This window comes from Cupressus sempervirens, chromosome 5 (genome assembly GCF_028749045.1).
Source record: "Cupressus sempervirens isolate cs-2001-9-10 chromosome 5, ASM2874904v1, whole genome shotgun sequence".
NCBI classification, from domain to species: Eukaryota; Viridiplantae; Streptophyta; class Pinopsida; order Cupressales; family Cupressaceae; genus Cupressus; species Cupressus sempervirens.
In genome coordinates this window covers 905,765,642-905,909,820 of record NC_143122.1, presented here as the reverse complement: position 1 = coordinate 905,909,820, position 144,179 = coordinate 905,765,642, and positions in this window count along the sequence as shown.

The window sequence follows — 144,179 nt, the reverse complement described above, 5'->3', positions numbered from 1 at the left end:
TTCCAATAGCTAGTTCAGCTATAAAGGAGATTGAGGAGATACTATATAGTTGTGTTGGTAAAAGTACAAGGAACAAAATCTATGAGGAATACTTAGTCAAATGTAAAGGGAGGCCACTAGAGGATTCATCATGGCTAGCAAGGGAGGAGGTTAACCATCTTGGTTTTCCTTTGAAAACCTGAGATGTGATGGATTCACTTCTCGAATTACCCCAAGTGTTTGATGTAGGAGCATCTTGGGTGTAAGAGAAATCTTGCATCACCCAAAAATATTTTATTTTCAGCCTTGTCTATTTTAATAAGGACTAGTAGATAGGGTGGTTACTATTAATGAGAACTTGCTATTTTTAGTAAGTTTGTTATACAAGCTCAAAATATTCTCATTTTCTACATGAAGGTTCATTTTAGAATTATAAGCTTACCATAAAAGTCTCATTACTCCAACTTAAGTATCAGAGAAGTTATTGTGGATTTTTGATAGAAAAAATTTGTAGAAAAATATTCAGGCTCACCATTGGAGGCCCTAGAGTGTTTGGATGAGGTCCAAAAATTTGATGGTAGGGCACATGCATCATTTTGAGCCTGTAGATTAGAAGATGACATTTTCAAAAAGTGGTTATAATAGCCAATCAAAGCAACGATTCAAGAGTTATGCCCTTCCAAATTTGGGCTACCCAAAAATTTTAAAATAATTTTCAAAGATGTATTTGGCTAGCTCTATATATATTTTTTAGGGTTTTTCGGCCCTAAGTATTAAGTTTCAATGTTTAAAACCTTCCTAGGTGACATAAAATTACATATTTAAAAAAGACCCGATATTGTCTAGGACAACTTTGGGTGGTAGTTTGTAGCTTAGTCTTGCAGATTACTGTAATGAAGGTGCCCTTGTAGGTTAGAAAATTATACTTGTGAATTTTATAATTTCGTATTTGTAGTGCAAATAAGAAGTCCATATTTTATTCTCTAGTTTCTTGTTGTTTCTTTGTTTTTGTTATGGGTTTATGGTATTAAGGGGAGCACCATTCATCACATAGTATGGGAAAACATATGCAGTTGTAGCTAGAATGGAAGTGGTAGGAATGTTCTTGGCTTATGTAGCAAACAAGAAGTTCAAGGTTTATCGGATAGATGTTGAATCAACCTTTTTGAATAGAAAACTTGAAGAAGAGCTCTATATTGAGCAGCTTGAAGGTTTTCCTTTATCAAAAGATAATGGCATGGTATGCAAATTAAAGAAAGACCTTTATGGTTTGAAGCAAGCACATAGAACCTAGTATGCGAGGTTGTACAGTTACTTGGCAAAACTTGGATTTACTAAAGGTACGATAGACAGTAACTTGTATTTGAAAGAAGTTGAAAATCATTTGTTGATTATTGTAATATTTGTTGATGAGATCATTTTTGGAGGTAATGATGAAGCTAGTGACAAATTTTTTGAAGAGATGAAGAATGAATTTGAAATGAGCATGATAGGAGAAATGAAGTTTTTCCTAAGATTGTAGATTGTGTAGAATAATGATGGTATATTCATTTCACAAGCTAAGTACCTAAAAGATTTGTTGAAAATGTTTGGTTTGGAAAGCTATAAACCTGTTGGTACACCTATTATAACTAGTGAGAAGTTATCCAGTAAATATGAGATGCCTGTAGTTGAGCAGAAGATGTACAAATCCATGATTAGAGGTTTGTTGTATCTGATTCACCAGACTAGATATAGTTAGTACAGTTGAGATTGTAGATTTCAAGTTGATCCTAAGGAAAATAATTGTGTAGCAATAAAGAGAATATTCAAATATTTGAAAGGGACATCTGACAATGGAATATGCTATGAAAGATTGAGTGATTTCACTCTATGTGCATATATTGATGCAGATTGGGCAGGTAGTATAGATGATAGAAATAACACCAGTGGTGGAGCATTCTTTCTTGGAGGAAGATTGTTTTCTTGGTTAAACAAGAAGCAAGATTGTATCTTGCAGAGTACAACCGAGGAAGATTATATTGCAGCAATAAATAATTGTAATCAAGTTATGTGGATGAAGTAGATGCTGAAGGATATCAAAATTGAGATTGAAGAACCTGTTTCCATTTTTTATGATAACACAAGCATAGTGAGTATGTCTAAGAATCCTATATTGCATTCTAAGAGTAAACATAAATCTATTAAGTCTTATGTGCTGAGAGAGAAAGCAGTAGAAAAGGAGATCAGATTAGAGTATGTAAGTACTAAAGATCAGATTATAGATATCTTTATGAAGTCATTTCCTAAAGATATATTTGAGTACCTGAGAGATATGTTTGGGGTTATGCCTTGCCTACTTCTAAGTAGATGATGTCGAGAGTGCACCAATCCAGTGGTACATAGAACTATTGTTTGACTAGACTAAATGTTGATGCTTCCCATATGGGGTAGTATCTATGATGGACTGAGTCATTGAGGACTCTTGGTATTTGGTATTGAACAGTGTCTTTGGACACTCAAGCTGATTGAAGATTTTGTACAACATATTAACAATTGATATGTAAAAATTGGTAACATTGAGATTGAGATCTTTGAAATTGATGTCAATGAGGGAGAATATGCATAAAAAAATCTCCTAAAGCATGGGGGAGAGTATTTTTGTGATATATCTTTTAGAGAGATTTAGAATGATTCATGTAAGGAAGCAGGAATGCGCACCTGATGTATTGTGAATTGTTTAGTGTGAAGTAAAAAATTGATGTCTAAGAAAGAGTATGCACCTGTGTGCATCTTTTATTTTTGAAATTCTTACTTGGTATACTTGGAACTTTGATCTCTAAGGAGTATGAGAATAAAGGCAACATCATAGTATTACTTGGTATTCTTGGAACTTAGATATTTGTCATCTATGTTTCCATCAATGCCAAAGGCAAAGATTTTTAGCATGAATGTTAATGATACTACATTGGGGGAGTATCTTGAGCATCGGAGAAGTATTGATATGTTGCATTCATGACTATGTTTGTCATTGATGCCAACATAGCATGGTTTTTGTAAAGACTGGCCAAGTAGAAAACATAGATCTTGATAGTACGAACAATGGCTTGATTATCTGGTGATGTGTAGTTATGGACATGTTCAACACGATATCTGATGACATGGTCAAGTGTGTAGAGTCTAAGTTGAAGACATATGAAAGATGTACATGATTTAAAGAGAGCATTTCAGAGATAGAGTATTAGGAAAGGAGTTCCTAATGTTTGTTAGCTATCTTACATCTAAAATATAATGAAGAGATGCACATTTAGGTAGTGATAGAGGATAGTCCACTGATGATGTCAGCAAGTGTGCAAGCCTTAGTATCACATGTGTGAAGTTTTGTATAGACTGTGAGTTGATAGTACTATTGTAGTTGTAAATAATAAATTATCTTATTTTAATTAATCGTGAAAGCCTTAAGGCTGACTCAAGGAATTATTTTGAAGATATGGAATAAAAGAAAGATTTTTTCCTTGATTGTAAAGTGTATGATGAGCATTGAGATCATTGGTGAAGTGTGAAGTGTGAAAAGAAGTAGAGTGCTTACTGAATATGTGTAAGCAATATAAATGATTATTGGATGCAAGATTCATGATTTGGTTACAAGATCAAAAGGAGTAGAGGTCTAGTTAATAGGATAGAGAAATGAGAAGAAATAATATAATACCAATTCTATTATTCTACAAGGAATTATACAACGATCATTTGGACATTGGGTTCATTGGTCTTTCTCTCAAAGCTATTTGGACAGTGGGTTCAGTTGTCTTCCACAAATCCTAACAAGGATTCAAAGTCTCATATAATGGACTCTTATGTACTGAATCTTGTAATAAACTCCTAATATGGTCTATCCTCTAACAAGAAATATTTATATTAGTAAATCATCTTGTGGGTAGCATCCCCATTGAGGTTTTTCTACTGATCAAGTGTTTCCCTAGTTAACATATCTAGTGTTATTGTGTATGAGTATCTTTTTGTCATTTCAATTTATATTACTTATATGATTAAAGATTGTTTAAAGTTAACAATTGTGATATTAGTTGGATAACTGATTCACCCCCCCTCTTAGTTATATCAGTGGACTATATATTCTAACAATAGTTGTGTGTGCATAATCTCCAAGTCCTCCTAGATGTAGCTTCATCAAAGTTTTCCTTGTAGGAAAGTTCTCCTTGTTTAACTTGTGCTAAGAGGGGGGGCGCATGAATCAATTATCCAATGTCCAAATATATAGAGAAAACTTTTCAGTACTTAACTAATACATGTGTATGCATTGATTAGATCATCAAATATCTCAAACCATAGTATATTACTATCTTAGGTCAAATGAACTTTACATAAATGTAAACATGAAATACCACAAATTCAATCACACAATTTGACACAAAGATTTAACATGGAAATCCAATTTGGAAAAAATCATTAGAAACATGCTACCAATTTTCACCCTTTTTAAGTGAGCCCTATAAGGAGCCAACCTTGTTAAAGGTTACAATGCAAACTGTTAAATGTGACATTGAGTAAAATATTTCGATCACCTTGTTAGGAGTGAGCCTTGTTAGAGGACTTTAGAGAATTCTATTAGAATGTCACCCTCTTAAAGGATTTACTCATGACTATTAGGTAAACCTTAATTCAAATGATGTATCTAGACTGTTATGATTGTTAGAAAGTAACAGTAGGATTTGATTGGATAAAAAAAACTCCCTTGCAGATTATTGATCTCTTATTCTGCTCTCCATTCTACTTGGCATTCATTCCTCTTCATCTCTAATAGCTTGTTCACCCTTCAAGCCTTCACTTCCTTAAGCCTTCATGCTTAATATACCAACTGTAGGTTCATTCATTTAGCTCCCATATGAAGCAACACCTCCAGAATTCCTTGTCTATCTCTGGTTTGCACTCTAACACTTTTCTTCTAGCCTATTATTTCCTTATATAGAGAATTTTGATCTTTTGCCACTTCATCACAATCATCCATTTTAGGGTTAGGTTAGATTCATTAGATCTACCCTCTTTTCTATTTTATTCCCTCTCGAAGCTTCTCTTACAATCCTTTTCAAATTCATCTTCAAACATTTTATCTTGAATTATGTGCTACTAGCTCATCATACTTATCTCTAACACGGTTCACATAATTCAAGAAATCAACTTTGTCAACTTAGATTCGTCAAATATTTGATCAATCTCTTTATACTGTCACTCAATAATAACATGTTGTTTGCTTGGCAATAACTATAATTTGATTCTCAGTCAACACTAGGTTGCTTGACATGAACTAAGTCTTCACTTGGTCATTACTGCCATTCTTCGATGCTCGACACATAATAAACTTCCTTCGCTCGTCACATGTTGAATTTTTCTTTGCTCAGCCACAAATAACTTTATGCTCAACTTGAACTAAATTTCTTGGCTTCTACTATTTACTCAGTCAAACTTGGCATACACATTTCTTTTCTTTCTCTTCTTCTTGTCATTGAATTTTTTCTTTCTAGCCTTAAGTAAATAAACAATACACTATATCATCAAAGTCTTACTTGGTGTTAGTGCTCCTTTTATACACCATATAAATCAACCTTTCTCTAGGTACTCTTTTTATCTTTTGGTTTTATATCCCCTTCATTGATCAATCAAATGATAGCATTCAGACCAAATTAGCAATTTTCTTACTAGCAAGTAGTAGGTTTGACATTAGTGACAAAATAATGATTTCTCTCATGATAGCTTTCAAAAATCTCCTTCACTTCTATACTTCAAAAATCTTCTTTTTCAACATGTTTGTGCCCTCATCAAGTGGTATCAGAGAGGGAGTTCCCAAGTGTGTAGACAGAGCGCTAACTATGAGGCAATTTGCACTGGGACTATGTGATTGTGGGTTTTGAGACAGTGAGAAGATGCCTCCATGAAGAGAGCATGGTGGAAGGACCATATGTGTTTCCCTCACGGTTAGAGTCTTCTAGTGACATGTTTAGGCATTGCAAGAGGAGATCCGTAGAGGGATGAATCTTGGCGTAAGGGATGAAAGTGAGGAGGAAAATGACAAAGGAAATTTTGTCTTGGAAGGGTAAGAAGAAGGATAAGTCCTAAACTAGGTGGAGGAGAAGCCTTTTAGGGCCATTGCCAAGCTAGGCAAAAGACTTAAACTTGAGGTTGGCATGTTTTCAAGAAATCTAAACCCGAATGAGTTGATTGATTGGATCAATGAGTTAGAGGAATATTTTGAGTACGAGGCTATTGAGAACCCAAATAGGGGTAAGTTTACAAAGGCCATATTGAAGGGCCATGCCAAAACTTGGTGGCAAGAGATACAATCAGAAAGGAATAGAAAAGGGAAGGAGAAAATAAAAGGATGGGATCACATGGTAGATAAACTAAAGAAACAACTCATTCTTGTTGACTATGATCTTGATTTGTTTAAGAAGATGCAAGGGTGAAAGAAAGTGAGAGAAATTTCGTACAAGAATATACAGAGGAGTTTTACCGATTCCTTATTAGGATGGAGCATGCAGAAGAAAACAAGGAGAAGGTTGCCCGTTACTCTTGTGGTCTTGCAACACGCCCCATTTCTCCAAGAAATGGGGACCCCATAGTAATTTTTTTTCCTACAAGGCTCCTAGTCCGGAGCTCGGTAGATTTTGGACTCCCCTAAGAGTCTAGGTCAAACCCCATTATTTGACTGGGGAGATCCAGAGAATCAAAAATAGGAAAAATGAGGTTTTGTGCTTAAAAGTGGTTTAAGTGTGCACTAGCGCACTTGCAAACATGCGTAGATGCACATATATAAGTGTGCACTGCACCTCCTTCTAGAGATGTGCACATGCACACCTGTGCACGGTGTGCAAAGGTGCACACTGAGTTAGTGTCTATATAAGACCCCAACCCTCGTCACTTTCTTTTGCCCAACAATTAGAAGTGCACCTCCACACATATTGACTGTGTGCTCTTCCCATCTCTTTGATCTCCTACATCCCAAAGAAACATGGTTTCCCCTGCACAAAGACAAAATTCAAGCAACAAACCTAAAAGACATTAACCTAACCTAAGAGATACCTAGACATAAGGAAGGTGCGGACATGCACACCTTCCCACAAACACAAAACTATATAGGCTTAAATTTGGACACTCGATAAATTAGAGTTAGTAGCACCAAATGATCTAACAATAAAATCAAATAAGCTACCAAGAATGAGCCTACAAAAAGAAAAGAAAACATATTATCATAAATAAAATACACAAATGAATGCATGAAAACTGACAAATACTCCAAAATTTGGCTGCTTCTATTTGATCATATGAAGTGTGCACTTAGCTATGATTTTGGTAGCACTTAGACTTTGAGTTCTGAGAAATATGATTAAAATATATGATTTGAAATGATAGAAAAATGACAGTAAATTGATAGAGGTTTGATGCGAAAGTGATTGATGAAATTAAGAGATAAGAGGGTTATTTATATAGATTTTTTGAAAATCCATAAATGGTTGAGATTGATTTGGAAAAAAAAAGTTCAAGGGATGAGGATGAAATATTGAAGTTGGTGAAAGATCAACTCCATAACTCCCAAGAATCACCTGCATGCAAACACTTGTCATAAAAGAGAGATGCAAAAAGCTATGGAGGGTAGAATTGCTAGATCCATAGATGAGACATTCTTGATGAGAAAAAAAAGAGATTGCTATAATCAAAAGTGAATTAATAAATTAAAAAGAGGTCAATCTTTATAAAAAGGAGATCAAAACCCTAACAGGGTAAAATCTAGGTTGCATGATAATAATTAATAAAATAATGAATTATTATATGCCTAATGTTTAGCTTAAGTAAACTAGAGATAATAAGTGACTTAATAATTAAATCAAAATGATTTAATTAATAAGGCAATATCTTATTATTCTAACACCCCCCTTAAGATAAACTTAGGGAGTAGTTAAAAACTTAGAAATTGCTACTGAAAGAAAATTTGGGTCCTGACAACAAAGCTTGATGAGGTACCCAAGCACAACCGAATCTCTATAAAGAGGAGAAATAAAGAAAACCAAATGGAAAAAACACCACTCCAAAAGAAGATGGAAAGAATGTTCTAGAAGATAGGAACACAAGATGATCATGAAGAACAACATTGAAGCATGAAGCTGCAAACACTACCAAACTGCTGATCTGAAGAACCTCCACTGTATAGAACATGACTAGGTAGAAGACTAAGTCTGAAGAGTTGATCAATTGAAGATGGAAGGTATCTTCATGGCCTTCAAAAATAGGAGTGAAAGAATGTCTTTATGGTAAATGATCCATCTTACCGAAATCCATAGGTATCCAACCACTACAATCACCTAGTACATAAGATCAAATACTAAATACATAGCTCACTCCATCAAACCAAGAAAGCAATAGAACCAACATAATCCCCCTCTAATGCTGAGAGGTAAGACATGAACACTAAAATTGGATGTAATATCTCATGCAGAAAGAAAAACTAGGGACATCGAGAGTGCAAAAAAAATATAAATGCCTATACTAACACATGTCATTGACACATCATGAGGCTAATGTCATGGAAGGAACACTCACTTAACAAAGGAAGGTGACATATATGGCCAACATAAAACCCCCCAAGGCATTTTATAATGTAGTGCGAGTACAAAAAAACACAAAGATGTCCAATATCCTAAAATGCAATAGAGTGACACTTTATCTCAGTGTGTTTGCAAAAAATATAACAAAATGATGTCAACAAAGATCAAAAGAGACATAAGGCTAATACAATAGATAGTATAACTCATAAAAAATTATCTAAAATAATGAAATTGATTCCCAGACCTGAAACAACCAAGATATCCATCAGAATGCAACAAAGTAAAAATTGAATGGGATGTGCTTGAAGTAGAATCTGGAAAATAGAATGTCTCAAAATATGTCTCTTGGAATGCAAAATATAACTTCTAAATTTGATAGCCAAAACAGGCCACCAAATAGCATCAAAAATCTAAATAAATTGCACAATCATGAGGGGATCAGAATCAACTTTTCGATGTTTCTTTTGAATCAAAAAATGGAGTCCAAGTGAGCAAGTTATGGCTAAAAAGCCACATGTAGGTCAAAAAAGTGCCAAAAAAGTAAAAAAATAAAAATTTGTCACGTTAGGATCTATACCAAATATCTTGAAAAGTGTGCCCACTAGTATTAGAGCCTTGCTTGTGGCTGCATGTTCTTGTTTGAAGAAAAAGAAGAATGAGGGTTTGATAGAAGAAATCTATGATTTTTTAGTTTTTTGTGTGAAAATAAGGGGGTCTCTAATTTTTGGATCACTTCGAACAAAAACAGACCTCACTGTTGGGCTCAAAACATCCAAAAACTCGTATTTTCATATAAGGCACATCTAATTCAAACACAGTTGAAATCTAAGGCAAAAAATTGCCCCTAGATCTGACTCACTTCCAGAGGTGGTGATTTATTTTTTATTTAAACAATAAATCAAAAAATTTTAAAAATCAATTTATTTTTTTCAATAGGCGTTGGAAAAGTTTTTTTTTTTTTTTTAAATGGCCCATGCAAAAGGTTTTAGAAAAAAAATGCAAAAAACAAAGTCAAAAAGCACTTTAAAAGTGCTAACATCAGTAGTATAGTTGCTGACATATGCATAGGTACTCACGTCGACATTTTTCAAGCTGAAATTTGATGGTCATTCACCCATTATTGTTTAATTTGTTTTGTCCTAAAGACCTATTGTTGGTTTTTTTGCGACATCTTGAGCATACGGGGGTCTTTTTTTGATTCAAAAGAAGCATCAGAAGGCCAATTTAGAGATGAAAACAATGGTATGGGTATTTTTTGAATTTTTTTCCAGTTTGATACCTATTTTTATGCTTGAAGTTTATTGATTTCTGTCATCTTCTGGGGGGCATAACTTGTTTGTTATAGCTTTATTTTTTGATTCAAAAAGAGCATTGGAAAGCTCTTCTCGAGTCCTATTCTCTAATATTTTTCATCAGTATTCCTCAAAGGTACATGTGATTCTAAACTAAATTTTTTATGCTCTCTTCTTGTATAGGCATTCTTTTTAGTAGCTGGGGTTTGGTTTTTTGTATTGTTGAGTTGTTTTGTATTATTATTTCTATTATTTACATCAATAAACTAGAAATTTTTCAAAAACAATCCAAAACCTAAAACAATGGTTGATACCTCTTCTTGTCTAGAACTTCTGACCCCTCATAACTATCACACATGGAAGACCTTGATGACACAACTTCTCTAGTTAAAAGGGTTGTGGTCTTGTTTAGATGTAGTGTAGCTAGTTTTACAGAGGCCTTTTGGGGTCATGCAACATAGGAACAAGATGGATGAGGCAATAGGATTGATTTCTTTACAGATATTCAATAATCTACAGTTTCATCTTGATGGGTGCAATACACCTCTAGCTATGTGGACCAAGCTTGAAGGCTTGTTTGGTACAATGAATGAGTTCAAGGCACTTCAGATTGAGGCAAAGCTTACCTCTCTTGTACCAATTTCTTTTCCTTTCATTGAGGAATTTTTGATGAAGTTCAATCAACATAGATCTTTATTGTAGGGTTGCAGGAAGACCAAGACAGACACTGGGTGCATTTATCTTATTCTTTCTAAGCTTCATGGAAAAATTCATTTTTTTTGCTTCTACCTTTTATTCCACCAAAGATGCTTTGGGTAACAGATTTTTCATGTCATCCTTGGAGATTTTTTGTGATTATTTGACTTGAGAGGAATTTAAGCTCTCTCAATTGGATTTTCTCATAGGATCACAGACTTATGCATTGGTAGCTTGACAATCTTCAGGGACAAAGGAGAAGACACAAAAATCTCATTCTATAGATTCTCAGATTGATTCTAGCACTCACAGTTCATCAGGGCCACCTCCTCCTAAGGAGGGTAAACCAAAGCCAGAAAGACCGAAGTGTGTTTATTGTAATACACCTAATCATGATGAGTTATATTGCTAGGAGAAGAAGTTAGATGGCTATGCCAAATAGATTTTAGATTTGACAACTCTCCTTTAGAAGAGCAACATTGATATTCCTTCTACTTCTCACATATCTTCTTCTTCATCATCATTTTAGTCATATGGTAAAGATATAGGAAAGGGTCATGCATTATGTGAAATTGCTACTCCACTCTCTTCTAGGTGGTTACTGGATTCAAGTGCTTCACAACATATGACATCTTCTTTAGATTTGTGCTCTTCTTTTGAGGCTTCTCCTACTCCACACATTTTGATGGGGAACAACACTATTATGATTGTATGTAAGAAAGCTTCTATTAGCATTCATGATGGTACATTTCATGATGTACTTTGTGTTCCATCTTTGTCCTCTAACCTTCTCTATTTATCATATTACACATCGTGGGACAGGGAATACAACTGAGTTTGCACAAGATTCAATGCACATTAGAGATAGTGAGACAAAAAATATTATTGTGATAGGTGTTCGTATGCAGTTGATTCTTGGGATTTGTGGGGTTGATCTTCATCAACTTATGACCAAAAAACCACATGCAAGTCAAAAATGTGTTGGAAAAGGGAAAAAAAATTTACCACCTCGACATCTGTGCCAAAATATCTTGAAAAGTGTGCCCACAAGTACTAGAAATTGCCTCAGAAAGTGTGTTAGTTTTGTAACAAAACTTTCTTGATTTATGTGCCCCAACCCAAAATCTTCATTTTTTGTGTCGAAAAACATAAAATCTCGAGCTTGGGAAACATGCCAAAAATCTCATTTTGCGTGCAAAATTTAGAAAATTGCACATTGAGAAATTGCAAAAAATCTTGATTTTTGAACAAATATCTTGATTTACATGCTAGAAAATATGAAAATTGTTGCCTCAAGAAAAATGCCAAATATTATAAAACTATTGCCTCAAGAAACGTGTCCAATCTGGGAGCAAAATTTTTAGCCTCAAATTCCAACTATGTCCAAAGTGGACTAATTTTATATGAAAATAAGGATTTTTGGGCGCTTTGAGCTTAACGATGATATCTGTTTGGGCTCAAAGTGCACCAAAAAATGGTGACCCACTAGATTCAATACTAAAAAATACTAAAAAATGAAACCCTCTTAACAAAAAGCATAGATTTGAAAGCCAAGACAAACTTCTCATAAACAGAACAAGGGCATGAAGATTTGGAGCTCTAATACCATGTTGAAGTTGATGAAAGATCAACTCCACAGCTTCCAAGAATCACCTACATGTAAACACCTATCACAGAAGAGAGAAGCAAAAAGCTATGGAGGTTGGAATTGCCAAATCCATAGATGAGACATTCTTTATGAGCAAAAAATGAAATTACTATAATCAAAAGTAAATTAATAAATTACAAAGAGATCAATCCTTATAAAAGGATATCAAAACCCTAATAGGGTAAAACCTAGGTTGCATGATAATAATTAATAAAAGAATGAATTATTATATGCCTAAAGTTTAGCTTAAGTAAACTAGAGATAATAAGTGACTTAATAACTAAATCAAAATGATTTAATTAATAAGGCAATATTTTATTACTCTAACGTGAAACAAACTGGAGAGATAATTGGAAAGTTTCCATTTTTAAACTAAAAAAGACCAAGGATAAAATCTGAGATATTTTTAATTTTTGGAAAGATAAAGTTTCCAAAAATTGAAAATGGAAATTTTTAAATCATTGTTGATTTTGGATTTTTAGAAAAACAAAATTTTCAGTTAATGAAGATTTTCTAATTCCTCATAAAATTATTTTTTTAGATTTTAAAAAATTTAATCGAATTAAATTTGAAAGATGAAACTAAATGAAATTTATTAGAAATTAATCAGAAATTGAAATTGATGTGAAATGAAGATAAAATTAAATTAAATTTAATATAGATGAATAAATTATCTAATTTAAATAATCAATAATTATTATTTAAATTGTGAGAAATTGAATTTAGTTAACTGATAATGACCAATTAATCAAAGGTTAAATAATTAAATAAAATTAATTATTTAATTAAAATTAGGCAATGATGGAAAGATTTGATAATAGAGGAATAAAGAAGATTAAATACTGATATAAGAACCCTTAATTAATAGAAGAATAATTAGCGAATTAAATGTAAACTCACAAGTCTGTCCATTTTTGGGTGTCTATATTTAATGTATAGGCTTAAATGTGCACACTCAAGAAATGAGGGTTAGTAGCACCAAATGATCTAATAATGAAATCAATAACCTACCAAATATGAGCCTATGAAAAACAAAATAAGAAGTACAAAATAATTGGAAACACACAATAAAACATGCAAACCAATCAAATACTCAAAACTTATGTTGCTTTTCTTTGATCATATGAAGTGTGCACTTAGCTATGATTTTGGGAGCACTTAGACTCTAAGCTCTGAAAAATGATAAAATATATTGATTTAGATTATAGTAAGATGGTAGAAAATTGATAGAGGTTTGAGGTGAAAGTGAGTCATCGATTTGAGAGATAGGAGGGCTTATATAGATTTTTTGGAAATCCATAAACGGTTGAGATCGATTTGAAAAAATTATGATCAACAGACAAGGATGAAAGAGATTGGAGGAATAATTGGAAAGTTTCCAATTTTAAATCAAAAAAGATTGAGGATAAAATCTGAGATATTTTCAATTTTAGAGAGATAAAGTTTCCAAAAATTGAAAATGGAAACTTTTAAATCATTTTTGATTTTGGATTTTTACAAAAAATAGATTTTTCAGTTTATAAAGATTTTCTAATTTTTAAATTTTATAATTCCTCATAGAATTGATTTTTAGATTTTAGAAGATTTAATTGAATTAAAACTTCAATTAAATTTGAAAGATGAAATTAATTAGAAATTAATCAAAAATTGAAATTGATGTGAAATAAAGATAAAATTAAATTAAAATTAAAATTTAATTTAATAAAGAGAAATAAATTAGTTAATTTAAATAATCAATTATTATTATTTAAATTGTGGGAAATTGAATTTAATTAATTGATAATGATCAATTAATTAAAGGTTTAAATAATTAAATAAACTTAACTATTTAATTAAAATTAGGGAATGATTAAATGATGGAAAGATTTGATAATAGAGGAATAAAGATGATTAATTAACAATTTAATAACCCGTAATTAATAGAAGAATAATTAGTACGTTAAATATAAACTCACAAGTCTGTCCATTTTTGGTGTCTACATTTGCTCCTCATTGATACAATACAATTATGAGCATTGTATCAAAGAATTTCATATTAAGTTCTGCCCTAGTGATAGTAAGTAGACTGTATGCCCTCTCTTGAGATTGTTTGTGCAAGAAAGGTATGAATGATCTCTCAATAGATGATGAGAAATGATAGATGAAATGATGACAGAGAAGAATAGTTAGTAAGAAGTGAAGAATTAGTTAGTTGATGATGATTGTTTGATTGATAGAGATTGCTTAATAAGAATCATGTCTGGTTTTAGGAAAGACTCATCTAGTATAAGACTAGTGATAATTCTTGTTTCAAGGAAGATACACCTCGTAAAAGACAACTGATAATGTATGGTTTTAGGAAAGATACATCCTATATAAGACATGATCATTGATTGATTGATAAGTGGATACCAAGACTTGGATTTTGACAAATTGATGGATTGATTGATTTGATCGATAGAAGAAATTTTATTGAGAAGCATGGATGAGCTAGAAGAATGATCTAGAAGAATTGATGTTGTGCTATCAAGTTGGATGATGTATTGAGTCATTGCTAGATATTTTTCACAGTTGTCATCATCGTTCTTTATTGAAAATAAAGAGATATAAGGACACCCAAATATTGACCATCTAGATACCACTACTATCTCTAATTAACAAGTATATAATAAACAAGGAATGTTTCAATATCATTCTAGGTTGTCTTAGATCATAGGTGTGTGTGGCTACTATATGCGTGAAAATTCTTATCACATTCACCCTACATCATCCTTGCCCAAAAATTTATTATAACACTCCACAAACAACAAACAAAGAAAATGAGATGATGAATCATCATAGCCTCTCTCACCACTTAGTGGTATCCTTGAGGAGCATAAGAACATAATCATGAAAGATAAATCAATAATGAACTTGACATAAATGACTTTTTCAACAACCTTACTGATCATTAATTGGATTGATTTGATGTTGATTTTATTGATTGTTGTGTCTTAGGAGTCCATTATAGATTTGTGAAGGCCATTGCTTTGATATGAATGTTTGATCATCAAATGTTTCTACTTGTCCACAAAGATGTTTTATTGCAATTTTTTTTAATGTTTTTAACTTTTTTAGAATTTTATTAGGATCATATATGATGTTTTTTAATCATTTTTTTAGGACATTTTTTGAATGTTTTTGAAGATTTTTTCAAGACATTTTTTGAATGTTTTGGAATATTTTCAAGATTTAAGACTGCCCCAAGTTTCTAGCAAGACAAGGGATTGATGGATGGCTTGGTAGATGGATGAAGGACATAGGTTCCTTAGTATGACTTGAAGATGTTTGGATTTTAAGGACTATCCATAGGATGTGATAACATTTTTTTTCCAAGATAGGGATTGACAATGACAAGATAAGGTGATTACATGGTGCATTGATTGGCATGAAATGTAGGAGTGTACATGTCAAGGATGTTGAGAACATCTTTTCATTTTTATGTCCTTTTATTTTCTACCAAGATCAAGAGAGGAATTTGGATAGGATAATGATAGGTGAAGAAAGATCAAGAATGGACAAGATAAGGGGTATTGATTGAAGGTTGTGATAATATAGGAAATATGAACCAAAAGGATATGGATATGATAAGGGACATGGACCAAAGTGATGTGGATAGGATAATGGATATGGACCAAAAGGATGTGGACAACATGAAGTAGATATGACATGTGATGTTTCTAGGGATAGTCAACGCCTTGTCAAGATCAAAGTTGGAAAATAAATGAGATATGAATGTGGATAAGAAAAGGGATATGAAGGACATAGGATAATGGAGGAAATGAAAGGGATGCGATGTGATAGGAAAGTATGGATGAAATTTTCCCCCAAATATAGAATGTAAGAAGTTCATAACTTAAGCAAGATGCCTATTTGTCATCTTTTCATCATGGTACTTTTTGGGCGATCATTTTACACAAGGTCAATGGCAGGAATCCATCGCACAATTCCTCTCTTGAAAAGCTAATCTTTTGGGATCAACTCCAAGGTTCAATATTTGTCTTGTGACGTACCAAAATCTACTCAGTTGAAGATAAATGTGACTGTTCATGAGCAGGCCTTTGCTGGTTCTATTATGATCTTAGAATGAAGTAAATCTATTTTCTATCTCAAAATAACACTCAAAAGAACAATATTTTTGTATTTTCTAGTTTTTTCAATGAATGCAATTCTAACAGTGCAACTAAAATGAGTTCCTATTCTAACAAGGGGTTAGTAAAGAAAATAATGAAATTGAAAGAAAATAACATGAAATTGAAATCCTAAATGGACATAAGCTACAGAAAACAACACATTGCAAGTTAAAATTTTGAAGAAATCGGTAGGAAACCAATGAAAATAGGAGAAACGCTTCCTAGAATCCATTGATGCAATTGTCAGTGAGAAACTTTAATAATCGTATGATGTTTCACCTTTCATCAAATTGCAAGGGCATAGAAAGTGCGCTCATGTGAGACAAAAAGCTATGTAGACACAATTTGATGATCTCTTCTCAAGCTCGTTATGTCAGAAAAATTTGTAAATCTGTAGCAAACACCAGAACTAAAAGATCACACAACTAGAAACAACACAATAAACCTTTGGCTCAATCACAATCTCATGAACAAAATTCACAAAACAATGACACATTCAGGAAAGAATGACTACACTCCAAATGCCAGCACCAAAAGCATAATTTTATTGCATAATAACAGAGGTCTCTATTACATATTACAATGGGGAATTTATAAAAAATCGTCTCCTCAATTTGTGTTGAGAGTGAGAGATGTCTTCATGCAATAAAATGCTTTTAAAATATTAAAAAAAACTAAATATATACAGACTAACAACTAATCTGGTGCTTAGAGGGACTCCATCCATATTTTATTGATTAATTGGATGCATGAGCCCTTTACATGTCAAAATCCAAGAAAGCATAAGAGAGAAAGTAGGAGGAAGCCTTCAGTTGAAGTAGGAGCATTTGGAGGTGCAAAAAATAGAAGTTGGTCCTTCACTAGGTGTGTGTAGTTAAAATGCCATCAGAATGTGCTTCTAATGCATGGAAAGTGCTATTTTTGGAACTGGCAGTTAACTATCGGCGCACCTCTGAATTGCAAACTTGCAGTCCTCGACAGGGTCAAAATTCTCAAAATTTTGAAGTGTCAAAATTAAAATTTTGGCATCTAGGTTTTGTTCTTCTTCATCCCAAAGCTATGTTTAGATGTTTTCCGTTGAATTTCTCTATCATCTTAGTTATCTTAGCTACATCTGGAAGATTTAAAAACTCATACTTGTTCTTGACCTTCTATTTGTAGTTGTCCACCTCAATTCGAGTCTTTGCAAAATCTCCGAGCTTGGTGTCCAACTCTAACAATGCTTCTTCTGTCCTAAAGGCCTGTCAGATGTCCTCATCATCAACAACCTCCACAAAAATCTTCCTGAAGTTCTCCACTACTGTCTCTACAGGTAACAACTTTTCTCTTTCTTCATCTTCAAAAATATCCAAGCATGCATCACTGTAGTGTCTTTATGCTTCCAAAATTTTCTCTCAATCTTGGTCCTTGAGCCGATGGATCTCCTCATGTAATGTCTCCATTACTTTATTGCTATCTATTATTTTCTCTATTTAATCATCGATCATGTCTAATTCTTCTTCAGTATATACATCAATCAAAGTGTGGTACCTTTTGCCCTTTATGGCTTGTAGAGTTTGCAAATCCTTACTCTAGGCATGTACCTCATCCATGATACTAAAGTCTTGCTTCAAAATTGCTATGACCTTATTCACGTCCTCTTGTGTAACATGTAGTAACTTCAAATTCCCTATGATGATGGTGACACCTTTCTCCTCAAAACTTCCACACCATTCCTGACAAGCTCTAAAAAATGGATCAAGTTGCACACCTCCCCCTTCTCTAAGTACATTATTCAAAGTATGTTCAGGGTGTTCAGGATCAAGAGGACCAATGACTTTGGCTAGATATCCTTTTAGGATCTCAACTTGCCTTTGCAGTGTTTGAAGTTCAATCTCATCTTGCTCCATGTGCCTAAGGACCTCTTTGACTCCTATGGTCATCATTTTTTAGGTTGAATCCCATGTAGGCCTTCCTTACATAACATCCTTCATCTCATAATCTTCAAACATAACGCCTTCTGCATTTGTATCTTCAAGGGGAAGAGCCACTTATGCAAATAAATCCTAGTTCTATATGGTGGTGACAAATATTAATGCTATCACCTCATGTGGTGGAGACTCAGGTTTGTTCAAAATCTCTGCAATATCACAAATGTCATCCTTTGATGCACAGAACTGAGACTTAGCACTTCTCATTATCTTTTTTCAGAACCATCTCGAGATATATTTTCCTGGGGATCTGGTTCTTGATGATGAAGGGGTGTGTTCAACTACCCACTTCCCTTTATCACTCTTGGTTGGAGTCATCTCTTGTTGTGAGGACTCCTCTTCTATAGCTTCAGTATCTATGGATCTTGTAGCCTACTGCTCATCATCTTGGGAAGGTTGTTGTGCATATTCTACCATTTGTCCTTCCTTTGACACTTCATCAATAGCCCTTTATTCTTGTTTCTCTTTTGATGATAGTTCCTTCTGAACTTGCTGCTCTTCTGAACTCAAAGGTGGAGGAGTTACTAAACCCTTATCTACCACCTTAATCTTTGGTGGAGATGGAGGAGTGAGATTAGGACCCTGTGTATCTGGCAGCATCTGCGTCTAGTCTTCCTATTGAGGTTCACCTGTAGGGGTGTCCCTGATCTTATCCCTGATCAACTCTGTACCTATGGGCATGAAATCAAAATATAACATTGAGAAAACACCACCACTCTCTTCACTCTACTCATTTACCCCATGATGTACTTCATCTTCTAAAGAAGAGAGCTCTAATGGTTTTTCTTGGGTGGATGGCGAGGTACCGGTAGCACTCTTTCTTCTTTTTAATTCTATGGCTCTAGCTAGTTAAGTTCTTCCCTGTAGGGGCACTTGTTCTTCCTCTTCCTCCTCTGATTCTATTTCTTCTTCTTCTTCTTCTTCTTCATCTCCCTCCGGAATGATTTTACTAATCTTCTACTAATCCTTTGTCTCTTCTTCATCTAAATCTTAATCCTCTTCTTTTGTTTCTTGGAGGTAGAAAGAGAAGGGGCCTCATCTTGTGCAAGACAAATGGAGACTTGTGGAATCTCTCTCTCTTTTGGTTGGCTAGACACAATGGGAGGCAACTATGGTTCATCTTGGACTTAGGTAGCTCCAGTATCTTGAGACCCTTGTGGACTCTACTCTTGCTACTGGGGAGGCACTTGTTTTTTTTGAATCCTCTGAGGAGAGGTCCTCTTTCTTTTGTTCTTTCCCTTCCTTTTAGAAGGGTGATAATATCCCACTGGGAAATCAAGATGGTGGACTATCTCTGGCCTGATAGGGGACTGGAGTGCAAAGATAGGAACTGGTGCTTTCCCTCCTCTACCTCTTTATGGGCGAGCATGTGCATGGAAGATTACTATGTCAAGAATTGGATCAAGTGGAAAAGGTTTCTTGATCCAATCCTTTGTCATTCTAATAACATGCCAAGCTCAATGATTAATATCATCGCCCTCTTCCCTATCAACCTTGGCATTCAAAATAGGTCTTTCACCAAATTTATCTAAGTTGAATAAGGGATCCAGTAATTCCTTAGAATCATGTTGCCTTATCTCCTCTAGGATGTTCAACTGGAGAGCCTTTTCTACTAATACAAAGTCATCCTACAATAGTCCCTAATGTGGACATCATAGTCATTCATGGCATTAATCCAATGATCTTCAACAACATCCTCATGATGGAAGTCTTTTCCTACTAGACTCTCCACTTTCCCAACATTGTCAAAATATGGCTGGGGAGAGTTGTATTCTTCAAGAGGATAGTTCTCCCACTCCCACTTGAAGGACGAAATATCCTATTTCTGCTTCACTTGATATGCCCAATGACCAATGGCCATTCCCAGAAGGGTCTTTGTTGCCTCTTTATCTTCTCATAGGCCGACTCAATTTTCCTATAGATCTCCAATAGTACCAACTTATCAATTTGGTATCTCAGAAGCTTCTTAGGATTGATGGATGCACTAGCTACCCGTAAATATGTGAACATCTTGAACTAGATGAAGTAGGCTCTAAGAGCCGTGATCTATGCTTTGGCTTCATCAGTTAACCTTTTTCCATAGTCACCCTCAATGAATCAAATGATCGCAAAGATGAACGCATCATTCACAATTCTGTATTCTTTTCTCTATCCTAAGAGCTTCTTTTTCACCAACTAAGGATAAACTATATAAGGCCAGGCATTGGGGTCTTGCATATTACCTCTCCTGTACAAATCAAGATAGTTTGTTTCCCTTGCTGCAAGAAGGTACACCAAGTAAGAAGTCATGTAAAACTTCTTCTTTTCCTTCACCATCCTCGGTTGCTCACACAAGTTTTCACTTGGTGTGGTGGCCCAGTTTAATGGTATCTTTGTCTATTTCATGGTCTCAATGAAGTTGACCTTAAATGTGCTAAGGTGACCTATTGCGGGTAAGCCCATGACTCTACTCAGGAGAATAATGGAGTATCCAATGTCTTCCTTCATGTATCCTCAAGTCATATCCACTTTTCTAGTTATCCTTCCCCAAGGAGGCTTCTCAATCAGGTACGAGGATTGTATAATGTCAATGGCCTTTTGTTGATGCTCCCTGTACCATCTCTTAGCTGCTTCATAGGAAAGTTAGATGAACTGGTCTGCTCTTGGTAGGTGGAAAACCCTCTCAATGTTATTAGGTCACAAATCCAATACCACTTCCCCTGTGACACTCTTGACCACCCTCTCATTAGGGATGAAGTGTTGTGACACAACCATGATTAATTTAGTTGATTGCACTGACATAAGATGTGATGCTGCATTCACTAATCCTGAACAAATCAATGTGGACACCAAAGTTGACCTCTCTATTGGCTTGTTGCAAATTCTCAGGAATTTGCCTAAATTTGTGTGTCCGAGGATAGTATCTTTGATCTCTGTGTAATCATCGTGGAATCTAGACTTTGAAGGTATGCCTTGGAACTTGAATACTAAAGGTTTGAGTGCTGCTCCAGATGTGGACACCATTTACATATCTGTACATTATGAGAAAAAATTTTATTAGTCCAAATACGTAAAAACTATGAATTAAAATAAAAATAAAGATAAGAAAAAAAACCCCATTTAGGCATTTTATTTATTTCCATTTATTTTTATTGTTTTCTTTTTTTATCCCTTTTTTGAAATTTTATCATTTTTACTTCTTTTTTTAAAATTAAAATTAATTAATTTTTTTTAAATAATAATAAAAGTGTGTGGAGGTGAATGGTACACACGTTGCATGCTATGCACGAAGCACAATATTTGATAAACATGAGCACACAAAGGCACCACCACACATGGGTTTGCAAGCGCATGTACCTTAAAATGGCATCACACATTTTGTAAGCGCAGGCAGGCAACGCTACCATGCATGGGCTTGTGAGTGTGGGTGGACCAAAACATTGCCATGCCTTTGAGTATGGGCATCCTAAAAATGCTGTCGCACATGATTCATAAGAATAGCACACAAAAGCACCGATGCATTTGTATTTGGTGTGCAGGTGTGCAAAAATTCCCCCACACATTTCTTGTGGCTACAAGTGCACAAAAGTGCTATTGCAGTTAGGTTTTGTGCATGGGTGTGGGCGCTATCACTACCATATGTTTATGATTGTGACCACGGGAGCGCCAAAAGCATCGTTGCATGCTTGTGTTGGCCATAGCCACGTAAAAGCACCACCGCATGCTTGTGTTGGCTACGGGAATGCAAAAGCGCTGTCACATGCTTTATGATCACAACCATGGGCACACCAAAAGTGTTGCCGCAGGGTTTATGATCATGGTCTCAGGCACGCTAAAAGTGCTTCCATAGGGTTTATGTTGGTTGCGCATTGTATTACCTTGGCGAGTGATTAGCCCTCCAAAAATTCACAAAAGATAAGTGTTTCAAGGAAATGTGAAGGTTTTATAATCCCTCGGCTAGGTGGGGTGTGTCGCACGCCTCGGGCATGACCCGCACTCTACTTACGCATGCTTGCGCATGGGTTGAGTTTTGAATTTTTTTCAATTTTTCAAATTTTTATGATTTTTAATTTTTTTTTTGAATTTTTCAAATTTTCTAATGTTTTTGTGTTTTTCAAAATTTTGATTCAAAAACTCTAAATCTAAAAAAAAAATCTTCTTTCGACTCTCGAACTGTGAGTCTGGGAGTCGAAAAAAGTAGGGGGTCCCATTCCTAGTGAGGAATGGGACGTGTGCTATGGACACCACAACAATACCTATCCAAAGCGTATATTTTTACCAGGTTTTCACTAGTAGAGAGAATATCTCTCTTGATTTTTTTGTTTTTTTTTTTCCTTTTTTCTTTTTGAATTTGTTTTGACTTTTTTTTTGAAAGATAATGGATACATGATAGGTCATAGAGGAAGTAATCAAGAATAATTTTCTTTGGATAGTGATCTTCAAAGATCTGAAATAATAGACCATAGCTTTTTATGGCATGCTCAAAGATGTTGGTATGGTAATGAGAAATGGAAATGAAACAAATGGTTGGATGAAGTAGGAGAGGGGTTTATGCAAAGGATTGGATAGGATGGATGAAAGGCTAAAAAATATGTGTTGGATGATGAATGAGGTATTGGAAGACTCATGTATGACTATATGGAAAGGGTGACAAGGTCAACTTTGACACACATCTTGAATGGTGACGGACAGATGAAGGGAAATGAATATGGATTTTGATTTTGGGAGAAAAGAACCCAAAATAGTTTTTAAAGTGGATGGAAGTTATTTGGATGGTGGATTTGAGAAAGCCTGGGGAAGCTTGAATGCCAATTTTGATTTTTTCTATTATGCAAGTCTGTTACGATAGACTTGGGAACCCACATAGTTCTTGAATTTTCTTTGTTTTATGATCCTTTAGAACGTATTACTTCAATAAGGAATTTGGGAACCCAAATTTTCTTTGATATTTCTTTTTGTTCAATGGGCCATTTTGACCTTTTGGATTCCTTTTTTTTTTGATAAAGATGTCAATTTGGTAGGATGCGTTGATTATTTGATGTATGGATTTTTGACTTTTTACTTTTATGCTTGGCATCCAAGTTTCTTCCTAAGGTATTCGGATTAATGGATGGATATGAATTATATGGAGGCATTTTAGAGGGGTGAAGGGTTCTCCAAGATATGTGACTTTGTTGAATTTGATATAAGAGAAGGATAAGTGTACCATAAACTAGTGGATAGAGGAATATATGGACCTAAGATGGAGGGAAGGGATGAAGGGGGATGTGTATATTTGGATTCCTAAGGTATTTGGATTAATGGATGGATATGAATTATATGGAGGCATTTTAGATGGGTGAAGGGTTCTCCAAGATATGTGACTTTGTTGACTTTGATATAAGAGAAGGATAAGTGTACCATAAACTAGTGGATAGAGGAATATATGGAGCTAAGATGGAGGGAATGGATAAAGGGGGATACATATATTTCGATTTGGATTTGGAAGGGAAACCAACACCTTTAGAATGAGCTTTGTAGCTAATGGAATGACCATGATAATTTGAATTTTCTTTGATATGGAATGGTTTTGATATACCTTTCTGTGGAGGTTTAAACCTTTGACTTGATAATTCATTTGACCAATAGGATGCTACAAGATTGGGGTAGATATGATATGGAAGAAATAATACGATTTTGAAGCAAACTATATTGGATGGAAGTGGATAAACCTATTTGACATGTATGGGGTTCATGAACAACTTGCAAAGAATTCTTTGATCATGAGGGGGATGAGGAGGACTAATGAGATCATGTGATGGAATAAGAGTAATGAAAGGATTATTTAGGAGAATAGGATCTTGTGGAAGGTATGTCAAATTAGGACATGGACATGATGGAATGGTAGGATCATAAGGAGGATCTAGATGGATGATAGGATATTTTGGTAGACATGAAGGTGAAGGGATACTTTGATCTTGACTTGGAAAGTGATTATTGGACTCCATTTTAAGGGTGGGTTTCTCTTGAGTATGAATGGAATCATTTGGAAGAATGGATAGGATTTCATGATCTTGATTAGGAATAGGAAGTTGAAGGTCCATAAGATTGGGAATAAAAAATTGACTTTCAGATAGATGGGGATCATCATTGATAGGATGGACATGGATGGTAGAATCTTCATGGGACTCCAAAAATATGGGTTCTTGGTAAAAAATTGGATAGATTTGGTAATTATTGGGATCTTGATCTTTATTTATTTCAGGACTTATTTCTTCCTTCTTTTGATTACTCTCTTGACATGGGGTATAAAAGGTGGATTCTTGGAAGAATTCAATATTTTTATATGAGGGAGAAGGGCTTTGAATGGAATTTTTTGAGATGGATTTTCTTGGAAATGGATCATAAGGTGGCATTGGATCTAGGATAGTTAAGTTGTAGAAAGGAATCACATCATGAAAGAGATTAACTTGGAAGTCCATTATGGATAGCCCTTGGAAACTCTCATTACTGGATATATCATTCGTTGGAAATGGAATATATTCCTCTTGTGACATTTTTAGAGATGGAGGAATAGTGGGAATTATGGAGGCCTCTTGCAGGAAAATTTCATCATGGGAGGTATATGTTCCATTGCTAGACATGGGTAGATGATTTTGTTTCTCTTGAACAATAGTTAGATGATTATTAACCAATTTTTGCCGCAAATGATTGAAAGGACTAGATTGATATTTTTGTTGGTTGTTTGATCTTGTTGGTGATACCATGTTGATACTTGCATGTTTCATGTCATTGGTTTATTGAATGTGTGATACCATAGGTTTATGCTCAATCATGCTTGATTAATGTCCAAAGGATGACATATTTTCAATTTTTGTCTATTTCAAAAATCCTTGACAATGAATTTGATGAAGTACAAAGATGCTAATTGACATGTGATTTGATTAGAAGCATGCTGATTGATTAATTATTAGGGTAGGGATATGTATCCTTCATGGTGTAAGAGTTTTGTTTTCATAGACTTTTAAAATCGTCAATCTCAGCTCACAATTCTTGCATTTTTTGTATGAGAATACTAGTTTTCCATTATTTTTGTGTCATCTCAAGGAAACTTTTTGAATATACTAAAGGGTCTATACCATCATAATAGTTAAGATCTTTCTCCTCATCGTAGGTGGGAAATGGATTGTAGTACATGTCATATGGGATGCTTATTGTTTGAGATTGCATGAGTGGTCTTTGACCAATAGGGTATGGAAGAGACATCTTGATATAGATTTGAAGTGTGATTCAAATTATTGTTGTAGTGATTCCAATGTGAAGGTGTCTTTTGAATTGAAGTTTGATAGAGAAATGTTTATCTCTATGATTTAGAGTTGTTATGTTTTGATTTTTATCTCTCAGTTCTAAGGACCTAGGATCCTTGATGGCAAACCTTGAATTTTGATTTGAAGGTTGTTTGATGACACTTACAACATGCAATATTGATTTTTACAACAAATTAAAGAGGCAAAAAACAATCCAATCCATAGTCACGAGAGACAAACATCGAATGCTTGTTCCAATTATTATTTTTTATTACTCTTTTACAAGAATAGATTTGAGAAAATTTTCCTAAGTTCAATTTGGTTTAGACATGACCAAAAAGGTGATTTTCTGATTAACAATGATCTAGTTAGGATTTTTGTTCAAAGAACCTACTTTTATCTCTCTTTTGAGATCTTCCCACCAATGCCAAGGAAGTTTTCACAATCTGTGAGGACTACTAGAGGAAGGCTATTACATGCTCTTTGTTAGAATAGTATGGTTAAAGTAGTTGTTCCATTCTTGGCTTTCCCTTTGTCTAACCTCATTAAGGCATGTCTCGGGAGGAATTTCCCCTAAGGTTTTATGCCACCTACTAAAAGAAATGAAATGAAAATAATAGTAGGTCTATGAGTCTAATCATCCAAAAGGATGAGACCATATCCATACTACTTTTAGCCTCCAAACACAACAAACATGGTTGTTGTTTTCAAGCCTTATCTATTGGAAAAAAAGTTTTTAATTTTAATGTTTGTTCACTCCTTAGAAGGAAAACCAATTGATTATATCATGAACTTGAAAAATGATATAAATAAATGACATAAAGAAATGACACAGAAAAAAGTTATAAGGCCTACCCGATTCAGAGCTAAGCAAGCGTAGTTGCATTTTTGACATTGTTTTATTTTTTGCACATACTTGGGTGATCGTTCTAGCTCCTTAACATCCACATCACCTTCCAAAAACATTAGTCCAAAACAAGACCATAAAAGTGAAGGATATAAATATGAAATAAAATACAATGAGCTTTAGAAAGGATAAGTACATAGATTGATATTTTACTCCATATTTAACGTGATTTCTTTTAATACTTTTCAAGCCAGTCATAAAGATGTACATTGTTGATTAATTGCAGATTTCAGAAAAATATAAGTGAAAAGAAGAAAATCCTATTCAAAATTTGTTAGCTTTCCAAAAATGTAAGAATTTTTGAAAAATATGCTCATTTGTGGCCCAAGGACATGATTTATCAAAACAAACCAGTTTTCAAAGATCTATTTATTTCAGCTATTATTTTTCATCAAAAAGAAAATAATAGAGAATAGACCCCTCTATAATTGTAATACCTATCCATAAATGTAAGAAATTCAAGAATATTCTCTAATTTGTGCCCATGATTACTTTTTTTATGAAAAAACATTAAAAAATAATTTAAAAAACAAAAAAATCCAAAAATTTCTATTTTTTCTATAATATCTTTATATCAGTGTCAACCTGCAAAAAATAATTCATAAACAAATTCTACACAGTTTGAGAGATATGGCCAAATATTTGAAACTTGATAATTTGGTCCTACTGGGCTGTTAGATTCATGTCAGATTCACCAAAATGTATATGCTTAAATCAACACACTCAAGAAATGAAGGTTAGTAGCACTGAATGATCTAATATTGAAATCAAATAAACTACCAAACATGAGCCTATGAACACCAAAATAAGAAGTACTAAATAATTGGAAACACACAATAAAACATGCAAACCAATCAAATACTCCAAGCTTTTTTTGCTTCTCTATGATCGTATGAAGTGTGCACTCAACTGTGATTTTGGCAACACTTAGAATCCAAGCTTTGAGAAATGATAAAAGATATTGATTTAGATGATAGCAAGATGGTATAAAATTGAAAGAGGTTCAATGTGAAAGTGAGTCATGGATTTAAGAGATAGGAGGGTTGTTTATATAGATTTTTCAGAAATCCATAAACAAATGAGATCGATTTGGGAAAATCATGATCAATGACTAAAGGATGAAAGAGACTGGAGGAATAATTGGAAAGTTTTCAATTTTAAATCAAAAAAGATAGAGGATAAAATTTGATATATTTTCAATTTTAGATAGATAGAGTTTCCAAAAATTGAAAATGGAAAGTTTTAAATCATTTCTGATTTTGGATTTTCAAAAAAATAGATTTTTCAGTTTATGAAGATTTTCTAATTTTATAATTTTATAATTCCTCGTATAATTGATTTTTTAGATTTTAGCAGATTTAATTGAATTAAAATTTCAATTAAATTTGAAAGATAAAATTAAATGAAATTAATTAGAAATTAAAATTGATGTGAAATGAAGAAAAAATCAAATTAAATTTAGAATTTAATTTAATAGAGAAGAATAAATTAGTTAATTTAAATAATCAATACTAATTATTTAGATTATGGGAAATTGAATATAATTAACTAATAATGATCAATTAATTCAAGGTTAAATAATTAAATAAACTTAATTATTTAATTAAAATTAGGGAACAATTAAATTATGGAAAGATTTGATAATAGAGAAATAAAGATGATTAATTAATGATTTAAGAACCTTTAGTTAATAGAAGAATAATTAGTGCGTTAAATGTAAGCTCGCAAGTCTATCCATTTTTGGGTGTCTACATTTGCCTCTCTTTGATATAATGCAAATATGAGCATTGTATCAAAGAATTTCATATTAAGTTATGCCCTAGCTTTCCCAAGTGATAGTAAGTGGACTATATGCTCTCTTAAGAGATTGTTTGTGCAAGAAAGGTATGAATGATCTCTCAATAGATGATGAGAAATGATAGATGAAATGATGAAAGAGAAGAATAGTTAGTAAGAAGTGAAGACTTAGTTAGATGATGATGATTGTTTGATTGATAGAGATTTCTTAATAAGAATCATGTCTGGTTTCAGGAACGACTCATCTTGTATAAGAATAGTGATAATGGCTGGTTTCAAGTAAGATACACCTTGTATAAGACAAGTGATAACATCTAGTTTTAGGAAAGATGCATCCTATATAAGACATATGATCATTGATAGATTGATAAGTGGATACCAAGACTTGGATTTTGAAAAATTGATGGATTGATTGATTTGATCGATAGAAGAAATCTTATTGAGAAGCATGGATGAGCTAGAAGAATGATTTAGAAGAATTGATGTTGTGCTATCAAGTTGGATGATGTATTGAATCATTGATAGATATTTTTTTACAGTTTTCACCATCATGATTTATTGATAATAAAGAGATATAATGACACCCAAATGTTGACCATCTAGATATCACTAATATCTCTAATTGACAAGCATAAAACAAAAAAGGAATGTTTCAATATCATTCTAGGTTGTCTCAGATCATGGGTGTGTGCGATTGCCAGTTGCATGACAATTCTTATCACATTCACCCTACATCATCCTTTCACAAAATTTTATTGTAACACTCCACAAATAAAAAACAAAGAAAATGAGATGATAAATCATCATAGCCTCTCTCACCACTTAGTGGTATCCTTGAGGAGCAAAGGAACATAATCATGAAAGATAAATCAATAATGTACTTGATATAAAGGACTTTGTCAACAACCTTACTGATCATTAATTGGATTGATTTGATGTTGATTTTATTCATTGTTGTGTCTTAGGAGTCCATTATTGATTTGTAAAGGTCATTGCTTTGATATGAATGTTTGATCATCAAATATTTCTACTTGTCGACAAAGATGTTTGATTACAATTTTTTTTGATGTGCTCTATTTTTTTGGATTTTTTTCAGGATCGTACATGATGTATTTGATCATTTTTTTTCCAGGATATTTTTTGAATGTTTTTGAATATTTTTTTAGGAATTTTTTTGAAGGAAATTTTTTAATTTTTAAAAATATTTCCAAGACATTAAGACTACCCCCAATGTCTATCAAGGAAAATGATTGATGGATGGTTTGGTAGATGGATGAAGGCCAAAGGTTCCTTAGTATGTCTTGGAGATGTTTGGATTTTAAGGACTATCCATAGGATGTGATAACATGTTTTGCCAAGATAGGGATTGACTATGACAAGATAGGTTGATGATATGGTGCATTGATTGGAATGAAATGTAGAAGTGTACATGTCAAGAGGATGTTGAAAACATTTTTGCATTTTTATGTCCTTTTATTTTTTGTCAAGATCAAGAGAAGAATTAATGATTGGTGAAGAAAGATCAAGAATGGACAAGATAAGGGATATTCATCGAAGGTTATGATAAGATAGGCAATATGGACCAAAAGGATATAGATAGGGTAAGAGACATGGACCAAAGTGATGTGGTAGGATAATGGATATGGACCAAAAGTATGTGGACAATGTGAAGCAGATAGGACATGTGATGTTTCTAGGGATAGTCAAAGCCTTGTCAAGATCAAAGTTAAAAAACAAATGGGGTTTGAATGCAAATAAGAAAAGGGATATCGAGGACATAGGATAATGGAGGAAATGAAAGGGATGCAATGTGATAGGAAAGCATGGATGAAATTTTCCTTCAAGTCTAGAATGCAAGAAGTTCATAACTTAAGAATGATGCCTATTTGTCATCTTTTCATCATGGTACCTATCCAAAGTGCATGTTTGTCAGGTTTTTAGTATTGGACAAAAAAAATTCTTTTGATTTTTTAATTGTGTTTTTCTTTTTCTTTTTTCCTTTTTCTTTTTGAATATGTTTTGACTTTTTTTGCGAAAGATAATGGACACATGATAGGTCATAGAGGAAGGAATCAAGCATAATTTTCTTTGGATAGTTATCTTCAAAGATCTGAAATAATAGATCATAGATTTTATGGCATGCTCAAAGATGTTGGTAGGGTCATGACAAATGGAAATAAAATGAATGGTTGGATGAAGCGGGAGAGGAGTTTATGTAAAGGATTGTATAGGATGGATGAAAGGCTTAAAAATATGTGTTGGATGATGGATGGGGTATTGGAAGACTTGTGTATGACTATATGGAAAGTATGACAAGGTCAACTTTGACACACATCTTGAGTGGTGATGGACAGATGAAGGAAAATGAGATTTTGGATTGATGGAGGAATGACCATAAATTTTGGATTTTATGGTGAAATGAATATGTATTTTGATTTTGGGAGAAAAGTACCCAAAATAGTTTTGAAAGTGGATGGAATTTGTTTGGATGGTGGATCTGAGGAAGCCTAGGGAAGCTTGAATGCCAATTTTTATTTTTTTCTAGTATGCAAGTCTTTTACGAGAGACTTGGGAACCCACATAGTTCTTGAATTTTCTTTACTTTGTGATCCTTTAGAATGTATAACTTCAACAATGGATTTAGGAACCCAAATTGTCTTTGATATTTCTTTTTGTTCAATGGGCCATTTTGACCTTTTCAATTCCTTTTTGTTTTTCATAAAGATGTTGATTTGATAGGACATGTTGATTCTTTGATGTATGGGGATTTTTTGAATTGTTACTTTTATGCTTGGCATCCAAGTTTCTTCCCAAGGTATTGGGATTAATGTATGTATATGAATTATATGAAGGCCTTTTGGATGGGTGAAGGTTTCTCCAAGATATATGACTATGTTGACTTTGATTTAGGGAAGGATAAGTCTACTATGAACTAGTGGAGAGAGGAATATATGGACCTAAGATGGATGGAAGGGATGAAGGGGGATGTGTACATTTGGATCTGGATTTGGATTTGGAAGGGAAACCAACACCTCTAGAATGAGCTTTGTAGGTGATGGAATTACCATGATAATTTGACTTTTCTTTGATATGGAAGGGTTTTGATTTACTTTTCCATGGAGGTTTAACCCTTTGACTTGATAATGCATTTAACCAATAGGATGCTTACTACAAGAGTGGGATCGATATGATATGGAAGAAAAAATATGGTTTTTAAGAAGACTAGATTGGATGGAAGTGGATAAACCTATTTGACATGTATGGGGTTCATGAATAACTTGAAAAAAAATCTTCAATCATGAGGGGGATCAGGAGGACTGACGAGATCATGTGATTGAAAAAGTGTAATGAAAGGATTCTTTAGGAGGATAGGATCTTATGGAAGGTATGGAGGATTAGGACATGGAGATGATGTAATGTTAGGATCATGAGAAGGATATTGATGGATGATAGGATCTTGTGGTGGACATGAAGGTGAAGGGATACTTTGATCTTGACTTGGAAAGTGATTATTGGACTCCATTTTAAGTGTGGTTTTCTCTTGACTATGAATGGAATCATTTGGAAGAATGGATAGGATTTCACGATCTTCCTTAGGAATAGGAAGTTGAAGATCCATAAGATTGGGAATGAAACTTTGATCTTTGGATAGATGGGGATCATCATTGATAGGATGGACATGGATGGTAGAATCTTCACAAGACTCCAAAAATATGGGTTCTTGGTAAAAAAATTGGATAGTTCTAGTAATTATTGGGATCTTGATCTTGATTTATTTTAGGATTTATTTCTTACTTCTTTTGATTATTCTCTTGACATGGGGTATGACAGGTGGATTTTAGAAGGGTTGAATATTTTGATATGAGGGCGAAGTGCTTTGAATGAGATTTTATGAGATGGATTTTACTTTAAATGGAGCATATGGTGACATTGGATCTAGGAAAGTTGAGTTGTACAAGGAAATCACATCATGAAAGGGATTAACTTGGAAGTCCATTGTGGATAGCCCTTGGAAAATCTCATTACTAGATATATCATTTTTTGGAAATGGAATTTTTCCTCTTGTGACATTTTAGGAGATGGAGTAATGGTGGGAATTATAAAGGCTTCTTGAAGGAAAATTTCATCATGGGAGGTATATGTGCCATTGATAGACATGGGTAGATGATTTTGATTCTCTTGAATAGTAATTAGATGATTATCAACCAATGTTTTCCACAAATGATTGAAAGGACTAGATTGGATTTTTTCTTGGTTGTGTGATCTTATTGTTGATACCATGTTGATGCTTGCATATTTCATATTATTGGTCTATTGAATGTGTGATACCATAGGTTTATGCTCAATCATGCTTGACTGATGTCCAAAGGATGGCATACTTTTAATTTTGTTTGTTTCAAAGTCCTTGACAATGGATTTGATGAAGTACATAGATGCTCATTGACATGTGATTTGATCAGAGGAATGTTGATTGATTTATTATCAGGGTAGGGATATATGTGATTCATGGTGTAAGACTTTTGTTGCCTTTGACTTTCAAAATCATCAATCTCAGCTCACAGTTCTTGCATTTGTTGTATGAATATACTAGTTTTCCATTTTTGTATCATCTCAGGGAAATTTTTTGAATATACAAAAGGATCTATGCCATCATAGTAGTTAAGATCTTTTTCCTCATCATAGGTGGGAAATGGATTGAAGTACATGTCATTTGGGTTGCTCCTTGTTTGAGATTGCATGAATGGTATTTGACAAAGAGGGTATGGAAGAGACATCTTGATATAGATTTGAAGTGTTTGGAGTGTGATTCAATTTTTTTTTAAAGTGATTCCAATGTTAAAGTGTCTTTTGAATTGAAGTCTGATAGAGAAAGGTTTATCTCTATGATTTAGACTTGTTATGTTTTGTTTTTATCTCTTGGTTCTAAGGACTTGGGATCCTTGATGGCAAACCTTGAATTTTCATTTGAAAGTTGTTTGATGACACTTATAACATGACATATTGATTTTTACAACAAATTAAATAAGCACAACACTCAATCCAATCAATAGTCATGAGAGATAAACATTGAATGTTTATTCCATTTTTTTTGACAAGTTCTTTACAAGAATAGATTCTAGGTTTGCCTAAGTTCAATTTATTTTGGACATAATCAAAAAGGTAATTTTCTAATTAATAAGGATATGTTAGGATTTTTGTTCAAAGAGCCTATTTTTACCTCTCTTTTGAGAGCTTCCCACAACACCATGGAGGTTTTTCATAATCTATGAGGACTACTAGAGGAAGGCTATTACATGCTCTTTGTTAGAATAGTGTGGTTAAGGTAGTTGTTCCACTCTTGGCTTTTCATCTCACTGACCTCGTTAAGGAAAGTCATCCAAAAGGACTCTTGAAACTAATAGTAGGTCTAGAAGTCTGATCATTCAAAAGAATAAGAGCATATCCCTACTACTTTTAGCCTCCAAACACAACAAACATGATTGTTATTTCCAAGCCTTATCTACTAGAAAAAAAAAAGGCTTTAATTTTAATGTTTGTTCATTTTGTAGAAGGAAAACTGATTGATTATATCATGAACTTGAAAATGACATAAGGAAATGATACAAAAAAATGTTTTGAAGCCTACCTGACTCGAAGCTAGGAAAGCCTAGGCATATTTTTGACATTGTTTTATTTTTTTCACATACTTGGGTGATCCTTCTATCTCCTTAACATCCACATCTTCTTCAAAAAATATTAGTCCAAAACAAGATTTGTCCTCATGGGCCATTGTAGTTCAACAAGTTTAACATATTCTCATCTATTAGATTAAAAATCAATCTACAGTGCTCGCTATGTTGTTGATCCAAAATGCATGAGTTTTAACCAAAGTGACATAGCGATTGTGTGACATGTGGAACATATGGGCCACATAGAGTTAAGATTACTTCATTTATAGTCATTAGATCGAAGGTGAATCCATGGTCATCATTATGTCATTATAGAAAGATGCATGATTTTTAATTATAGAGAGATAACAATGTGATGACATGTGTCCCAAATGTTGTAGCCATTACACCAAGGATGTTGATAAGATGGAAGGTTTCCAAATGTCACAACATGATTGGTTTGACTACCATGCTAGGAGACAAAATGTGAATCAATAACTAAAATAGATCACATCCATCAAATTTTTGTAGATCAATGGTCTTCTTTCAAATTTTGAGGTGAAACATGCATACCCACTCCCTGTAAAAAAATTATGAAAATTGAAGGCCTCTCATCCAAATTGATGTAGAAAATATAAAGGAAATTTGACATCTTATTTTGAAAAGGAATCATTGAAGAGCCATAATATAATGCTAGTGGAAACTAAGTTCTATACAAAGACAAATCACAAATTACTACAACAAGGAGGTTAAGAATTTGATCCGAGTAAGTAATTTTCATTCCCCTCAAAGAATTTTGATAATTATCTTTGTTTTTTCACAATGCCTCCAAAAAGGGGTTTTTTCGGGAAAAGAGGTTATCAACATAGAAATATGTATGATGATTTCTTAGAGAAAATGAATGAGTCAACCAATGACACAAACACAAATGTGGAAATTGATTCCTATTACTCCAAGGTTGAAAGTGGTAGAGGGTTTATATGATAGAGGTAATTTTATTCATGTTGTATAACCTCTAAGACTGGGTTACAACTTTTTAGAAAGTGGTTTTTAGAGGGAATATTATTTTCCCCACATGGTAATATTTGGAGTTTTAACCTCATAAAATTAGTTATTCCAGGAGTATTCATCTACTTAGACCTTCTAACTTCAACAACAAGGATGTATGATCTAATTACTAGGTCAATAAGGGGAATAAACAGAGAATGTGTATTGAAAATAACACCCAAGAAGATTCAAGAAATATTTAGGATGGACCCTATCTCACAATATCATGAGAATATTGATTTTAAAGAGTTAGAAAAAGGATACCAAGCCTAGTAGATGCAAATTAGGCATGGAGACTGGAGATGGCATCTACCAACTACTGGAAACATGACATTGGTCACAACCTCAACCCCAAAACCCTTCAAGAAGGAATTTTCCAATTATCATACCCTAGATATCTATATGTCTTTATGTAGGGTTTTTAGTGAAGATGAACAAGATTTTATGCCTATAAAATTTATGAATATGATGGTGCAGATTTCTTCTTTTGGAGTTAGTATCATTTTTTAATTTTCCTCTTTTCTAGCTGAGAAAATTCATGTTGGACTGATGGGGATTGCAAAGGGAAAGATAGAGAGAACCTTTGGATGGTACTTAATGTTAATGCATATGTTACTTTTTAAATGAGCTACTTATTTTGAAAAAGAAATGAAATTGACAAGATCACATGAAGGAGAACCTCTACCTATATAGCTTTGGAGTGTAGACATGTCTTGAGATGTAAATGAGGCCAGTTTTTTGTTATGTTTGATAGGTATTTTGCATAAAAATTGAAAATACTTTTGTCTAGGGATAACCCAAGGATTCCTAAATTTATCTTAGATTCATCAGACCTATGGACTCCCCAACTAAATTAAAAGTTTCCAATAATTGAGCAGATATTATCCCATATCCAGTGTCCATTGTGTTTAGAGTCTATGAATTTTAAGGAACTCCACATGTGTTACCATACCAAGTACCTCTGAAGGTTGGTTTAGCTAAGATATTATGGTAGATAGGTGGTTTAGAGGAATTGGAATTAACAAGTAGATCAAGAAGCTCTATTTTTCCCATATGCACTATCGCTCACCAATTTGTGATCACAAAAGGCGGTTGGGTTTTCTTGTATAATTTTTTTAACCGTTATAAAATGGAAAATTCCCATGCAATTTTTTCTAATAATGAGGAATTTTTTGAGGTATTAAAGAAGAGAGAAAAAGAAAAAGCTTGTGAACATCTTTTCTATTACCCTAAAGATATCATAAGGAACAAGTTTTCCTTACAAGAAGAGGAAGTGAAAAAGGAAAAATTGAGAGTTTATTCTAGAGTTTTGGAATTTGTGAATTGTTTTGAGAAAGATTACAACACATTATCAAATGCTAAAACAATGGATGATAAGGTAAACAAGATAATGAATTTCTTCAAAGAGATAATGGATACTCTCAATGAGAAGAAGTTTATCCTTATTAGAACTTGCGTTGATCATATTGTGGGCCCAAGGAAGCATGTTATTCAAAAAAGGTCTGGTTATAGTGTAATCAAGATGATAGAGAATAATGATAATAATGGGAAAGAAAAAATAGAGGTAGATGTATTTGTTTCCCCAATCCATAAGAGATCTTAGGTTGAGGTAAATCCATCAGAACAAGCACCCAAGAGGAAGAAAATTGGAGAAGATTCCATGATTGAGGGTATGGTTTATACACCATCTCAGTCACCCCTTCGCCTAAGAGATGAACAACTAAAAAATTAGGGCGGTATCTTTATTACTTTAGTTGAATTAGAAGGGGGAACATTAAAAGAACCTTATGTACCCAACTTGGAGCTAACTGTAGTTGATTTTAAGGGGCAAGAGTTAGATCCTATGATTGAACAAGCTAGTCATAAGTTCCTATCAAATGACAGTTTCATCAAATCAATATCTTTTTATCAATTTGCATGGACAATAAATATTGTAAATTTTGAGAGATGGCATAAAAGGAAAATAGAGCAACCAGATAAACAAGACTCTATCATAGAATATGACATAAAGGAGGAAATGATGTAGGAGTTTAATAGAATAACCCTAGAGGAAGGAAGAAGAATGGTCGAAATAGCTGGGGTGCAACTCCTTCCCAATTGGGATATTGTCGATGCTATGATTTTTGATACAATTAGAAAAGGAATAAATACTGAAGAAAAATCTTGAAGAACATTAGGGGGTGTCAAATATAGTGAATATCATGTTGCCCTAGTAATTTGGTCATTACAAAAAGGGAATAAGTCCCTCTCCTCTGACCCTAGTGATTCAGATGTAATATGAAATTTGATTATAAAGAGGTAGAAGATACTCCAAATGATGAGGTGTCTGAGATGAATGTTGAAACTGCAAATCTTGCACTAGCTATTGCAAAGAAAGAAAAGAAATTTGTGCAGGAACTACATGTGAAATATGGACAAGTTCTCATAGCTTATAATGAAGAAGTTAAGAAGAGGCTAAGATTTAAAAATGAACTTTCTCAATATAAAGGGAAACAAGTTAAAATATCAAAAGTGTGTTGGATACAATTGATTAATCATGTGTTGTATTTGATGTTATACAAATGCCATAATTATTATTAGTCAGTATATGTCGAGCTCACTCGAGAAGTGAAGACAGTTCTTAGTGTCTACTAAGTGTTCCTATGTTTTCTTAGTTTAGAAGGCATTGTCTATTGAGTTCACTCGGGTGTTGAAGGAAAAGTTGTAGGAAGCGAGTGTTAATTGAGCTCACTCGAGTAAGAAAGGAAAGTTGGATGGAACCAGTGCTAACCGAGCTCACTCAGTTGCCAAAAGATTTTTGTAAGATTGCAGTGTTAATAGAGCTTCTATTTATTAATGAAGGAAATTATTTCTTAGTTAGTTTCTATTGAGCAGGGTCAGCTAGCAAAGGATTTTCCTATTTTGTTGTATTGAGTTTAATTGATCTATCTATTGATTCAAGTTGACTAAGGTGATGAATATTGATTATTATAAGTTGTATTTGAGCTGACTTGAAAAATTGAAAGGTATAAGTATAAGGTCAAGTTGTGATTTCAATGTGTGGAAGCAAGTGTACAAGTGAATGCAAGAGAATGTGCAAATTATGGTGATGTGATTGAAGATCTATAGATAAGCAGAATATTCTTGTGGTGCAACAAAGTCATATTTGATCAAGAAGGATCAAGTACAAGCCTAAATAGAGATCTAAAATAAGAAATAAAGTTGTATTCAAGTTAGGTCAATTCATTGTTACTCTCTAACCATTGTAGCAGTGATCTAAATCTCGAAACAGAGTTGGCTTAACAACTATTTGCAAATCCTCTAACAAGGTGGCAATTCCATTGAATTATTCTCAAGACCTCTAACCAAGACACTCCTAATAGGGTGATTAAATTCTTTAATAGGTTCACACCTAATAGTGTGTTTTGTAACCTTTAACAGGGTTGGCTCCTAGTAGGACTCACTTTAGAAGAGTGAAAATCAGTAACTAGTTGCTATTAGTGGTTTTTTCCAAATTGGGTTTTCACATTAACTCTTGGTGTCAAATTTGTTCATGTTATTTTCTTTACATGTTTGCAACTAAGTTGGAGTAATGATAATCATAGATAACATTTAATGGTTTATATGTTAACCTTTTACTAAGCTAATCCAGTTACTACTGAGTTACAACATTCTATGTGTTTACCAAGCTTCAGCAATATTTAGTCATTTGTTTGCATTTTGTATTGACATCAAAAGGGATTTGGGATTTATTTTTGTAGTAACTAATTCACCACTCCTCTCTCAATTACTCCTCTTATATTTACAACAATTAGTATAAGAGCTTTTGGTGCTTGTAGAGAAGGTTTGAAGAACCTAAGCTAAATATCAAGATGTCTTACAAAAGAGAGATTCTCAAGTTGAATAGAGGCAACTTTGTAGCATGGAAAGGACTGGTAAGATTGCATCTGGCTACCATCAGTGATTCAATTTGCAAGTATCTTAATTCTAAATACAAGACTCCAATTAGAACATTATCAGTTGAAGATATTTTTGAAAAGAATAATCATAATATCATGATGATTGATATTGCATCTTCTTTCAGTTATGCTGAATTTGATGAGGTAAAAGATTGCAAAACTGCTTTTACAATGTGGAACAAACTAAAAGATATCTATGAAAGAGATGACAATGTGAGAAGAGCCAAATCAAAAAGTCTTACAGGAAAATTTGATCAAATGAGAATGAGAGAAGATGAAAACATTGAAAAATATGTGGAAAGAATCAAGGTCATTGTAAGTGCAATCAAAGTATCTGGAGGAGACATCAAGGAGGAAACTATTGTAAGTAAAGTGCTTAGAACTCTTCTTCCTATTTATGCAATTATGGTATTTTCTATTCAAGAAATGAGATGTGATAGGGTTGGATGCTCTAGTTGGAAGACTAATAGCCTTTTGAGTTAGACAATTATGATAACTATGTTCCTGCTTCAAAGAATATTGAATCTACAATTAAAAGGGTAAAAAGTCAAAATCCAGTCAGTTAGGAAGTGAAGAAGATGGATCATTAGAAAAAATTTCATACAATGATCTTGAAGTTGTTGAAGCCCTGCTTGCAAGGAAGTATTCCAAAGGAAGAGGGAAGTACAAAGGTAAAGTTCCTCTGATATGCTTTTCTTGTGAAGAAATTGGTCACATTGCTGCTAGGTATCCATATAAGGAAATGAAGGATGAAAATAAAAACAACAAGCATAAAGGCAAGAAGGACTCCAAGAACTACAGGAACTTCAAGGAAAAAGGTAAGAAATCTTGTTTCATAGCTAAAGATTCTGATAACAATGAAGATGAAATGGTTTATATTACTGTGAAAGGTGAATTTTATGATGAAGGAGATAAGATGGCACTTATCTCTCATATTATAAAAAATGATGTATGGATTATTTAAAGTGGTTGCTCACATCATATGAATGGTGACAAAACAAAATCTGAGCATATGGAATATTATGATGGAGGTAGTGTAAGATTTGAAAACAATGAACCTTGTAATATAAAAGGAAAAGGATGTATCTTATTAACTAAAGAACTTGTGTGTGATAATGCTTATTGGATTGAAGGACTAAAACATTATCTACTAAGTGTGGCTCAGTTGAATAACATTATATTCAAAGTAAAATTCATGAATGGATAGGCCAAACTATTGGATGGGAAAGGAAATTTGGTTGGTTCTGGAAAGCAAACAAAAGGTAATCTATTTTATCTTGATATCAATGATTGTTCATGTTTTATTTCTCAAGTAAAAGAAAGCTGTTTATGGCACAAAAGACTATGTCATGTGAAATTTGATAATTAGGTTAAGATAAGCAAACATAAAAGAGCAAGAGGTATTCCTAGTTCGAAGAAGATTAACATGGGTCTATGCAAGAATTGCCAAATTGGTAAGATGGAAAAGATGAGCTTCAAAAGAAAAGACTATCAGTCAGAAGAAGTGTTGGAAATTGTTCATACAGACTTATGTAGACCTATTGGAATAGAGAGTTATAATGGAGAAATTTTTTTCATTATCTTTGTTGATGACTACTCTAGAATGATGATAGTAATGTACCTAAAAGAAAAATCTGAAGCTTTTCAAAAATTCAAGTGGTATCTAGCAAGAGTAGAAAAACAAACTGGAAAGAAGTTGAAATGCCTAAGATCAGATAGAGTTGGTGAATTCATTTCCCATAAATTCAAAAATTTCTACATTGAAAGAGGAATAAAAACACAAGTATCTACTCTTAGTACACCACAATAGAATGGTATAGTAAAAAGAAGAAATAAATCTATCATAGATTGTGTAAGAACCCTGATGATTGAAAAGAATGTTGCTCTCAAATACTTGAAGGAAGCTATCAACATTGTAGTTCATACCTTGAAGAGAGTTTAGTTGAAGAAAGATTCAAACAAGACACCTTATCAGCTATGGTATGGCTACAAACCTAATGTAAGTTACTTGAAGGTATTTGGTAGCAAATGTTACATATTGAAAGAATCTAGAAAAGGAAAATTTGATGTAAAAGGTGATGAAGGAATATGTTTAGGATACTATTGTAGAATAAAAGCATATAAATGTTTGAATTTATCTACTCACAAAATTATAGAAAGTGCACATGTCAAAATTGATGAATACATAGAAAAGAGTGAAGAAGAAAGCATCAAGAAACCTGAAGAGTACAAAAGATTCATTTACTATGAACCTGATACCCTTCCTAATCTATTTGAAAGAAAATATGCTTCAACTCTCAAGTCCCCAAAAACTCCAATAGCTACCGAGTTGAAAACAATGCAACCTAAGCTACAAGGACCCAAGTCACAAACAAAGGCTACCAAGCTAGTTCAAACCAAGCCTAATGGACCTGAGTCACAAAAAAAAGTACCTAAGCTTGAAACTAAAATTCAAGAAGAAGATGATGGAACTCATTCAAAGACCACAAAGCCTATATTAGCAAGATATGTCTGAAGACATCATGCACCAGATCAGATCATTAGAGATAAATTAGATGGAACAATGACAAGAAGCAAATTAAAAGGTACATGTCTACTTGCTAAATTTGAACCTAGAAATCTCAAAGATGCTCTAGAAAATGAAAGTTGGATTGAAGCAATGAATGAAGAGATGGAACAAATATAGAAGAATAAAACTTGGACTCTTGTTCCTAGACCCAAGGATAAAAATGTAATTGGTACAAAATGGGTATTTAGAAATAAGTTGAATGAAGATGGAAAGGTATCAAGAAACAAATAAAGATTGGTATGCAAAGGTTACTCTTAAGAAGAAGGTATTGTCTATAATGCCCTGCCAAGGGATCCAAAGAATTAACCTAGAATTTCACTAAGTTTGGTAGCATTTTTTTTTTTTTTTTTTCAAACATGAAATTAAATACCACATATAACTCATGCACCATATGGAAGCAATAGCAATGTCCATTTGAAAGTAAACATAACATACATAATAGATTACATTCTTTAAAGATCCCTTAACGTTGAATAACATCTAAAAACATCTAACATACATGAATCCATCTAGTACAACATCCAAATGAAATAATAATGATAAGTTCAATATTTATTCTTTACATTTCAAATGCTCATTCATCCTTTGTACATGTCATAGGGTATGACAAGCTCAAAAGAATATACATATGTGAATTATGGTACATCATCCTATTCTAATCCATGATACATCAAAGTAAAGATAATCACATGATACACATGATATATCATAAAGATCAATAATAATAAACTAAGTGCACAGTTCCTCTCAACCGTTAATAGCATCATTAGACCATCGTGGATCCTAACCATACCTCCGTGTGTAACATTCCAAATCACCGAAGAGATCATCCATATTAACATAGTAGGAATGTCACTCCTAACATATACTATATCATATGTAGAAAGTTATCTAACATAAGATAACATCATCTAACATACGCTAATCATCAATGAAAGGATACATATCCACCATCATGAAGGATGCATCAGCCACGATGTCTCAATAGATCTCAAATGATAAGAGTGGAAAATACACTACCACCCGACTGCGTGGCGTAATGTCCCCTTTCTAGCATTCATAGCATGATGTTGTCGTTAGCCTATTTCCCCACAGTCCCATAGGCTAACTAGGACATTAAAGGGGCTTAGAGGCCATTTGGCCTAGACAGTTTTAGTTGCAGGTCTTTCTGAGGGGTTCTGGGGCAACTTTGGGCATACTTACTATTTATAGTAAGTCATCTTGGACATGGCCGGACATTCAGTCACAGTGGTATGTCGATGGTAATTGTTTAAAATCGACAGGAAAACTTATTTATCATTGATAAGATTTGTTATGCATTGATAAAGCCATTTTATAAAGTTAAATTTAAATATTTAACTTTATTAATGCATAGACTATAGTTTGTGCAAAATATTTAAATTAAAAGAGTTCCCTTTATTTTTATAACACATTGGAGACATAAGGTACATAAAGGGAGTTATGTTTTATCCCACATTGAGAAAATGAAGGATTGAGCTCTGTTGAGAACACTATAAAAGAAATGGAAGAGCTTTTTTTTTGTATGCTTGGATGAAGATTAATGTTATGTTGCTGGATATCTGATTATCAGGCTTGGAGGACGGAATCCCTCTTTGCTAGCATTCTCTTCACTGTTGGAAGACACAGTCAGGAGGATCAAGGGTGTTTTCACTTTAGGAAACACATTGGGTTTCATTTGGGGTGTTTGCATAAATAAATTTACAAGGGTTTGAGGTGCAGATCTGAAGTTAGTTATTGCTATAGTGCCACATGAATAATATTTTGCTACAGTTGGCATGAATAGTATTTTGCTATAGTATGACATGAACAGTGTTGGTATCAAGTTTACTTGTTTTTTCGGCTGATTAGAAGTTTGGAGGGCTGGCCAACTACATCTGCAAAATACTACAACAACTAATTCCAGGTTTCTTCTGTCAACTTTTGATATTTTTCATAATAATTGTTGAATACAAGTCTGAATAGTTGTTGCAGCCTTTAAGGCAGCTGTAAGTGCACATCTACGTTTAAAAATCACCCTTTATTAGCAGATTGAAAGAGTTTCTAGATTTTTCATATACTATTGAATGTGTGCCAAGTGTTTGTGAAAATGTTATGATGTGTATTATGCATTTTAATGTCACTTTATAGTTGTTCGTAAATCTACTCATTGGAAAGCAATTTATTGAGGAAATCAGCTTTATGAGTTTGCATACAAAGTGTTTGACAATATTGCTTAAGTTAAATTTTTGCAAGTCAAAATTCAAATCAGGGGAGGATATTATAGTGGTATCAAAGCTATAAGTCCTACCATCCTGTGGAGGTCTTATAGGAAATTTGGAACTGGCGGATAGAGGGGAAAGTGTTTGATGAAATGTCAAAACACTAAAATCAGAGCATTTATGTTTGAGCATGCGACAGGGGCCTTATAATTTCTGCAATACCAGAGCAAGACAAAGTAAGAGTTCAGACCTGCAAAGCAAACAATCTAGTTCATCCGTACAGGGGGTATAGAATCCAGTCATACAGACACAACAGAGGTATTCTTTGATCAAGACAGCAATATGGGTGACCGAGATGATAGGAATACAAGATTAGGTGGAGGCAGGAATGCTAATCCAGAGCTTGGAGAGGAAAGATTCTTACAGTTATTAGAGACCTTGGTACAGGGTTAGCGAGTAGCAGAACAAAGGGCACAGGAACAGAATCAGAGATTGGATCTTATGATGCAGATGATGGCTCGTCAAATGGGGTTGAATGCTAACATGGGTGGAGGAAATAATCAGAATGGTAACAATCAGAATGGAAATGATCAGGATGTGACACATAATGGAGATGAACAAGTTGGGAATAATTTTGGTCATGCACCCCAGCAAGCTAGCATAGTGAGTTCAAGGCCCGTGATTCCTACATTTCCTCCTAGAGCTCTAGAGCAACTCGTACCAGAGCCCCAGATTATTGATATACAGGACCAATTGAGAAGAGATTGGGAAGCCGAAGGGCTAGATTTTACTATTGCAATTACCTTTAGGGAGTATATGGATGTATGGATGAAACATATGCCACATGGACATGATAGGAACCAGAGCTATGAGCTACGGAAGGAAGTAGGGAGACTTGAGTTACCATATTATGATGGCTCAGGAAAGTCTATAGCAAGAGCTTGGGTTCAAAATCTTGACACATACTTTCAATTGAACCCTATGCCCGAGGAAGAAGCTATTAAGTATGCAAAAATTCATCTGGATGGGTTAACACACGAGTGGTGGCATCATGGTATGGTCACTATGGGACATGCACACATTACCTCATATGTGGAGTTTACAGAGAGGCTGATTGAACATTTTGATAGGAAGGATCCAGAACTCCATTTCAAGGAGTTAGCTCAGCTTAAACAGTGGGGATCATTGGAAACATACATTTCAGAGTTTTAGAAACTTGCAGTGTTAGTAACAGATGTATCTGAACGGAGGATACTAGTTCTATTTATGGATGGGTTAGCTGATCCGTTGAGAGGGTGGATTAAAGCTCTCAACCCTCCCACTTTGCAGGAAGCCATTAAGAAAGATTGTGACATGGATTCCTCTTCATCTTCAAAAAATAAATTCTAGGCAAAGAGTTTCCCTTCAAGGAAAGATAAGGACAGGAAACCTTTTCATAAAGAGGTTCAGCCAGCTAAGGAGGAAAGTAAGAGGTTGGAAAAGGAGACACTTAATGATCTCAGGAAGAAGAAGCTTTTCTTTCATTGCAGGGAGCCTTGGGATTTTTCACATAAGTGTCCATTGAAAGCAAAAGCTAAGCAGATGGAGTACTTTTCAGCCGAAGAGTCAGTAGATGGAGATTTAGAGCAGTCATCCGAATCAGATGGAGATGATGATAGTTCTTCACAGGAGGAAGCACACGATGATAGCACGATAGCTCAATTGTCAAGTATACAGGAGGCTGTCACTTTCAGAGTTAGGGGAACCTTGGATGGATAGAGAGTTGTGGCACTCATTGATACAGGGGCAACACATAACTTCATTGATGAGAAGTTTGTGACACGCAGAGGGCTACATACAGAAGAGCATAGGGGATTTAAGGTGATGGTTGCCGATGGCTTCAAAATTGAATGTACCAAGAAAATCTCCAACTTGCAGCTTCATTTGGGAGATTATGACATGACAGGAGATTTCTTTGTGGTCAACATTGGTGATCAGGATATGGTGCTTGGGATGAACTGGATGAAGTCTCTGGTAGAGTTTACATTTAACCTTGAGAAAATGGAAATGAGGTTTGAGGAAAATGGTAAGAAGATAGTGCTTAGAGGTTTGTCAGATGGGAGACTTTGAGTGGTGTCACTCAAGGGGATGCAGAGTTTCTTTAGACATGATCAGGTGCAGTGGGCAGCAGAGTTTAGAGTAATGCCTGAGATGACAGAGCAGCATAAACAAGAGTATCCACCTGATGTACAAAAAAAATAACCAAACATACTAAGGTGTTTGGTGAGATACCTCTAGGGAGACCCTCAGATAGGGGAATTGAGCATGTTATTGAATTAGAGGAAGGGGCTAAGCCAGTTATCATCACACCTTACCGCCATTCGAAGAGATGTAAGGATGAAATAGAAAAGGAAATTAAGGAGTTGATTGACATGGGGCACATACGGCCAAGCAAGAGTCATTTTGCTTCTTCAGTAGTATTGGTGAAGAAGAAGGATGGTACAATGAGGATGTGCATTGATTATAGGGAGCTAAACAAGAAGACAATCAAGAACCAATACCCTATCCTGCGCATCGATGAGCTTATTGATGAATTGCATGGTGCATGCTACTTCTCCAAGATTGATTTGAGATCCGGCTACCATCAGATACGGGTTAGAGAGGTGGATGTGGAGAAGACAACTTTTAGATGCCACTATGGACATTTTGAGTTCTTAGTCATGCCCTTTGGGTTGACAAATGCCCCTGCCACTTTCCAGTCCTGTATGAATAGAGTGTTCAGAGATCAGTTGAGGAAGTTTGTGTTGATATTTTTTGATGATATACTGATATACAGCCGTACTTGGGAGGAACATTTGAAGCATATTGATACAGTGCTCAATATTCTAGAGAGGGAGTCATTACATGCCAAGATGAGTAAATGTGAGTTTGGGATGACAGAGTTGCTCTATCTAGGGCATATTATTAGTGCAGGAAGTGTTCGCGTTGACCCAGACAAGATCAGGGCCATTCTAGATTGGCCACCACCAAGGAAAATTTCACAACTCAAGGGATTTCTCAAGCTTTGTGGGTTCTACCGCAGATTTGTGAAGGGATTTTCACAGATAGCAGCACCACTTATAGATTTGACATGAAAAGATAGTTTCAAGTGGTCAGAGAGGGCTCAGGATTGTTTTGACAGGTTTAAGGAGCTGATGAGTACATGTCCTGTTTTAGCCATTCCAGATTTCACCAGGCCTTTTGAGTTGTAGTGTGATGCCTCGAGAGAGGGCATAGGAGCTGTTCTCATGCAAGAAAAACATCCCATCACATATGAGAGCAGAAAATTATGAGGTGTGGAGAGAACCTACAACATCTACGACAAAGAGATGCTAGCAATCATGCATGCGCTAGCTAAGTTCAGGCAATACTTAGTGGGAAGCCGATTCACAATAAAAATAGATCATAATAGCTTGAAACATTTCCTTGGATAGAAGGACCTTAATGATAGGCAACAGAAATGGGTGAGTAGATTATAGGCCTATGATTTCGACATAGCCTATGTCAAAGGGAAGAAAAATATTGTTGCAGATGCTTTATCTAGAAGGCCTCATTTTCTTACTGTTGGGATAGTCATGGATGATTGGTGAGAGATGATCTTGGCAGAATATGCTAAGGATAGTTGGGCATCTAGCATTATTGAGGGAGTTATTCAAGATAGTCGATACACTGTCGTAAATTATCTGATCATCTACAAGGAAAGGATTTATTTACAGAAAATTTTGAGGGCATTTCATGATTCACCAATGGCAGGACATTCCGGATTCTTTAAGACATATCGGCAGGTGAGAGAGCGCTTAACTTGGAAAGGACTCAAATCAGAGGTGCTTCAGTTTGTTAGGGAATTCCCTATGTGTCAGCAAAACAAACAGGAACATTCTTTTTCGGGTGGTTTACTATAGCCCCTACCCATACCAGAGAAGAAGTTGGATATCATTTCCATGGATTTTATCATAGGCCTCCCCAAGGCACAGGGTTGGGATTGTATCTTTGTTGTGGTAGATAGATTGACAAAATTTGCACATTTTTTTGCAATTTCATCTACATATTTAGCAGCACAAACAGCAGAACTATTTTTTCGAGAGGTATTCAAACTACATGGGATACCATGGAGCATAGTTAGTGACAGAGACAATAGATTTATGAGCCACTTTTGCCAGGAGTTGTTCAGGTTATGTGGAACAGAGCTCACTCCGAGTACCAGCTACCACCCCCAAACTAATGGGCAGATAGAGATAGTGAGCAAATGGGTTGAGGGGTACCTTTGAAACTACATTGCAAGAGAGCAGAAGGCTTGGGTGAAGTGGCTACATCTAGGGGAGTACTGCTATAATACCTCTTTCCATATGTCTATTCAAATGTTCCCTTTTATGGCACTGTACGGGTATGATGCTCCTAATTTTTTGGATTTGTTATTTGGGGACAGCAGGGTGCCTAAGGCCAAGGATACTTTGCAGGAGTGTCAAGACATTATGTGATCCTTGAAGGAAAATTTGCAAAAGGCACAAAATCAGCAGAAGCAATATGCTGATCAGCACAAGGTTGAGAGGTCTTTTGAGGTGGGAGATATGGTGTACCTCATGTTACAGCCGTATAGACAGTCCTCTCTCAAGAAGAGTGGAGCAAAGAAATTGAAACCACACTACTATGGACTGTTCAAAGTAATCAGGAGAGTGGGCGAAGTAGCTTATGAGTTGGAGTTGCCTGCAGACAGTAAAGTACATAATGTGTTCCATGTGTCACGCCTTAAGAAGGCATTGGGTCACAATGTGGTGCCTTCAGTAGTATTACCACCTCTTGATGATGAGGGAAAGCTTATCTTGGTTCCTGAGGCCATACTTGACTGCAGGGAGAGGGTGCTTCGCAGGAGGACTATCAGGGAGTATCTAGTGAAGTGGAGGAACCTACCTGTCGAGGATGCTACTTGGGAAAATGAGCAGATATTGCAGCATCCAGAGCTAAAATTGCTTGAGGACAAGCAATTTTGGGAAGGGTAGACTGTAATGTCCCCTTTCTAGCATTCAAAGCATGATGTTGTCGTTAGCCTATTTCCCCATAGTCCCGTAGGCTAACTAGGACATTAAAGGGGCTTAGAGGCCATTTGGCCTAAACAGTTTCAGTTGCAGGTCTTTCTGAGGGGTTCTAGGGCAACTTTGGCATACTTACTATTTATAGTAAGTCATCTTAGACATGGCCGAACATTCAGTCACAGTGGTATGTCGATGGTAATTGTTTAAAATTGACAGAAAAACTTATTTATCATTGATAAGATTTGTTATGCATTGATAAAGCCATTTTATAAATTTAAATTTAAATATTTAACTTTATTAATGCATAGACTATAGTTTGTGGGAAATATTTAAATTAAAAGAGTTCCCTTTATTTTTATAACACATTGGAGACATAAGGTACATAAAGGGAGCTATGTTTTATCCCACATTGAGAAAATGAAGGATTGAGCTCTTGTGAGAACACTATAAAAGAAATGGAAGAGCTTTTTTTTTGTATGCTTGGATGAAGATTAATGTTATGTTGTTGGATATTTGATTATCGGGCTTGGAGGACGAAATCCCTCTTTTCTAGCATTCTCTTCGCTGTTGGAAGACACAGTCAGGAGGATCAAGGGTGTTTTCACTTCAGGAAATACACTGGGTTTCATTTGGGGCGTTTGCATAAAGAAATTTACAAGGGTTTGAGGTGCAAATTTGAAGTTAGTTATTGCTATAGTGCCGCATGAACAATATTTTGCTACAGTCGGCATGAATAGTATTTTGATACAGTACGGCGTGAACAGTGTTGGTATCAAGTTTACTTATTTTTTCGGCTGATTAGAAGTTTGGAGGGCTGGCCGACTACATCTACAAAATACTACGGCAACTAATTTCAGGTTTCTTCTGTCAAATTTTGATATTTTCCATAATAATTGTTGAATACAAGTCTGAATAGTTGTTGCAGCCTTTAAGGTAGTTGTAAGTGCACATCTACATTTAAAAATCACCCTTTATTAGCAGATTGAAAGAGTTTCTAGATTTTTCATATACTATTGAATGTGTGCCAAGTGTTTGTGAAAATGTTATAATGTGTATTATGCATTTCAATGTCACTTCATAGTTGTTCTTAAATCTACTCATTGGAAAGCAATTTATTGAAGAAATTAGCTTTATGAGTTTGCATACAAAGTGTTTGAAAATATTCCTTAAGTTAAATTTCTGCAAGTCAAAGTTCAAATCAAGGGAGGATATTACAGTGGTATCAGAGCTATAAGTCCTGCCATCCTATGGAGGTCTTATAGGAAATTTGGAACTGGCGGATAGAGGGGAAAGTGTTTGATGAAATGTCAAAACACTAAAATCAAAGCATTTATGTTTGAGCATGCGATAGGCGCCTTATAATTTCCGCAATACCAGAGCAAGACAAAGTAGGAGTTCAGACCTGCAAAGCAAATAGTCTAGTTCATCCGTACAGGGGGGTATAGAATCCAGTCATACAAACACAGCGGAGGTATTCTTTGATCAAGACAACAATATGGGTGACCGAGATGACAGGAATACAAGATTAGGTGGAGGCAAGAATGCCGGTCTAGAGCCTAGAGAGGAAAGATTCTTACAGTTATTAGAGACCTTGGTACAGGGTCAGCGAGTAGTAGAACAAAGGGCACAGGAACAGAATCAGAGATTGGATCTTATGATGCAGATGATGGCTCGTCAAATGGGGTTGAATGCTAACATGGGTGGAGGAAATAATAAGAATGGTAACAATCAGAATGGAAATGATCAAGATGGGACACATAATGGAGATGAACAAGTTGGGAACAATTTCGGTCATGCACCCCAGCGAGCTAGGACAGTGAGTTCAAGGCCCATGATTCCTACATTTCCTCCTAGAGCTCTAGAGCAGCTCTTACCAGAGCCCCAGATTACTGATATATAGGACCAGTTGAGGAGAGATTGGGAAGCCGGAGGGCCAGATTTTACTGCTGCAATTACCTTTAGAGAGTATATGGATGTGCGGATGAAACATATGCCACGTGGACATGACAGGAACCAGAGCTATGAGCTACGGAAGAAAGTAGGAAGACCTGAGTTACCATATTATGATGGCTCAGGAAAGTCTACAGCAAGAGCTTGGGTTCAAAAGCTTGACACATACTTTCAATTGAACCCTATGCTCGAGGAAGAAGCTATTAAGTATGCAGCAATTCATCTGGATGGGTTAGCACACGAGTGGTGGCATCATGGTATGGTCACTATGGGACATGCACACATTACCTCATATGTGGAGTTTACAGAGAGGCTAATTGAACATTTTGATAGGAAGGATCCAGAACTCCATTTCAAGGAGTTAGCTTAGCTTAAACAGTGGGGATCATTGGAAACATACATTTTAGAGTTTCAAAAACTTGCAGTGTTAGTAACAGATGTATCTGAATAGAGGATACTAGTTCTATTTATGGATGGGTTAGCTGATCCGTTGAGAGAGTGGATTAAAGCTCTCAACCCTCCCACTTTGTAGGAAGCCATTAAGAAAGCTCGTGACTTGGATTCCTCTTCATCTTCAAAAAATAAATTCCAGGCAAAGAGTTTCCCTTCAAAGAAAGACAAGGACAGGAAACCTTTTCATAAAGAGGTTCAACCAGCTAAGGAGGAAAGTAAGAGGTTGGAAAATGAGACACTTAATGATCTCAGGAAGAAGAAGCTTTGTTTTCATTGTAGGGAGCCTTGGGATTTGTCACATAAGTGTCCATTGAAAGCAAAAGCTAAGCAGATGGAGTACTTTTCAGCCGAAGAGTTAGTAGATGGAGATTCAGAGCAGTCATCTGAATCAGATGGAGATGATGATAGTTCTTCACAGGAGGAAGCACGCGGTGATAGCACGATAGCTCAGTTGTCAAGTATACAGGAGGCCATCACTTTCAGAGTTAGGGGAACCTTGGATGGACAGAGAGTTGTGGCACTCATTGATATAGGGGCAACACATAACTTCATTGATGAGAAGTTTGTGACATGCAAAGGGCTACATACAGAGGAGCATAGGGGATTTAAGGTGATGGTTGCCAATGGCTTCAAAATTGAATGTACCAAGAAAATCTCCAACTTGCAGCTTTGTTTGGGAGATTATGACATGACAGGAGATTTTTTTGTGGTCAACATTGGTGATCAGGATTTGGTTTTAACGTTTCTTAAAACGTTTTCGCCTAAGTATATATATTATTCAATTTTTTAACAAATATATATTATATATAGACATATGTATGTGTGTATATATATATATATATATATATATATATATAAATACATCCAGAATTAAAAATATCACAGCATGTGAACATGTATACATATATATGATTGCATATATATATATATATGTGTGTGTGTGTGTGTGTGTGTGTATCCAAATTGACTATATATATATATATACACACACACACATTTATACATATATATACATACATATATATATATATATATATATATATATATATATATATATATATATATATATATATATATATATATATATATATATATATATATATTTCAATTTTCAAAATTTCTCCATAAATTTTTGATCTCCAAAATTTTCAATAATTAATCTAATGGGTTTGACTATGAATCTAAACCCTAGCCCCGTGTTCTTTTCAGATCTATGCATATAAAATTCTCAAATAAACTAACTATCCATATTGAGAATGCAAACAATAAAAATAGGAAATTCTTCAGAAGACATATGGAAGACACGAAGAAGATAGGGAATGCAAGATGCAAAACTAACATAAGTATAATCACAAGAATCTACCCAGTTTCTGATGCTAATTCACTCTTCCTCAGAAAATCTGCATAGCAAGCTCCCTTCTTCAGAGTTCTCAAATCCTCCAATGCTCCAATTGCACTCCAAACGCTATCTCTAAGCTTCTAGGAATGCCTGAATATAAAGAGCTCTCAGGAAACATCTAGAATGCTTCTAGAAACAACTAGAATGTGTCACCAACTAAGCATGAGTCTTTTCCAACCTTCTAGATGAGTCATAAGGTTGTAGACACCATGTACTTAATTGATGCACTAACCTCCATGTTGTTGACATATGAGAAATGAAAAGGTGTGTTAACTCTCATGCAAGCTTATAACTCCAATTTACTTTTTATATAATTTTTATTTAAATTTTTATAACTTTTCTTTTCATTTTTATAACTTTTATTATTATTATTTATTTATTACTTTTATTATTATTTATAATTATTATTAATTTTAATTTTTAATTTTTTTTAATTTAATTCTTTTTCCTCAATTAATTCTCATTTAATTAATTATAATCAAAATATCAAATAACATGATATTTTATATTAATTTTTTCAAATAATTAATTTATTAATTAAATCTATTTATTAAGACTTAATTAATAGAAAATTCACCATAGACCTCCAAGATAAAATATGAAAACCCATCATAGAGAAAATCACTCAAAATCAGTCTAAAGGGTTAAAATCATGAATTATGTCATCCGACACATTCGGTGGGTAAATATCCAAATACTTGTCCTACCTCACTAGGACAATTGGCTTAAGGGTTTGGGATTTGGACTTGAGAAATTATCTCCCTTATCTTATCATTGAGATAGTATAATAGGGTACGCTCATCCTGGCAATTTAGGGAAGTTGATACCTGGTACATGCAACCTGCAGAAAAACCATGCATGTACATACAATATATATAATGCTAAGCTAAACAGACAATGGCAGGAAGTGGTGCATCGTGTAGATCCTGACTAAGTAGGTGACTACGACTCCCTTCCTTAACCACATCAGAAATGCCATACAATAAGAAAACACGCACACCATACACATGCAAGTATGGGGTAAGTATCCATAATAAAACACATGAGATAATAAACCATCCAACTAATCATCAAAAATAACTAAAAATAATATAATGATCATCATGTATGAAATGTAAAGTCTAAATGATCTCATCATATAACCACTAAATCCATAACATAATGTTTGATAGTGTCAAAACAATACCACTAATCATCGACATAAAACTAGTCCATCATAATCTGATAATAATAGCAACAATATGTCTAGAAAAGATGTGAATGAGGGTAGGCACTACATCCACCCCACCTTGGGTTAGACTTACTCCTAGAAGCCTACAAATAAGTAGGGATATAACTCCCTCAATCTAGCTGCATCCTCCCATGTAGCTGAAGAATCATCAGTAGGGTCCCATTGTACCCTTACCTGCTTGATGGTTCAACCCCTGAGGGTCAACTCCCACTGCTCTAGAATACGAATCGGCTCCAAAGCTAGCTGCCCATCCTCTACCTACAACACATTCTAATCAAGAACATGTACAATATCAGGAATATACCGTCGAAGCACTAAAACATGGAAAACATCATGAATGCGAGCTAGGTTGGGCAGTAGAGCAAGGTGGTAAGCAATTGGGCCAATCCTCTCTAGAATCTCGAATGATCCCACAAAGCGAGGTGCTAGCTTAGAACCCTTTCCATATCGAATCAGACTCTTTTGCGATCACACTCTCAAGAAGACCTTATCACCCATAGCAAACTACTTATCAATCCTATGAGCATCAGCATACTTCTTCTGCCTATCCTGTGCCGTAGTCAAGTGCTCACGGATACGCACTACCTGTTACTCCATATCACAAAGCATCTCAGGACCCAACAAGATGCGATCCTCAAGACTATCCCAACTCAAGGGTGTATGACAAGGATGTCCATATAATGCCTGAAATGGTGCCATGCCAATAGAACTATGATACTCGCTGTTGTAAGCAAACTCCACCAGGTAGAGATAGTCCTCCCAATGTGTCTGCCTATCCATCACATACATACATAACATATCCTCCAAAACTTGATTCACCCTCTCTGTCTGACCATTAGTCTCTGGATGATATGCCAAATTGAAGTTTAACTACGCTCCAAGCTCATGCTGCAGTGATGTCCAGAATGCAGATGTGAATACAGGATCCCTGTCAGAAATGATCTTCCTAGGAATACCATGTAATCTCACAATTGCATGCATGAAGACATTGGCTACAAAAATTGTTGTGTAGGAAGACCTAATTAGTGAAAAATGCTCCACCTTAGTCAACTGATCAACGGTGACCATGATAGCATCATGATGTCGAACATTCATAGGTAATCCTACTATGAAATCCATGGAGATGATATCCCATTTCCAAGAAGGAATGAGATTAGGCTGCAAAAGTCCAGCCGGGTGCTGATGTTCTGCCTTAACTCTTTGACACTCAAGGCACCTAGCCATAAAATCAGCAATATCTCGCTTCATCCAGACCAAAAGAACAAACGTCTCAAATCAGCATGCATCTTCTTGACACCTGGATGTGCTAAGTAAGGTGTACGACGGGATTTTGCCAGTATCAAGGTGCAAAGCTCATCTAGAAATGGTACATAAATCCTCCCCAGATGTCTTAAAAGACCATCTGATTCTCGAACGTAACCTGCAAACTTACCTTCCAAAGATCTTCCTGAATCTATCTCTCTGCACACTTCCTGATACCATGAATCCATAGGAAGTGCCTAAAGAATCTGACTCCTCAAATCCACACTAAGAGTCATAGATGATACCACATGTCTCCTGTGACTCAAAGCATCCACCACCACATTCTCCTTACCCTGAATGTACTTAACCTCAAAATCATACTTTGCAAAGAAATTCCATCCATCGCCTCTGGCGAGCATTCAAATTAGGCTGAGTGAAAATGTATTGAAGACTACGATGATTGCTATGTAGCTTGAATCTGTGCCCCAACAAGAAATGTCTCCACCTTGTCAAAGCATTTCAAGAGAAGCATCTGTACACACCATAAAATCACCTTCTGAATCAGGTACGGCTAGAATCGGTGCACTAGTCAAAAGCTCCTTGAGCTTCTAAAAAGCTTTCTCACATTTCTCTGTCCACACGAACTTCTTTCCTTTCCTTTGAAGAAAAGTGATAGGATGTGCTATCCTAGAGAAGTTCTGGACAAATCTGCAATAATAACTGGCTAAACCCATAAAACTATGAATCTCTGACACATTAGTCAGTGTCGACCAATCTATTATCGCCTGAATCTTTGCAAGATCCACTAAAATACCATCACCTGAAATGACATGCCCTAAATATTAAATCTCTGATTTGAAAAATTTGCACTTAGCTGTATTGGCATAAAGCTGATTGTCTCTCTAACACTACAAAACCAGCTGCAAGTGTTTCTCATGTTCCTTCTAAGTCTTAGAATATATCAATATGTCATCAAGAAATACGAGTACAAACCTATCCAGATAAGATCGGAACACACCATTCATCAAACTCATGAAAAATGATGGAGCATTAGTCAACCCAAAAGGTACCACTGTGAAGTCATAATGCTTATAGCAAGTTTGAAAAGCGGTCTTGTGAATATCTGCTTCCTTAATACAAAGCTGGTGGTATCCTGACTTAAGGTCAATCTTGGAGAATACTGTAGCTCCCTTGATTTGATTGAATAAGTCATCAATCCTAGGCAAAGGATACCTGTTCTTAATAGTCACCTTAATCAACTATCTATAGTCGATACAAAGGCGCAAAGAACTGTCTTTTTTCTTTACAAAGAGCACTGGAGCTCCCCATGGTGATACACTAGGTCGAATGCTCCCTTTGGCCATAAGTTCCTCCAGCTGAAGACATAGCTCACCCAATTCTTGTGTAGTCATGCTATAAGGGGCTTTAGAGATAGGGTCCACTCCAGGAATCAGATCAATACTAAATTCAATGTCCCTCTAAAGTCTCCCTCATGGGATCTTCCTCATCAAGATCATTTACCATAATAGAAAATATCTAACATCCCTTACGGAAACTTCGCTTCAATTGCATAGCAGAAATCATCCGCAGAGCTATAGGCCTTGGTATCCCAACTATCTGCATATCATTCTCTTGATCATCTTGGCACAAAATGTTAGATTGTGGTGACTGATCAGGAAAGTACTGTACATACTTCATAAATAGTGGGGTTCGAGGCATCACCCCGATTTTTTTTTTTTTTTTTTTTTGGGAAGTAGCCGACATGGTAGCCAACATATTATGGCCAACATATGGCCGACATGTTAGAACCCTAAAGTGGTTTAATACTTGTATAAAAAGGGCTTAGGGTTGGGTATTTTTATGTGTGGTGATACGAAATTGGTTCTTGCAGTGGTATTGAGCTGTAAGGGATTACGAATTGTAATCAAGTTGTAATCACTGGATTGTAATAAGATCGGACTTGTTGTTTGGTGGACATAGCCCAGGGATTGGGTGAACCACGTTAAATCTTGGTGCTTTGTGTTCATTTCTGTGTGTTCTATTATTTTCTGTTATTGATTATATTTGCATATAGTTTTTATTTCTGTCTGTGGTTTATCCTAACAAGTGGTATCAGAGCCAGGTTGTCTTTCAGTTATCCTCTGCAGGAAAGTCTCACGGTTAAGTGGGAGTCTCACAATTGAGTGGGAGCGATGGCAGATGAGGGTAAGTTGAGGGTTGACAGGTTTAATGGGCAGAACTTCCAGTTATGGAAGATGCAAATGGAAGACTATTTATATCAGAAGGATTTATGGAAGCCGTTGGAAGGAAAAGCCAAGAATCAAGGAACTATGTCAGAGGCTAAATGGGATCTTTTGGACAGAAAGGCACTCGGAAGCATTCGGTTATGCTTGGCACCATCAGTGGCATTTAATATTACAAAAGCAAAGACGACAGAAGATTTGATGAAAACCCTAGCGACACTATATGAAAAGCCCTCCGCTTCAAATAAGGTATTTATCATGAAGTGTTTATTTAATATGAAAATGGCAAAAGGTGGATCTGTTGCAGATCATTTAAATGAGTTTAATACTATTACTAGTCAATTATCTTCTGTGGGTATCAATTTTGATGAAGAAATTAGGGCTCTCTTGATTTTGTGTTCTTTGCCTGAAAGCTAGAATGGCTTGGTAATGGCGGTGAGTAATTCTGTTCCTGGATCTAGTACCCTAAAATATGATGATGTGATCGGTGTTATTTTAAGTGAGGAAACTCGTAGAAAATCCTCAGGTGGATCTACATCAGGAAGTGCTTTAAATGCACAAAGCAGGGGCAGAACGACTGAAAGAGGAAGTAACTCTAGAAATCGTGGGAAATCAAGAGGAAAGTCAAAGGGGAGGAGGTCTCAATTGAGAGGACCAAATGATTGCTGGTACTGTGGGAAACCAGGGCACAAAAAGAAAGATTGCTGGACTCGAAAGAAAAATGAAGGAGATAAATCAGATGGAGACAAAGAGGCAAATGTGGTAAGTAACAAATCTGAAGAGGATGCTTTGCTTCTGTCTTTAGAGAGTGTTGATGATTCGTGGGTTTTAGATTCTGGTGCTTTTTTTCATGCTACACCTCATAGAGGTTATTTCATTGATTATGTCCAAGGGGATTTTGGGCTTGTTTATTTGGGGGATAATGAACCCTGTCAGATTGTTGGAAAGGGAAAAATTAAGATTAAGTTGCAAAATGGAAATCATTGGCTACTAGGTGAGGTAAGACATGTTCCAAAACTAAGTAGAAATTTAATTTCAGCAGGGCAACTCGGTGATGAGGGTTGTGTAGTTACTTTTAATGATAAAAATTGGAAGGTTTCAAAAGGTTCCCTTGTAGTAGAAAAAGGTGTGAAAGTAGGCACCTTATATCTTTGTACAGGTCATATTGTTCCTTCTACTTTGATTGTTTCAGAGAAAAATGAATATTCAGGAACAATTACTGTAGTTGAGCAGGGAGAACAAATAGCTGCTGTAGATTCTGATACAGTGTTGTGGCACAATAGACTTGGGCACATGAGTGAGAAAGGTATGAAAGTACTTCATTCAAGGAATATTTTACTAGGTCTAAAATGTGTGAATATGGATTTCTGTGAAAGTTGTGTGTATGGAAAACAAAAGAGAGTGAGTTTTGTAAAGATAGGGAAGGAAAACAAAAAGGAGAAATTAGAGCTTGTGCATATAGATGTATGGGGACCGGCTCAGGTATCTTCCCTTGGTGGCTCTCATTATTATGTTACATTTATTGATGATGCAACTAGAAAAGTATGGGTTTATTTCTTTAGACAGAAATCTGATGTATTTCAAACTTTTAAGAAATGGAAATGCTTGGTTGAAAATGAGACTGGTAAGAAATTAAAATGTCTCAGATCTGATAATGGTGGTGAGTATTGCAGTCACGAATTTGAAGATTATTGCTCCACTAATGGTATTCGTAGACAAAAAACTGTTCCAAGGACTCCACAAGAAAATGGAGTGGCTGAATGCATGAACAGGACTATAATGGAGCGCGCAAGGAGCATGAGGTTGCATGCTGGGTTGCCCTTACATATGTGGGCGGAGGCTGTCAATACTACAGTATATTTGATTAATAGAGGACCCTCTACTCCTTTGGGCTATGGTATTCCAGAGGAAGCATGGACTGGTAAGAAGGTGAGTTATTCTTTTCTCAAAACCTTCGGTTGTGAAGCTTTTGCTCATATAGACTTTGAAAATAGAACCAAGCTAGAAGCTAAATCAAAGAAATGTGTCTTTGTTGGATATGGCATTAATGAATTTGGCTATAGGCTTTGGGATTTTGAAAATCATAAAATTATAAGAAGCCGGGATGTCATATTCAATGAAAAAGTGTTGTACAAAGATCTGTTGCAGCAACATGAGAAGAAAGAAGATGATTATGTAGTGCTGGATGATACTCCAAAAGTTGATGCTCCAGCCATTCCTCATGATGTGCAACAATTGCAACAACAAATACCACACACACCAGTGAATGTTAGATGGTCAACAAGGCCAATTAGACCTCCACAAAGGTTTTCTCCCTCTTTGTATTCTATTTTACTTACTGATGCTGGTGAACCTGAAAGTTATGATGAAGCTGTGCAGGTGGATACTAAGATTTAGTGGGAGTCTGCGATGAAAGATGAAATGGACTCTTTGCTGAAAAATAAGACCTGGGGTTTGTGCAAGTTGTCTGCAGGTAAAAAGGCTTTACAGAATAAATGGGTTTACAGGTTGAAAGAAGAGGAAGGAGGTAAGAAAAGATTTAAGGCCAGGTTAGTTGTAAAAGGATTTGCACAGAAAAAGGGAATTGATTTTGATGAGATATTTTCTCCTGTTGTTAAAATGACTTCTATTCGTACTATTTTAAGTCTTGTGGCTACTGAAGATTTGCATTTAGAGCAGATGGATGTTAAAACAACCTTTCTTCATGGAGATTTGGATGAAGAAATATATATGGCTCAGCCACAGGGTTTTGAGGTCAATGGTAAGGAGAACTTAGTGTGCAAATTGAAGAAAAGTTTATATGGCTTGAAGCAAGCACCTCGGCAATGGTATCTAAAATTTGACAGTTTTATGCATGAGTATGGATATAATAGGTGTCATTCAGATTACTATGTTTATTTTAAGAGGTTGGATGATGATAGCTACATTATTTTATGTTTATATGTTGATGATATGCTTATAGCTAGGTCTAACATGGATCATATTAAGGAGCTGAAATGCCAATTAGCACATGCATTTGCTATGAAGGATTTGGGGGTAGCAAAACAAATCTTTGGTATGAAGATTTGCAGAGATAGGAAGAACAGAACATTGCCACTATCTCAAGCTGATTATGTTGAGAAGGTGTTGCAACATTTCTCTATGGAGAATGCTAAAGCTGTCAGCACACCTTTACCTGGTCATTTGAAATTGACTAAGGAGATGTGTCCCAAGACACAGGAAGAGGAGGATAAGATGTCCAAGGTACCCTATGCTTCAGTTGTAGGAAGTTTGATGTATGCTATGGTATGCACTAGGCCAGATATTGCACATGCAGTGGGAGTCATTAGCAGGTATATGAGTCATCCAAGATTTGAGCATTGGAATGCTGTCAAGTGGATTCTCAGATATTTGAGAGGAACATCCAATAAGTGTTTACACTTTGGGGGCTCTACTACTGATTTACAGGGCTATGTTGACTTAGATTTGGCTGGGGATATTGATACCGGGCGGAGTACTACAGGTTATGTCTTTACTGTTGGTGGGGCAGCCGTGAGCTGGGTTTCTAGGCTACAGAAGATTAATGCTCTCTCCACTACAGAGGTAGAGTATGTTGCTGCTACAGAGGCAACCAAAGAGATGATATGGCTTCAGTTATTCTTGGAAGAATTGGGACATCCTCAGAAGGATAATTATTTGTTCACAAATAGTCAGAGTGCCATTCATCTTGCTAAGAATTTAGCTTTGCATTCTAAGACCAAACACATACAGTTGCGGTACCATTTCATTCGGTCAGTTTTGGAGGATGGACAGTTAAAGCTGGAGAAGATACATACCAATGAAAATCCAGCAGATATGTTGACAAAGGTTGTAACAAGGGAGAAGTTGAACTCCTCTTCAGCTTCAGTTGGTCTTTTAGACTAAATGTGAATAAAAGAACTGCAGTATCAAAGCTTCCTAAGCTAAGCCCACACTTATGAACTATAGAGTCTATGGAGACTTAAAACCTGAGGCTAGTTCCACTTGCCAACCATGATCTTGCTTCACCGCATCCAGCTTACACTTAGAAACTATAGATGGTGAAATAAATAAATTTGTAGCTCCTAAATCAAACAATACTGAAAGAGATATACCTCGAATAGCACCTGTGGTCTCAACCACTGTACCTTGATGATCTGCCTGACACTGATCAACTACTGCAAAAACTCTATGAGCTCTACCTGCATCACCAATTGTATGCTCTAAAACTATAGGTCTAGGTCCTGAAAACTGAGGTTCTCGCTGAGGACATTGAGCTACATAATGTCCAAGTTGTCCACATGAAAAAAAATTTGTATTTCTGCCAGATCCTCTTCCCATAGGTGGTACATTTGATTGCTGATGATTGTTCTTACTAACAAAAGACTGGCTACTCTGAGCTGGCTGATTGGACTGATTCTATTTATTACATTGAGAATTGCGGTTGTTCTTGGTGTTAGAACCTTTGCCACCACCTTGAGCTTGAGAATTCGATCCCTTCTGTTGCTGTGTTTACTGAGACTGCTGTTGATACTGTTTCCCCTTAGAGAAAGAAAACTTCTTGTTACCACCTAAATTGTAGTTGTCTTTAGATCCTGATGCTGCTGGTGCTCCTACAAAACCTCCTTGACCAAGGTTGACACTTTTCTCAACAAGGATAGCTCGATGTACCACATCCTTGAGAGTTTTTGGCTCAAATACCTTGACACCCCCAATTATACGGTTATTCAACCCCTTAATAAAATGTTGTGTAAACTGAGCTGAATTTTCACTGAACCCTGAAAAAGACATGAGCTCATAAAACTTACGCTCATACTCGATCACTGACAAAGTATACTATCTAAGATTATGAAATTCATCAGCCCTTTGTTGTTTCCATTCCTCTGGTAGGAATCGTTCATGAAAACTCTCTAAGAATAGTTCCCACATGACACTGCTCATATCAATTCCCAGCTTCTTCTCCTCAATTGTCCAAAAAGTGGCCCCAAAATTCTCTAAATTAGTGATCGCAAATCTTGCCTTAACATTGCTGTCAAACTCCTGCATGGAAAAAATCTTGTCGAGGGAAATAAGCCACTACTCGGCCACATAACCAGAACCTTGCCCATTGAAAGGCTTAACCTTGGATCTTGAAAGATCCTTCATCTGAGTGGACACAATGGACCTTTGACGATCCTTCCGAGGACTTCTAGATCTAGGTCTATGCTCTTGTTTTGTCTGGTGCACTTTGGGTTGTTCTTGAACAGGAGGTAGACGTTCTAGAATAGTCTGCATCATTTGTCTCAAACCAACCTCTTCCGACTCAGCTTGGTCTTCTCTACAACTCTCTTCCTGCTGCCTACTAGAGTGCTCTTCCCTATTCTCTACATGAGCTGATCCCTCATGGGTAGACTCATGGGCGCTGATAGCTCTGCCATGACCACAGCCTCTACCACGACCTCTAATAGAAGACCTAGTCCTAGATACCATCCTACAACAGTGAAAATTACAATTACAATCACATGTTGCAATAGACTAAGTTCAGTTCTATGTTTAGGTTTAAGTAAAATTTCTAGTTTGAACCTAAGTGTTGAAGTATGAAAAATATGCAAGTAACAGTTCAGGTTCTATTTCAGTTCACCTAGTTTCAAGTTGAGGAGATATACTTAATAGTTCAAAGTTCTAGTTGTTCCAAAATACCCAGAGCTCCCAATGTAGAAACTCGAGCTCTAATACCAAATGTAATGCTCCGCCAAGGGATCCAAAGAATTAACCTAGAATTTTACTAAGTTTGGTAGCATTGTTTTAATTTTTTTTTTAAAAACATGAAAGTAAATACCACATATAACTCATGCACCATACGGAAGCAATAGCAATGTCCATCTGAAAGTAAACATAATATACATAAAAATTTACATTCTTTAAAGATCCCTTAACGTTGAATAACATCTAAAAACATCCAACATACATGAATCCATCTAGTACAACATCCACATGAAATAATAATGATAAGTCCAATGTTTATTCTTTACATTAAAAATTTTCATTCATCCTTTGTACATGTCACAGGGTATGACAAGCTCAAAAGAATATACATACGTGAATTATGGTACATCATCCTATTCTAATCCATGATACATCAAAGTAAAGATAATCACATGATACACATGATGCATCATAAAGATCAAACATAATAAACTAAGTGCATGGTTCCTCCCAATCGTTAATAGCATCATTAGACCATCGTGGATCCTAGCCATCCCTCCGTGTGTAACATTCCAAATCACTGAAGAGATCATCGATATTAACATAGTAGGAATGTCACTCCTAACATATACTATATCATATGTAGAAAGTAATCTAACATAAGATAACATCATCTAACATATGCTAATCATCAATGAAAGGATACATATCCACCATCGTGAAGGACGCATCAGCCACAATGTCTCAATAGATCTCAAATGATAAGAGTGAAAAATATACTACCACCCGAACGCGTGGTACCTAAGTGGTCCACTCCCACCGTGCTGAGGAGATAATCTCAAGTCCCAAACAGGCTATCCAAAACACATAGCACAAATCTCATAAGTCCAAGAATCCTAAAGGTATACTAACTCAAAGGTTCCAAACACAAAATTCGACATCTAATCCATAGAGGCACACAATGACATGTAGGAACCTACTATGCAAGTGGGAAAGTTTCATCACATTTATCACATACAAGTTATCCTGGCAGTTAGCTAAACTCTACGGGTCCATACTGATCTCATGTGGGCACTAGTATCCTCTCATACTGACGAGGCATACTACGAAATGCAAGGTCGCAACCATGTGTACAAGCACTCAAGGCATGGGCGAGAACAAAAATCTTATCTTTTTAGGTTCATTCAGTTAGTATTAGGTGTGAATGTTATCACTTATTAATCCAACTTACAATGAGTTACCCTGGCATCCTCTTAGGGTCCTGGCCCCCATTGCAAGCCACTTCCTGACACTACATGCAGATATCCTACCCTAAGCTCATGGAATCATAAATCTCAAAATCACAAAAGATAATCCATAATAAAATCATCAAATATGCATAAAAGCATCAAATCTCCATGAGCAAACATCCATAGAAAATCATGAACACAACAGCTCTCTATTGGCAACTAAAGTATCACTGATAATCAAAGTATCCAAATATATCTCAATCATACTGATCGAAGACTCCAAAAATGGTTGAGTCCAACATGTCACAACATGACATCATCAAGAATAAATTCACATTACAGTCCCATCATGGCGACTAGAAAATAACCAAGGATAACTGATCGATGACCAAAAATAATGGTTAAGTCAAGTGTCTCATACATAAGAATCTCAACTATAACAATCAGTAATTACAACCATTACATAGAGCATTCCATCACATAACCATGGTTGGGTTTATAAAGATCGAGATTAAAACATCATCATGACATCACAATCACATAACTCCCAAGCCTTTGGTAGACGTCCTATAACTGGTCAACACTAGTCAACCCAAAACCCAAAACAATAGCATAAAGAATACACAATGCAAACACATGTTTTTGTTTTTCTGAATTTACAACTTAAATTTAAATGCAAAAGTCTCGATTTATGTTTCCAAGTTTAGAGAAAGAGTTGGAGGAACATTTATACGTTTTGGATGAATACAAGTATTCTTTAAAATCCATCTTCCAATTATAAACTATGATTCAAAACATCCCCCACCAAACTAACAATTAAATTTTATATACTTAATAAAATAATTAATTTAAACCATGAACCTTTGATATAAATCATTTATCAGTTATACAATTATAAACCCAATTATTATTAATCATATTCACATATATATATATATATATATATATATATACATATATAAATTAATATTACATTATACAAAATCGAATTAACAAAATCGATTAATATCATTTAACACATAAAATTTTTAATAACAATTAAAAACGATTACATATGGCAAATGTAATAAATGCATGCATATAACATAACAATCGTCGGTATGCAGGACCCTACAGTCACAGGGCTTGTGACGTCAGTGGTACTACATACCCCTGCTCTCGCAATACCTGCGACGGTGGTACACTGCGACCGTAGTGGGGGTGCAGGTCTCGTCCCCCCCTACTTAATGCATAAAATGTATTATATTTTTTTAAAAATTTCTTACGCGATTTCTATTTGGGTTTTGTGATTTTGTTTTAACGTTTCTTAAAATGTTTTCGCCTAAGGATATATATTATTTAATTTTTTAACAAATATATATATATATATATAAATACATGCAGAATTAAAATATCACAGCATGTGAACATGTATACATATATATATATGATTGCATATATATATATATATATATATATATATATATATATATATATATATATATATATATATATATATTTCAATTTTCAAAATTTCTCCATAAACCTTTGATCTCCAAATTTTTTAATAATTAATCTAATGGGTTTGACTATGAATCTAAACCCTAGCCCCGTGTTCTTTTCAGATCTATGCATATACAATTCTCAAATAAACTAACTATCCATATTGAGAATGCAAATAATAAAAATAAGAAATTTTTCAGAAGACATATGGAAGACACAAAGAAGACAGGGAAGGCAAGATGCAGAAATAGCATAAGTATAATCACAAGAATCTACCTAGATTCTGATGCTAATTCACTCTTTCTCAAAAAACCCGCATAGCAAGCTCCCTTCTTCAGAGTTCTTGAATCTTCCAATGCTCCAATTGCACTCCAAACGCTATCTCTAAGCTTCTAGGAATGTCTGAATATAAAGAGCTCTCAGGAAACATCTAGAATGCTTCTAAAAATAGCTAGAAGGTGTCACCAACTAAGCATGAGTCTTTTCCAACCTTCTAGATGAGTCATAAGGTTGTAGACACCATGTGCTTAATTGATGCACTAACCTCCATGTTGTTGACATATGAGAAATGAAAAGGTGCATTAACTCTCATGCAAGCTTATAACTCCAATTTACTTTTTATATAATTTCTATTTAAATTTTTATAACTTTTATTTTAATTTTTATAACTTTTATTATTATTATTTATTTATTACTTTTATTATTATTAATAATTATTATTAATTTTAATTTCTAATTTTTTTTATTTAATTATTTTTCTTCAATTAATTCTCATTTAATTAATTATAATCAAAATATCAAATAACATGATATTTTATATTAATTTTCTCAAATAATTAATTTATTAATTAAATCTATTTATTAAGACTTAATTAATAGAAAATTCACCATAGACCTCCAAGATAAAATATGAAAACCCATCATAGAGAAAATCACTCAAAATCAGTCTAAAGGGTTAAAATCACGAATTATGTCATCTGACACATTTGGTGGGTAAATATCCAGATACTTGTCCTACCTCACTAGGACAATTGGCTTAAGGGTTTGGGATTTGGACTTGAGAACTTATCTCCCTTCTCTTATCATTGAGATAGTATAATAAGGTACGCTCATCCTAGCAATTCAGAGAAGTCGATCCCTGGTACTTGCAACCTGCAAAAAAATTATGCATGTACATACAATATATATAATGCTAAGCTAAATAGACAATGGCAGAAAGTGGTGCATTGTATAGATCCTGACTAAGCAGGTGACTACGTCTCCCTTCCTTAACCACATTAGAAACGCCATACAATAAGAAAACATGCACACCATACACATGCAAGTATGGGGTAAGTATCCATAATAAAACACATGAGATAGTAAACCATCCAACTAATCATCAACAATAACTGAAAATAATATAATGATCATCATGTATGAAATGTAAAGTCTAAATGATCTCATCATATAACCACTGAATCCATAACATAATGTCTGATAGTGTCAAAATAATACCACTAATCCATCAACATAAAACTAGTCCATCATAGTCTGATAATAATAGCAACAATATGTCCAAAAAAGATGTGAACGAGGGTAGGCACTACATTGTCCATGGTGAAAATTTTTCTCTTATACAAAGACTTGAAGGTTTTAGAACTTTACTAGCATATGCAGCACATAAAGGATTTAAAGTATATCAAATGGATGATAAATATACATTCTTGAATGGAATCCTTGATGAGGAAGTTTACATTGAGCAACCAAAAGGTTTTGTAGATCCTCGCAAAAAAGACATGGTTTGCAAACTACACAAAATATTATATGGTCTTAAGCAAGCTCCAGAGCTTGGTATGAAAGACTCTATAATTACTTGGTACAGATTGGTTTTCAAAGGATTAATGATAGCAATAGTCTCTATATCAAAGAAGGACCAGATAAGAAGATTGTGTCAGCAAATATATTTTTTGTTGATACTTTATTTACAAAAAATGATGATCTATGCAAAGCATTCTCAAAAGAAATGAGCAAAGAATTTGAGATGTTCATGTTTGGTGAAATAAAATTCTTTGTTGGATTGCAAATACAACAAGACAAGACTGGTATCTACATCACTCAATCTAATTATATCAAGGAGATACTAAAAAAATTTAGAATAAAAGATTCAAGACCAGTTGGTACACCTATGTCTATTGGACATAAGCTTTCCAAAAATGATGATTCCAAGGAAGTAGATAATACTACTTACAAATCAATGATTGGAAAATTGTAGTATGTAGTTCACACAAGGCCTGATATTGCTTTAGAAGCTAGAATAGTGGCAAGATTCTCAACAAATCTCAAGGAAAATCACATGATGACAATCAAGAGAATCATGAGATATCTAAAAGGTACTGAAGACTATGGTTTATGGTATAAACTTGGAGGCAATTTAGACTTAAAAGTATTTATTGGTGTTGATTGGGCAGGAAGTCTTGATGACAGAAAAAGTACTAGTGGTGGAGCATTCTTTCTTGGTAAAAGACTAGTATCTTGGACAAGCAAGAAGCAAAATTGTACTTCTCAATCCACAATAGAGGCAGAATATGTAGCAGCAATAGTCAATCACTCTAACATTGTTTGGTTCAAAAAACTATTGGAATGAATGAAGGTAGAAATCAAAGATCCAGTTGTTATATATTGTGATAACACTAGTGCAATCAACATATCAAAGAATCTAGTAATGCATTCCAAAACAAAGCATATTGCTATAAAATATCACTTCTTAAGAGAATTGGTGCAAGATAAAGAAGTTAGCTTGGAATATGTGAATAAAAAGAAACAGATTGCATACATATTCACCAAGCCATTACTTAAGAATGTATTTATGTATCTAAGAGTTAAGTTAGGGGTCATTCCCCTATCTAAAATTCACTAAATGAAGTTTAGTAAATGCATCAACTGGAACCTATTAAAGATCAATCAGTTGGTGCAAAATTGGCAAGGGCATATTGAAAATGAATCAGTACTTAAGGTACATTAGAATTTATAGAGTTATTATCTTTGGCATGTGTTTTCAAAGAGGGAAAAGTTTACTATCATATCTCTAAGAAATTTTTGGAATTAGAATAAAGTCAAAAACCAGAGAGGGAGAAGTTCTCTAAAAGATGAAGGATGCTGAAAGAGGGAGTATGTTCTGAAAGAACTTGGTAATAGTTGTTGTAGACAAAATTCAATAAATAGGAAGATCTCATACTGACAGAGGGAGTTCTCAAATTCAAAATTTTATTGTGTCATGACATGTTGTGTTGCCATCAATGCCAAAGAGGGAGCTTGTTGGATACAATTGATTAATTGTGTGTTGTCTTTGATGTTACACAAATGTCATAATTATTATCAATTAGTATATGTTGAGCTCACTCAAGTAGTAAAGATAGTTCTCATTGTCTATCGAGTGTTCCTGTATTTGCCTAGTTTAGAAGGCAGTGTCTACTGAGTTCACTTGGGTAACAAAGGAAAGTTGGATGGAACCAGTGCTAACTAAGCTCACTTAGTTGCCAAAGGATTTTTGTAAGATTGCAGTGTCAACTAAGCTTCTATTGGTTAATGAAGGAAATCATTTTTGAGTTAGTTTCTACTGAGCAATGTGATCTAGCAAAAGATTTTCCTATTTTGTTGTATTGAGTTTAATTGATCTATCTATTGATTCTAGCTGACCAAGGTGATGAATATTGATTATTGTAAGTTGTATTTGAGCCAACTTGACAAAGTGAAAGGTATAAGTATAAGGTCAAGTTGTGATTTCAATGTGTGGAAGCAACTATGCAAGTGAGTGCAAGAGAATGTGTGAATTATAGTGATGTGATTGAAGATCTATTGATAAGTAGAAGAAGTGAATTTTAAGGATAAGCAAAATATCCTTGTGGTGTAGCAAAGTCATATTCGATCAGGAAGGATCAAGTACAAGCTTGAATAGAGATCTAAAATCAACAATCAAGTTGCATTCAAATCAGGTCAATTCATTGTTACTCTCTAACAATTGTAGCAGTGATCTAAATCTCTTAACAAAGTTGGCTTAATAGTTATTTTAAAATCCTCTAACAAGGTGGAAATTCCATTGAATTGTTCTCAAGACCTCTAACTAGGCCACTCCTAACAGGGTGATTAAATCATTTAACAGGGTCACACCTAACAGTGTGTTTTGTAGCCTTTAACATGGTTGGCTCCTAACAGGGCTCACTTCAAAAGAGTGAAAATCAGTAACTAGTTGCTATTGATGGTTTTTTCCAAATTTGGTTTCCTTGTTAAATCTTGGTGTCAAATGTGTTCATGCTATTTTATTTACATTTTTGCAACTAAGTTAGAGTAAAAATAATCACTTATAACATCTAATGTTTTATATGTTAACCTTTTACCGAGCTAATCCAATTACTATCAAGTTACAACATTCTACGTGTTTACCGAGCTTTAGCAGTATTCAATCATTTGTTTGCATTTTGTACTAACATCAAAAGGGATCTAGGATTTATTTTTGTAGTAACTGATTCACCCCTCCCCTCTTAGTTACTCCTCTTATATTTCCAACAAAGTGGGGGAGTCATCCGAGAGAATGATTGCATCTTCACCTGCTCCTCCACCACCACCTAGTCCCATAGTTAAAATTCATGATACTACTCTACATCAAGAATATATTGTATATGAGCAATGTTAGTATGCTAATAGAAACCAAATTTAAATAAAGCTTCTACAAACTAAACAAAATTCATAAACTTCAAGATAGACTAAGATGAACTCTCAATTGAGAATATGAGCCATTAATGGGCTCTCTCAATGAGAAGCTCTCTTGTTGAGTGGCTTTATCTAAATGAATGAGATGTATGCTCAATATGCTTCCAAAGGCTTCAATGGATGATTGTGGATTTTTGGTGTGGATAGATGGATTTAGTATGGATTTGGCTCTCAAAATAGCATTATAACTTTACTTCATGGATTGTGTTATTTTGCAAAGGGGAAGGATCCAATTTATAGGCAAGAGGCTTGAGGGATTGAGGGTTAAGATGCAAGGATGGGAAAAAGCTTATGGAGGGCTCAGATTGCATGAGAGGAGAGCACATGGATTGTGCTTCCTTACAACCAATCAATGAGTGACACATGTCACATGGTGAGAGGATGGAGGAAAGGGGAAGGATGAGTCAACAAAGGAGGCTCAAGGGATAAAATCTTCATAAAGACCCTCATAATGACTTGTAAGAGCAATAAAAGGGCTTGTAAGAGTCATTTATGGCCTAGTGGACTTCATAAAGTTTTATGGTTGAGATATTTTGAGGGTGATGAGAGCAATTTCGACTTGGACTTGATTAGGAAGGTTTTAAGCTTGCTTAGGCTTGTGCAAATGATTAGAGGATGGATTAGGATGGTTTAGGATTAGTTTAGGGATAGGCAAGTGGATGGCATTTAATGAGGGTGGGTGAAGGAGGAGATATTTGTTAACTTTGGCTTGAGTTAGTAAGTTTTAACCCATGTTTAGAGAATGTGACAAGGTTAGGAGGGGATTAGGATTAGGTTTAAAGACATCTTCTAGAAGAGTCTAGACTTTGGATGAGGATAAAGACTTTCTAGAATAGTCTAGAATTTCCTAGGATGAGGATGAAGACTTTCTAGAAGAGTCTAGAACTTCTTAAGATGAGGATAAATTAGATTTTTAAGAAATAAATAAAGTTTTATTTATTTCAAGGGTTTGGGTTGAGGAGATATTTATTAAAACTTTTTTAATAAACATGAGGATTAATATTTAATCTTAATTAAATATTTTGAGTTGGGATTAGGGGTAGGAAATGATGGGATTAGCCTTTAATCAAAATTAAAGAAGGATTAGAAGATTTTGGAAGAGGTTATTGGTCATAAGGAAATTGGCCAAGTTTTGGGCAAAAAATAAATTTTTTATTTATTTTAGGATTTTTGGTCAATTTATTAATTAAATAATTAATAAATAAGGAAATAATGTTTAAATAAGATTTAAACATTTTTGGGAGGGATTCCTTAATTAAATATTTTTAATTAAGATAAAGGGATTTAATGGCATAAAAATTAATTAATTAATTAATTAAATAATTAATTAATAAATGATGAAGTCATCAGGACTTTTTCAGAAAATAAAAATACTTTATTTTCTAAAGGTTTTTAGGTGTCTACATTTTTCCCCTCTTTGATGTGATGCCATAAGTGGCATGGCATCAAAGATAAGAAAATAAGATGCCCAAGGCTAGAGCAGAAGAGGAGAGAATGGACTGCGAGTTGCCCCCTCAAGAAGGCGGCAAGGAGAGAAAGCGAGGCTCGATAGCTTCTTGAAAAATATAATAATCTCGGATGAACAAGGAAACTCAGATTGGCAAAGAGAAGGGGCTAAATTAGCTCAAACTCTCACTATGGGAGAATGATAAAGGAGAATCACATGCACAAGAGGAAGCAAGCTTAAGACTTTAGGGAAGGTGGAGGATGAAGGAGCAGAGCACTATAAAAAGGAATCTAGGATAGGGAGATGGATGAGGGGATTATAAAGCTGATGCAACAGGATTTCAAAGAGTCAGATTGGTGGAAGATGGGTTTCGAAGATCCCTAAGACTAGGATTGTGGATCTCGAAAGATGAGGCTTGGTGGATTGATTTGGATTGGTGGATCCCTAAGACTAGGATTGTGGATCCCTAAAGCTAAGAGTGATGAGTGATTCAAAGAGATACTAATGCATAAGCTGGGGTAGGAGAGACGGATGCTGGATATGGGTGGGGGATAATGGAGATGAAGGAAAACCATTGAAGCTTTTTGAGCGGGGGGATACTTCAAAGAGAAGTACCACCATGTAGTTGAGCACTAGATTTGCTATAGGACTATTGGTTAATTGCCAAGGTTACCAAGAAAATCAAGGCCTGTTCACCAACTGTCTAGAGGACTGACAAACTGACTCGAAACAAACACGCAAGGGTTGCCCGAGCATCACACATGAATCCCAGAGGAAGCAGTGCGAAACCGACACTAGGTAACCCACAAGCAGAAAAGAAAAAAAAAAGAAAGACTTGATCAAGACCTTACACTCTAATTGCCCCATTCGTAGCATACCATGATATGGAAGATCGTGGCAACCTTGAGGAGGGAACAAGGAGATTGCTTGGAAAAGATACTTCAAGACCCAAAAGGAGAGATTCCAAATCAAAAGAAAGTGAAAATCCAAAAGAGAGCCATTTGCCAACGAGATGGGTAGGATGAGGTACTAATGGACCAGGATTAGACTTGAGGAAAGCTATATCCTGCAAGGACCTATCGAAGAGCACCTAAGTTGGTGGATCGGGATGAGTGGTGCGTCTGGCAAGCTGAACTAAGAAGGATAACACTTTGGTGACAAGAGATCTAGCTAAAGGATGCATTGAAATAGCTAAACAAGCTGTGTGGTGTGTACAAGATGCTGATCAAGGATGAAATGACATGAAAGTTGGATAGATACAATGGTACTAAGTTAAAGAGAATGTACAGGTTGACCGGCCAAGATATGTTACAAATGTACAAGTCTGTTCATGTTTTGGTTTTTTGTGAGATGGAAATGTTTGTGAAGGATGGGATGTCTATAATAGTTGATAGGTGGATAGGTAGATGGTTTGCGAAAAGCTTAAGGAAAATGGAATTCTTTGGGTGCATGTGATAGGATACAAGCTAGGATACAAGATTATCTACAATTTGGAGTATGATACAAGCTTTGGACAAGATTTGGATATACAAGGTATGGTACGAGATTTACAAGGTATAATACAAGCTTTGGTACAAGATTTTACAAGCTGTACAGGAGGTATTTACAAGCTTCATTAGATTTTGGATATTTGGTTGGAACACCAAGGGAACAAGAAAGTGTGTCTTATGGGATGGTGGGTAAATGGATGAGGGATAGGATAGTGATAGATAATGGATTAGTCTTTAGTACACAAGGCACCTGAATTACCAGGTTTTCACCAAGGTACCTATCCAAAGTGCTTGAATTGCCAAGTTTTCACCATTGGACGCTTATTTCTCTTTACTATTTTTTTTCTTTTGTATTGTTCAAAAGCCTGGTATACCAAGGATCTTCAAGCATAGAACTTCTTGAGATGAATGATGTTAGTAGGATCATTCAAGAGTTCTCCTTCTAGTGTAGATAGCTGATAAGCTCCAGAGCCAAAGGAAGCAGTGACAACATAAGGACCAAGCCATGTAGGTTCAAACTTGCCTTTCTTTTCTCGATCTGCTTGGACTTTCATGTTTTCTTTAAGGACCATGTCACCTGGCTGAAAGTGTCATGGAAGCACCTTCTTGTTGAAATTCCTTTTGAGATGAGTTTGATAGACTGTGAGATGATATGATGATAGGCTTGTTGTCGCTTCTCGTCTAAGAGATCTAGCTGGGTGAGCCAAGCTACTCTATATTCTTCATCTGATATTTGCCCTTGCAAAGATATGCGCAAGGAGGGAAGTTCAACCTCTATAGGTAGTACCGCTTCGGCACCATAGACTAGGGAGTATGGAGTTGTGCCTGTGGATGTATGGAAGGAAGTTCGATAGGCCCATAGGGCAAGATTTATTTGTAGGTGCCAATCACGGCCAAAATCATTGACAACTTTCTTTAGAATTTTGAGGAGGGTTTTGTTAGTTGCCTCTGCCTGGCCATTACCTTGTGGGAAATATGGGCTAGAAAAGTGGTGATGGATGCGAAGGGAAGTGCATAATTCTTCCATGTTGAGATTTTCAAAGTTACCTCCGTGGTCGGTGAAGATGGTGGATGGGATGCCAAAGCGGCAAACAATGTGGTACAAGATGAACTTGGAGACCTGAACTCCTGTAGCTGAGACTAGGGGGACTGCTTCCACCCATTTAGTGAAATAGTCTGTAGCTGTTATTATCCATTTATGTTCATCAGATGAGAGGGGTGTGATAGTTCCAACTAGATCAAGGCCCCAACAAGTGAAAGGCCAAGGTGGTGCAATAGGCTGTAGATCCTGTGCTGGAGCGTGCACAAGATTTGCATGTTGCTGACATGGGAGACACTTTTTGACAAAGTCACAGGAGTCTTCTTCAATGGTAGGCCAATAGTAGCCTGCTCTAAGGATTTGTCGCGCTAGGACAATACCACTCATGTGGGCACTGCAAAGTCCAGAGTGTACTTCCTTTAACACCATCGCAGCCTCATTTTGGTCTAAACATCGAGAGAGAGTATCATGATAACCTCGACGATATAGGGTATTGGCTATGATAACATAGCGGGATGATTTTTGGATGAGGTTCTGGCATTGGGTACGTGTGAGGTGAGGGGATATGATACCATCGTTAAGGTAAGCGTAAATCTCATGGTATCAAGGGGATTGGGGACCAACCAAGATACAAACATGGTTTGAATCCTCATTCGCATAGGCGGGTGTGAGGAGTTGCTCCACTAAAAACTCATACTGTGGAGCTGCTTGGGGAATTTCCAAGAGTGAGCCTATAGTAGGCATAGCATCTGTTGCTTTGTTTTGTATTCGAGGCACTTGTGTAAACTGAAGCTTTGTAAAATGTTGGGTTAGCTAATCAACTAGCTCTTTGTAGGATAATAGCTTTTCATCTTTGGTTTGATATTCATTTAGGGCTTGCTTGATGATGAGCTGAGAATCGCCAAATATTTGTAGCTCAACAATGTTCCATTCTGCAGCTATCTTTAATCCTGCTATGAGGGCCTCATATTCAGCTATATTCTTGGTGCTAGGGAATTGTAGCTTGAAGGAGTTTGGAATGTAATCTCCTTGAGGTGTGAACAACAATATTCCTGCCCCTGATCCATGAGATGTGTATGAGCCATCAAAATAAAGTTTCCATGGGGGTTGCTCTTCAATTAGACAGATATGCTCATCTAGAAATTCTGTGATCAACAGATAAGCATCTATTAGAGGTGCATCAGCTAGGTGATCTGCTATAGCTTGCCCTTTGATTGCCTTTCTATCCACATATTGGATGTCAAATTCACTAAGGAGCATAACCCATTTGGCCAAACGGCTTGTAAGTGTTGTTCTAGAAAGCATATACTTGAGAGGTTCAATCTTGGAGACTAGTTGGATGGTATGACTTAGCATGTAATGGCGAAGCTTTTGAGTTGAGAAGACAACTTCCAAACAAGCTTTTTCCATAGGAGTGTAATTGAGTTCATAACCAACTAGGGTTCTACTAATGTATTAGATGGCTCTTTCTCTATTGTAGTCATCAAGCTGTGCTAGAAGTGCCCCTAGAGCAGTAGGTGTTGCTGATATGTACAAAATTAGGGGACGACCAAGAATTGGTGGAACCAAGATAGGGGGATTGATGAGATACTACTTGAGATGGTCGAAGCTGCGCTGACATAAAGGATCCCACTTGAAGTTCTCATCCTTCTTCAGTAAATGTGAAAATGGTGTACACTTATCTGCAAGCTGGGAGATGAAGCGCCGAACAGATTGGAGCTTTCCTTGAAGAGAGCGAAGCTGTCACAGTGTCTGGGGAGGAGGCATGCCTAAGATCGCCTTGACCTTCTTGGGGTCGATCTCTATACCTCGTTTAGAAACTATGAAGCCTAGAAGCTTGCCAGATGTGACCCCAAAGACACATTTCTTGGGATTCAGCATGAGATGATATTTGGCTAACCTATCAAAGACTTTCTCCAAGTCAGCAAGATGATCCATGAAGGTATGAGACTTGACCAAGATATCATCCACATAATCCTCCAAAATGCTATGGATGAGATCATGAAAAATGGCTGTCATAGCTCTTTGATAGGTAGCCCCAACATTCTTTAGGCCAAAAGGCATCATGTTGTAGCAAAAGGTTCCCCAAGGGGTAGTGAATGCTGTCTTATGTTGATCCTCTTCTGCAATCTTGATTTGATTATACCCGAAAAATCCATCCATGAGCGACAAAATTTCATGTCCAGCTGTAAGATCTACAATCATATCTATGTTGGGCAAGGGAAAATCATCTTTTGGACAAGCTTTGTTAAGATCTCTAAAATCAGTGCAGATTCTGATGTCACCGAAAGGTTTAGTGACAGGGACCATGTTGGAGATCCACTCTGAGTAGTCGATAGGTCGAATAACCTTAGCAGCTAACATTCTTTCTAATTCAGCTTTGACCAATAATGCCACCTTAGGGTGCATTTTTCTAAGCTTTTGTCTGACGAGCTTGATCTTTGGATCAACTGCAAGATGATGAACTACAAGCTTTGGATCAAGTCCTGGCATGTCCTGATATGACCATGCAAATCGGCCAATGTTCTCTCTTAAGACCTCAAAGAGGAGGTCATCTTGGTCTTGTGATAGGGATGCAGCAATGTGAACAAGTCTGGGGATCTCTGAAGAACCAATGTTGACTTCTCGAGTATCCTCAATTAGAATAGAAGACACCTCTGATCGATTATCTTGAGGAGGCAATGCTAAATCCTCATGTTCTTCTTGTGGCTCTAGATTTTCTTGTTGAGGGGTTCTCTTCATTGCCTTAGCTAGTCTCAGATTCACCTTAGTTCCAATTTTGGGTGTATCGGAACTAGGTTGGGGATTTTCTCCAAAATACCCCTTGGGATCTAGCTTGTAGATATAGGCAGAATCTGGCTTTGTTTTCTTGTGAGGAGTTTCAGCTCCCATGAATCTTAGAAGTGCCTCCTTTGATGTGAACTCATCGATGTGTATGACACTTGGTTGGTCCCAATCTATGAGTTGTGGATGGGTGAGTGGTAGGTCAATGAGGTGGATGGATAGTTCTTGGAGAACAGAGTCTCCGAGGGAGATTTGGTCTAGGATATCGTCGTAGGCTCTCTTTTCAACTTCCTCAGGAATGTCTTTGATTTCGACAAGGTTGTGGTGAATGTTCAAAAAAGCGTGACCGTTCTCATTGGTGCCCCCAGTTGTGGGTATGCCAAAGCCAAGACCTGACTTCGATTCCCACTTATGTGCGTCGATGGGGCACTGCATGCCTCTTTCTTTTGGTCCTAGACCACCACCTTGATAGTTCCATTTGTCAGTGATGAGCTTATGTTCTTGGGGATACTTTTGGCTGAAGTGATCAAGGCATGCTTGATTTCTTTGAGGTGCATCCTTATGTAACCATTTGTTGATATTTTGAGTGAGCTCCTCATGAAGAGGAATTTTTGAGGATATAAAGGTTGTTGGGCTAAACTGTTTGTATCGAGGAGGTGGAATCTCCTTAGCTTTGTGATATGTCGGTCGTCCATGGGCATGTGGATCAAGTGGGAGTGCCCCGACAGCAAATGCATCTGACAGACTATACTCTCCACAACCTTTGTTATTGATCTTCACGATAGATAGGGTAGAGGCGAGGATGGTTTCTGGGTCATTATAAGTGTGGGATGAGCTAGCGATGGATGTGCCGATATCAATTCTAGGGCAATGGTTTGTAAATGAAGCTTCAACTGCATTGCAGTAAGCAAAGGGTTCTGGATCGGCATGGATGGTTACCTCAGTGCCTTGATGCGGAAATTTGACGCACTGATGGTAAGTGGATGGAACGGCTTTCATGGTATGAATCCATGGGCAACCAAGGAGGATGTTAAATGGTAGGTTTAGATCAATAACATGGTAGAGTGTCTCTTGGATGACTGGCCCAACCTTGATTGGCAGCAAAATAGTTCCTTCTGTGGTTCTTTCCAAGTTGTCATAAGCTTTGATGGTAATAACCTCACTGATGATATCTGCCTCAGTATACCCAGCTTGTTTTATGAATTTTAGGGTGCAAATATTCAAGGCTGATCCATTATCTATCATTACTCTGTTCACAGCAAAGTTGGATACCATGATGGCTATGCGAAGCGGAAGGGTGTGATCTAGCTCAACCACAGGTATGTCGGTGGGTATGAACGATAGGGCACATGAGGATGAGAGGTGTCCAACAAGATTACGAAAATTATTAGCATTGATATCAGAAGGGACACAAGATTCTATGAGAGCACTGTCAAGGATGTTCTTGTACACAGGACTAGTGCGAAGAAGGTCTAAAATGGAGATTTTGGGCTGGCATGTTCCCAAGGTGTTCCAAGATATTGTACTGGCTTTTTGATGGAGCTGATGGTGCTGGTGGAATGGGTGGGCCTGTGATGTTAAATTGCGCTCTTCGAGTGGTGACTGCACACTCATTGTTTGGTCCTTGGATATTGATAACATTGACAGAAGGCTCTTTCTCAGATATACAACCTATAAGGCTACCATAGTCTATATAGGATGAAGTGTGGTCATTGTTCTTCCCATGCTGTTGGTTTGGCTGACGGTTGTTGGTGTTGTTGTTGTTGGTTTGGATAGGTTCTTTTCCAAGATTTTGGTTGTGGTGTGGAGGAAAAGCATTTTGATAGATCTGTAAGCCTGCATTGTGAGAGGTTTGGGCACCAACAGTGATTTCCTTTCGATCAATGAGGTCTTGCACATAGTCTTTCAGTTTCATGCATCTGAGGGTAGTGTGACCTTTTACCCTATGAAATTTGCAGTACTCATTATCTTTGTACCATGCAGCTTTGGATTGGCTTGGGTCAATTTGCTGGGTAGGAGGAAATTTGATGAGGTTTTCCTTGACTAATTTCTCAAAAATGACATCCAATGGCTCACCAAGGGGTGTATAGTTTCTAGGTGTAGGTTGGAATCTAGGCTTTTGTCCTGCAGCTACATTGATGGCATTAGCTTGATTGCTAGACCCTTGGAAGTTGGGTCTTGGATTGTGGTTTTGATAGCTTTGGTTATTCTTTTGTTGGTAGTTGATAGCTTGTTGATTGTTTGGTTGATATGGTTGGTTGTACTGGTTGTGAGAAGGACCAACAATATTCACATGTTTGGTGTCAGTGACGCCATCTGTTGCAACGTGCTTGTTTTTGTTCCAATACCTAGACTTGTCATTGGAATGTGATTGATTTTGGTTGGCTTCCTTGTAAATCTTGACCACACCATCTTTAATGAGTCCTTGCTCAAGGATCATTCCTTTCTCTTTGATATCTTTGTAGGTCTACAAACAGTTCATGGTCATGTGGTGAGCCAAGCTAGGATGGGCATTATCAATAAACATTTTCACCACATGGCGTTTTGGCAAGGTGTAGGATATGCGGGTGGTAAGGGTTTGCCATCTTTGCAGGTATTCGGCAAGGCTTTCTCCACCTCTTTGCTTGGTGTGGACAAGATCAACTATTGATAGCTTTGTTTCAACAAGATGGGCATATTGGGCTACAAATGCCTCAGATAATTCAGCAAAGTTTTTAATTGTGCCATAGGGGATTCTATAAAACCATTCAAGAGCTGGTCTAGCCAAGCTTTTGGGAAAAAGGCGCAAGAGGAAGACATCATTGTATGCTACGTCCTGGCAGTGCATGTAAAATTCTTTGATATTTGTGACAGGCTCTCCTTTTCCTCTGAATTTGTCAAATTTGGGTACCTCAAAGTGTTTGGGAAATGGTGTCATGGTAATGGCTCTGTCAAATGGGTAAGGACACACATTCTCAAACTTGAATGTCTTCGGATCATTCCCTTCTTGGATGGCTTTCAGAGCTATCTTCATTTGCTCCCATTTTGAATTGATAGGTGATGGCTGGGGTGCCCCCAATGTAGGAGTGCCTTGAGGTAGGTATGTGCTGGATGGGGCCACTGAATATGGATGGCTATGAGGGATTTTCTGATAGGGATTGTACATTGTTTGGGCAGCTACATGGTGGATGACAGGTTGCTGAGGGGGAGGTGGCGCATATTGCTGCATGTGCTGCGAGGCTTGCTGTTGATATGGGATTTGAGGTTGGGATTGAGGAACATAAGCTGGTTGTGGGATAAATGGATTGCTTTGTGGAGGTAAGGTATAAGATGGTTGAGAGGCTTGGGGAAAGGATCGGGGGGCTTGTGGGGTTTGACCAATATATGTGGGTTGAGCCCCCATTTGGGATGGTATCTACAAATAATTGGTGGTTGGCTGGGGTGGTCGATTACCTCCTAGAAGTGGCATTGAAAAGTAGTTGGTAATTGGAGGTAATGGATTAGTTGGTGGTGGAGGTGGTGGGAATTGAAAGCTTGGGAATGGAACTGATGGAGTTTGATAGCTTTGTGGTTGGATTTGGAAGCTTGGTAGAGTGGTGGCAGGGGCTGGGGTCACTTGGGAGCTTGGTAGAAAATTGGTAGTAGCTTGTGGGATTTGATAGCTTTGTGGAGTGAGGGTAGTAGCTTGTAGATTTGTGGCTAATGGTATTGAGCTCCCAAGACCTAATGGAAATGATGGGATTGTGCTTTGGGCTATAGTGAACAAGCTGGGGGTGATGAAAGGTTGATTACTTGGCCCCATGGATGGCATCCCTATTGTATATTGCTGAGGTTGGCCAAAGATGCTAGCACTGATTTGGGAGATGGGTGGATTTGGAAGGCTGGGTTGGGGAGCAGCAGCAGCAATAGTGAAGGGGGTGAACGGTGAGCTATTTTGGGTAAAGGGGGTTTGGAGCGGAGAGGTATGAACCAAGGATGGAGTGGTGGTGGCTGGGTTGGCTTGCGGCATGGAGATTTCAACTTGGGTGGATGATGGTATGTTTGGGTCTGTTGGATCATATGGATTGGCTGGAGGCTCTTCTTTTGGCATATATTGAGGATAATTTGGATCATAAGAGCCTATGGGTGGTGGTAGCTGCCCAAACAATGGGTGAGATGGATCTGATAATGGAGGGGGTCTTCCAAAGTCAAAGGTTCCTACATTTTCCCTTCAAAAATTAGCCATGATTGTCTCTTTGTTCTTGTCTATAATGGCATTTACCAATACTGCATTTCCTGGTTGGTTCATGAAAGCTTCAATGTCAGTACATGATGGCATAGCTTTCTCTGGGCTGAAGGATGGCTGAGTGCTCAAGGGGGGTGAGGCTATTCGATCCAAATGATAGGGCTCCATTGTTTCTTTCTTCTTGGCTAAGCGAGTGACGGGTGGCATGAAAAATGCTCCTAAGGATGAGATGCAATAATGCTGATGGATGCAAAAGGGGGAAGGCTTCTCTATGCGAATGATTTCCTAGGTTAAGGCAAAGCTATATGAAAAAACCTAAGGAGGATTGGGTTGGAGATTCTAACTTCAAAGATATGTTGCCAAAGCACGAAAGGTCTGCTTTCCTATGTGCAAGCTTGGTGGTGATTGTGTCAACTTAAGGATAGACTGATGAGCTAATAATGCTTAAGGGGATAACCTAAGATGGCTGGCTTTTCTATAAAGATGACTCTAAAGTGAAGCTTATCCAAGAGGATGTGGAGAAACAAGGGGGTCTAATCATAGAAATCACGCCTTGTTGGTAAGGCATAAGCATGATTAACTCCTGGATTTTGGCTAAATTTGATGGTGTGCTCTAACCAGGCCTCTTGAAGTGCTTCGTCAGTAGCTTTGTCCTCTGCTTTGTGGAGTTTGGCAATTCGTGGGCTTGGTGTTATTTCTTTTCTCTTGGCTGAAAGTTCTTGGTATGCTAGAGATGGTTTGAGTTTAACTTTGTGGAACTTCTGTTTGGGTTTGGGTTGCTCTGACATCAATTCCTGAATCTGCTTGGCTTTGAGAGATACTAAGGAGAATATGGAAGAAGAGAAAGCTAGCTAGGCTCAAGATAGTGTAGGTAGAAACATGGCAGAGGTATGAGCATAAAATAAGGGAGGCAATGTTGTACTTTGTTTATGATACTAATACCAAGAGATTACATCACATGGTAACCCAATCACTCTCTATTATTAAAGCTCCTAGTAATGGTTATATTGAGTTAAGATAAATCATAAATAAATGGGTAGAAAGAGAGGAGACAATGAATGAGATATGTTTCGATATAGTTGATAAAGAGAGAATAATGACTATTATGCTGAGAAAACATATGATCAAGTGATTTTCTTATTAGAATTTGATACAAAAAGGGAGTTAATACAAAGATAGATTTGGTCATGCATTTCCAAATGTCAAAACAAAAGGCTCACTTTCTTTCCTTCATTGTTCATAAAGAGACATGAGATAAAGACATTAACAAACTGGGATGATGAAAATTTGGTCATGTTGAATGATCAAATAAGAAAGATAATAAGTAATGATGACAATGCTTTATTTATAGATTTTGTATTTGAGTTGACATAGGCCAGAAGATTTTATAAACTCTTTATCTCTAAGGAAAAACATCTTAAGAAGGAATGGAGAGATATTGCTAGCAAAGAGAAAGAAATCATTATTTATGATTGGCCTGATGATTCAATTTATGGTGAATGGATGGTCAAATATGTATCAACAACAAAATCTTCATAGATGGCAACAGATTATAAACTACAAGACAAATCAACAACTACTGAAGAACTAAAGTATTTTGAAAAAGGTGTTCAAATGATTGATGAGAAAGCAAGAGATGTGAGTTCACAAGTATCTCGGGAAATTGAATCCAAGATAGCAAAGATAGATAATACAAGCCCTCAACTAACAAAAGTATTTAAAGACATAATACCAAAGGTGGTCGAGGAAAAAGACAATAAGTTGCTTGCTATAGGTACTAAAGAATCAGATCAAAGCATAATAGAAGAAGAAAAGGTGGCTCCACAACTTGAAGAAGGGTAGAAAAATGAAGTCCAGTCATTAGATATTATGGAGGAATAAAAAAAAACATAAATAGAACAAGCCCCACCACAAATTAGCTAGAAGAAAACTACTTTTTATCAAGTGAAAATTCCATGAGTGTTTTTAGTTTCATCATGTAGTGAAGAAAATGATATTTGTGTCTTGTATGTAAATCTTTTGTTTTGGATAGTTGTCCTTTTTCCTCTAGACTTGAAGCTTGTTGCAAATCATGTTATATAAGTGAGTCCCCAAGGCTAGAAGAGGGTCCAAGGATTCTAATTTGAACAAATTTTTTTTCATTTCTATGTCAATCCATGCATACTATGTAATTTTATTCCAAAGTTTGAATGAAAAAAGTTAACAGTTGCTAGTCTATTTGAGTTTTTTTTCTAATAGGGATTGTCATTGAATTGTATACATTTCAAAGAAGTTAATTCAAAATGCATAAAATTGGTTGTTCATCCTAGATCTTGTCTCTCTTTTTTATCTCCATTTGTTCTTTGAAATTTAATAGAAAAGTTTATTAAATTTCAATTGTAATTTATTTTAAACTATATTTCAATTTACTTTTGCTAATAATCTAATGATTTATATAAATGCTTAATGTAAATTGGAAGAAATTTATGATTTTTATTGAAGATTTTGATAAGTATGAGATCTAGAGATAAATAATGATTTTTTTTTTCACAAAGTATTAAGATAGATCAAAAAGTAGATGTCTAATTCCTATGAGTGTATGGCCCAATAAATAAGGCATTGGTCATCCTTGAAGTTGATATAGTTTGGAATATCTTATATGGTGCAAAAATTCATATAAATTGTGTTGGAAATGATTGAAATGATCATAAGAAAAGTTGTTGGAATAATATATGGAACTGGTAAAGAATGTCCTCAATCATTGTTTTGTCATTGATGTCAAACTTGCTACTTGTAGGGATGACAATTGCTTTAGTGATCCAAATACGATTAATTAGTTGATTATCAAGGTGGAGGCAATGAATAAGATGTAACTAGAACACCTAGAGAAAGATTGAAGTTATGATGTTGTAATGAAGTACAAGGATCAGTTAAGCCATTGATGAAACAATGTATTAGATGACATACTAAAATATACAAAGAATGAGCACACTGAAACATATCAAAAATCTAAGGTTTTAGCTAAGTCTTTTGTAAAGCTCAAACTAAGTTCATTAGAGAGAAGGAGCCGAGTAGAATCAAGTTTCGAGAAAAACCAAGTGCCGAGCAAAACCAAGTGCCGAGAAGAATCAAATGTTGAGTAGTGCCAAGCAAAACCAAGTGCCGAGCAGAATTAAGTGCCGAGCAGAATCAAGTGTCAAGCAGAATTAAGTGCCAAGCAAAATCAAGTGTCGAGCAGAATCAAGTGTCAAGTAGAACCAAGTGCCGAGTAGGTATAGGTGTCGAGTAACACAGAGGTGCCAAGCACCAGTAACTCAATAATGCCGAGTTGCTGCATTATTTTGGAAATCGAAGATTCATCAGATCTAAGCCAACAAAGTTGTTATCTAGAAATCTATGAATTAAAAGGAAGATAAGAATGATGAGTTGGTGGCACAGAACACCATGTAGAACATTTTTAAGATACAACTGGAAAAGTTTCTAGAAGAGAACAAGATATGGGATAGATACATTGTATCCTACCTAATCCATTTTGAAACCCTAAGATTGGAAAGAAAAAATTGAATGGAAAAAGGCAAATCAAACTTCTATATAAGAAGACATAAGTTAATGAAAAAAAAAAGAAAAAAAGGGGATAGTGAGAGAGAGAGCCGTGGTCAAGCATAAAAGCATGAAGTGTTGTAGAATGTACTAAGGAGAAGAAAGCATAGGAACTCTGTTTAAAATAGATGACCACAAGAATGATTGCATTGGCAGAATGAGTAATAAGACTCAAGGAGACGAAGCTTGAGAGGGAAACAAGTAGTCAGAGCTGAAGTGATTGAAGCCAAGCATAAGGATTGAACTGAAAGAGTGATCTAAAATCTGCAAAGTATGTTGTAAGTTATATCAGATCAAAAGATATTATCGTTACTTTCTAGCAATTGTAACAGTAAGATAAATCCTATGGACTTAGGTTGGTTTAACAGCCATTAGATAAATCCTTTAACATGGTGACATTCCAAGTGAATGTTCTAAAGACCTTTAACTAGGCCCATTCCTTATAGTTTGGTGAAATCCTCTAACAAGGTCACAATCAATAGTGTGTTGTAAGCCTTTAACGAGGTAGGCTTTTAACATGGCATCACTTCAGAAGAGTGAGAATCAAGTAGCATGTTACTGGTGGTTTTTCCCAAATTGGGTTTCCACGTAAATCATTGTGTTATGTGTTGATCTTGAATGTTTTATCTTTGCATGTTGATTTACAATAATTTGCTTATATGACTGATTTAAGTTTGAACAGATGAAAAGGGTATGGATTCATTAAAAAAGTATTAATAGGGCATTTGGACCTTAAATAACTGATTCACGCCCCCTCTCAGTTATTCTAAAAGAATTCTAACAATTGGTATCAGAGCCTGACTGTTGATTCAGTTTAAAGGGACCACTAGCAGAAAAGATCAAAATGCCAAAGAGAGAAGTTCCCAAGCTCAACAAAGACAACTTTGTTGCATGGAAAATTTTGATAAAGCTACATCTTGGATCCATAGGATATTATGCCCAAAATTCAATTGTCACTAAACATGTAGATCCAACAGGTGTTCCTACTACTGAAGACATGAAAAATAAGCAAGAACACAACCAGACAATGCTGGAAATTGCCTCTGCACTCAGCTATGCTAAATTTGATGATATCAAAGGATGTGACACTGCATTCAAAATGTGGAAAGCCCTATTAGACATCTATGGAGGAGATCAAAATGTACAAAGAGCAAAAAGAGAAAGTCTCAGAGGAAAATTTGATGACATGAAAATGGAAGAAAATGAGAATGCTGCTCAGTATGGTGCAAGAATAAAGGAAGTGGTAAGTGCAATAAGATGCTTGAATGGTCAACTGGATGAAGATATTGTTAATATTAAGTTCTTAAGAACCTTGCTCCCTATCTATGCTATTAGAGTATCAGCAATACAAGAGCTAAGATGTATACCAGGAAATAATCTAAGCTTTGAAGGTATAATAGGTAGACTCACTGCATTTGAGTTATCTAACTTTGACAACTACAAACTTGAAAATGCTGAAGTTGCTTTTAAGGCCAAGTTATCACTGAAAGATGCTGAATAGGTGAAATCAAGGAAAGGAAGAAAAATGAAGTATGTATCTAGTGACAGTAGCACTGATGAGGAAGATGTGGAACAATTGGAAGCATTGCTCACTAGAAGATTTCACAGGGGCAAAGGAAAATTCAAAGGTAAGATGCCTATCATTTGTTTCAATTGCAATGAAGTAGGTCATATTGCTACAAGATGTCCACAGAAAAATGATTCCAAGGAAGGCAACAAATACAAGAACAGAAGAGATGATGACAAGAGAGATTACAAAGAAAAAGGTAAGAAGTGTTATATTATTGAAGAAAATTCTGATGAAAATGATGATGAAGTTGTTTATGTAGCCATGAAGGACCAATCTGATGAAGAAGAAGCCACAGTACTAGTGACATGTATAAACAAGAATGATAGATGGATCATAGACAATGGATGCTCACATCACATGACAGGAGACAAAAGTAGGTTTGTTAACTTTACTCAGTATGATGGAAATAGTGTTAGATTTGGTAATGATGCTCCATGTCAAATCAAAGAAAAAGGTTCTATTAAGCTCATGGAACAAATTTCATGTTACAATGCATACTATGTTGAAGGATTAAACTATAATTTACTAAGTGTCTCACAATTAGGCAATGTAGGTTGCAAAGTGGAATTTGAAAACAAAACTGCAAAAATCTATGACAATGATGGTAAACTGATAGGAAAAGGAGAACAAACAAAGAGTAATTGTTTTTACCTTGATATGGATGATGTTTCTTGTCTACTTGCAAAATTTGATGATGAATGGTTATGGCATAGAAGATTATGTCATGTCAACTTTGACAATCTAGTCAACATTAGTAGAATGAAGAAAGTAAGAGGTTTACCAAAATTAAAGAAGCCTGATAATATCATGTGCAAATAATGTCAGCTAGGAAAGATGACAAAATCAAGTTTCAAAAGCAAAAACTATACATCTGAAGAGATACTTGAGTTAGTTCACACTGACTTATGTGGTCCAATGGAAATACAAAGCTATAGAGGAGATAAATACTTAATGTTATTTGTTTATGACTATTCCAGGATGATGATTGTTATGTTCTTAAAACAAAAATATGATGCTTTTCAAATGTTTAAGTGGTATGTGGCTAGAGTTGAAAAGGAAATTGGAAAAAGCTCGAAATGCCTAAGATCAGATAGAGGTGGTGAATTTACATCAAATGAATTCGAGATATTCTGTAATGACAATGGAATCAAAAGACAAACGTCAGCTCCTAGAACTCCCCCACAGAATGGAATTGCTGAGAGAAGAAATAGATATGTAATTGACTATGCTAGAACATTAATGATGGAAAAGAATGTTTCTCTAAAATACTGGAGAGAGGCTGTAAGCGTAGCTATTCATACACTGAACCGAGTACAAGTCAAGAAAGGTACAAATACAACACCTTTTGAATTATGGTATTGTTACTCACCAAATGTAAAAAATTTCAAAGTGTTTCGTTGCAAATGTTTTATCCTTAAAGATGTTAGAAATGGAAAATTTGATGCAAAAAGTGATGAAGGTATACTTCTCGGTTACTCCACTAGAAGTAAGGCATATAAGTGTTTGAATATTAACACTAACAAAATTGTGGAAAGTGTAAATGTAAATTTTGATGAGCACACAGAAGTCCAAGCTGAAATACCAAAGAAAATGGAAGAATACAAAACCTTTTTATATTCTTATGAAGGAATGACTGCTGATGAGGATGATGTCAATCAAATTGAAAATCAACAACAAGTGTTAGTTTCAGCCAATTCACAACCAGTGAATGCCAAGTTGCATTTAGAAGCCAAGTTACAAAATTAAGAAAATGCACAATCTGATTTTGAAGACAGCATATATGATGAAGAACAACCTGACAATGAAGTGCATAGTGATCCTGAATCCGAAAGATCAAACATGGAAACAAGGACAGAGCCAAGATTATCCAAATATGTGAAAAGACATCACCCTGTTGAACAAATAATTGGTGACAAAGATGCAAGACCAATGACAAGGAACATACTAAGACATGAATCATGTTTGATTAGCCAATCTGAACCCAAGACAGTACATGGCGCATTACAAGATGACGACTAGTATAAAGCAATGGAAGAAGAAATTGATCAAATAAGAAAAAATAAAACCTGGAGTTTGATTCCCAGACCAAATGACAAAAATATGATTGGCACCAAATGGGTATTCAAAAACAAACTAGATGAGAATGGTGAGATTACCAAAAGCAAAGCCAGATTAGTATGCAAGGGTTATGCTCAAGAAGAAGGAATAGACTATGGAGAAACATTCGCTCCTATTGCTAGAATGGAAGGAGTAAGAACTTTACTTCCATATGCTACCTACAAAGATTTTAAAGTCTATCAGATGGATGTAAAATCTGCCTTCTTAAATGGTATACTAGAAGAAGAAGTCTACATTGAACAACCGGAAGGATTTGTTGATGAAAACAACAGGGATATGGTGTGTAAGTTACACAAAGCACTCTATGGTTTGAAACAAGCACCTAGAGCATGGTATGAGAGACTTTACAAGTATCTAGTGCAAATTGGATTTGAAAGAACTGATGATAACAGCAACATGTACATCAAAGCTAAAGAAGGTAAAGACATTATTGTATCTAAAATTTTTGTGGATGACATAGTATTTGGTGGTAAGGAAGTACTTTGCAAAGGCTTTGTTGACAAAATGAAACATGAATTTGAGATGTCTATGTTTGGAGAAATCAAATTTTTTGTTGGATTGCAAGTACATCAACTCAAACATGGAATATTTATTACACAATCAAAATACATCAAAGAAATTCTTAAAACATTTGGATTGGAGGAATCCAAACCAGTCATCACACCAATGGCCACAGGAAATAAGCTATCCAAAAATGATGAGTCAGCTGAAGTCAATCAAACAATGTATAGATCCATGATTGGAAAACTACAATATGTTGTACATAGTAGACCAAACATAGCATTAGCAGTTGGAATAGTGGCTAGGTTCTCTGCTAATCCTAAAGAAAATCATCTCATAGCAGTAAAAAGAATAATGAGATATCTCAAAGGGACTGATGACTTTGGTCTATACTACAAAAAGAATGGAAAATTTGAACTTAATGCATATACAGATGCAGACTGGGGATGAAATATTGATGACAGAAAAAGCACAAGTGGAGGTGCATTATTTCTAGGCAAAAGGCTGGTTACCTAGACTAGCAAGAAACAAACATGTATATCCCAGTCCACTGCAGAATCAGAATATGTGGCAGCTGCAATCAATTGTACAAACATTGTATGGCTCACACATCTATTGAATGGAATGAAAGAAGAAGTAACAAAATTGGTGATATTGTATTGTGATAATACAAGTGCTATAAACATATCCAAGAATCCTGTGATGCATGCAAAAACCAAGCATATTGCAATCAAGTATCATTATGTCAGAGAATTGGTAGAAGACAAACAAGTGAAATTGGAATACATTCACACAAAGGAAAAAACTATAAATATCTTCACCAAACCATTGCCCAAGGATGCCTATGAATATCTTAGAGGCAAGTTGGGGGTTATACCCCTAAGTCAAGCAATTTAAGGCAAAAAGGAAGCTGCCTTGCATCAACAGGAATAAATCATTGAAATATTAACGGGTTGATGCAAAGGATGACAGTAGGAACAGAAACTCCAAATTAGTCACAAGCATGGTGACAGAGGGAGAAAAACAACAAGAAGCCAAAGCTTATATTTTGCATGATAAAGATGCTACATCTTTGGCATTTATGTCAAAGAGGGAGAAATATGCAGAAAATTGATCAATGCAAAGAAAGAGGGAGATATATATGAAAGAGGGAGATATATGTGATCAGTAGTGAAAATGCAGCAAGCCAACGTATACAATCTTTGTGGTAACTGAATTGATTACTTGATCAATTTGGTTTGCCATCAATGCCAAAGAGAGAGATTGTTGGAAATGATTGAAATGATCATAAGAAAAGTTGTTGGAATAATATATGGAACTGGTAAAGAATGTCCTCAATATGAAAGAGGGAGATATATGTGATCAGTAGTGAAAATGCAGCAAGCCAACGTATACAATCTTGGTGGTAACTAAATTGATTACTTGATCAATTTGGTTTTCCATCAATGCCAAAGAGGGAGATTGTTGGAAATGATTGAAATGATCATAAGAAAAGTTGTTGGAATAATATATGGAATTGGTAAAGAATTTCCTCAATCATTATTTTGTCATTGATGTCAAACTTGCTACTTACAGGGATGACAATTGCTTTAGTGATCCAAATACTATCAATTAGTTGATTATCAAGGTGGAGGCAATCAATAAGATGTAACTAGAACACCTAGAGAAAGGTTGAAGTTATGATGTTGTAATGAAGTACAAGGATCATTTAAGCCATTGATGAGATAGTGTATTGGATGACATACTAAAAGATACAAAGAATGAGCACACTAAAACATATCAAAGATCTAAAGTTTTAGCTAAGTCTTTTGTAAAGCTCAAACTAAGTTCATTATAGAGAAGGAGTCAAGCAGAATCAAGTGCCGAGCAAAACCAAGTGCCGAGAAAAACCAAGTGCCGAGCAGAATCAAGTGCCGAGCAAAACCAAGTGCCGAGCAGAATTAAGTGCCAAGAAAAATCAAGTGCCAAGCAGAATCAAGTGCCAAGTAGAATCAAGTGCTGAGCAAAACCAAGTTTCGAGCAGGTATAGGTGATGAGTAACACAGAGGCGCTGAGCACCAGTAACTCAATAATGTCGAGTTGCTGCATTATTTTGGAAATCGAAGATTCGTCAGATCTAAGCCAACAAAGTTGTTATCTAGAAATCTGTGAATTAAAAGGAAGATAAGAATGATGAGTTGGTGGCACAGAACACCATGTAGAACATTTTTAAGATACAACTGGCAAAGTTTCTAGAAGAGAACAAGATATGGGATAGATACATTGTATCCTACCTAATCCATTATGAAACCCTAAGATTGGAAAGGAAAAATTGAATGGAAAAAGGCAAATCAGACTTCTATATAAGAAGACATAAGTTAATGAAAAAAAAAAATTTTAAAAAGGGGATAGTGAGAGAGAGAGCCATGGTCAAGCATAAAAGCATGAAGTGTTGTAGAATGTGCTAAGGAGAAGAAAGCACAGGAACTCTGTCTAAAATAGATGACCACAAGAATGATTGCATTGGCAGAATGAGTAATAAGACTCAAGGAGATGAAGCTTGATAGGGAAACAAGCAGTCAGAGCTGAAGTGATTGAAGCCAAGCATAAGGATTGAACTGAAAGAGTGATCTGAAATTTGCAAAGTATGTTGTAAGTTATATCAAATCAAAAGACCATTATCGTTACTTTCTAGCAATTGTAATAGTAAGATAAATCCTATGGACTTAGGTTGGTTTAACAACCATTAGATAAATCCTTTAACAGGGTGACATTCCAAGTGAATGTTCTAAAGACCTTTAACCAGGCCCATTCCTAACAGTTTGGTGAAATCCTCTAACAAGGTCACATTTAATAGTGTGTTGTAAGCCTTTAATAGGGCAAGCTTTTAACAGGGCATCACTTCAGAAGAGTGAGAATCAAGTAGCATGTTACTGGTGGTTTTTCCCAAATTGGGTTTCCACATAAATCATTGTGTTATGTGTTGATCTTGAATGTTTTATCTTTGCATGTTGATTTACAGTAATTTTCTTATATGATTGATTTATGTTTGAACAGATGAAAAGGGTATGGATTCATTAAAAAGGTATTAATAGGGCATTTGGACCTTGAATAACTGATCCACCCCCCCCCCCCCCCCCCCCCCCCCCTCTCAGTTATTCTAAAAGAATTCTAACAAATTGATCATTTAATGTTCTGCTATTGATATTTTGAAACATCAGCCTATACTTGATTCATGGGGTTTTAGGTTAGATAAAGTAGCCATTTTTCATCTCTTTTACTATCCTAGAATTAGAAGAATTAGGGCTCAATCATCTGTTGTTGCAATAGTGAAGATTTGTGGGTTTCATCCCCACCCTAGTTTTACCTTCATCTTGAAGTATTTTTGGGTAACCAAATCACTGTGTTATGTGTTGATATTTTATGGATGTGATGTATGTCATTTATGTTTCAACATTATAGTTTTATTGATAAATTTGTAGATGAATTGGGTATGAATTAACAAAATTGGTTTTGAAGTCAAAAGTTTAAGATCATGATTCACCCCCCTCATAGTATCTGGATTCCCGTATACTTATTCCAATAATTGGTATTAGAGAACAATTATCTTGTTAGGAAGCCTAATATCTTGAGAGGGTCAAATCATGGAGATGGAAGTGTATAAGATGGGAAAGATTATTAAGAATAAGATGATTGAAATCTAAATCGTGTTGCAACAATTGGAAACAACAATAGAGTCCCTCAAGAAAAGAAGAGATGGCTATACAAATTAATAACACTCAATACACATAAGTTGATACAAAAGGACTACTAGAAAATTGAAAGACTAGTAACAAATATGAAGCAATGACATAATTGCTAGAGACGAATAGTGCCCTAGTGAAGGAAGTAAAACATCTCAAGACAAAACAAGAAATTCAATCGGTTTCACTTTCTGAAGATATTGAACAAAAAAAGAAAGCAATGGAAGATAAGCTCATGGCTGAAGAAGACAAAAGGCAGATAGCTAGTAGACTTGAAGAAACATCATTTTAAGTTTAGAAGCTTATAAACAATCAGCTTGATATGATAAATCAAAAGGTAATTGCAAATCAGGAAGCAAATAGAAAAGATGTGGAGATCACAAATCTAAGGTTACAAAATGAGCAATTGAAAAATGAGTTTAAGGCATGAAAAGGAACTCATGGAGAGGATGAAAAAAAAAAAACAAAAAAATCAAGCACTTTGAAGACATGATGAAGTCACCTAGAGAAAAAGACACCTCTAGATTTGGATACAACAAACAATCTTCAACTACTGAAGAAGGAGAATCATTTAAAAGTGGATAGCAAAGGAATGCTAACTAAAAAGGAAAACCTACTTGTCATCACTATGGGAAAATTGGATGCATAGCCAATATTTTTAGGAGCAAAAATGGTAAGAAAATCCTAAAGCTAAGTCAAGTGGTAATTTTTTTAATTGCAAGAAGACTGACATCAGACACATGAATGCAGATCAAAGAACAATGACTCAACCAGAAAGGTATCTAGATTCCAAGGTTATTTCTATAATTTTCAAAAGTTAGGACATAGATCTTATGAGTGCAAACTTAAGAAGATGTCACACTAGTCACCTAAACAAAAAACTCATACAACAAAAAAAGGCAACTCATACAATTGGAATTACAACACATGGCACAATTGTCACTATTGTAGAGAGTGTGGACACATTTTAGAGGAAATTACAAGAAATGGATAAATGGATATATAGTGTGTTTAAGTTGTCTCAAAGTTTGACACATGAGTAAGAACTGCAAAACCAAGACACCAGTATCAGCACCAAGCAATGGAAATGACAAACTAGAAAGAAAGAAGACATGGATAGAGATAGTAAGAGCTGGAAGAAATAGAGAAGAAGACATTGTGATCACCCAATCTGATAGAGCAAGTGATCACACCACATCTCACTAAAGAAAGAAGGTATATTGGAACTGTATACTCAAATTTATATTTTACATCAATTCCTATCATAAAACTAATGAAGAGTTACATCTGCATAAATAAAGATGCATTAAGAACTCTTAAAATTAGAAAATTAAAAAGTATCAAGCATCAATGGTACAGTCTATGTTGACCCAGCCATGAAGTATAGATCGAGTGATCAAGAAAGATTGCATACTAATCGAGTAAAATTATTATGATTGAGTGAATAGCCTTGACCCAACTAAAGTCTAGACTGAGCTAGCTATCATACACTAATTAAGTATGAAGACATTAATTATAGACCTAAAATAAAAGATCGAAGGTATTTATCAAAATTCAACAATCATTTTTACTCACCAAGTGATCAAAGAGCTCACGAGAAGATTTGAAGGTGATAGGAGTGATTTAAGCAATTAGAGAAAAGAATCTCAATAAGTTATCAACAAATTTGTGAAGTGAAGTGAGTAGTACTCTCAGTGTTGAGTAAAGTATTTAGTGAAGGTATTTTTTGGAAGTTTTTGTTTAAAACCCTAGTTCACAATGGCTTCAAGAAGTGAAATGTAAAGGATAATGGTGCAAAAATCATTAGGAATGATCAAAGGCCTCCACCCAATTTTAGAAATTAAGTTAACATTGAAATCTATGTTGATGATATTGGGGCATTATCATCAATTCCACCTAGAGTCTTGACTATGCAAGACATCAGATCATGCTACCAACTGAATATTTTGAAATTAGAGCAGTATATGACAAGTTATGCGTTGATAGAATTTTGAAAGTTGAATTCAAGATTGTTGTTGACAAAGGGCTTACCTGTGCCCTAGGTTTTTCAAATGTTTTCAAGATCAAATGGATCAAGATTGTGCTTAGCCAAGTTCATGACATGAAAATTTGGTTGAAAGGTGGGCCAGTAAAGATTAACAAAGCAATTATTCGAAGGGTGACTAAGTACCCAACATTTTATCAACCAAAGATCATAAGGAGTGGAACCAAGAATGAGATTGAGAACCTAATCAAGGTAAAGTGGAATGTTCATGGAATGTTAATAGACAATATTGAGGATCCACTAATTCAAAAAAAAATCATGTGATTGTACACAAGTTCTATCAATCAAGTAGATTGAACAATGTATCTTGCATAGCAATTGATTTGGGCTACAAAATTGTGAAGAAAGATGTAATGCCCCACCCGGAGATCCTTGGAAACAAGGATTCAAATCAAGTCAATATTTTTTTTTAACAAGTATGAATGCACATGAAAACATCATACAGTGATCACAAAGATTGCAACGGAAGACTTCAACACAATCCTGGCAACCAACGAATCTCCAAATGCCACTACCAAATTGACACACCCAAACAAAGTCAACAACCACCACAAACAAGATGAGGGCACAAGAAATGACCACTCATCAACAAAATACCAAGCTAGGGTAAAATGCAGAATCCCAAAATTTGGCTAAGCCTGAAATCTTGAAGCCTTGAAAAATTGGCTAAGTCTAGATTTCTGAAGCCCTAATATTTCCTAGAATCCATAACTTATCCCCGAGAGGTCTGAAACCTATCTCAAAAGATTCGTCGCATATATTAAAATATATCTTAAGTATATGTCAACTTATACTTAAATGATATATTTTAAACCCCAAGAGACAACAACAGAACACAAAAAATTGCAATGAACAAAAGCCACTAGAATTCAAAATGCAACAACATAGGGTCAAAGAACGCCCAAAAGGGTATCCAAAACAACCCTCAAAAAGAATGGATCACGAAGAAAAGTGCCCGCTAATAGCACGCACAGGTTTTTCACAAAAACTGTGCAACACTTTTTACTAAGGGAGGGCGACACTTCTCCTTAAGGCATGCAACACTCTTCCAGTGTCGTACGACATTTCTCAAGAAGGCATGTGACACTTTTCAGCATTGTACAACATTTATTAAGAAGGTGCGTACGACATTTCTCAAGAAGCCGTGTGATACTTTATAGTGTCATACGACATAGTTTGCATGGGCATGCGATACTTTTTAAAAGTGTCGCACCATGTTGAACAAATGTCGCCCATAGAAAACAAAGACACTCCTAGAACTCAAAAATTCAAAGAACAGACCAAAGAACCTCCACACCAGGGAGTACTAGATCCACAAAGGCTTGAGGAATGAACACTCGAGTGCAAGAACAACACAAAATGAAGAACATCTATCCATCTAAACTATAGCAGCAAAGAGCATACTGAAATAAACATCGAAGAGAACAAAAGCAACATTGCAATGAACTGAACAAACAAACTAAGTATGTGGATCCTCCCATTCATCAATAGTATCATAAGACCATCATGGGTCCTAGCCATCCCCCGCGTGTAACATCCCAAGCCACTGACCAGACCGTCGGTACTGTCGTAGTAGGGACGTCACTACTAAAAACATGCAACACTATAAGCATAAAGAAATCTAACATGCTAGTAGAAAAGCATAAGATAATCCTACATTAGATAACATCACCTATCACATGATAAACATCAGTAAGCAACAGATATACTACTAAATCAAATAACATCATCTAATCATATGCTAAACATCATGATAAGGGAATGCATCAAATAAACTAACATCATCTAAACATGATATACAAGCATCCCAATGAAAGCACAAATCACAAGAAAGCATACTTCGAAACTCAAAGTACCAAGTGAAAACATCTAGCAATGGTCGTACTAGGACAAGTTCGTCTCTATACACCGGTCCCTAGCAGTGGTGAAGGTAGCTATGCCTCCCAACCATGTGGCACCCGTAGGTCCACACCCACCATGTTGATGGAGATAAAGATCCAACCACAAACACACATAAAGCACAACATCCAAGGCTAACACTCACGCTAGACAGTATGATGGCTGCAACCAAGAACCTAAGACAATGCAAGGAGTACAGGTCCTGGTCAGACACTAAATAGACTACTAAGTAGGGGCTGACATCATGGAGAGTCGCTTGGCATCCAAAAGCCCAAGCTAGTATAGGCAGCTACTCTTCTCGACAGAAGGCACACAACCTAGGGAAACAACTCTTCATGATGGAAGGCGCACAACCTAGGGCAGCTACTCTTCTCAATAGAAGGTGCACAACCCACACATTTTATTATCTTGTATTTAACACCACCCAATGTTTTAATTCAATTATCACTTATATAAAACTTCTTCTGCCAACCAGGGAATAGTCACCAGGTTGCAAGATAGAAGCCCCTCCATATGCTACCCTACCCTACCCATGCTCATCCTATGACAAGTGCCTGTGGGCATGCATACTCCCATCCCAACCCTAATGATCATAAATTTTGAAAGTACCACAAAAGATCGAGCCTCACAAGTCACTCGACAAATGTACGCAGACATACTTGTGTGTGGTGCACCACCATTATGAAGATCATAACACAAGGACAAGAATGAGAACACAATGCAAAGAAAACACCCAATTGAAAGCAACACAGGAAGGACAAATTCTACATAAATCCCAAAGCCAATAAAACCATACATCATGAAATCACTCAACTAGCCTCAATCTGAGAGTTTGGATTCTACACGAATCCCAATGATGTAACGAGACCAAAAATCATGAACCCACTCAATCGGTCTTAATCCAAGAGTATGGATTCTACATGAATCCTAGCATTCACAAAACAAAAGCAAAGGTCCAAAAGAAACAATAACAACAGGTATAAAATCACTCAACCGAACATAATGTCAGGAGTACAGATGCAACATGCATTTCAATGCAACATAAAAGTGCAGAAGTGGTCTAACTGATATCCAAACAGATCGTCCAAGTCCATGACCCACATTGTGCCAAGAAAACTTGAGAAAATAGGGCAGCACACAAAATGAGGTAAAAATCTCAAATTTTAGAAAAATTCCAAAATTAAAACCCATTTGACCTTTAGGTTCAAAAACCCAAAAAAATTCAAAAATAAATTGAATCGGACACCATATGCAAAAATGGCCAGCATAATGGCATAAAATCCCAAACCCTCATCCCAAAAGATAGGGAAATGTTCATACCCGCCCAACTGGGTAGAACTAGCATACAAAAATGGAGGGGAACACTAGTTCTCAGCCTTCAAACAAACGGCTACCAAAACAGAAGCAGAAATGGAGTAGAAACAATAAAATAAGAAAGCCCTACCTCATAGCCAAAAGTGCAAAATGGGAATCTGAACCATAAAATAAATATCCTGTAGAAGTAGCTAAAAATTGTGGCAATCCAAGGTTTCCTGAGCTGGATCCAACGAGCCCAACCTTGTGATGATCCCATGCTCGTAGCTCCCACAACGAAAAAAAAGTAAATCCTCATGAAGAGGATTTTGGGTTTTACTCTGCAACTTTCCAATTTGAAAGTGAGAAGTGAGGAATTAAATTCCTCTTTGGATACTTATTCACTTTTTGAGTGAATAATCGATTAGGGCAAATAACCAGCCAACCTAGTTAAACCTTGAATCGACCCAAACGAAAATAGGATATTCCTATAAATAGAAATTCATCTACGGAAAGCTGCCAAAAATTAAAATAAATCAATTAAAAAGCCCAGAAACCCAAAAACACATAAATCTCCTAAATAACTTTCGCGACAATGCAAACCTCTAAATGCACAGACACGCTTACTAGTCTAATCACATAATGCAAATGAGTTCAAATTTAATAATCATTGAAAGGTTTAATTTAAACACTTTAATTAAGGATACGTCAACCATACTAGGACAACATTGGTAAAATATGAAAGGCTGAATCACTAACTCCATGTGCCACTGCTAGGGATATAAATCCTGCACACTAAACAACATGATCAAGTGCAATTGCATATAATAACATAGCTGAAGCAATAATGTGTTAAATCACCTAATTTAACCATTTATTTAATTATATTAAAATAATCTATTTATCACTCACATTTGCATAAAGCATAATAATGCAGGAATGAAGTAAATAACCATAGCATTAAATCCATCATATAACGAAATCAGAGGTATGTCCAAATACCAGATAAGTAGATATCATCATACAATATGATTAACTGAACAGCATAGTAGTCTAAAATCTATGATACTGGAATCAAGGTGTAACATCTGACCTTCAGGTCCTCTCAAATGTAAACATAACATGAGTAACAATTATCTTTCTAATCAGAAATATAACAAGGTAAATGTCTGTAGCACATAACCAAAGAATCCAACAAGAACAACCCATTTAATTACTTACGCATTTAATAATGATTGATTACTCTGCATTAAAAAGGCACTTAAAACACATAAGCAAACACAGTCAAAAACATGACTAACCACTGCTACAGGAACCTAGTCTAGCGTAGCATGGTAATAGAACATAGTGAAATCTCTGCACACATCTCAGGGTAATCACAGAACAACCTCATGATACCACATCGATCCTGGTAACCACTGGCACAAACCTCAATGAACCAAAAGTCACATCATAATCTCATAGATCAGTCAAAAGCATAGACATGAACAAAGTAACTGATACAACAACATAAATCCAAAAACCTTGACAGTGTAGACCACTCAAGGTCACAATCATGATCCCATCACAACAAAAGATCAGCAAGGTTGCATCCATCAGGATGACTTACAGATGTCAAATGGGAGAGGCACTACAAAAGATCATTCATACAATCTTGTCAAGATGTAGTTGCATCAACTTACAAAGAACCTAGAAGGATTCCAAAGTATGTTGTATACAAACATTATTCTAAAATATGTTTCATTGTCGACACAAATTTTGTGTATGCACAAGCAATGTTATTTACGGTGGCTTAGCTAGGGCCAATGCCCTATGAGGTAAATGTAGATGATGTTACAACAAAAATTACTTCACTATTAGAAAAAGATATTGATGCTAGTGTTGAGAAGTTTGGCACATATGAGATTGTTATTGTCAAGCTAATTCCAAATGGCAGCACACCTAAGGTAGGAAAGAAAAGGAAAAGAAAAGTTTCTGAGGCTAGTAAGATGGAACAAGGAGAAGGGTCTAGACAACCCTTAAAGACTAAGGAAGGAAAAGGTAAAGAGCTTGTCGTTGTGAAGCCAAAGTTCACTACACACCAAAAGGTTGTAATAATTGAACCTAAGGTGAAGGAAGACCTCCATAAAAATGTGCAAGAAATGATGACACCATAGAGGCCAAAGGGAAAGGTGATCATCACCATAAGGAGGTCAGCACAATCATCTATCGAGCTATTACCTAGGAGTCCATCAAAGAAATAGAAGTAGGTAGAGGATCAACCTAAACCAAAGAGGAAACTAATAATTACACAAGAGGAGGAAGAAGTGAAGAAAAGACCAAGTTTGATGAGACTACCAAACTACAAGTAGTAAAATGGTGCCCTCCAATGATTGTGTATCAAGTATGTGAAAAATTGATAGAATTTGCATGAATTGTAGGATTTGAGGACATAAAATATGATTCTTTGAGGGATGATGATCAAGTTAAACTTGAAGGCGCAATGATTGACATGATGGTCAAATTTAGGCACACATCCTTGGAATTAGGAACAAGATTTCTAGTGGGATTATATAAAAGAGTGGATACCAAATAGAAATGGGCATTGTCCACTAAAAAGAAAATAAGATAAACACCATTGGCACAAGTTATGTCAGATTTGGGGAAGAACGTATGTCTATAGCCCTTAAATATTTTGTTAAGAAGTTTATGCCAATGGATAGGGCATATAAAGTTTTGAAGAATAAAGCTCCTAAAGTTGAGCAAGCTAGTATAAGAGTTTGGAAAGAATCATTTGAAGTGCTTACACCAATAGTAGAGGAGAGGGAAGGTCGAGATGCTATAGAATTTGAAGATGATTATAAGAAAGAAGTGGCCAAGATGATAATAGAAATTTAGCAACTTGTCAGTGGGTATGAACAAAAGGTCATTGTCACAATTGAAAATGACACTAACACTCCTCCACCTAATGCTAATATATTGACTAAAGAGGAAATACAAGGTTTGATTAAGGACTCAAGAAAACTCTGTACAAACCCAATTTTGTTACAAATAGTTGAATATCCAAAGCTTGAAGTCAAGAATATGATGATGTTGTAGACACACTAGTTATTGAGGCTATAAGTGTCGAGAAACATAGTAAGGCATTAATTGTATATACCCCTCAAAATTATATGCAAATTTTGAATAGGAAAGTAAATTTTGAGAAAGATTCATGCACTAAAACAACAAAGAATGAAGTCACATAGAAAGAGCAAGAGGCCACTCAAGATCTTATTCAATGTTCAAGTGCAAAGTTACAAAACCATGTGACACCTATGTAACATGTGATATATACACCAGTGCAACAACCAAAGGAGAGACCAAGTGAAAATGGGAAGTGATTACAATTATCACAACCAAGTGATACACCTTCTAGATCTTAAGATATGACTCATGCAGAGGAGGAGGATGATGAGTTAGTGAATCTTAATGAGGTAATTAAATTACCTACATATGATTTGAATAATCTAGAAACTTCATAGAACATCTATTTAAGGAAGATTCAAACCATAGAATCAAGAGGTAAGAAGTTAAGAATTGCAAGTGTGTTAAAATGTGTAAGGATGTATACGCATTTGAAGGAGTGAAGGAGAATTTCAAGAGCATATCAAGTAGAGAGAAATTGTAGCAGTGAAGGACTCAATAAAGATATAAAATTAGGAGAATCAAATTAGAGATATGGGAAAGAGGAGACCAAAGATCAACTTGCAGAGAAAATTGAGGGTCAAGTACTAAATCAGTTATTTTGTAATTGAGATAAGGTAAATCTCTTAACAGAGTGATCCTAATAGGCCTATGTAAATCTCCTAATAGAGTCCTTCCTTTATTGTGAGTTTAAAATTATTTAACAAGGTGAGACCTAATAGTCTCTTTAGCTTTTAACAAGGCAGACCCCTCATAGGGTAGATCATATTTTGTGATCAAACATTGTAACCCTAATAGGTTAACTTTATTGTTGCAAGAGTGAAAATTTGTGTGTTTTATCCCCACCCCAGTTTTACCTTCATCTTGAAGTGTTTCTGGGTAGCCAAATCATTATGTTATGTGTTGAACTTTTATGGATGTGATGTATGTCATTCATGTTTCAGCATTATAGTCTTATTGATAAATCTATGAGATGAATTAGGTATGAATTAATAGATTTGGTTTTGAAGTCAAAATTTTAAGATCCTAAATCACCCCCTTACCCTCTCTTAGTATCTTTTTTCCATATACTAATTTCAACACAAATATACTTTGAGAGAATCAAAGAAATACTTCAAACTAGTCTGCTAGTATGAACTTGACCAAGCCGCCAAGAGACATGAGTGAACACAGACACTAGAAAATATGAGAGACTTGATTGTGGAGTTAGCTTTAGAGATCACATATGAACCTCACACTAATCTGATAATTCAACTCACTCAAATAGTTGACAATATTGAAGGATAGGTCGAGGACATAGAACAAGTAGCAATAAAGAAAGTTGAAGAGAAGAGAATGGAGAAGCTCATGAATCTGCTTGAGCTAAGAAAGGTATCACTAGAAGAAGCCAATGATGAAATGTCTAAGGCATTAAAGGAAGTCACCCCACTACCACAAAAGGTTTCAAACCCATCTACATTTATGCATCATTTGGATCACACAATGAAGAAATCTCAACAAGAGCTTAAGAAAATGTCGAGCATATTTGACACTGACTAATTCAGCAACATACTACACAGAAAAAGTTCAAGAGACCATTTAATTCATCAATAAGATAAAGGTTGAACATAAAAAGAACACTCAAGCTCACAGAATTTCAGTTTTTCCTATCACCCCTGGTAGGAATTATTCAAAATCACATCATGAATGTTGAGATATAGGTTGCTAGAAAACCAATCAACACTTGGATGGCATTGAAGAAATGTTGGTTAATAAAAATGAGATTGAAGATAGGGTAACTATTGGGTTGCCACAAATTATGCATGATTTGGCACATATAATTTTGTAGAAGTTGAGAAAAACCAACTTCACATTTTGCCAAGAAGACCTGCATGCAAATAACATGTTGCTAAAAGGAAACCAAAGAGGGAAAAGGCATAGCTTGGAAATCTCAATGGAGTGAGAGTAAAATGTATTCCAAGATATTGAAAAAGAAATTACAAGAGTTTAACTTTAAAGGTGAATGAAACCTTGAAAAAGGGAAAAGAAACTAGGTTGCACATTATAATTAATATTAAATATTAATTATATGCACCTAAGAGATAGCTTAAGTAAACTAGAGTAATAAACAACTTAATTAATTAAATCAAGATGATCTAATTAATAAGCATAAATAAGTAATTACTCTAATAGTTTTTAGTGTACCACATGGAGTATTGTGAATTTTATTATAACTCACACTTAATGGTAATGGTGGTGTTTAGGGGTGTACAAGAGAGCAAGGTATAGTTCAACATCTTGAAGAAGTGGTATGTTTACATAAATAGAATGATTGGGAGAGACTTTAGTTTAGTGTACAGACTATTCATAATGGAGTCCATAACATTTAATACATATGTTATTGAACTATATGTAATGCAAGTTGACAGTGTTGGGGTTTCTTTAAATATTCCATCCATGGTGGAGGCCCTAGATGGAGATCTACATAATGTAATTTTGATTAATGCACATTGGAAGATTTGTTATGAGTTAGTTTAATTTGAGAAAGCATTATTTTAATTTTTTTGGGGCAAGAAATAGAGACGAGACTAATTGGAACTACAAGTTCCCTCCCATAAGAGAATCCACAATCTGTACCACTCGATACTCCAAAAAATGTAATGCCCTCTTTGCATTATATCAAGTTCTATATATTTCAAAGTGTGCCAACAAATACTTCACTTGGCATCTCTGTACAAGATTGTGGCATACAAGAAACAACATTTTCAAATATCATTTTTGGTGTTGACATTATTGGTGAGGATGCACACATGGAAATGGGCATGGAAAGTAAAAAAGTTGTGTATGATGAGTCTGGCTCATTGGATGTGTTGTAGAGTCCTTCTAAATTAGTAAATGTCACAGTTGTATCATTTTTTTCATTTTACAAGAAACTATATTATTTAGTTTGGATAGAGAACCCCAATTTTCTCTAAGCATATTTTATAATTGCAGGGAGCAGACAATGATCACAAATCCAAAGAGGAAATAGTTTTCTCATATGGTATTGGTGATAATTTAGACTTTCTATGTGAGGGTAAATTGGTAGGTAAAGTCATCATCGAAGGTGTGGGAAGGGATGTGATGTGCCACAACAAACAACTATGTGTGGGGACTACCAAAGTGAAAATTGTCGAGGTTATTGACTTGAACACTAGGTTTCCCTATCCTCATTCTTTTTCTAAAGTTTTAAATGACTCAATAAATTCTTTTGAAGTGCACAAAACATATATGACTTGTACTATAATACATGTTTGATGTAGCATAATGTATTATTCACATACTCTATCTTTTCTTTTCTTTTTCCTTTTTTAATTGTTTATTGATGTCTCCATATATTGATGTCATTTATTTGGAGGTTGCACTCATCCAACTTGTGTGCATAATTTTAGGCTAAAGTGGTGGACACATCAAAGGTGGCTGAAGATTCCAACGATCTCCTTCCCATAATTAAAAGATGTAGTCTCAAAATTAAAATCTTAGGTACAACCCCTCCAACGGTGCACAAGAACCCCAAGAGACATCATAGATTTTATGAAAGCATTAACTCACTTGCCCAAAATAGAGGATAGAGGAGGAAATGAGGGGGTCTCACTTATCTGAGTAGTGTATGCAACATCAGTATTAGGGTTACTATGCTTTGTTCATATCGTGGATCAATAGATGCCCTTGTTCAATTCCATTGGATATGATGTGTATTCATATTGCACAATCATTTCCTTAATATTTTTTTAATATGTTACTATTTTAAAACATTATTTATAGTTGAGTTCAATGGTTGAAACTATGCATTCTAATTTACACATAAAATATGCAATGCTTTTTTTAGGCATGTTGATTTGTGGCACTTTTCTTGATATTGTACAAAAGGTGAACTCTTAATTTGTCTTCCATAATTGGTGAATGTCGTATGTTTCTATAGTGTTGTAGAATAGTAAGTGTTGATTTAATGATTTACGATGCCTAATATATTAATTGCATGTCTAATGGAGTCAAATTATTTTTGTTGCAAACTTGTTATTGTTGGAGAACTTTTGATATAGTGGTTGTTATAATGAGTGATTATAGCTTATTTATAATTATTATCTATTTACTATTATTTATTGTGTTGGTGGTGACTAAATAGGATCACATTTTTGGTAAGAGTTGCACTTCATTTGAAGGGCATGTAATATTTGATTCATATATACATGTGTTATGCAATTGCATTTGTTAATTAAAGCTTTAATTCAAGTTCAAAAGTGGACTCCCTTCATCCATGTTTACTCCTGGGCCTTCACTTGTCCACCACTCTTTTAAGGGTTTAGGTAATTGAAAAGGAATATAGTGTTGAAAAAAAATTGATACAATTATGGAAGTGTGTTTCAATCATTATTTTGTCACTGATGTCAAACTTGCTACTTGTTGGTTAGACAACTTCTTAGTTGATTTGAGTACTATCATCTATTTGATTGATGAGGAGGTTTTGATCAAATGAGATTTTAAAAAAAAGCACCTAGAGGAAAGACTAAGTTATGGTATGAAAAAGGAGTACAAAGATCAGTTAAGATAGTGATGTTATAGTGCATTGATTATCTACTTAAGGCTGCAAAGATTGGATACACTGACTTAGTATAGAAGAACAAGTAAGAAGAATTGAGTCTATCAAACTTAATTGAGTGAATAGTAGGTGTTGAGAAAAGTTAGTGCAAGCCAAGCACAAAATGAGTTGGAGCTAAGAAAAGTGAAAGTTTAGTGTATGTTGAGTGATATAGTATAAGCTGAGTAAAGTCTAGTTGAAGACAAGTGGAAGAACAATTTGGAAGTTGAGTGACAAAATATTGATGTCAAGCACCAGTATTCATGTTAAATTGTAGATTTGACAAATCTAAGCCAACTATGTTTCTTTCTTGAATTTTGTGAAGCATGTGAAAGATAAATATGATGAGTTGGTGGCACACAATTCATGGTAAACTATTTTGAGGTAAATTCAAAGAGGATTGAAGAAGAATTTTCTAAAAGGGACTCAAATGAAAAGATGGGTAGATTAATTGAACCCTGCCTAATCCTACCTAACCCTAAAATGGATGATATAGGATGAATGGAAAAATATCTTAATTTTCTATTTATAGAGATGGTTGGTTAGAAGCAAGCCTAGTCATGTTTGAGAACCTAAGTTAGACAAATGGTCTAAGGTATTGCTCCATTTAGTGACTAAACAGAAGAGATTGTTATTGGCAAGCAAAGCAAGAAGGCTTAAGAGTATGAATACTTGAAGGGTGAACAAGCTATCCAAGTTGACCTATGTGAAAGCCAAGCAGAAAGGAGGATTAAAATAGAGATTTGTAATTTTCAAGTGAGTTGTAATTTTTTATTAGATCAAGTCTTACTGTTACTTTCTAATCATTGTACCAGTTTAGGGTAAATCCTTTGGATTAAGTTTGACCTAACATTCATTTGTAAATTCTTTAATGGGTAACATTCCAAATGAATGATCAAAAGTCCTCTTATAAGGCTCACTCCTAATAGGGTGATTGAAATCCTCTAACCAAGTCACATTTAACAACGTGTATTGTAACCTTTAATATGGTTGGCCTTTCATAGGGCATCACTTCAGAAGAGTGAGAATGAGTAGCATGTTATTGGTAGTTATTTCCAAATTGGGTTTCCACATAAAATCCTTGTGTCAAATGTGTTATTGAATATGTTATGTTTCATGTTTACATTTTTACAAAGTTGTTTTGACCTAGGACAAAATCTACAAGTTTAAGTGATTGTATGATCTAATGGATGCATGCATAAATATGTTTATGGATATGGGTTTACTAAGCTGTGAAATTTTTTTTTTTTTACATCTAGACCTTGAATAACTGATTCACCACCCCCCCCCCCCCATCTCATTTATTCTAAAGAATTCTAACAATTGGTATCAAAGCCATTTTCTTAAGAGGACTAATTTGAAGGTACTAGAAGCAAAAGATCAAGATGTCAAAAAAGAGGTACCCAAGCTTAACAAGGACAACTTCCCTACATGGAAAAATCTAATGAAGCTACGCTTAGGAGGTCTTGGAGACCATGCACAATCTACTATCGCCACTAAGCATGTTGATTGTATTGGAATCCTAACTACTAAAGATCTAAAAAGGAAGAAAGAACACAATCAGGTAATGTTGGAGATTGCCTCTACACTAAGTTATGCTGATTTCAATGACATAAAGGGTTGTGATAGTGCAAAGAAGATGTGGGATGCTCTTCGCACCATCTATGGAGGAGATGCAAATTTTTTGAGAGCCAAATCTGAAAGTCTTAGAGGTAAGTCTGATGATATGAGGATGCAAGAAGGTGAGAATGTTGCTCAATATTGCTCTAGAATAAAAGATGTTAATGATATAAGAGGTTCTACTAGTAAGATAGATGATGATATTGTATTATGAAAATTTTTGAGGACATTATTTCCCATCTATGCTATTAGAGTTTCTGCAATACAAGAACTGAGATGTATACTAGGTTCTAATCTAACTCTTCAAGGTCTGGTAGGTAGGCTCACTGCTTTTAAGCTATCTAATTACAACAACTTCAAATCTAAAAAATGTTGAATCTACTTTCAAAGCTAAGTTGTCATTGAAGGAACCTAATGAGAAGAAGAAGAAAAAGGTTTAATATGTTTTAGTGACATTGATATAGATGAGGAGGATATAGAACAACTTGAAGCACTAATAGCAAGGAGATTTCATAGAATTACAGGAAAATTTAAAGGTAAGTTACCTATCATGTATTTTAATTGCAATGAGGTTGGTCATATTACTACTAGATGTCCCAAAAAAGAAGAACAATACAAGTGGGGCCAAATACAGAAGTAGAAGAGATAAGGACAACAAAGATTACAAAGAAAAAGGCAAGAAGTCTTGCTACATTGAAAAGAGAAAACCAAAGATGGATTTGATGATCATGATGATGAAGTGGTGTATGTTGCAATGAATGATAGTTCTGATGAGGATGCAGCAATTGCACTGGTGTCTTGTGTGAACAAGAATGACAAATGGATCATTGATAGTGGGTGTTCACATCACATGACTGGAGATAAAAATAAGTTCATTACCTTGAATTATTATGATGGAAATAGTGTAAGTTTTGGTAATGATGCACCTTGTCTAATAAAAGGAAAAGGATCTATCAAACTCACAGAAAAGATTTTATGTGAAAATGCTTATTAGGTTGAAGGACTTAACTATAATTTGTTGAGTGTATCACAACTGAATAGTTCAGGTTGTAAGTTGAGTTTGAGAATGAGATAGCTAAGATATATGATATTGATGGAAAACTAATTGGAAAAGGTGATCAATCTATTCTACCTTGATAGGAATGATGCTACTTGTCTAGTTGTAGAATTTGATGATGTGTGGTTATGGCACAAGAGGTTATTTCATGTTAATTTTAACAACTTGGTTAGTATCAATAACATTAGAAGGGTCAGAGGTTTGCCTAAGTTGAAGAAATCTGACAATATAATTTTAAATAATGTCAGTTAGGCAAAATGACAAAGCCTAGTTTTAAGAGTGAGACTCACACCTCTAAAGGAATTTTGAAGATTGTTCATATTGACTTGTGTGGACCAATTGATGTGCCAAGATGCAAAGGTGACAAGTAAATTATGCTATTTTTTGATGATAATTATAAGATGATGACAATTATGTTTCTAAAACAAAAATCCGATGGTTTCTAAATGTTTAAGTGGTACTTAGCAAGACTTGAGAAGAAAATAGGTAAAAGCTTGAAATGTTTGAGATCTGAAAGAGGAGGAGAATTTACATCAAATGAGTTTGAGATGTTTTGTAATGATAGAGGAATCAAAAGATAGACATGTGCCCCTAGGACCTCTCCACAAAATAGAATTTTTGAAAGGAGGAATTGATCTATAATGGATTGTGCTAGGACACTTATGATGAAGAAGAATTTTTCTTTAAAAGACTGGAGAGAGGTTGTAAATATATCTATATATACCTTGAACCGTGTGCAATTCAAGAGAGGTACTCGTTCAATCCCTTTTGAACTATGGTATGACCCTATGTAAAATATTTTAAGGTATTTGGAAGCAAATGTTATATTCTCAAAGATTTCAAGAATGGCAAATAAGATGCTATAGACACCTAAATTTGTCCAAAACCCATATTGTGACCAATTAAATAAATATTTATTGTTTATTTAATTCCCCTACCTTTAATTAAATAAATTTTTATTTATTTAATTACATTTGCATTACCTTGATTTAAATAAACTAAGGTTTATTTGAATCCTAACCCATTCACTTTAAATAAGTACTTTGTTTACTTAATTAATTCCTTGCCTAATATCACTTGAAATTAAATATTAAATTTAATCCTATTTGAGCACATGGCTCCTACCTTTAACCCTCACCTAACCTCACTATCTTAACTAACCCACCTTTCTAAACCTAGCCACTTCCTTAATCATGCTTGCTTTGCATAATCACCTAGCTAATCACCTCTTAATCCTAAGTGTGTTCTCACACATGTGTGAGAGATGTTCACACTTTTCTCATCCCTCATGTCTTGCATGTCTCTTGCACACTTTTCCTCTTGCATGAGAGTCAAGGTGTCTCACACATTTGTGAGAACCCATGCCTTCTCACACCTCTTTCACACTTGTCCTCTTGCATGAGAATCAAGGTGTCTCACACATGTGTGAGAAACCATGCTTCTCACACCTCATTGATCATGTCACCATCAAAGGTTGCTCACACATGTGTGAGCATATTGCCCCCTTTGAATGATCAAAACCCTAATCCATGTGGAGTCTACTTGGCCTCCACCTCATGGACACCTCATCAATCCTAAGAGATCTTAGCCCTCCATCTTGCATTCAATCTCAACCATTCGTTGCATCCATTTTTCTATAAATGGAGAGCCCTCTCCTCATTTTCACAAGCACCATCTACCTCATTGTTATGCTACAGGATTTGTGAGCAACCACATCCCATAATGTGGAATCATCTACACTGATGATTTTTGTGAGGTTTGCATTGGTGTTATTTTCAATAGTTTAATGCTATTTTATTTCATGTTATCTTTGTTTACATGTTATCTTGCATATTTTGAAGTTTGCATAATCATGTAGGAATATGCATTAGTTGCTTAGTGTCATTCTTTTATTACATTTTTATGAAATACAAATGCAAAGAGTGAAGAAGGTATATTCCTTGGCTATTTCACAAGAAGTAAAGCTTATATGTGTTTAAATACTAACACTAACAAAGTTGCGAAAAGTGCAAATGTAAAATTTGATGAATATACAAAAGTACATGAGGTTGAACCTATGAAGGAACCAGAGGAATACAAATAATTTTTATATTTTAATGAAGGTATGACTACTAATGAAGATGTTATAAATCAAGTTGCAAATCAATAGCAAGTTTTAGTGAGTGTCAAGTCACATACAATGAATGTTGAGTTGCATTTAGGAACTGAGCTATAGTCAGGTGTTGAGTTACAGAATGAAGCTAAGACACATTCTCATTTTGAAACTAGTGTACATGAAAGAGATATTGAATTACTTGGTAGAGAAGTACATAGTGATTAATAAGTTGACAAACCTAATGAGAAAAATAGAGGAAAACCAAGATTGTCAAAGTATGTCAAAAGACATCACCCTATTGCACAAATTATAGGAGATAAAGATGCAAGACAATGATAAGAAACAAGTTGAGAAGTGATACATGTGTTCTTAGCATGCATGAACCTAAAATAGTGAAAGATGCTTTAGAAGATGAGGACTGGAGTAAAGCCATGAAAGAAGAGATTGAACATATTGAGAAGAACAAGACATGGACTCTAGTTCCTAGACTAGAAGAGAAAAATGTGATTGGCACCAAGTGGGTGTACAAAAAAAAGTTAGATAAAAATGGTGAAGTCACAAGGAATAAGGAAAGATTAGTTTGCAAAGGTTATGCACAAGAAGAAGGGATAGACTATGGAGAAATATTTGCCCATGTTGCAAGATTGGAAGGAGCAAGAACTATGCTTTCTTATTCTACATAAAAAGGTTTCAAATTTTATCAAATAGATGTTAAATCTACATTTTTGAATAACATATTGGAAGAAGAGGTCTATATAGAAATGCTAAAGTATTTTTTGATGCTAACGACAAAAACACAGTATGTAGACTACACAAATATTTATATGGTTTAAAGAAAGCACCAAGAGCATGGTATGAAAGGCTTCATACTTATCTTGTGAATATTTGATTTGAGAGGATTGGTGAAAACAACAATCTATACTTGAAGTTAAAAAAAGCTAAATGTATTTTACTAAGATTTTTGTTGATGATATCATATTTGGTGGTCAAGATACTCTATGTAAGGCTTTCGCAAAACAAAATGAAGAAAGAATTTGAGATGCCTATGTTTGGAGAGATCAAGTTCTTTATGGTTTTTCAAGTACATCAAGTGAAATATGGTATATACATCATTTAGTCTAAGTATGTAAAGGAGATACTAAAAACTTTTGGACTAGAAGATTCCAAGCCAGTAAGCACACCTATGGTAACAAGACACAAATTGTCAAAGAATGATGATTCAACTAAGGTGAATCAAACATTATATAGGTCTATGATTGGAAAATTGTAATATGTGGTGCATAGAAGACCTAATATTGCATAATTTTTTGGGATAGTTGCAAGATTCTCTACCAATCCCAAGGAGAATCATTTGATGGATATTAAGAGAATAATGAGACATCTAAAAGGAATGAAAGACTATGGTCTATACTACAAGAAAAGTGAAAAGTTTGAGTTGAGAGACTAAACTAATGATGATTGGTCTGGAAATATTGATGAAAAAAAGAGCACTAGTGGGAGGAGAATTTTTGTTAGGAAAAAGATTGGTTACATAGAGTAGCAAGAAACAAAATTGCATATCTCAATCTATTGTTGAAGCTAAATATGTTGTTGTTGTAGTAAATTGTACAAACATTGTGTGGATCAAACAGCTACTAAAAAGTATGAAGGAGAAAATAACTAAACCTTTGATACTTTATTGTGATAATATAAGTGTTATAAATATATAAAAGAATCCTATGGGGCATACAAAGACTAAGCACATTGCAATCAAGTATCATTACTTGAGAGAGTGAGTTCAAGATAAAGAGGTGAAGATGGAATATGTGGATACAAAAGAGTAGATAGTTGATATCTTCATAAAAGAATTACCTAAGGATGCTTATGAGTATCTAAAAGGTAAACTATTGTTGATACCCATATCCAAGACTATTTAAAGAAGTATGAGTAGCGCCCTGCATTAACTGAGATGATTGACATATGTTACACATTGATGCAATGAATCTTACTTTAGGAGATGCCTAAAGTAATCAAAGAGTAGGAGTTGCAGATTAGTCACAAGCTAGGTGATAGAGGGAGAAACTAAAAATGTTCATATCTTCAAGTTGAGATGACAAGACTTTGGCATTGTTTTCAAAGAGGAAGAAATAGAGATAGGAGGAGAAGTAAAATATACCAAATAGTGAGATATATCTACTTAGAGAGAAATAGAGATAGTGTACCTAATGATTACTATAGAGGTAGAAATGACTAAAAGACATACATCTACCTAGTAAGAGGGAGATAGTACTATCCTAGAAATGGATGAGAATGACATAGTGAAGGAGCCCATCACTCCCCTAGTAGAGATACCTAATTTCTTCTTGGATGAATGGGCTAATGCATATCAATTTGACCCTATGTTAGAGATCCTTGAGATAGGTCTTAGTACATATTGTATATTGGAAAAGAATGCTTTAGTCCCCAATCTTGTGGGTGCTAAAGAAGATGTAAGTGGGATATGGAGTATATAATTTGATGGATCAAGGAATAAAAATGGATCGGGGGCTAGTGTGATGTTAGTTTCTCCTGCACAAGTAAGGTACTTCTTCTCCTTTAGGCTCCAATTTAGTTACACCAATAATGTGGCCGAGTATGAATCCTTGATCCAAGGTCTCCTACTTGCTCAAAAGAGAGGAATTCAAGCCTTAAAGGTGTATGGAGATAGTGAGTTGGTGGTTAACCAAGTGAAAAATTAGAATGTCACCAAAAATGGTTTGCTCAAGTCTTATAAACATAGAGTATGGGATTTGCTTGAAGGTTTCAATGTATTTAATATTCAAAGCATCCCTAGAAAAGAAAATAGACATGCTGATAGACTTGTAGCAATAGGTGCATCTTATGATGTGCCAGGGAATCTTGAGGAGGAGAAGAAGCAACAAATTAGAGTGGTAGTAAGGCCTGCTATCCCTGATAACAACATCCATTAGCAAGTGTTTAAGTCTGATGAACAAATTGTGAGCTTCTTTTAGAATGAGGTAGAATTCTTAGAGAGAAATTAGTCAAGGCTATAGGATCAGTATGGTGATCAGATCATTCATCTTAGTTCTAACAAGCTGCCTAAGGGTCTCATTACTCTAGAGAGGATTTTTAATCTTGATGACCAAGCAAGAGGCAGGGCCATGAACCTAGCTCCTGGTGAAGATGATCATATTCCAGTCATGGTTGTTGATGGAAAATCCTTGAACATGGGGAAGGTATGTACTGAAATTGAACAAGAAAATTTTATTCATCTATGTCAAGAATTTAATGATGTATTTTCTTGGACATATGATGACTTAAAGGGCTTTGACCCAAGGTTATTTTAGCATACTATAGATTTAGTTGATGATGTAAAACCAGTAAGACAAAAATAGAGGCCAGTGAATCCCAAAATTGAACCCTTAATGAGAAAAGAGATATCCAAGTTGATTGAGGCCAATATAATTTTTCTCATCAAACACTCATCATGGGTAGCAAACCTTGTCTCTGTTAGGAAGAAGAATGGAGAAATTAGATTGTGTGTGGGCTTTAGGGACCTTAACCAAGCTTCCCTTAAAGATCACCATCCTCTCTCTTCTATGGAGAAGATTTTGTCCAAAGTCAGTGGTTCAAAGAGGTTTTCATTTCTTGATGGGTTTTCTAGTTACAATCAAGTGTTGGTTAAGGAGTCTGATAGATACAAGACTACGTTTACCACCAAGTGGGGTACCTATGCTTATTGTAAGATTCCATTTGGGCTAACCAATGCAGGTGCTACATTTCAAAAGGCAATGGAGATTACTTTCAAAAGATTGATTGATAAGTTTTTCTTTGTTTACCTTGATGATATCATAGTGTATTCAAAGGATGTAGAGGATCATTTTGATCATCTAAGACAAGTATTCTTAAGATGCAGAGAGTTTGGGGTTTCCCTTAACCCAAGAAAGTGTGTCTTTGCTACTAACCAAGGAAAATTATTAGAACACATTGTATCTAAAGATGGCTTAACCATTAATCCAGAGAGAACAGAAGCAATACTTGCCCTCCCTCTTCCTAAACACAAAAAAGGGTTGCAAAGTTTCCTAGGCAGGATAAATTTTGTGAGAAGATTTATCCCAAATATTTCTACTATGGTGAAACCTCTTACTACTATGCTCAAGAAAGGTATAGTCTTTGCATGGACCAAGGAAGGGAAGGAAATTTTTGAAGAGATCAAGACAGACATAGCCTCAACCCCTACCCTCATGAATCCAAATTTTGAGAAGGATTTCATTCTTTATACCTTAGGTGGTGAGTCAAGTATCTCCACTGTCTTGACTCCAAAAAATGACAAGAATGAAGAGCATCCCATAGCCTTCTTTAGTGAAGGGTTCAAGGAGTATGAAGATAGGTACAATTATGTAGAGAAGCAAGCCCTTGCAGTCATCAGAACTTTGAAGAAATTTAGGCAACTCCTATCCCATAACAAGATTCATTTGTTAGTACCCCACACTAGTGTGAAGGAGTTCCTTTTGAAAAAGGATATTAGTGAGAAAAGAGCTGGCTAGATTACTAGAGTGATGGAATATGATGTTGACATTTAGGTCACTAGGTTGGTAAGAGGGAAAGGATTGTGTAAACAAATGTTATCATCTCAAGAATTAGATGAAGAAGTTGTCATGGTATTAACAAAAGAACAAGAAGCAAGAAATGATGGCCCAAGGAATTGGATGGATGATATGAAGAACTTCTTGCTAGGAAGTGGATACCCTCAATAATGAGATAGAACTAAAAGGAGACAGTATAGATTACAGTCAATCCTTTACATCATAGTTGATGGTATCCTTTTTAGAAAATATTTTAATGGAGCCCTATTAAGATGCCTTGATACAGACCAAGCTGAAAGAATGATCAAATAACTTCATGATGGTCCTGATGGTGGGCACTTCTCAGCTAGAAAACCTGCAATGAAGATCATGATGGCTGGTTATTACTGGCCATCTCTGTTTCATGATTGTCATAAGTATGTGAGGAAGTGTGAAAGATGTGCCTTCTTCTCTGGAAAAAAAAGATTTGTAGCTCTTCCCCTTCATCCTATCTAGGTGGATCAACCTTTTGCTCAGTGGGGGTTGGATTTCATAGGCCATATCAATCCTCCTAGTTCAGGTCACAAATGGATTTTAGCTGCTATAGATTACTTTACTAGATGGACAGAGGTAGTTGCATTGAAGGATGCCATTGAATCTTCAGTTGTTGAGTTCCTTGATGGAATTGTGACCAGATTTGGTGCCCCTTCAACCATCATTTCAAATAATGCAAAGACTTTTGTTGGAGCTCAGATTTGTGCATGGGTAGTGGACCATAATATCTATTAAAGCACATCCTCATATTATTATCCTCGAGGTAATCATTTGGCTGAGTCCTCCAAAAAGAACCTAATTAGATTCATTAAAAGGATAGTTGAGGATAACCAGAGGTGTTAGCATAAAAAGTTAAGGACTGCACTATGGGCTGACAGGATAACACCTAAAAGGTCAATAGGGAATTCACCATTTATGTTGGTATATGACAGAGAAGCAAGGCTTCCAATTTCGTTGGAACTAGCTCATCAGCTAGACTTGATTGAAGATGATGCCATGATAGTAAGAATGGCAGAGCTAATGGAGTTGGAAGAGAAGAGAAGTAAGGCCATGTGGACCCTAGAGATGCACTAGCAGCAAGTAAAGAAGAGTTTTGACAAAAAGGCTAGGGTCAGGATCTTCAGGGAGGGAGATTTGGTTCTAAAATGGGATGCAAATAGGGAAAAACTAGGAAGACACTCAAAGTTTGATACATTATGGAGTGGCCCCTATCTAATTATCAGTTGCAAACAGGCCAATGCTTTCCAATTAAGCAAGCTTGATGGTGAGATTCTTCCTATCCTAGTCAATGGGATCTATCGTAAGCCATGTTTTTGACAGGGTTTGAGATTCCATGTACATAGTTAGTTTAGTTCTATTCTCTATTTTTTTCCTATTTTCTAAGAAGTGCATGAGCACAGGGTTGTCTCTCTATGAGACAGCAATTCTCAAATTTTTGAAGGTTGCAGAAGCAGAGTTTCTTCAGTATTTTGTTGTTCCCATAGAGGTAGGGTTAGGGTTTTATAGTGTACACAAAATTTACATGTTTTTATGACTCTGTAACCCAATAGATGCTTCAAGCCACTGGTCTTATGCGTAGCAGGCTCGCATCCCCTGTGAGTTGCCAGAAATGTTGCTTATTTTTGGGCCCCCACCAATATTTGAATTTTAAATACTGTCCCGCCAATAGTCATTCCCCAGCTTAATATTATTTTAAACGTCCCAGGGGTATCAAAACATTATTAAAAAATCAAACCTTATGATATGTTTCTACAGCCCACAAGTTCCTCATCGTTGGATCAATCTGAATTGACAGATGGCGCTATGTCACCATCGAAAGTTGCATGTTGTTTTGCATTGGCGACATAGCGCCCTTTTGTCAAGTGTTAGGTGGGTCCCTCTTTTCTTGGTTGTTTCTTTGGTGCCAATTTTGGATAAATCAACAGAGGGTGCTATGATGCTATTGAGAAATTGGTTCTTCTCACCATAGGTGACATAGCGCCCCGTCGAAAAGTGATCCTGCAACGAAGTTCAGAAATACGGTGGGTCTCAAGTATGCTCTGTTGGATATGAGTGAGGATTTTTCAAACACATTGGTAGTTGATCAATCTTTTCATTGGCTAAGGCATGACTACGTGGAATGTGGGCTGTGTGAGGACTTGTTACATAGTTTGGCACGTGGTCGGCTCTCATTGGTTGATACACTGATGAGTCAGATCTATCTTGCTTCCCGTCAGATCTTCCCCAGATCCATGGCAGGTGTTATCTTGCTATAGAGAACTGCGAGAATTTTAACCATAGTGACATAGCACCTTGGTGATGCGTTGCATGTGGGTCCATTTTCGTCTTGTGGGACGCAAGATGAACAGGTGGCTTATCTTGCGTGGTAGCTATCAGAAAGGTCAGAGTACGAAGGCAGATCTCATTGGCCCATCCAGTTGACTAGGTATGCAGTCTTGCAAAGAGTTTGAGCATTGTAGATGCAAATTTGAATCAATGGATGGTGCTATGTTACCATCAAAAGTTGCACGTTGTTTTGCATTAGCGACATAGCACTCTTTTGCCACATGTCTCTATGGGATCAATTTCTCTGTGAATCAACAATTAGATGCCATGTGTTGCCAAGTGTGTATGGATTGCTAAGGTGGCACCAAGTATGTTGGGCCCAAAGAAAGAACAAGTGTGGTAATACAATGAGTCTCCATGATCGTTAGATTTTAGGAAGATCAATGGTTGGCATTATCGTGCTATGAAAAGTTGCTCATTTTTTACCATAGTGACATAACAACTTATTACTGTGTGTCCCTATGGGGTCTGTCTCTTTGGGGTTGCTAGGTATGGTACGATTGCTGAGTCAAAAGCCAAGTGGTTCATGGGCCCAGAGGTTCTAAGGAGATAGCACAGTATTTTGGCAAGTCCTCACAATCGACAGATCAGTTCAAATCAACAGCGAGTGCTTTCTCGCTATGGGAAAGTACCCAGAGGATACTCATAGTGACATAGTGCCTCAATGACATGTTTCTTTGCAGGCCCAGCCAAGTTTGACAGTTAAGGGCTAGCAGTTGTGTTGTAAGCCGTCACAGTCAGGTTTTAACAAGATGATGCGGTTAGTTAGAAAAGCATGGTCAACTCAGAAGGACCCCATGAGGTAGCATAAAGACAAAAGGTTGTTGATCCACGTGGCTCAACCTGGTGCCAAGGATAGGTTGACTAGGCTGACCTTGCTAATTCATGAGACAGGAATGGGGAAAATCAAGAGTTTTATGTGAATCTGATCTTAATGATTGATTCCAACTACCAAAAGTGAATGTTGAATGAAGAGGAACACTCCACCATCTTAGTTGACCCATCTACCTAATCAAGATAATTAATGGTATCGTTTCTATCTTCTCAAGGCATTATTTGATACAGAGGATTAGATATCATTTGCATTTGGATCTGTACCTAGATCAAATTTTCCCCATGATTTTTCCTTACAGGATTTAACGGCGGTGGTTGCAGGATAGTTTTGGAGGGAAAATCTCAGTTATGCCTGAACGATAAAGGAAACTTTTGTAAATTTTGTCAAGGTTGACCTTTCTCTAACTTTTCTCTATTGTTGCTTTGTAATTCTAGCGTAAATCCCCCTGTGCCTCTGAACTGTATGATTCTCTACTTTATCTCCTTCAGCCATTGGTATGAAAGTGCAAGAACTCTTTGCCTTCGCCATTGTTTTGCAGAAGTCTGTAATCTGCATGATTGTATCTCTTCTAGCTTGTGAATGATATATAAGTGAATCTTCTCTTCCCTTGTGTCATTCATTCTGGTTTTTTGATCTACATGTGGTTATTTGATTAAAGCAAGCTTGAATGTGTATATCCTTAGTTTTATTCTGGTTCAATAGTGCATATATGGGTAGAGATTGGTTTGAACACTCTATTTTGGTGCATCACCTCTTTAGATTAGGTTAGGTAGATTTTCTTTCATGCTCTCCTTCTCCCTTTTCCTCTCCAAGAGTAGTTAAGTGCACCCTGATAGTAAGAGGAAGTCGGCCTTCTTCGAAGACTCAACCTCACAGTTCAAGTCCCATAGCTTGGAGGTTGTTTCCATGTTTCACTAGGTTGTCCTCATGCATAGGCTCTGGACAAGGGTGCAAACCTAAATGAAAATAATTCCTTTCTTTGCTTGGCTTTCCTCCTTTGCAGTGTTGATAGCTTGTTCACCCTTCAAGATCTGTCTCCTTGAGTTCTTCCACTCGTTATGCCAATGCTTTTCTTTGGTCACTTGATCAACTCAGAGTCTTGATGCTCTATTCTTACTCCTCTTGACTTCTTTGCATGATCATATTTATGACCAATTCCCTCTTTTGCATTCGTACTTGATCTCTGACCTATAACTCCTTATAAAGAAGTTATGTTCTTGATTTCTCGCTCAAATCTTAATTTACTCTTGAGAAAATGGTATTGTTTTCCCTCCAAATTATTTCTTCTGGAAACTTCATGATGAATCCATTAGCATTCACCTTGGATTGGTTTGCATAGATTACATAGAATTCTATGACATCTACTCATCATTCATAACTTCCAACTACTTCACAAAATTTGATGTAACAACCTTATCGTTGTTGATATGGTGAATCTTGTCTTAACAAATAATGCAGCAACTCGACATTATTGGTTTACTGATGCTCGACACCTTCTGTGTTACTTGGCTTCTTAATGTTATTTACTGGCGCTCGGCACCTAAAGCATTTTGGCTTTGCTCAGCACTTGAAAACTTACTCAGCATTCATTATCTTTTTTCTGCTACTCATCACCTAAAGGATTCTGTGTTACTCAACATCTAAGTAATCACTCGGCTTATACTGAAGTTGAACTTGCTCGGCTTCAACTGAGAATCTGTTCGACTCTAACTAGCTTGCTCGGTTCTTTCTAATGAACTTAGTTAATCCTTACACCTTTTATGTATCACAGTGTGTCCATCCTCTTAGAGTATGTCATCAATACATTATTTCATCAATGGATTAGCTAATCCTTATACTTCATTACATCATCATAACTTCAACCTTTTTTTAGGTACTCTAGTTACATCTTGTTGATTGTCACCTCCTTGTCAATCAACCAATTAATAGTATTTGGATCACTAAAACAATTGTCATTCCTGCAAGTAGCAAGTTTGACATCAATGACAAAACAATGATTGAAAACATTCTTTACCAGTTTCATTATCCTTTATTCATGGTCTTTTCAATCATTTTCAATAATCTCCCTCTTTGGCATTGATGGCAAACCAAACTGATCAAATGATTAAGTTGATCAACTTAGTTACCACCAAAATTACATGTGTTTCCTACTTGGTATATAATTGATAAAAACTGAATCCTTTTTTTTGCTTCTCCTTCTGTACTGCTGCATCCTTACTCTATATTCCTGATCCTTCATAGCTACATTACTGAATCTTATTTCTTCTGAATCTCCCTCTTTCTTATACATCTTTCATATATATATCTCCTTTTTACTTTATATTGATCAGTTTCTCATATATCTCCCTCTTTGACATAAATGCCAAAGATGTAGCATCTTCAACATGCTAAATATAAGCTTTGCATTTTCATGTTTTTCTCCTTCTATCACCATGCTTGTGACTGATTTGGAATTTATATTTCTATTGTCATCCTCTGCATCATTCTTCTGATATTTCAATGATCTACTCCTATTGATGCAGGGCAGCTTCTATGTTGCTTTAGACTGCTTGAGTTAGGGGCATTACCCCCAACTTGCCTCTAAGATATTCATATGCATCCTTGGGCAATGGTTTGGTGAAGATATCGACAGTTTGTTCCTTTGTGTGAATGTACTCCATCTTCACCTGTTTATCTTCCACCAATTCTCTAACATAGTGATACTTGATTGCAATGTGCTTGGTTTTTGCATGCATTACTAGATTCTTGGATATATTTATAGCACTTGTATTATCACAATACAGTGTCACAGGTTTAGTTACCTCTTCTTTCATTCATTTCAATAGATGTTTAAGCCACACAATGTTTGTGCAATTGACTGTTGCTGCCACGTATTCTGCTTCTGCAATGGACTGAGATGTGCATGTTGTTTCTTGCTAGTCCAAGTAACTATCCTTTTTCCTAAGAATAGTGCTCCTCCACTTGTGCTTTTTTTGTCATCAATGTTTCCTCCCCAATTTGCGTCTGTATATGCATTGAGCTCAAACTTCTCATTCTTTTTGTAATATAAGCCAAAATCATCAGTTCCTTTGAGATACCTCATTATCCTTTTTACTACCATGAGATGATTTTCTCTAGGATTGGCAAAGAATCTAGCCACTATTCCAACTACTAGTGCTATGTCTGGTCTGCTATGTACAACATATTGTAGTTTTTCAATTGAGGATCTGTACATTGTTTGATTGACTTCAGCTGATTCATCATTTTTAGATAGCTTATGTCCTATTGCCATTGGTGTGCTGACTGGTTTGGAGTCTTCCAATCCAAACTTCTTGAGTATCTCCTTGATGTATTTTGATTGTGTCACAAATACACCATGTTTTAGTTGATGCACTTGCAATCCTACAAAGAATTTGATTTCTCCAAACATAGACATTTCAAACTCATATTTCATTTTGCTAGCAAAAATTTTGCACAGTACTTCCTTTCCTCCAAAAATTATATCATCCACAAATATTTCAGATACAAGAATATCCTTACCTTCTTCTGATTTAGTGTACATGTTGTTATCATCAGTTCTTTCAAATCCTCTTTACACCAAATACTTGTGAAGTCTCTCGTACCAAGCTCTAGGGGCTTGCTTTAATCCATATAGAGCCTTGTGCAGTTTACATACCTTATTTTTGTTCTTTTCGTCAATAAAACCTTCTAGTTGCTCTATGTAGACTTCCTCTTCAAGTATATCATTTCAAAATGTGGACTTTACATCCATTTGATAGACTTTGAATCCTTTGAAGGCTGCATATGTCAATAAGGTCCTTACTCCTTCCATTCTGGAAACTGGAGCAAAATTTTCTCCATAATCTAGTCCTTCTTCTTGTGCATACCCTTTACAAACTAGTCTTGCATTGTTCCTTGTGATTTCACCTTTTTCATCTAACTTGTTTCTAAACATCCACTTGGTTCCAATCACATTCTTGTCAGCTGGTCTTGAGACTAAAGTCCATGTCTTGTTCTTCTAAATTTGTTCTATTTATTCTTTCATAGCATTATACCAGTCATCATCTGTTATGGCTTCACTTACTATTTTTGGTTCCATTTTGTTGAGCAGACATGTTTCATTTTTTATTCTATTCCTTGTCATTGGTCTTGCCTCTTTATTTCCAATAATTTGATCTACAGGATGATGTCTTTTCACATACTTTGCCAATACAGGTTCTTTCCTTGTTTGCATGTTGTCACTTTCATTATCTATATCCTCATGCATATTTTCATCAGGCATTTTTTTCATTTTCTTCTTGTTGGCTATTCTCTAAGTCTGAATGAATTTTTTTTGTATTATGTAGCTCAGCTTCTAAATGTGTCTGTTGTTTGGCATTCATTGTCTGTGACTCGGTAGATACTAGATTTTTTTGTTGATGGTCATTCTGAGTTGCAACTTCACCATCATTAGGTATACCTTCATAAAAGTATACAAAGGTCTTTTATTCCTCTTCTTTCTTGGTGTTTTCAATACTTTTAACTTCTACAAGCTCATCAAATTTTACATTTGTACATTCTACTACTTTGTTAGTGTTAACATTCAAGCACTTATAAGCTTTGCTTCTAGTAGAATAACCAAAAAATGTGCCTTCCTCACTCTTTGCATCAAAATTTCCATTTCTGGACTCTTTATATATATAGCATTTGCATCCAAATATTTTGAAATGTTTTACATTAGGAGAATGCCCATACCATAATTCAAAAGGTGTTTCATTTGTACCTTTCTTGACTTGAACTCTATTGAGTGTGTAGACTGCAGTACTTACAACTTCTCTCCAGTACTTGAGTGCAATGTTTTTCTCCATCATTAAGGTCTGAGCATAGTCAATAACTAATCTATTCCTTCTCTTTGCTATACCATTCTGAGGTGGAGTCCTAGGTGTTGATGTCTACCTTTTGATTCCTCTTTCATTGCAGAACTCTTCAAATTCTCTTGATGTGAATTCACCTCCTCTATCAAATCTGAGACATTTTAGGCTCTTTCCAATTTCTTTCTCAACTCTGACCAAATACCATTTGAACATTTGGAATGCATCTTATTTTTGTTTCAGGAACATGACTATCATCATCCTTGAATAGTCATCTATAAATAGCATTATATATCTGTCACCTTTGTAGCTTTGTACTTGTATAGGACCACACAAATCAGTATGAACTAGATCTAATACTTCATTAGAAGTATAAGTCTTTCTTTTGAAAGTTTACTTGGTCATCTTCCCTAGTTGGCATTGTTTGCACATGATGTTATCAGGCTTCTTCAACTTTGGTATCCTCTGAGTTTCTTCATTTTGCTGATGCTTATCAGATTGTCAAAATTTACATGACATGGCCTCTTATTCCATAACCCCACATCATTAGTTTGAACAATAAGGCAAGAAGCATCTTCCATGTCAAGGTAAAGCAAATTATTCCTAGTCTGATCACCTTTTCCTATTAGACTTCCTTGAGAATTATAAATCTTAGCAATTCCTTTTTCAAATTCAACCTTACATCCTATGTTGCCTAACTGTGAGACACTTAAAAAGTTATAATTCAGGCCTTTAACATAGTATGCATTATCACATGATATCTTTTCAGTAAGCTTGATACTACCGTTTCCTTTGATCTGACATGGTGCATTGTTACCAAATCTAACACTATTTCCTTCATATTGAGTAAAGGAAATGAACTTACTTTTATATCCAGTCATGTAATGAGAGCATCCGCTATCTATGATCCATCTATCATTATTGTCATGCAGGTTACCAGGGCAGTTGCTTCTTCTTCATCTGATTCCTCCTTCATAGCTACATAGACTACTTCATCATTATTTTTGTTAGACTCTTCTTCAACAATGTAGCATCTTTTGTCTTTACCTTTGTAGTCCTTGTTTTCCTCTTTCTTGTTCTTGAAGTTGCATCCATCCTTGTAATTTTTCTTTTGTGTGCATCTAGCTGCAATGTGACCAACTCCATTACAATTGAAACAAATGATTGGTAGCTTACCTTTGAATTTGCCTCTTCCTCTGTGAAATCTTTTTTCTAGTAATGCCTCCAATTGGTCTACATCATCTTCATCAGTGTTGTTGTCACTAGATGCATACTTTTCTTTTCCATTCTTTCTCTTTGTTTGCACCTCATCATTGTCTTTTATCGTCATCTTAGCTTTGAAAGCAGATTCAAAGTTTTCTAGCTTGTAGTTGTGAAAGTTGGATAAGTCAAAGGCAGTGAGTCTTCCAATTATTCCTTCAAATGTCACTGTGTTGCCTGGTACACACCTTAGCTCTTGGATGGCTGATACTCTTATAGCATAGATGGGAAGAAAAGTTCTCAAGTATTTTTTGCATACAGTTTCTTCTACTAACTATACTCCTAGGCTTCTTATGGCACTAACTACTTCCTTCATCCTTGCACCATATTGAGCAGCATTCTCTCCTTCTTCCATTTTCATATCATCAAATTTTCCTCTTAGGCTTTCTCTTTTGGCTCTCTTGACATTATCATCTCCTCCATAGATTCTTGATAATGTATTCCACATCTGATGTGAAGTATCACATCCTTTGATGTCATCATACTCAACATAGCTTAGTGTTGAAGCAATATCTAACATTTCTTGATTGTGCTCCTTCTTCTTGCTCATGTCATCTGTACTGAGGGGTCCTGCAGGGTCTACATGGTCAACTATGATTGAGGTCTGTGCATAGTTTCCTATTGATCCAAGGTGTAGCTTCATCAAACTTTTCCATGCAACAAAGTTGTCTTTGTTTAGCTTGGGAACTTCTTTCTTGGACATGTTGATCTTTCTGCTGCTAGTACCTTGAAACAAATCAGCAGTCTGCTCTAATACCAATTGTTAGAATTATTTAGAATAACTGAGAGGGGGGGTGAATCAATTATCCAAGCTCCAATGATATCCAATTAAACTTTTTCTACAAATCCTTAATGGCACATAACTGAAATTATCATGTATGCAATTGAACATTAAACAACCATGAAAAGTAAACAAGCATCACAACATAACACTAAGGATTTGATAACCTAGAAACCCTCCAAGAATAAGAAGGTAAAACTAGAGTGGGGATGATACCCACAAAATAATTGTGCAATTGATTTCAACCACTTATGACGGTCTGCCCTGTTAAAGGCTACAACACATTGTTAAATGTGACCTTGTTGAAGGATTTAAGAACATTCAACTTGGAATGTCACCCTGTTAAAGGATTTACATAGAGATATTAGGCTCACCCAAGTCCATGGGATTTTCAGTCACCTTCTCAAAAAGGATCTCCTATCCTCCTCTTAAGGATATCTTTATCCTTCTCCTAAGGATCTCTTTATCCTTCTCTTGAGGATCTCTTTATCCTTCTCTTGGGGATCTTCTATTCTTTTCCTGAGGCTTATCCACCTAGCTGTTAAGCTAACCTAGCAATGTAGGGTTTCAGTATCTAATACAATGGTAAGAAAGTATTAGAAGGGTTTTGACATGATATATATTGCAACCCTAACTGTGGAGATTTTAGATCACTCTTAGATTCCTTTCTTTGCTTGGCTATCCTCCTTTTCAGTGCTGACAACTTGTTCACCCTTCAAAATCTGGCTCCTTGATTTCTTCCACTCATTATGCCAATACTTTTCTTTGGTCACTTGATCAACTCAGAGTCTTGATGCTCTGTTCTTACTCCTCTTGACTTCTTTGCATGATCATATTTATGACCAATTCCCTCTCTTGCATGTGCACTTGATCTCTGACCTATAACTCCTTATAAAGAAGTTTTGTTCTTGATTTCCCACTCAAATCTTAATTTTCTCTTGAGAAAATGATATTTTTTTCCTCCAAATTGTTTCTTCTGGAAACTTCATGATGAATCCATTAGCATTCGCCTTGGATTGGTTTGCATGTATTACATAGAATTTTGTGACATCTACTCATCATTCATAACTTCCAACTACTTCACAAAATTTGATGTAACAACCTTATCATTGTTGATCTGGCAGATCTTGTCTTAACAAATAATGTAGCAACTCGGCATTATTGGTTTACTAATGCTTGACACCTTCTATGTTACTCGACTTCTTAATGTTATTTACTAGCACTCGACACCTGAAGCATTTTGGCTTTGCTCGACACTTAAAACCTTACTCGGCATCCATTATCTTTTTTTTGCTACTCAGCACCTAAAGGATTATGTGTTACTCGGCATCTAAGTAATCACTCATCTTATACTGAAGTTGAACTTGCTTGGCTTCAACTGAGAATCTATTCATCTCTAACTAGCTTGCTTGGTTCTTTCTAATGAACTTAGTTAATCCTTACATCTTTTACGTATCACAGTGTGTCCATCCTCTTAGAGTATGTCATCAATACATTATTTCATCAATGGCTTAGCTGATCCTTATACTTCATTACATCATCATAACTTCAACCTTTCTTTAGGTACTCTAGTTAAATCTTATTGATTGCCACCTCCTTGTCAATCAACCAATTAATAGTATTTGGATCACTAAAACAATTGTCATTCCTACAAGTAGCAAGTTTGACATCAATGAAAAAACAATGATTGAAAACATTCTTTACCATTTCCATTATCCTTTATTCATGATCTTTTCAATCATTTTCAATAGATACCTGAATATTAGAAGAGGGAGTTATAAGGATGAATTGATTGTTTGTTGATCATAACAAAATTTTGTAGCCTATTCAAAAGATGAAAGTTGTTGATAGAGGGAGAGATTTCAATACAAGGAATTTTTTTTTTTTGGTATTGTTGTTGGTATCAGTTTGCCATCAATGCCAAAGAGGGAGATTGTTGAAAAAATATTGATACACGTATGAGAATGTGTTTCATTCATTATTTTGTCACTGATGTCAAACCTACTACTTGCTGGTAAGACAATTGCTTAGTTGATTTGAGTACTATCATTTGTTTGATTAATGATGAATTTTTGATCAAATGAGATAACTAAAGAACCTAGAGGAAAGGTTGAGTTATGGTATGAAAAATAAGTACAGATATCATTTAAGACAATGATGTTACAGTGTATTGACTATCTACTTAAGGCTACAAAGGTTGGATACATTGAATTACTCTAGAATAAAAAGTAAGAAGAAATGATTCTACCAAGCTTGACTAAGTGAACAGTAGGTGCTAAGAAAAGTTAGTGAAAACTAAGCAAAAAATCAGTTGGAGCCAAGCAAAGTGAAAGTTTAGTGTATGTTGAGTGATACAGTGTAAGCTGAGGAAAGTTTAGTTGATGTCAAGTACCAATAAACTTTAATGTTTTTCGAGTGATCTAGTTGAAGATGAGTGGAAGAATAGTTTGGAAGCTAAGTGACAAATTGACGCCGAGTGCTAGTATTCATGGTAAAATGTAGATTTCACAAATCTGAGCTGACAATTTTACTTTCTTGAATTTTGCGAAGCATGTGGAAGATAACTATGATGAGTTGGTGGCACAAAATCTATGGTAAACCATTTTTTAAGCAAATTCAAAAAGCATTGAAGAAGTTTCTAGAAGGGACTCAAATGAAAAGATGGGTAGATTAATTGAATACTACCTAATTCTACCTAACCCTAAAATGGACGATAGAGGATGAATGACAAAATATCGTAATTTTATATTTATAGAGATGGCTGGTTAGAAGCAAGGTTGGTCATGTTTGAGAATCTAAGTTAGACAAGAGGTCGAAGGTATTGCTCCATTCAGTGATTGAATAGAAGAGATTGTTATTAGCAAGCAAAGAAATAAAGCTTAAGAGTATGAATGCTTGAAGGGTGTACAATCTATCAGAGTTGAAGTGTATGAAAGCCATGTAGAATGGAGGACTAAAATAGAGATTTGTAATTTGTTAATGAGTTGTAATTTTTTATAAGATCAAGCCTTACTATTACTTTCTAATCATTGTACTAGTCTAGGGTAAATATATTGGATTAAGGTTGACCTAATAGTCATTGTTAAATCCTTTAACTAGGTGACATTCCAAGTGAATGATCTAAAGTTCTCTAATATGGTTCACTCCTAATAGGGTGATTGAAATCCTCTAACTAGGTCACAGTTAACAATGTGTATTGTAACCTTTAGTAGGGTTGGCCTTTCACAGGGCATCACTTCAAAAGAGTGAGAATGAGTAGCATGTTACTGGTGGTTTTTTCCAAATTGGGTTTCCACATAAAATCCTTGTGTCAAATGTGTTATTGAATCTATTATGTTTCATGTTTACATTTCTGCAAAGTTTTTTTGACCTAGAAGAATAATCTACAAGTTCAAGTGATTGTATGATCTAATGGATGCATGCATGAATATGTTTTATGGACATGGGTTCACTAAGTTGTGAAAATTTCCATTTGTACACCTAGACCTTGGATAACTAATTCACCCCCCTCTCAGTTATTCTAAAGAATTCCAACATATAGTTTGTGTATGATCATCTATATGATTTGATGTACATATTGTATTATATGAATGCATCTCTATATTTAAGCACATATGTGTGTATACTTATTAATACATGCATAAATATTTATTCTATTATATATTTAGAATCTAGATAGAAATGTGTATAAAAATCTAAAAACATGTATATGTATATTAAAATAGTCATCATATAGTGATCTTTAGGAGCTCCATTTATGGATGTCCATTTTATGTTTTGTCATTGGTTCAAATTTATTCAGATTGTTGTACAATAGATTCCCTTTAACTTCAAATGTGTTTAGTATAATTTTGTTGGATTTCATATCTTGTGAACATTTGGATGCCTAATTTGTAATAAAAATTTCCACAATCCCCTTCAAAATCCTTGGAAGATGTTGCAAATGAATTGGACATTCCACGAAATACTTCTGTTGTGAAGGAGGGAGAAATTGCACATGTTGGTGAACTAGTATTTCCTTTACTCAATCTCCACTATAGTCTCTCTTTTTTTTGTAGATTTTTTATCATTTTTTGTATTTGACAAACATGTGGACACCTAATTTGTAGTCATAAAATCTACAATTCCCTTTCCATGATGCACATTACTTAGTCATCATCATTGGAGACCATGTTGATATTTTTCAAGGTAATATGCTTGTTGGTTGAGATGTGGTATTAAGGAATGATATGGTTCCAAATTTCTATCGTTTGACAATGGATGTCCCAGTAGGAGTTGTGAAAGTTCATTTTAAGGAAGTCTTTATGACAAAATCCCTACCTCCTTACGTTGATGGATTGGATTTTGAAGATATATTTACAAAAGCTAATGAACCCATTCAATTATGGAACATCTATGATATAAAACATTCACTGGATATGTGCTAATTGATTTAGAGTTTGAAACATACTATTTAATTGCATGGTTTTGGTGAGTATTATATTACTTAAGTTGATGTCAATTTTGTGCATTAACTTATCTAGTTTGTGCATAGGTAAAAAAATGTTAGACAATGCAAAAGCAAAAGAGATATCATGACAATCATCATTTTCTTTGAGGATTGCACCAATGTGTGTAGCTTATTTGTGGTCTTCGAGACACAAATTGAATGGTGCAAATTTAAAAATGCATATTTGGAGTTCACGCCAATCTAGCTCATAGAGTGTTATACTTAAATAGTGGTTTTCCTGCATGCATGTGTAGTTGGAATTGTAGTCATGGTTTGTAAAAAAATGTTATTTTACTAGACACTAATAATGTGACTGAAGAATGTCAAAGGAACTTCATGCACATAGATGTTATGGCCTTTTTTGTTTTTAATTAAGTTAGGGTCGTGTTAAGTAAAAAGTTCTAGTGATATGGTAATGAAAAAATTCCATGAACAAACTTATATATATTAGAAATTCGTATTTCTTCTATTAAATGTGTTGTGGTGATGTTATTCATTGAAATCTCACATCCACAATGGTATTTGAATATGTTGTTATTGTTAAATCAAGACCATTGAAACTCGGTAGACAGTATTTGTTATGGTGTTCATCTAATGTATGTTAGCCATGTAGTTAATCAAGTAATTCGAAGGTGTTATTTTAGTGCTATGGCCAGCTAGTGGCATTGAAACATGAGAAAAAAGGAAACCCATGCAAATCAATGTGTTATGTCAATTTATAATGTATGCATTTCTCATTTGAAATGTACAGTAACATCTATCATAAAATGTTCAATATTTTTTTTCAATTGGATGGATTTTTTAATGACTTTTATGATTTTATTGTATCATTGAATTAAGAGGATTATCTTATCAATGAATTAAGAGGATACTCATACTTCCACTCATCAATGTTGACCAAGTATTCTACAAATTTGTGGCACCTTCGTTTCTATTCATTATGTTTGCCAAGATACAAATTTTGATTAAACTTCATTATTGGAAATGTAAGCATAGTTGTCATGTATTGACGCAGTTATGGGTAGTCACAAAGATGTCCATAGAAAGGAATCTCCCCATGAATTGACGTCTGATATCCCCATCTCATGATGTCTGATATCCCAATCACTACAACTATAGGATTGTCAAAATCTTCTACTTTTGGGAAGCGTGGAAAGATCAATGAGTCATCCACCAGGAGGGAATGGTGGAGTTCAGATGAAGTACGTCTGTTTGTTGTATCAAATATTGGTAGTGTGATGGGACTAGGTAATAGCCTTGAGAATGTAGTTTCAAACGATCCCACCATGGATGATAGCTTGAATAGTTCACTTCAACTTATGCAAAAACATAGTTAGCTTCAAGAGAAACATGTATCTTTATTGTCAGAGAATTTGGGTGCATGTGATGTAGATAAAACCACCTAAAGTTGTAGAATGCTGAATTGGAGATGAAAAATGCAAAATTTGAGATGAAAATCAAAGACCTAGAGAGGATTATTATAGAGATTAAGAAGAAAAATGTGAAGTACAATCTTCAACTACACGAATGCTAGTTGATCAATTGCAATTTGGAGGAATCACTTGTTACGAACAAGAAGATGTTAAATGAGTCAACTCGTACCTATGATAAGATGTTAGATGTTTTGAGAGGTTATACCAAAGGGTGGAAAGTGAAGTACAATGAGGTGGCCGGTTTTCTTTCTGATGGAGGGAAACAAGCAACTTCCACCCTATCTTCAATACACAGATGTGAAGGTGCATCTAAACGTGGTTAGATGCATATATGTAATTCAATATGTTGAACCTATATGTAGATGTTGTTCATTTCAATGTATAATCCTAGTTGTAGTGAAAAATGTCATATAAAACAACACCCAATGTTTGGATATTCAAACTGATGTCTCCTTCAAAAAAGGAGACCATTGCCAGTTACATTTGACAATTTGGTGCATTAATATTTATAAATCATTATGGATCCAATTTTTTTCTGAATATGTTACAGGAATGTAATTGTTAATACATCTTGATTCTCTTATTTTGCAAGCACTAAATGCAATAAATTTCATTGATGGATTGATGTATTTTCTTATTATGATCAATCGTAATGTCATATGATCTACAAGTATTTACAAAAAATGTCACTCATAATGTCATATGATCTACAAGTTATTAACATGATGTGCATTGTTGCTTATTTCATTTGATACAATACTTAATGCAAGAATTGTGATGAATGTATACAAAATTCATAAGTATGACTTTTCATTTCTAAATGCATTTTTTGCAGTCAACTTCCATATACATGGTTCACAATTGTGTTCCCTTTTCATTTCTAAAAAACTACAAAATGGCATAACCTCAAAATTGTTTACATATTTTGCAAACCTGAAATCATCAATAGTGTACTTTCAATCTACTAAGAATTTATATACATTGCATATATGTTTGGCATAGTCCTCATCATTGTAAGCATAGACATATCTTGTTGACACTTCCATTGAAAATTCTTGCTGGGCCATTGTGTTTGTTACTATTGACACATCATCATCCATGTCATTAGTGGTCTTCAATTCAGAGAGATTGGCAGGGAAAGACTCAGAAAATAATGATCTCCATTTTTGTAGTAGCAATGGAAAACCATCTTTGAGGATGCCAAGAAATATCTATGTAACATCGCACTCGAGTTTCTTCATGTCAAAGTGTAACTTCTCAGCCCACTCTATGTATTCTTTTAAGAAGTTGTTTCCAAACCATTCACGTCCTAGTTTTAGAGGATCATTTGCCTTCACATCTTCTTTAATTTTGACCTTTAATCTCTCATTCTCTTTTATTAGCTTGGAAAGTACTAGAGTATTGGACCCAATACTTTTTGAACATCTCCATTAACTTGTGACATTTTTTTTGAATAATTATAATTGCCAAGTCATCCAACTGATGACATCTTTTCGTAACTATGTTTTCCAAATTTTGTGCTTTATCGTGCCAAAAAGTTACATCCTCCATGTCATCCATATCTTTTTGTTTAGCATTGTAGTCTGCAGTTTCTAAATTCAATCCTTTGTATTTCCTTTCCTAAAATGTAATAGCTTTTTGTTTCCATGCTTCCTTTTCAATCTCTAAATTTTCACACAATGATTTGTACTTGTTCATCATTTTGAACAACTCATCTACCTAAGCCTGGTTCTTGGTTGTAGTAGTCACATTCAATGATGCCATGTGGCTTGGGTCTATTATATGCTTAGTTTATGGATTTGTATTTGACATAATGCTTCATTACTATCCATTAGAGTTTGTCTTTCATCTATTTGATATGATCCCTGCATTAATAAAGCTTTTTGGTATCGATCCTTCACTGATATCTTAACAAGATCTTTAGATTCCTGAGGTTTAGAAAATTTCCCTCCATCTTTTTCTTTCTCATAACATTCATGCACTTATGCAGATTGCAAGTGTCAACCCTGGTAAATGAGAACACCATCTTTGTTAACTATATCAATGGCCTTCTATGGATTTATGTCCTCAAGTTCCTTTTGCACCTTATCCTGTAACATTCTATATATTTAGTCTCCAACTTGTTTGAATTTTTTTGAACTAACTTCTTCTATATTGAACTAATAAAGATCTAAACTTGACGCAACGAAAGGCTGAATAACTAGGGCCAAAGGCTCACTCAGCTATCCAAACCACCCTACAAGAGTTAACACAACAGAAGCAAACACAAAGAACAACAACCAAATGAGGAAGAAGAGTGAAATACTTTTATTGATTCATCAAAATATCTTCATAAATGCCCAATTGTAAGGCTTTCTCAATTACGGCCAAATACAAATACATTCACATTGAAAGATCCAACACAAAATTTTCACTTTTCAGTTCTGCTCTGCAATCCTCTTTTGAAAAATACCTAACTCTAAGCCTAAACACTCTATATATACTTGCCAAAATAGCTTACAAATCATTTTAGAATATTCAACCCAACAATGATCTGGAAACATCCCAAGAAAAGATCTTAACATAAATGTCGTGATCAAAATAAATCCTGCAAGTCAGCTCGTAGAAATCATGTCCAATTATTGACACTCGGCATAAATAAGAAAACTCGACACGTGAAGGCTCACTCGACATACACTGGGTAACTTGGCACATGAAGAGTCACTTGGCATACACTGGGTAACGTAGCACATGAAGGAACACTCGATCACCACTAGATTACTACAGTAACTCGACACCAACTAAGTGCTATAGTAACTCGACACCAACTGAGTGCTATAGTAACTCAGCACCAACTAGAGCTACAGTAGCTCGACATCAACATGTAGAATGAACAAAAATGAGCAGGATAACAAGGCAACCTAGGATGCTCCTACATCAAACAACTGAGGTTGGAAGAAATGATTCTTCTAAATCATTGAGATGTCACAATCTGAGTTGAATCCAACTCAAATTGAGAAATCCATGAAGCATCTTCAATAGGCCTATTTTTCCACTTCACCAAATATTCATAGTAATTTTTTTTCTCTTGTTCTCTTGCCAACTCTCTAATCCACTATCTATTCAACTTCTTCAATCTACTTCTTAGGATAATCGTCTGATACAACAACTTCATCATCTAACTCATGATACTTATACAAATCAACAATATTGAATATAGAAGAAATATCCATGTCCTCAAGTAACTCAACTTCATAAGCATTACCACTGTCAAACTTCTTCAAGATCTTACAAGGTCCAAATTTCTTCATCTTCAGCTTACTGTATGTTCCAATAGAAAATCTTCCTTTCTTTAAATGAACCATCACCTCATCACCAACTTCAAAATCATAATGTCTTCTAGACTTATCAGCATTCTTCTTATACTTCTGATTACTTTGTTCCAACCTCAACTTCAATTCTTTATGCAAAGACTCCATAAAAATCAACAAATTCTTCTCTTGCAATGCTTCTCTTTTCTTCACCAGAAACATCTCTCAAACCTAATATACCTCTAGGATGCATTCTAGTAACAATCTCAAAAGGTGTTTTCCTTGTACTCCTATTCACAGAATTTTTATATGCAAACTCAACTTGTGCCAACACTACTTCCCAATTACATGGCTTATCTCCAACTAAACATCTCAGCAAATTACCCAAGCTTCTATTCACAACCTCTATCTATCCATCTGTCTGTGGATGGAATGTAGAACTAAACTTCAACTTAGTACCCATCTTCTTCCACGAAGTCTTCCAAAAATAACTGACAAACTTACTATCTCTGTCAGAAATAATATTTCTTGGTAACCCATGCAATCTTACAATCTCTTTAAAGAAAATTTTAGCAACATGCTCTACATCTGATGTCTTCTTACATGGTATAAAATGAGCCATCTTAGAAAATTTGTCCACTACAAAAAATATGGAATCATGCCCCTTCACTATCTTAGGTAATCCAAGAACAAAATCCATATTGATGTCACTCCAAGGTTTCTTAGGAATAATAATAGGTGTATACAAACTAGTATTTTGACTTACTCCTTTTGCAATTTGACAAACTCCACAACTCTTTACAAATTTATGAACATCCTTATACATTTGTGGCCAATAATACTTCTCTTTCAGCAAACTCCATGTCTTATCAATTCCAAAATTTCTAGCCAATCCACCACTATACTTTTCCTTAATCAAATTCAACCTCATAGAACTTCTAGGAATACACTACTGAATGCCTTTGAACAACATACCTTCTTGAATGAAATGCTCATCATACTTACTTATGTGATCTGTCAAATTTGGTGCTCTGCACTCTCTCCATGCCTCAGAAAAATTAGGATCAACATCATACAACTCTTTCATTTCATCAAAACCAAGAACTTCAACCTTTATTTCAGTGAACAAAGAATGTCTTCTACTCAATGCATCAACAACTCTGTTAGTAACTCTACTCTTATGGTTAATAAAAAATGTGAAACTCTGCAAGTACTCAACCCATTTCATATGTCTCTAATTCAATTTATGTTGACTTCCGAAGTATTGTAAAGCTTTATGATCAGTATATAGCACAAACTCCTTAGAAATCAAATAATGTCTCCACTTCGTCAATGGTTGAACAATAGCATAAAACTCTTGATCATACATAGAATACTTCCTTTTAGCGTCATTCAACTTTTCACTCAAGAAAGCAATAGGTTTACCTTCTTGACTTAATACAACTCCTATTGCATTATCACTTGCATCACATTCAGCTTGAAATATTTTGTTGAAATCAACCAAAGCCAATATAGGTAATTCAACAACCTTTTGTTTCAAAGTCTCAATACTCTTATTAGCTCCATTTGTCCACTTGAATTCTTTTTTATCTCCCCTCACTGTTTCAATCATAGCATTACAAACAACACTAAAATTCTTTATAATTTTTTTATAAAAACTAGCCAAACCATGAAATGATCTTACCTCATCCACATTCTCAAGTGTAGGTCATTCAAAAATTGATTTAACCTTCTCAGGATCCATCTTCAATCCATCAACTGAAATCACAAATCCCAAATACACAATCTCCTCTTGCATAAAAGAACACTTTTTCAGACTAATTAGCAACTTTTCCTCTTTCAACCTCTGAAATACTTGTCTAATATGCTCAAGATTTTCTTCCTTAGTCTTACTGAATATTAGAATATCATCCAAATAAATAATCACAAACTTACCCAAAGATCTTTTCAGAACTTCATTCATCAACTTCATGAAAGTACTAGGTGCATTAGTCAAACCAAAAGGCATAACCAACCATTCACATAAACTTTATTTTGTCTTGAAAGAAGTCTTCCATTCATCACCTTCTCTGATTCTGATCTGATGATAGCCACTCTTCAAATCAATCTTGGTAAAATAGTTTTCTCCACTAAAACAATCTATTATGTCATCCATCCTCGACATAGGAAACCTTTATTTCACTATGATCTTGTTAATAGCTCTAGAATCAGTACACATTCTCCATTCTCTATTCTTTTTAGTTGCTAATACAGTAGGTACAACACATGGACTCAAGCTTTCTCTGATCAAACCTTTCTGCAACAACTCATGCACTTGTCTATTAAGTTCTTCATTCTCTTTAGGTGTCAATCTATATGGTGCTTTGTTTGGAAAACTAGCTCTAGGAATCAGATCCATATAATGACTTATGCTTTTTACAGGAGGTAAACCATTAGGAATATCCTTATACTCATTCAATAATTTTGTAATTTCTACTAGTACTTGACTATCATTGTCTATTGTCACTCAATCATTACTAGCTTTTGTTGCTTAGTCATTACCAACACTCGGTCCTCTAGGAACTATGGCAAAATAGACTTGATTCTTGTTTACTTCCTTTTCAAAAAATTTCCCATTAACCATGCAAACTTTTATTGCAGTACAATTGACCTCATCTGGACTTTCAATCAAAGGCAGCAATGTTTGTTTCTTCCCATTTACCCAAAGAGTATATTGATTCAATCTTCCATCATGCACAACATATCTATCATATTGCCAAGATCTACCCAACATAGTATGACAACAATCCATAGGCATAATATCACACAAAACTTCATCAAAGTAATGTCCAATCTTGAACTTCACAAGGCATTGCTCACTTACCAATATCTTATGCTCATCTTTGATCAACGAAACATGATAAGGTTTGGGATGTTTTAGCCTCTGCAACTGCAAATTTGTAACTAGCTCTTTTGATGCCAAATTTGTAGAACTTTCACTATCAATGATCACCTTGCAGCATTTTCCATTCGTCTTACATCTGGTCTTGAAAAGACTTCTTTGAAGGATAGGTTCCTCATCGCTTCTCTTATTACATAAGGTTCTTCTCACCATCAGATTTTCTCTAGCCTCTGGTCCACTTGGTGAACCCTCATCATCTCCTTGAATCAAAGCATTTATGTTACCTTGCCCACCTTCAGAGGATCTATATTCAAAACATCTATGTCCCTCTTTACCACATCTGAAACAATTACCATGAAAACCACCTCTAGAATAAGAATTACCTCTTCCTCAGTAAGAATTAGTACCTCCTCGATAAGAATTACCACTTTTCTATTTGGTATTTCCTTTTTCATCATTCTTCCACTCAAATTTGCCTTTATCCTATACAAAATTGTCAAATTTGTCACCTTCACAATAAGATCTACCTCTGCCTCTCTAAACTCTACCACCTCTACCTCTTTGTCTTTGTTCATGCTTCTTTGTCAAGATCTCCTCAGCTTTCAATGCATATTGGTATGCTTCTTCCACACTTTCCAATATCACAAAACTTATTTCATTTTTAATTCTAGATCTCAATCCATTTATGTACCTTGCAATTTTCTCAACGTCATCATTCACATGTCTAGATTTGATGTCCAATCTATAGAATTCCTCAATACACTCCTTCACACTCATGTCTCTTTGTCTCAAATTTTGCATCTTTCTTAGCAAGCTAACTTGGTAATCAACAGGAAGGAATTTTTTCTTTACCTTGTTCACCATCTTTGTCCAAGTTCTGATCTTCTCCTTTCCTCTCCTTTTTCTATCAATTTTCAAATGTTCCCACCATAGTGGTGTAAGACCTTTCAACCTAGGGACTGCAATCTTCACCTTTCTATTATCAGGAGTGTTTTCATACTCAAAGAACTTCTCAATATTTGAGATCCAATCCAACACATCATTGGTATCCAATTTTTCATCATAAGGAACAACTTCTACAGAAGGCTTTGAATTTTCCCTAGACAACACTCTCAACAACCTTGCTTCATCTTGGTCTTCTTCAGGTTTTGGATTAAGGTTTGGTGCTACTACTTCATCATCACTTACATCATCTAGATGTGCTCCTCTCCTCTGGGCTATCTCCATAGCATCTAATCTAGTTGCAATTTGTCTCAATGTATCTAATATTGCATTATCAGCATTTCCTCTACCTTGAACCATCTTTACAAATCATATTCTTACAAGATCGTAACCCTCTACAAGTTATAGGTCAAATCCATAGATCTGCAACCCTACAACCCAATTCACTCAGGGTTCTACATGATCGAATCTCCACAAGGATGAACCTCAAGCTTTGTTACCACACCTAATGTAGGGAAAGGCTGAATAACTAGGGACAAAGGCTCACCCAACTATCTAAACCACCTTGCAAGAGTTAACAAAATAGAAGCAAGCACAAAGAACAACAACCAAAGGAGGAAGAAGAGTGAAATACTTTTATTGATTCATCAAAATATCTTCATACATGCCCATTTGTAAGGCCTGCTGGGTTACGACTAAATACAAATACATTCACATTCAAAGATCTAACAAAAAATTTGCACTTTTCAATTTTTCTCTGCAATCCTCTTCCAAAACTACCTAACTCTAAGCCTAAACACTCTATATATACTTTCCAAAATGGCTTACAGATCATTCTATAACATTACATAAGAGGAAGGCTGACCCAATAACGGTATAGACACATTCTAATAAAAGATCTTAACATAAATGTCGCAATTGAAAAAAAATCCTGCAAGTCAACTCTCAGAAATCACGTCCAAATGCTGACACTTGACATAAACAAGAAAACTTGGCACATGAAGGGTCACTTGGTATACATTGGATAACTCAACACATGAAGAGTCACTTGGTATACACTGGGTAACTCGGCACCAACTAAGTGCTACAGTAGCTCAACACTGAGTGCTACAATAACTTGACACCAACTGAGTGCTACAATAACTTGACACCAACTGAGTGCTACTATAACTTGGTACAAACTAGAGCTACAGTAACTTGACATCAACATGCAGAATGAACAAAAATGAGCAGGATAACAAGGCAACCCAGGATGCTCCTGCATCAAAACTTGTTGGAATAAATGCAATCATCATTGCATATGAATTGGTTATGTTCAGTTTCTCTAATATCAACTAATCATATTGTATAGAGGGGTTCCAAACTCACTTTTGTACTCATAATGTCCATTAAAATATGTCCATGTTCACCAGAACTATCATCTCTTTCTTCTATGTTCTTTTGCTTGATTGTTCATTCTTGTAGAAGAGCATCGGAAACATTATTCAAAATCTCATCTCTCTCTTCTAAAACTTTCAAAGCTCTACTAAGTGAATCTATGATACCACTTAGAAGGTCTATTTTAATCTTTCATTTTCTTAATTTCCACTTGAAAGCTCTCTCCACATTTATTTACATCTTCTTTCTGCTAATAGCTTCATCACTTTCCAAGTTCCTAATTAGATCATCAATCAGTACATCCCTATGTTCAATAGGACGTAATTTTTGAGCAGCCCTTACCCTTTCTATATATCCCTCTAGATCAAATTTTTTCCTCGACTTACCCTGAGTTAGTCAATATCTCCTAAGTTTCTTAGTAATACATCATAACTATATAATGTCTTGACCACAAAATTGCCAAATGACATTGTACCCAACAAGAATGATCATTTGTGTATTGCAGACTGCCATTTTCTACATAATTTCTCTATATGTCATTCAATCAGGTACTGTGGTGGGGAAGTTGTTAGGGCATCCTTCATAACCATATACTCTAATTCTAGTAAAATTTTCATATGCATACGAGTCAACCCAATTGTAATCTACTGGGCTTTGGTCGAAAAATTATTTAGGCCTTAGGAACATTTTGATCATTGGAAAGAGGGTATGATTGTACTTCCCCCTTAGCAATTTCATAAGTGGTTTCATATAGTTCTCTTCAAAACATAAGTAGTCTAAACCCGAGCATGTCCAATTCCAAACCTTGAGCCATAACTATATAGGCTGCCTAAAACCCTAAACATCATACTCCTTAACAAGTAGTCCTTCCCATGCATTATTATCTTGGCTGAATAAGAGCAACATATGCATCAAAAAAGAGTAATTCTTTAAATAAAACTTGGAAAAATCTTTTTGAAATACAAGCAAGTCTTCATTTATCTTATTAGCAACAAATGTAGCAAAATAAAAATTCCTAGGGTAGTTTGATTGAGCATCGATTGCAACAACCATCAAAGATGTGTCCATTAAGGGGGGCATCAATTCCAAATACCTATCCAACTTTCATGTAAGTATATTGTAGGTGAAGGTGAAACATATTCATATCAAACGATGGACTGTCAATGCTCTCTAAAATTTCCCTTGCACCTCCAATCTTTGAGCGATGGATAGGTAGAATAGAAACCTTATAAGCTCTCCATACATAAACACTCATCTCTTAATTTAGGTATACTAAAAATATTTTTGTGATCTATCTCTAGTTGACATTTTTTTCTCAATTGTAGGTTTTGTAATGCTAATAATTGCTTTACTAGACTCTGATTTTACTGCTTTCATTTCTAGATCATATCTCTTTATAATTTCTTGTAACAACTCAGTATTCACAAATACATTTGGAATGATGAGTCTACTTAAATTCATTGTCCATCCTTGACAAACTAAGCATCGTTCCAATCTTTGGTTGTAATGAAACAAAAACAATTCATATCTCGTCTTCATTGTCCATACATCTTTGGCTTCCACACACCTATCTTCAACTTCCACCTCCCCCACCTTCACTTTTTTTAAATTTTGAGAAGAGTGTGGTAGTTGGTCTAATAGGTCTTGTTTGAGATGCCTCCCCTCTACTCTATGTTTCATATGTTTGTGTTGTTCAACAGACTGCAGCATTTGAACATCATTTTTCTTCATTATCATTCACTTTATGGGTGATGAATGTTCCATTTCATTAAATTTCTCCAACTTAATCTATGATAAGAAAGAAAAATGATCATGACCAGATTCAAACCTTAGTTTTTTGTTAGCAAACAAACTTCGCTTATTTATTTTTATTGGTATCGAATAACCATTCTTAACACTCATTCGACAAATCATAGGTGAGGTTATATGAAACCCTAAATTTTGTCTATTTCTTAAATCTTGAGTGGAAGGTGTAACACTCATTCGATAAACCATAGGTGGGTTCATACAAAAACCTTAGGTTTGTTTTGTTCTTAAATCTTGAGTGGAAGGCATAACACTCATTTGATAAATCATAGGTGGGTTCATGTGAAACCCTCAGTTTTGTCTATTTCTTAAATCTTGAGTGAAAGGTGTAACTCACCTTTAAGTTCTAGTTTGAAATCCCTTTTTGCAACCTCTATAAGCACTGCCAACCCTAATTTGACCACACATTTAGTGGATTATACAAAGCCCTAGCTTGACTTCTTTGTAGCTTTCTTTGATGCACTGCCTCACTCAAAATTAGAGGTTCAAAAATGGAAGTCATTTTATAATTTTACTACTTGACAGACACGTCAATCGAAATGGAAAATAATTATGTAAATTGAACTATGTTTTCGAGTCCATAATTAGAACAACGCAACTATATTACATTTTTAATATATTCACTTACATTATGCGGTTACGGGTTCATTGTTACAATTATAAAATCGTTCACATTGGAAGGGAAATACCATTATTGGAACCATGGAATAAGCATTGTTATTTTTCATTCAACAAATCATTTAACCGATATTGAGAATTTTTTTTCTTCGACATATCCTTCTGATGGTGTAAAGGTAGGTCTCTTTATTTATTGTTAAATGAAGCGGCGAATGTGCTAACATAAGGTTACGCATCTTCATGGGCACAGACTATTTGACTTTCAATGAAGTTGTGAATGGGAAAACAATATTGTTCTACATCGTCATGACATCTGACAAAAAAATATTGTTGAACATGTGAAAAATATAATTTTATATTATCATGCGAAGAATACACAACATTACAGCTTCGCATGTTCGTTGGCTTCAATAATTATAATTTAAATGATCATGTATACCAGTGAACAAATTAGTTTCACAAATTCGTGACCTTCAATGATTTAGCAGTATAGGATCATGCGTACCAATGAACGATATTGTTTTGTGCCTTTGTGATCTTCCATATTTGCATGTTCAATGATCATGTGTACCAGCAATCATTAAAGTTACGCACATATGTGGCCACCAATAGTCTAACGTTCAATTATCCTTCCACGTAGAACATGCGAATGAAACCTTGTCTTGATACAAAACCCTGGCTTGATAAAAAATCCTACCTTGACCGAAATTAAACTATGTTTCTGTATCTATAATTAGAACAAGGAAATTTTAATGTATTTTCGATATATTTGCTAGCATTATGCAGTTACGTGTTCATCGTTACAATTATGACATTGTTGATGTCGAAACCATTGAATAAGAATTGTTATCTATCATTTGGAAAACCATTTAACTAATAATGGAACTTCTAGCACGGTTGCATTAGAAACCTCAATTGATAGAACTATAGTCTCTTCCTTCGACGTATCCTTCCCATGGCGTAAAGGTGGGTCCCTCTTTTATCGATACATAATAGTTTTCCATTTTAATGAGTCTACAAAAGTTGCAATGATATATTATATTTATTATATTTTCATAGTCTTCAGCCTTCCCCATAGTATACTAATCCATCAACATGCGAACGAGTGGTCCATCCATCCATTTTAGTCCCATACATGTGTTATTAAATGGAGGACAAAATTGGAAAAAGTGATTGGATGAAAACATAGAACATTAATAAAATTTATGAGACCCACATCTACCAAAACTTTACTAAAATTGGGCAATGCACGACAACACAACACATTTTTTATTTTTCTCTCAGCTACAGAGAAAGGGGAAAGCTATTTTTGGCCTACAAATTGTGGAGAAACAGATTCAGAAAGGTGTGTTTATAGTTAAATACATTTGAATAATAATATGAATGTCAATTTGTAGCATTTGGTTTAATGTACTACATTTTTGTGATACGTAAAGTAATTATTTGTTTCATGTAGAGTGCAATTTTGTGGCCTTGAAATTGTAATTTCCTGGCTTGTGAAGTGCATAATCGTGGGTTGGAAACGAAATCAGCTGAAATTAACAAGAAGGAAAGGTATTAATTTAAAATTTATGCACCCATTATTATGCTTCTTGAGCATCATAATGTATGGTAAATATTTTGTATTCCTTTACAATTCATGCCTGAACTTGTAGAGATTTTTCCCAATGCATTCAACACTCAATATTGGGGAGAGGGAACGCAGATGACATTTCCCCAATATGGGGATTTTCTGCAGTTCCTCTCTTGTTCCTTAAGTGTAGTTTCATGTAATAAACATTTAGATTATCTTATATTTAATTGTAATCATTATATTTCACTTTTGGATGTAACCATTTTTAGCAGTAATTATTGAACATAGATCTTGGCACAATAATTCACATGTATTAATTTTTTTTCAAAATACAACTTACATATCAAATGTCGCTAAAAATACAGAAATGGACCGACTCAAAACATGACAATAACATTCCTTGTATCAAAATTATGATTGTCCATCCTAGTCTTGGAAATCATTTTCTAACATAAGGATTGCAACAAGCTTTAGACATGGGAGACTAATGACA